The 128,878-nt window shown below is 49.1% G+C and overlaps 3 protein-coding genes and 1 long non-coding RNA gene across 7 annotated transcripts; all 4 read right to left on the reverse strand.

Annotated features, from left to right (window-relative positions):
- Window positions 1-6,918: 6,918 nt before the first annotated feature.
- On the reverse strand, window positions 6,919-91,045 carry LOC118087071 (3',5'-cyclic-AMP phosphodiesterase 4C). 3 transcript variants are annotated; one of them, XM_088671285.1, is made up of 17 exons: window positions 90,913-91,045; window positions 88,342-88,425; window positions 74,884-75,101; window positions 39,190-39,381; window positions 38,229-38,265; window positions 37,927-38,000; window positions 36,837-36,889; window positions 33,078-33,187; window positions 25,998-26,091; window positions 23,936-24,144; window positions 22,343-22,441; window positions 19,264-19,428; window positions 18,427-18,526; window positions 13,638-13,792; window positions 13,167-13,289; window positions 12,196-12,378; window positions 6,919-9,388 (listed from the first exon to the last, which is right to left on the reverse strand). In XM_088671285.1, exons 2-17 carry the CDS (start codon window positions 88,384-88,386, stop codon window positions 8,882-8,884), a joined length of 2,364 nt encoding a protein of 787 aa, XP_088527411.1. In that variant the 5' UTR covers window positions 88,387-88,425; window positions 90,913-91,045; the 3' UTR covers window positions 6,919-8,881. The 3 variants fall into 3 exon arrangements, with proteins under 3 accessions (XP_088527411.1, XP_034975265.2, XP_034975264.2); XM_035119374.3 differs by having other exon boundaries at window positions 33,078-33,190; XM_035119373.3 differs by lacking the exons at window positions 74,884-75,101; window positions 88,342-88,425; window positions 90,913-91,045 and adding an exon at window positions 46,209-46,929 and having other exon boundaries at window positions 33,078-33,190.
- Window positions 91,046-95,665: 4,620 nt separating this feature from the next.
- Window positions 95,666-101,888, reverse strand: CIST1 (colon, intestine and stomach enriched 1). 2 transcript variants are annotated; one of them, XM_060275274.2, is made up of 4 exons: window positions 101,736-101,888; window positions 98,353-98,694; window positions 96,014-96,171; window positions 95,666-95,828 (listed from the first exon to the last, which is right to left on the reverse strand). In XM_060275274.2, exons 1-4 carry the CDS (start codon window positions 101,776-101,778, stop codon window positions 95,781-95,783), a joined length of 591 nt encoding a protein of 196 aa, XP_060131257.1. In that variant the 5' UTR covers window positions 101,779-101,888; the 3' UTR covers window positions 95,666-95,780. The 2 variants fall into 2 exon arrangements, with proteins under 2 accessions (XP_060131257.1, XP_060131256.1); XM_060275273.2 differs by having other exon boundaries at window positions 95,666-95,831.
- A 12,632-nt stretch (window positions 101,889-114,520) lies between these two features.
- Window positions 114,521-117,681, reverse strand: LOC118087859 (transcription factor JunD). The gene has a single exon (XM_035120905.3). The coding sequence runs from the start codon at window positions 116,701-116,703 to the stop codon at window positions 115,150-115,152; it is 1,554 nt and encodes a 517-aa protein (XP_034976796.2). The 5' UTR covers window positions 116,704-117,681; the 3' UTR covers window positions 114,521-115,149.
- Window positions 117,682-123,270: 5,589 nt separating this feature from the next.
- LOC148685538 (uncharacterized) lies at window positions 123,271-124,935 on the reverse strand. Its single transcript, XR_015950363.1, has 2 exons — window positions 124,809-124,935; window positions 123,271-124,707 (listed from the first exon to the last, which is right to left on the reverse strand). It is a non-coding gene; the product is annotated as an uncharacterized LOC148685538 (long non-coding RNA).
- Window positions 124,936-128,878: the final 3,943 nt, after the last annotated feature.

The raw sequence follows: 128,878 nt of genomic DNA on the forward strand, positions 1-128,878 counted from the left end.
TCTCTTTGGCTTGGCGCTTGCTGGTCATTTTCTGACAGGAATTTTTCCTCCTTTTAATCAAACAACTCCACTACTTTATTCTGTGTGGGTTTAAACTTGTCTGCCACCAATTAATATGCGATGGCATGACGACCCTCTTCCCACTGGTGCCGTTGGGCCCGTCCTCTCACTTCCAAATAGAGCGCCCACCTCACAGAACACCACTTCCACAAATTCCCTCAAACTACCTCAGACTATCTTGTAGGGGACTTGCGTGAGGTAAAACTTAATAATTAGGAGTCTCAGGCAGGACTTGTTCAAATAAACAGGAACGGTTTTATTTAGCAAGGAAGTACCGGTATATGACACAGGTGGACAAAACTTTGGAGACTTCAGTTTACAATGTTATTTCACTTCAAGGTTTTCTCAGTTGTTTCACACAATACTTTAGCTCTTAACAAGGTGGTACTTTCTGTCAGTTACACACCCCTTAGACAACCCTACCCCTGAGGTACTTCCAAGTAATAGACCCAAGGAATCACCGGTTTGGGAGCCTTCTCTTTCTAGAAGAATCTCTCCCCTCCTGACTGGAATGAGACGAAACAAAAAACACTCAGAGAATGGAAAATATTTAAAGAGTATATGAAACTTTATTGTACAAATAACTCCATATTAGCAGAAATTGAATGATAAAAATTGAAGAAAAAGAACAGAATCAACTTTTTCCGTCACAAATGTCCTCTATACTGGAAAGGTCCACTGTTATTATTATTTTGGTGCTGGAAGGGAGAACAAACAGGATTTGTATCAGTTCATAAACCTGTTGCAATGTGGCAGAAGAGTCTACAGACTTGCCCTGTGGCCACAAGGTGGCAACCTAACTCCACTTTTCCACTGTTTAGGGAAGCTTCTAAGATTTGATGAATTATTGTATTTTAATATTTTGCTGGAAGCCACCCAGAGTGGCTGGGGAAGCCCAGCCAGATGGGCAGGGTATAAATAATATATTTTTATATTATTACTTCCTTAGCACGTCCCTATTTTCATGGGATAAATGTTGGAAGGGGAAGAAGTTATGCAGCCCCCCGAACCAAGGAGATAAGTGGCTATCTAACTTTTAGAAGACATCGGTTCTGTTTCTATATACGTTTTGTTCTGTTACTATATACGGTGGAAGCCGCCCGGAGTGTCTGGGGCAATCCGGTCAGATGGGTGGGGTGCAAATAATAAAATATTATTATCATTATGGAATAGGACATGCCGATTTCCCTCTCTGTTGGAAGGTATGCCTTTCATCTGTGCTTCCCTTGCCATTTGACTTCCCCTGTCTCCATTGCCTTCTTCACACCTCCAGTTTCTTGCACGTTTTGCAAAAGATTTGCTTATGCACAGTTTGGATTGTATCATCTTCCAGATTTGCCTGTGCACCACGTCCTAAGGACAGAAAAAGCCCGATTCTTTTTAAAAAGCAATCTGCACTAGGGCATCAAGAACCTTTTGATCCACCTTGAATGTGCAAACCTAAAGTTTTGGTATGGGTGCGAATCCTTCCTGCAAAAGAGTTTCTGGAGACACCCCAGCTCTCACTTCCAGCTGCTTGTCATTCAATATCTTACCTTCTTATCAAGCACATTGGTAACAAAGTTGCACCTTGAAACCTCCAGCGCCCCTGATATAACGCCACCACTTTTCTGAATACAGTGGGACCTTGGTTCCCAAACGCCTGGGTTCCCAAACACCAGAAACCCAGAAGTCTTCCGGTTTCCGGACATTTTTTGGAAGCCGAATGTCCGATGTGGCTGTCGGCTACTGTTTCTGGGCTGCCTGCACCAATCAGAGAATCATAGAGTTGGAAGAGACCACAAGGGCCATCCAGTCCAACCCCCTGCCAAGCAGGAAACACCATCAAAGCATTCTTGACATATGCCTGTCAAGCCTCTGCTTAAAGACCTCCAAAGAAGGAGACTCGTCCACACTCCTTGGTAGCAAATTCCACTGCCGAACAGCTCTTACTGTCAGGAAGTTCTTTCTAATGTTTAGGTGGAATCTTCTTTCTTGTACAGTGGAACCTCGGTTTATGAACACCTCGGTTTATGAATTTTCGGTTTATGAACACCACAGACCCATCTGGAACGGATTAATTCATTTTCCATTACTTTCAATGGGAAAGTTCGCTTCAGTTTATGAACGCTTCAGTTTATGAACAGACTTCCGGAACCAATTACACCCATGCTTCAGTTTATGAACGCTTCAGTTTAAGTACTCCGCGGACCCATCTGGAACAGATTAATCCATTTCCCATTACTTTCAATGGGAAAGTTCGCTTCAGTTTATGAACGCTTCAGTTTATGAACAGACTTCTGGAACCAATTGTGTTCATAAACCGAGGTACCACTGTAGTTTGAATCCATTGCTCTGTGTCCGCTTCTCTGGAGCAGCAGAAAACAACCTTTCTCCCTCCTCTATATGGCATCCTTTTATATATTTGAACATGGCTATCATATCACCCCTTAACCTTCTCTTCTCCAGGCTAAACATACCCATCTCCCTAGGCCATTCCTCATAAGGCATCGTTTCCAGGCCTTTGACCATTTTGGTTGCCCTCTTCTGGACACGTTCCAGCTTGTCAGTATCCTTCTTGAACTGCAGTGCCCAGAACTGGACACAGTACTCCAGGTGAGGTCTGACCAGAGCAGAATACAGTGGTACTATTACTTCCCTTGATCTAGATGCTATACTCCTATTGATGCAGCCCAGAATCAGAAGCCACGCCTTGGTTTCCGAACATTTCGGAAATCAAAGGGACTTCCAGAACAGATTAAGTTTGGCGCTTTTGTTTTTGCTTTTTATTTTGCGTTTTTGTTTTGGAGGCTTTTCTGGTTAATTTGTTTCTGTGACTGTGTGGAACCCAGTTCAGCTACTGATTGATGGATTGTGTGGCTGCGGAAATTGAGAATAGCCCCCCATCTAAACAATGACTGCCATCAGTGCGGGGAAGAAAAAAAAATTTTTAATTGCTATCATCTGCAATACTGTCTTCTTTATTTTATAGTACAGTACATTGATTATTGATTATTTTATGGACCAATGGTCTTGTTAGATAGCAAAATTCACATTAAATTGCTATTTTAGGGGTTGTTTTTAAAAGTCTGCAACGGATTAATCTGTTTTGCATTATTTCCTATGGGAAAGCGCTCCTTCGTATTGGAATGCTTTGGTTTTGGAATGGACTTCCAGAACGGATTAAGTTTGAGAACCAAGGGAAATGGGAGGTCTTGCAGGCTGGCCCAACTGGCCCCCCAATTGCAATCCACAAATCCTCGTGGAGACATGTTGAACCGGGTGTTGACATGCATGCAATGAATCAAGGGTGCCGAGGGGAAGCAACAAGCCGGCAGGAAAGATAAGCCATCCCACCTTGGGCTTAAATATTTATGTTATTCGAAAGCTGGGCCTGTCAGTGACGGATTTGCAGAGCGGGAAGGAGGGTTGGGGGCGAGCGGTGAAAAGGGGCATTTGTCATTTCCTTGAGCTGCAGGCGGCCTTGTAAGAAGAGTCATCCTCCTGCAAACGCCAAATGCCCCGGCAGAGCCTCTCTTCTTCCATGAAAGACGTAAGACATGGCTTGCCCTCTTTATAAAGACTTGAGCACGGGTCAGCAACCGTTTTCAGCCGTGGGCCGGTCCACCGCCCCTCAGACCATGTGGTGGGCCGGACTATCTTTTTTTTGGGGGGGGGGAATGAACAAATTCCTATACCCCACAAATAACCCAGAGATGGATTTTAAATAAAAGGACACATTCTACTCATGGAAAAACACACTGATTCCCAGACCGTCCGTGGGCCGGATTGAGAAGGCGATTGGGCCGCATCCGGCCCACGGGCCTTAGGTTGCCTACCCCTGGACTTGAGGAATGAGATTATCACCCCTCTTTTATTGTCCATTCCAGGTCACCCAGCCACTGCCACAATGTCCTTTCTCTTGGCAGATCAAGATGAGAGAGAGAGAAGAAAGAAGAAAGAAAGAAAGAAAGAAAGAAAGAAAGAAAGAAAGAAAGAAAGAAAGAAAGAAAGAAAGAAAGAAAGAAAGAAAGAAAGATGGAGGAGAGAGAGAGAGAGTGTGTCCTTTCTCTTGGCAGATCAAGATGAGCAGGTGACAGCAAAGGTGGCAAGGTTTTTAGCCGGGGCAATCATAATAAGATCCACCATTTGACTATGGAGTCGAAACCCCAAAATGTATTTGATATACTGTAATTGACTTTTTATTTCTATTCATTGTATAGTGCATGGTTGTTTTATTGCTATGGCCAATGGCTGATGCATATAAAGATTCATTCATTCATCATAAGACAACGGATCTGGAAATCAGAGGGCACCGTTAGGAAACTGTTGTTCTTTCCACCAAAACAGCGCAAGGGTCTAGTCCTCATGGTTCTGAATAAAGGAGCCGTCTGAAGAGCAGCATAGGAAGCATAGGCTTTGGGCAGAGTTTCTCCCAGCCCTACCTAAAGATGCCCTGGAGGACTTGAACCTTCTGCATGCCAGTGAATAAAGTAACATTCTAGTCCTCATAGTTCTGCGGGGGGAAATGACGAATTTAAACAGTGTTAGGGAAATGACATGCGGGGCACATCTTTAAAGTTGTTGCAATGTTACAGATATTATGCCTGAACGTATCCTTTCGACTTAACAGCCCAGGAGAGATGCCTAGCTTTATAAATTCGTAGAAAATCCATACTTTAACAGACTCTCCTCATTCCAATGCTCTTTTATCCTTTTGAGAAAGGTGAATTTGGGCTCCACCTCCCTCCATGAACCAAGAAGCAGGATCAGGGCAACCGCCATAATTACCCAACGGGAGAGCACACCCACGGTGCCCCACCCAGGGGGGCAACAATAGACATCCGCAGAGGCAGACAAGTCCTGAGGGCAAGGAGATGTCAGGTTTTATCGCTTTTTCGTGGATGGGTACTTAAGAGGCATTGGGAAAGGGATCTGAGAAAGTGACCTAATGTCAAACTTGTGTAACCCTTGTATACCCCTCCCTTAGGACATAGGTGGCGCTTTGGTCTAAGCCAGGCACGTCCAACAGGTAGATAGTGATGTACCGGTAGATCACTGGACGTCTGTGGTAGATCACTGGCTCCCCCCAAAGAAGCTCAACAAGTTTGGCTCCCTCCCCAAAGTTCAAGATTTAAATTGCCCTGCACCCAAAAAACCGGGACTTTTGTCCTCCCTAAAAAAGCTCAACAACCTTCCCCAAAACAGGGCTTTCCTTCCTAAAAAAGCTCAACAACTTTGACCTGAACCCCACAAAAGGGGGTAGATCACTGCCAGTTTTTAACTCTGTGAGTAGATCACAGTCTTCTGGGGAGTTGGCCACCCCTGGTCTAAACCACTGAGCCTCTTGGGCTTGCTGATCAGGAGGTCAGTGGTTTGAATCCACACAATGGGGTGAGCTCCCATTGCTCTGTCCCAGCTCCTGCCAACCTAGCAGTTCAAAAGCATGCCAGTGCAAGTAGATGAATAGGTATCGCTGCAGCGGGAATGTAAACGCCATTTTCATGCACTCTGGTTTCCGTCACGGTGTCCTGCTGCGCCAGAAGCAGTTTAGTCCTGCTGGCCACGTGACCCAGAAAGCTGTCTACGGACAGACGCTGGCTCCCTCGACCTGAAAGCGAGATGAGTGCTGCAACCCCAAAGTCGCCTTGGACTGGACTTAACCCTCCAGGGGTCCTTTATTTTTTACCTTTTACCCCTCCCCATTTGTGACATGCTAGTGATGTAGCGATGATGCCTTAATGATGCCTCTCAAAGTGTATTCTGGGGGAAAGAGGGAAGGTTTAAAAGAGGAGGTCACCCCACGCTCGGGGTTCTTACTCCTGGGGGGGGGGGACCTGTTGCGCAACCATCAAGATTGTGGTCTCCTGACTGCTGTTTTGCTCCAAATTCCTTGGCTGGAACTTCCTTCTTTTACTGACCGCATGGACCCACCCAGGGGGGACTTGCGCCCTGACAAGCTGGGCTGTTGAGTTGTCTCTCACCCTGGAATCTCCCCTTAATGGTAGGAATGCAGGAAACCGCCTTATACCCCGCCAAGACCTACCCAGTGACGCACCTGGCACCTTCTGCATGCCAAGCAGGTGTTCTACCACAGAACCACTGAGTTCCCTTGGTTATTTTATAGGGCTGGGGGGGCCCTTCCCTTGCACCTCTGCATCTCAGACCCCCTGCAGATGTCCTTTTTATTGCATGCTCAGGGCGGGGCTACCAGGGGTGGGGGGTCCTCAGCAAGGCGCTTTGGCACCCGCAAAAGTTTCGGGGCGGCCACTCTCCTCCGTTTTCACTCAGCGCGCATCTGGTTTATTTCCATACCATATTTTTCCTGTGCTGCAGCAGCAGCGTGGTTTTATGGAGGAAGATGGCAGAATGTGATAAAGTGAGAGAAATCTACCTCTGTTATCGTGTAAATAATACCCCTTAAATAAAAGACACCAGTCCAGAGGGCCCTTTCATATCCTCTGTTGCCCTTAATAATCGTAATAATAATTTTATTATTTGTTCCCCGCCCATCTGACTGGGATGCCTCAGCTTCCAACTGCTTCTGAGGTTGTTGTTTTTTTTACAATGAAGTGATGTAAATAATAATAATAATAATAATAATAATAATAATAATAATAATAGTGTGTTCTCAGCCATCATATTATCGGCTCTCTCTTCTTTTAAATTTCTTCCGAAATTTACATATATCTCCTTCTCCCTCACCCTCACCAGTGCCACTGCAAACCACCCTGAGACCTCCAGGTATAGATAGGGCGGTATATAAATTCAATAAATAATAATAATCACAACCAACTCACCCCCCCCTTCCATCTTCCCACCCGCCAACATTTTTTTTGCCCGTTATTTCTGTTATCGCAAGATCTTTGGTGCAGAGACTTAGGTTTCAAGTGCCGTAGCTTTATAGCATGATTTTAAATATATATATATATATAATAAAATAAATCAGCATTTGTTTTGGTTTTACATGGAAATTATATTTGGGGAGACAATGTGTTGTAGAAAAACAAGGTGCCATTCCTAGCCAAGGCCTCAGTGGCCGGCCAGGAAACTCAAAGTGCCATGTGGGGGGGGGAATATTATATTATATACACACACATAATGCAGCGTTTCTGAACACAAGTCACAGTAATTTCAGTATTGGACAACGAAATAGGGGTGAGCAGACTGGTTGTGAGGATTAGCACATTTCAAATCCAACACCTCCAGGTTATTATTGTTAAAACATAAGGCTACAAAAGCTCCGTAAAATAAAGACACACTCGTCTCCTTATAAATTAAAGGGGGTAGCCTCATTTGTTGTGGCCCCCATCCCAATTTCCTTGCTTGTATATGAGTTTTAAGGGGACTGCTCTGAAGATGAAGTAACCCCCGGGGTCTCTCTCCCTCACATACCGTACTTTCCCATGTATGAGACTAGGTTTCTTTACTCTAAAATAATGTTAAAAAACGGGGGTCGTCTTATACATGGGGGTCTTCTCCCCCCATTTTCAAAAATTTGAGTCTCCAGAAATAGAGACATACACAAGGAAAAATACGGTACACCCCCCCCCCGGATGTCTAATTCACCTCCTATTTTGTTCTCGAGAACATCCCCAACCCCAATCTCCTTTTAAAAATACCCAGCTTCATCTCTTTCCCAAATCCTGAAAGTATTTATATCCGTCCTGCCTTTCGGGGTGGGGGTGGGGGGCAGACACCGCAAAAGGAAAAAATAAACACTCCTGATCAAATAACATAAGCATTTTCCCCTTAATGGAAAATGGAAAGGGTGGGGGGAGGAAATGTAAGGGGTGTTTTCATTCCAAAGTAGTGCCTTTAAGGGAAAAAACATGGCAGGTTTCTTTTTCGTTTTTTTAAAATAGCTGTCTATAAATATTTCCATAGAGGAGAAAAGACAGCGCGGGACGTTAGCCTACAGAAGTTTGTTTCCAGCGCAGCTATCGGGGGCGAGAAAACGTGGAGCAAGGCCTGGATTTCTGCAGGTTCCAGGAGCAGACCTCGAAAGGGAGAAGATAAAGGAGGTGAAGATCCCATTGCAGGGCAAGGGCTTCTTGCTACCGTGGGGAGCCTGTTGGGTGAAGAGCAATTTTTCGGGTCACTGGAGGGATACTGGTTTGCTTGTGCTGGGGAGAGCGGCACAGCCCTCCGCTTGCAGAAGCAACGCCCAAAGGGGCCTTCTCCAGTCCAGTGCATCTCACCTCTCCATCCCTACGTTGCACACAAAGTCTCAAGCCGGAGTGGGATTTGAACCTGGACCACGCACAGCCCAAGCTCCGCCACCTCACCAGAGAGACCAACATTTGGAGAGAATCCAAGTCGGGCGGTTCATATGTGTTTAGACTGACCCCCAACGAATGCTCAAACTCAGTCTCACAGACGGGGCGGGGCGGGGGGGGAGGCCTTTTCTCAACCTGGCAAGGTTACCCCAAATCATTTTTTTTTAAAAAACGGAGTTGTCAGGGACGGAACTCGCAACCCTGTGCCCACAAAGCTTGCGGTCACCCATGGATCCTCTTCTCCCATGGGCTCTGTCCCCATTGAAACCACGCAGCTCCCAGGAGGAACGGGGAAGATTTATCCCCACGGCTGGGCTTGTGGCACAACCCAGGCTCCATGGGCGGAAAATGCAGGGAGGAAGACAGGAGGGGCGAGGCGTGGCCTTCTGCCCCTGGGCCCACGCCCGCCGTTGGCGTTCTTCCACAGTTTTCTCGGGAAGAGGGCAAGGAAACCACCATGGCGGACCTTTTCCGGTGGTGGAGAGGCCTTTCAAGACACACCCACCCCATGACGCCGCCAAGATGGCGCAACAACAGTGCCTTTCCCCAACCCCACTTCCCCCTTACGTCCCAAGGGGCAGGAAGGTGATATTCCCTTCTTGATCAAGACCGGCCTCGGTTGTCCTCCTTTCGGTCTCGGTGGCGGCCCCCGTGGCTGAGCCCCCATCACTCTGCGAGAGTGTCCTCTGGTTATCAAAGTTCTGCATTGCCAGCATGTTCCTTGGGGGGCTGCCCTGCTTGGCAATGGGGGACAGCAGAGGCTCGGGGGCTGACTCTGAGTCGTCGGTGGTCTCTGGGGTTTTCACATCGCTGTGATCCTCTTCCAGGGGGCTCTCTGCACCCGACTCCTCTCCGTCCTCCTCTTTCAACGTGAGCTGGAACTGGAACTTGTCGGGAGCTCCTTTCTCGGATGCCAACTCGTCGAGGGGTGGCGGGGGGCTGTGTGGGATCATACTCTGGTACCATTCACGGTTGTCTTCGAGGGTGTCCAAGATCTCCTGGGCATCCGGGTGGACGAGGTCAGCCCAGGTTTCCCAGAGCGGGTGAGCGATATAGTCTATAAATCCCACCTGCCAGAAGAGAGACAAAGACGGGGGCTGAGAGGACGCAGAAGCAAGGAACGCCCTTCCCTTCCCAGGACACCAGTCTCAATTCAAAGCCAAAGCCCAAAAAATAAAATACAAGGTGTGACCGGAAAGTTCGGTGGTCTGCTTCTTCCAGGTGTGCCTGGAGTTGTTCAGCAACCACTCGCTCAATCACCTTGCCCAAGAATGGAAGATTTGAGACTGGGCGATAGTTGGCCATATTGGCTGCATCTAAAGATGTTTTTTTAAGAAGAGGTTTGTTGTTTAGTCGTTTAGTCGTGTCCGACTCTTCGTGACCCCATGGACCAGAGCACGCCTATTTCAGCAGGTGTGGGAAGGCTCCCTCACAGAGAGAAGCATTCACCACCCCGCAAAGCCCATCGCCCAGCCCTTCCCAGCTAGCTTTTATAAGCCAGGATGGGCAAGGATCAAGGAGACAGGTGGTTGGTTTCATAGAATAATAGAATCATAGAGTTGGAAGAGACCACAAGGGCCATCCAGTCCAACCCCCTGCCAAGCAGGAAACACCATCAAAGCATTCTTGACATATGCCTGTCAAGCCTCTGCTTAAAGACCTCCAAAGAAGGAGACTCCACCACACTCCTTGGTAGCAAATTCCACTGCCGAACAGCTCTTACTGTCAGGAAGTTCTTCCTAATGTTTAGTTGAAATCTTCTTTCTTGTAGTTTGAATCCATTGCTCCTTGTCCGCTTCTCTGGAGCAGCAGAAAACAATCTTTCTCCCTCCTCCATATGACATCCTTTTATATATTTGAACATGGCTATCATATCACCCCTTAACCTTCTCTTCTCCAGGCTAAACATACCCAGCTCCCTAAGCCGTTCCTCATAAGGCATTGTTTCCAGGCCTTTGACCATTTTGATTGCCCTCTTCTGGACATGTTCCAGCTTGTCAGTATCCTTCTTGAACTGTGGTGCCCAGAACTGGACACAGTACTCCAGGTGAGGTCTGGCCAGAGCAGAATACAGGGGTACTATTACTTCCCTTGATCTAGATGCTATACTCCTATTGATGCAGCCCAGAATTGCATCTCTCGTCCAAGCAGCCTGTCCACATCTTCGGAGGTAACAGATTGAAATTGATCCTACGCAATTTGACTAGACAGGACTCTAGCATTCCCTTGTCCCGGCCCTGCTCCCACGGTGGAGTCTACCTCTTCCCAAATCTGAGCAACTTTATCTGCAAAAAACTTTGCAAAATCATTGCAGGAGATAATGTGGCCTGTGCTGGGCCCCGATGGAACAGGTGGTTCCGCTAAATTGCGAACCACCTGAAAGAGTCTCCTGCTGTTGTTTTCTGCAGATGCAATAGAGGCGGTGAAGAAAGTCTTCTTTGCCGCCGCTATCACCACTTGTTAGGCTCGACACTGAGCTCTAACCCTTGTCCGGTCAGCTTCAGAATGAGTTATCTGCCACCGGCGCTCTAGCCGTCTCAGCGATTGTTTCATTGCCCTCAGATCCGTGGAAAACCACGGGGCTGTCCGGGCTCCATGCAATCCACGGGGCTGTCCGGGCTCCACCAGGGAATCGGCTGAAAGGCCATCAACATTGGAAAAAACATCCCCTACCACTCTCTGGAAACCATTTGGATCCATTAAGTGGCGGGGGCGGACCATCCGAATCGGTCCCACCTCCCTGCAGAGGGGAAGGGTTGCAGAGAAGTCCAGTTGCACCAGGTAGTGATCTGACCATGGCACTTCTTTAGTTTTGCTTTTACTTAGTGTCAGATCACCAACATCCATAGAGGTAAAGCCCAGGTCCAAGGCATGTCCGTGGCTATGAGTTGGGCCAGACTTATTCAGGGACAGCCCCATGGAGGCCAAGCTTTCCACGAAGTCCTGAGCGGCCCCTTGTAAGGCTGTGTCGGCATGGATGTTAAAATCCCCTAGGACAACCAAGCTAGGCGTCTCCAGGAGAACATCCGCCACAACCTGAAGCATCTCAGGCAGGGAATCCTTGGTGCAGCAAGGAGGTCGGTACACCAGAAGGAATCCTGTACTGCCCCTATTGCCCAACTTCCAGAACATGCACTCAGAGAACTGGGTCTTTCCAATAGGACGCCTGGTGCAAACTAATGACTTCCTAAAAATCACTGCAACCCCCCCCCCCTGCCCACAATGCCTGGGTTGCTGTGCGTAAGAGAAACCTGGTGGACAAGCAGTGGCAAGAACGGGCCCATCGGCTTCATCCAACCAGGTCTCCGTTACACATGCCAGGTCAAGTCCTCCATCCACGATCAAGTCATGGATGGCAGTGGTCTTATGAATCATTGACCTGGCATTGCACAGCAGCACCTTCAGGTCATGTGGGTATCCCTTGCTGATTCCAGTATCCGTCTGGTCGGACCAGACCCGGAGGCAGGGATAGTCCTCAGACAATGACTGCGCCTGCCTCCTTGGTAATGACATGGTCTGGTCTTAGCATAACTCCTCCTCCTACCCGTGATCACTGAGATCGGTTGTCCCAGTGCCACACCCCCCCCCCCCGGTGGAACCTGCCCCAGCCATTTTGTTGGCTGGGACCCACTCCCAGGCAGCCCTGACCCCTCCCCTTAAGAACAAAATAAAACCTATATAAGCACACACACAAAAACACAGTAAAACAATAAAAACCAAAAACAATAACAATTACAAATGTGCCAAAATTAAACAAATTCCCAAACTAAACATCCCTCCCAACCACCCCACCACAAAGTATTTAAAAAGGTAAAAAAGAAATTTAAAAAAACAACCCTCAACCCATCGAAAAGCCCCCCCCCCCCGGCACACCCACCTGGGACTTCTCTATGGAGGCGTTGTGCTTGTCGCACATGGGGCTTATCTCCATGCCCTTCTCCCGCTCCCGGTCTCCCTGGTGGAAGAATTCCACCATGATCCGGTCCGTCCACTGGCGGTACAGCTCCAAGGGTTTGGTTGGGTTGCTGAGGTCTGCGCAGTGAACGATGTTCTGCAGCACCTGGAAGGGCAGATATGTGTCGCTGTCAAGCATGAACCCTCGGGTGAAATTTGGAGGAACATATGGAACATTTTGGACTCCCAGCTGTCCATGGAGGCGCAGGTCAGTTCTGTGTCCAGGGCGGCTATCTACCAGCTCCATCTGGGACGCAGGATGAGACCCTCCCTGCCCGCAGGCTGTCTGGCCAGAGTGGTCCATGCTCTAGTTATCTCCTGCTTAGAGTATTGCCATGCACTCTACGTGGGGCTCCCTTGGAAGGTGACCCAGAAACTGCAACTAATCCAGAATGTGGGAGCTAGACTGGAGACTGGGAGCTGCCACCAAGACCACATAACACCGAAAGACCTACATTGGCTCCCAGTACATTTCCGAGCACAATTCAAAGGGTTGGTGCTGACCTCAGAAGCCTTAAACGGCCTTGGCACAGTAGACCTGAAGGAGCGTCTCCACCCCAGACACTGGGGTCCATCTCCTGAGGGCTTTCTGGCGGTTCCCTCCCTGCGAGAAGTGAGGTTACAGAGAACCAGGCAGAGGGCCTTCTCGGTGGTGGCACCTGCCTTGTGGAATGCCCTCCCACAAGATCCCTAGGAAATAAAAAAACTATCTGACATTTAGAGTAGATTAGAAGCCATCTGAAGGCAGTCCTCCTTAGGGAAGTTTTTAATGACTGATGTTTTAATGTATTTTAAATCTTTTGTTGGAAGCCGCCCAGAGTGGCTGGGGAAACCCAGCCAGATGGGTGGGGTATAAGTAATAAGTTATTATTCTTATTCTAAAAGAAGTTTCACCTGAATGCGGTCGGAGTAGTTATCCAAAAGCAAGACCCCCAAACTGGTGACTTTCTTGGTCTCTACCATCGTCTTCAGATCAGCCAGAAGATTCATGTGTTTGGACATATCTGTCGCCAGGACCTGAGACCAGAAACCGCAGGGGGGAAATGGATTTGATTTCTGATTATTCTATGCCACATTCCATTCAAATGAATCCCAAAGCAGCTTGCAAACAACAAATAATAACACCGTGATAAAACGTATTAGAACATCACAAATACAGCAAGCAAATCAGCCGTGAAACCTTTGCAATCTATAAAATACTGTGAACAAGGCGACAACTAAAAAATAAGCCAAACATCGCAACTAAAGGAAAAGCCGTATTATATGATTAACAAATAAACATGGCATTTATAATCTATCAAACAAAAGAAGCAATATTAAACCAAACAGCAGCCCCCCCAAGAAGCGAAGCCCTGAGCTCCTCACCATGTCAATGGCCATCTTGCGGAGAGACTGGCGTTGCTTTTTGGAGATGTTCTGGAAGATGTCACAGTTTTCCTCTTGCAAGAGCTTGAAGCCCACAGCCAGGTGGTGGTTCTCAAGTACCGACGCATCGTTGTACATCAGGGCCAGCTCCGAATCTAGGGATGGGAAAAGGGCGCTCAGTTTGGCAGGTGATCTCTCCGGATCAGAGGAGGCCATACATGTGGGTGAGAAGGAGAGGAAGGGAGCAGATTCACATAGGGGCTTGAAGCAGCCGACCAACATTTTGTGGGAATGTTCAGGGTGGCAGAAGAGGATATATTGTTTATTAATATCCTTCCTAACTTTCGCTAGCAAGTTCCTTTATGTAGCCGAGTTACATTTCCCTTTATCCAAGGATTTAAAACTTTATCCAGGATTTAAAACTTCAAAGCCAAATTGAGAGTATCTGGGTCAAAATTAAGGGAGGGAAAAATAACAGTGATCTCATTGTGGGACAGGTACGGTAGGTAGCCGTGTTGGTCTGAGTCGAAGCAAAATAGAAAAAAATTCCTTCAGTAGCACCTTAAAGACCAACTAAGTTTTTGTTTTGGTATGAGTGTCAGACCCTTATATATATATACAGAGGGTGGTGGGGGTGGGTGGGAATGGGTGATGGGCTGATATTGCCTACAGACAGCCACCCAATCTTAAACAACTCCTCACTCATAATAATACAACCACCAGACTTAACATGGACACTGGTACCAGAGCCTGCAATAAACCCAGATGCCAACTTTGCTGCCACATACACCCGGACAACATCATTACTGGCCCCAACAACATCCAACATACCACCTCAGGACTATTTAATTGCTCATCTTCTAACATTGTGTATGCCATCAAATTCCAACAGTGCCCTTCAGCTCTCTATATTGAACAGGCCAAACCCTACGCCAAAGGATAAATGGACATAAATCTGACATCAGGAACCATAAGACAGAGAAGCCAGTAGGAGAACACTTCAATCTCCCAGGACATTCTATACAAGATCTCAAAGCAGCTGTTTTATTACAGAGAAATTTCAGAAACAGACAAGAAAGAGAAGTTTCTGAATTGGAACTAATTACCAAGCTTAAAACCATGGAGCCACCTGGGATGAATAGAGACATCAGATTCTTATCTCACTATGCATGATCAAGCTTTCTTTAGTGCCTCAGCCCTTGCTTTCCCCCCCCCCCGGACTAATTGCAGTAATCAGCAGTCATTAACAGCCATCCCAGGTTTACCACTCCCATTCCCACCCACCCCCACCACCCTCTGTATATATATATATAAGGGTCTGACACTTCTGTTTCTAGTGTATCTGAAGAGGTGTGCATGCACACGAAAGCTCATACCAAAATAAAAACTTAGTTGGTCTTTAAGGTGCTACTGAAGGAATTTTTTTCTATTTTGCTCATTGTGGGAGTTTACTATAGACCCCCAAGCCAAACAGATGATGCCTTCCTGAAACAGATGACCAAGCATTCAAAAGGAAGTGAGATAGTAGTAATGGGGGATTTCAACTATCCTGATATTTGTTGAATGTCAAACTCAACCAAGAGCATAAGGTTGAACATATTCCTCAGTGGTCTTGCAGATAATTTCATTGTCCAGAAAGTGGGAGAAGCAACAAGAGGATCAGCCATTTTAGATCTGGTCCTATCCAATAGTGATGACCTGATTAGTGGGGTAGAAGTGGCAGGATCATTAGGTGGGAGTGATCATGCTCTTCTGGAGTTTATTATACAGCGGAAAGGAGCAACCAAGCATACTAAGACTCAAATTCTAGACCTTAAGAAAGCCAACTTCAGAAAACTTAGGTAAACGCTGGGTGAAATCACATGGACTAATACTAAAAGAGAAGGGAGTTCATGATGGTTGGGAGTTTGTTAAAAGGGAGATATTAAAAGCACAACTTCAGGCAATACCAATGAGACGGAAACATGGAAGGTGCCTAAAGAAGCCAGGGTGGCTATCTAAAGAACTTTTAACTGAGTTAAGATTTAAAAGGGATATGTACCAAAAATGGAAAAAGGGGGAAACCACCAGAGAGGAATTCAAACAAATAGCCAGCACGTTGTAGAGACAAAGTCAGAAAAGCTAAAGCACAGAATGAACTCAGGCTCGCTAGAGAGGTTAAAAGCAACAAAAAGGGCTTTTATGGGTATGTCCGTAGCAAAAGGAAGAACAAGGAGACAGTGGGGTCACTTAGAAGAGAAGATGGTGAAATGCGAACAGGGGACAGAGGAAGGGCAGAACTCCTCAATGCCTTCTTTGCCTCAGTCTTCTCCAAAAAAGAAAACAATGCCCGACCAGAAAAATATGGAGCAGATGATTCAGCAGGGGAAACACAGCCCAGAATAAGTAAGGAGGTAGTACAAGAATAAAAGTCAGCATGGGTTTCTGAAAAATAAGTCATGTCAGACTAATCTGATCTCATTTTTTGACAGAATTACAAGCCTGGTAGATGAAGGGAACGCTATGGATGTAGCCTATCTTGATTTCAGCAAGGCCTTTGACAAGGTGCCCCGTGATATTCTTGTAAAGAAGCTGGTAATATGCGGGCTAGACAATTCTACCATTCAGTGGATTTGTAACTGGCTGACTGACCGAACCCAAAGGGTGCTCATCAATGGCTCCTCCTCATCCTGGAGAGTAGTGACTAGTGGGGTGCCACAGGGTTCTGTCTTGGGCCCAGTCTTGTTCAACATCTTTATCAATGACTTGGATGATGGGCTTGAGGGCATCCTGAGCAAGTTTGCAGACAACACCAAATTGGGAGGGGTGGCTAATACCCCAGAGGACAGGATCACACTTCAAAATGACCTTAACAGATTAGACAACTGGGCAAAAGCAAACAAGATGAATTTTAACAGGGAGAAATGTAAAGTACTACACTTGGCCAAAAAATTGAAAGGCACAAATACAGGATGGGAGACACCTGGCTTGAGAGCAGTACATGTGAAAAGGATCTAGGAGTCTTGGTAGACCACAGACTTGACATGAGTCAGCAGTGCGATGCAGCAGCTAAAAAAGCCAATGCAATTCTGGGCTGCATCAATAGGAGTATAGCATCTAGATCAAGGGAAGTAATAGTACCACTGTATTCTGCTCTGGTCAGACCTCACCTGGAGTACTGTGTCCAGTTCTGGGCACCACAGTTAAAGAAGGATACTGACAAGCTGGAACGTGTCCAGAAGAGGGCAACCAAAATGGTCAAAGGCCTGGAAACAATGCCTTATGAGGAACGGCTTAGGGAGCTGGGTATGTTTAGCCTGGAGAAGAGAAGGTTAAGGGGTGATATGATAGCCATGTTCAAATATATAAAATGATGTCATATAGAGGAGGGAGAAAGGTTGTTTTCTGCTGCTCCAGAGAAGCGGACACGGAGCAATGGATTCAAACTACAAGAAAGAAGATTCCACCTAAACATTAGGAAGAACTTCCTGACAGTAAGAGCTGTTCGGCAGTGGAATTTGCTACCAAGGAGTGTGGTGGAGTCTCCTTCTTTGGAGGTCTTTAAGCAGAGGCTTGACAGGCATATGTCAAGAATGCTTTGATGGTGTTTCCTTCCTGCTTGGCAGGGGGTTGGACTGGATGGCCCTTGTGGTCTCTTCCAACTCTAGGATTCTATGATTCTATATGCACTGCAGATAGCTGGTTGCAGGCTCGTGTGAGCCTCTCACTATTGTATAATTCAGTCTGTCTTCAGATTGAATTGTACGTTCCTGTTAAGTTCCCTTGAATCCCTCTTAAAAGAATAAAGACGCCACAATCTTATTCAAAGTTAATGAAAGAAGTTGACTGATATCCTTTCAGAGTTGGATTCCTGAAGACAGACTTAGTTACAAATATGTACATGTGGATCTGCCCCATATGGGGGAATAATCCCAGTGCTTCTAAGAGCTAGCAGAGCAGTCCTAGCTAAAAGCTGGTCAAACAAAGAAGGAAGTCAAAAGGAGAGAGGGGTGCTGCGTGACTTTCCCTCGCATGTCTTCTCTAGCATTACAAGGAATGTTGTACTGGACTGCCTCTCATGGATCACTTCCTGTCTCACCTGTCTGGAGCATCTTCCCTCTGTGTGTGACCAGGTAGATGGGCGTGACCCTGGCAGACCCCATCAAAGGGCCGGTCATGCAGCCATCATCCCTTCTTCTTCGATTTATTCCATCTCGATGTCCTTTGCTGTCTGCTGGCTCTCCGCCAGCAGCACACGGGCTCAGTCCCCACATGGGATAAACCCCCTCTCTCTTCTGTAACTACAAGCTAGAGCCTGCCTTCAGGATCATACTGCGAACTAAATGTAAGTAAACTTCTTGTTCCTTTCAAGAGAAGACTGTTGGGTCTTGACTGCCTCTCATGGATCACATCCTACAGTTTGCATAACTATCAGGCTACAAGAGGCCCCTTTCCTAGTCCAGCATCCTGTACTCACAGAGGCCACCCAAATATTGTCATGAGCGCTTGTGAAAAGGATCTACTAGCCCTAGGAACATGAGTCGACAGGGTGATGCAGCCGCAAAACAAGCTCATTCTAGGCTCCCTCAGCAGAAGTCCAGTGTTCCTCTCAAGGGAAGTCATAGCCCTGCTCTGTTCTGCCTTGGCCAGACCGTCTCTTGTTATTGCTTTTTGCACTTCACTTGGGGATGTCCTATGGAAAGTGGGGCAAACCTGCCCCAGGTCAAGGAAGGAAGGACTGGAGGCGTCCTTCTTGGGAACAGCTGGAAAGACGGGAATTGCCCCCAATCAGCCGACATGGCTCACTCACTGGTGTTGATCAGGAACTGGTTAGAGACCCCGGGATGGTCGACGTCGTGGATGGCGGCGGCAAAGATGGCAGCCAAAATCTCCAAGTCGGTGAAGACAGCCTGGAGCGAGCAGTTGGAGGGGAGACACAAACGGGAGGAAAGTGAGCAGAACTCTAACTGGGGACCATTGGCACGGTCAGGAGGCAAGTGATCACTGTGGTCCTCTAGGCTGGATTACCACAAGGCTGGGGCAGAATGTGGCCACCAGTTTTCTGGTGGGGGAATCAACGACTGAGCCAGGCTCAAGGTCTTCCTATCAATTCACAAGCCCATGAACAACATTTATTTTATTGCATTTATCTATTAAATTTCTATGGCCTCCTTCATCCAAGGACCGCAGGGTAGCTTGCAATATAAACTGTTCCCCAAGTTGACAAGCAACGAAAAACCAAGGCTTTAGTGCAGGCACTCCCAAACTCGGCCCTCCAGATGTTTTGGGACTACAATTCCCATCATCCCTGACCACTGGTCCTGTTAGCTAGGGATGATGGGAGTTGTAGTCCCCAAACATCTGGAGGGCCGAGTTTGGGGGTGCCTGCTTTAGTGTCATCAGCCCAGTCCTGCAGAAAGAACTCTCTGCCACTAGAGATTCAGCAGGTCGTATGGCCGTCTGCCATGGATGCTTCAGCTGAGACGCCTGCATTGTAGAGGGTTGGACTGGATGACCCTCAGGGTCCCTTCCGATGCTACAGTTCTATGACACCGCCAGCCACAAGGTAAAAAGAAGGCCAGTGGAGTTATGTCGCGTGGCCCCCAAACCCTTCCCCTCCCCGCCTCCCCCAGAATTCCCTCTTCACCTCCAGAGCCGGCATGGAGAGCAGGACGTGGGTGGACTGGGCCACGTCCGCCGCGTGGATGTTGTTGTGGTAGGCCACATCGGCGTGGTAGTGGTCCTCTAAGGTCATCAGGAAGGTAATGAAGGTGTCCGCGGGGATTTGGAAAGATTTCAGCAAGTCTCTTTCCTGCGGGGCGAGGGGTGCAGAAGAAGGCATCACTGACTTGTCAGTCATTTAAAAAGCACTTTTTAAAAAGCAGGGCGGCGGTCTCAAAACGGAGTCTCTAGGCAGGGAGCCTGTGGCCTCTCATTCCGTGCGCCACTGTGGCCTGAGGCTTTTGAGCAAGTGAGGGGCCATAGGACAGGTGTCAATTAAATGGTGCACATTCGTGGGCTGAATGTCGGGAGATTTGGGGCAGATTAAAGGAAGGACTTCTTCTCCCCCCACCCTTTAAAATTTATTTATTGGCCCAGTATACCTGAAGGAGCGTCTCCACCCCCATCATTCTGCCCGGACACTGAGGTCCAGCGGCGAGGGCAGCGGCGTAGCCTGGCTGCCCAGGGCAGAAAACTCAAAGGCAGGGGGCGGGGTGTCCGTGGCGCGCATGCGTCCCGCGTCATGGCGCATGCATCCTGACGCACGGCGCATGCACAGGAGGCATGCGACGTGGCAAACCGCGGAGCAAGCCGCGGAGTGAGGCAGTCTCACTTGCATCAGGGCTTCTGCTCAATGGTGGCGGCGGCGTTACGCAGCGGTGGCGGCCCTGCCCCCCCATTACTACGCCTTCTGGCGGTTCCCTCATTGCGAGAAGTGAGGTTACAGGGAACCAGGCAAAGGGCCTTCTCGGTGGTGGCACCCGCCCTGTGGAATGCCCTCCCAGCAGATGTCAAAGAGATAAATAACTCCCTGACATTTAGAAGACATCTGAAGGTAGCCCTGTTCAGGGAAGTTTTTAATGTGTGATATTTTAATGTATTTTGAATTTTTGTTGGAAGCCGCCCAGAGTGGGTGGGGTACAAATAATATATTATCATCATCATCAAATTAAAATTTTACAGAGCTATATCAAACATGAATAATCAAAACAAGATTCCAAGGAATCTCCTGGACTTCCACCCTCCCCTTTGTGGGTCCTATTATGAATCCTTCTCTCCCACATCTTTTATGACGATCCAAATCGATTACATCGATTACAGTAGTAGCACCCGCCCTGTGGAACGCCCTCCCATCAGATGTCAAAGAAATAAACAACTATCTGACTTTTAGAAGATATCTGAAGGCAGCCCCTTTGATGAATTATTGTATTTTAATATTTTGTTGGAAGCCACCCAGAGTGGCTGGGGAAACCCAGCCAGATGGGTAGGGTATAAATAAATAAATTAATAATTTATTATTATTATTATTATTATTATTATTATTATTATTATTACTACTACTACTACTACCACTATTACTATTACATCTCCACTGTGTCCAGAATTCACCCTTAAACTACAAGTGATATAAACTACAGGTGATATTTTAACTGTTTACAATGCTCTTTAAGAGAAGTTATCAATTTCCCCCGTCCCTTTTTAAAATGTTGGCCTTCCTGATTTCTGATCCTCCCGGTCATTTTACCCAAGTCCATCAACTTTGCCTGCCATTCTTCTCTGGTAGGAGAGGAAGGACTTGTTTTGATGCGGCGCAAACTGCGGAACTCATTGCCACGGGAGACAGCCATGGTGTCCAAGATAACATAGCCCCATATCTATGCACCGCAACCGAGTGTCTTGGCAGCTATTCTGCACTCTATGGAGCAGCTGCAGTAACTGGGGCCCTCTCCACCAGTTGATGGACCTCTCCCCGATGGGCTACGCTAACACAGCTGGGCACTGTGCCTGCGTGGCAACCACCTCTGCTCCTCCCTTTTCAATCCTCTCTTGGGGGCATTGTTATACAGTGGTTCCCCTCCTTCCTCCTGGGCCGTGTCCGGAAAGTGGTGTTGGAAGATGAGTGTTCAGACCCCTAGGTTCTCACTTGTGGGGTGCCTCAGGGCACCATCCTCTCCCCCATGCTTTTAAATATCTATATGAAGCCGCAGGGAGAGATCACCAGGGGGTTTGGGCTGGGTGTCCATCAGCATGCGGATGATACCCAGCTCTACCTCTCTTTTAAATCAGAACCAGTGACGGCGGTGAAGTTCCTGTGTGAGTGTCTGGAGGCGGTTGGAGGATGGATGGCGGCTAACAGATTGAGATTGAATCCTGACAAGACAGAAGGACTGTTTTTGGGGGACAGGAGGCGGGCAGGTGTGGAGGACTCCCTGGTCCTGAATGGGGTAACTGTGCCCCTGAAGGACCAGGTGCGCAGCCTGGGAGGCATTTTGGACTCACAGCTGTCCATGGAGGCGCAGGTCAATTCTGTGTCCAGGGCAGCTGTCTATCAGCTCCATCTGGTATGCAGGATGAGACCCTCCCTGCCCGCAAACTGTCTTGCTAGAGTGGTGCATGCTCTAATTATTTCCCGCTTGAACGCCTGCCATGCGCTCTATGTGAGGCTACCTTTGAAGGTGACCCGGAAACTACAATTAGTCCAGAATGTGGCAGCTAGACTGGTGACTGGGAGCGACCGCTGAGACCATATAACCCCAGTCCTAAGAGACCAGCACAATTCAAAGGGTTGGTGCCGACCTTGAAAGAACCAAGCAGCCTCAGCCCAGTAGACCTGAATGAGGGTCTCCACCCCGGACACCGGGGTCCCTCTCTTGAGGGCCTTCTGGTGGTTCCCTCCCTGCGAGAAGCCAAGTTATAGGGATCCGGGCAGAGGGCCTTCTCGGTAGTGGCGCCCGCCCTGTGGAACGCCCTCGCATCAGATGCCAAGGAAATGAACAACTATTTGACTTTTAGAAGACATCTGAAGGCAGCCCTGTTGAGGGAAGCTTTTAATGACTGGTTTTTAATCTTTTGTTGGAAGCCGCCCAGAGTGCCTGGGGAAACCCAGCCAGATGGGTGGGGTATAAGTAATAAATTATGATGGGAGATGGTGGTGCAGAAGAGGCTGGCTGGTACAGGTCCCCACTGCCCCCCTCCCCATCAAAGCCCCCAGGGCCCCCTCTCACCTGGAAGATGCTGTACATGACGACTGTCAGAGGGCGGTGGCCGGAGTACTCGGAAATCTTGAAGACATCCAGGCCCCACTTGTTGACGTCTTCCAGTTCCTAAGGAGGAGAGGGCAAGAGAGCACAGAACTTTAAAGAAATCTTTGGCAGAGAGATCGTAGCCAGAAGCACCCCAGAGCCATAAATATAAAGAGAAAATTAACAGCACCTCACTGGGTGGAACTGAAATATTCCACTCCAAAGAGGCAATTGACCAAAGAGGTGTTCTTCAGGGTAGGGAAAACCCTGCAGCCAGAAGAAATGCAATTTATTAGCCACCCCTTCAGCTTCTTGTCTCTTTCTTTTGTCAGTTTTTCCTCTGGGTTGCTGCCTTTTGTTTCTTCCTTTTTTTCCTCCCAACCCGGACCTCTCTCTCCCCCCCCCAACCGCTTACCCTCAGTAAACCTGAAAATCTCACGAGAACAAAAGACAAACCATTTAAAATTAAGGCAATCTGAAAATATTCAGCAGAATAACAGAATAGCTGTGCAACTGCTGTTCTAGGACCTCCAGTGATCTAACTACAGCTTAACATTATAGCAAGAAGCTCAATCTGAAAAGAAACAAGGCAACTCGTCCCGTCCCCCCCCCCCCGCCACCTCAAGGGCTGTTTGCTGGGGAATTGTCGAATCCCCACACTTCACTTTCCAGATCGCAACTCCCACCGCTTCACTATATATATATATATATCAGCCATAATTGTGGCCCATCTAGACATGCTTTTCCTTTGTGATAATTTGCTCTCATGGTGCTATCGGGGAGATCCTGTTATGAGATTTCTAAGGTCTTACATATTTATATAATAAATGTTCATAAATGTACAAGGCAAACACATACATAAGTATATCAGCCACCTGTCGGAAATAGTGCAGGAGAACAATCCTGAAGCCATTTTGACTCTCCCAAATTGACCTCAACTATTTCTCTGCAAAGGAGGAAGGAAATGGGAAAAGCTTTCCAATGGTCTTTGGATTGTAGGGGCTTAAACCTCCCTGTAAACACAGCCTGGCAAGTATCTGTTAAGGTGATATCAATATGCGTAAGAGATTCAGGAACTAAGTATTGACCATTTCCAAGGAATGGCCAGGCTACCCAGAAAAGGCAATTGATAAGGCATCATCAGGTATCCTGGCAGACAGGAGAGAAGCAACACACTCCAATTTCTGCTGGGGACCCCCTCTTTCTGTGGTGTATGTATGATGTATTTGGGGGGTAGTCTTGGGCTAATGGGTGGGCAATTTCAAAAGTCTATAAAAGAGCTTGGACACCATTGTTGTGGGTTCCTCCTCGCTCCTGCCTCTGGGGAGTGAGGATCCTGTTGCAACTGTTCAATAAAGATCAGGCTTACTAGCCGCTTTGCTTCTTCTCAATATTCTCTGCTTGGCCTCTCTTATTTTCTCCTACTGATAGGGAACCTACATAAGGACACTAGACAGGCTGTTGGATGCCCCACAAGGGGCAAAGGAGCAGCTTTTTCTCCTAACCCATGGCCATAGCAGCTTCCTGGAACCAGGAACCATCTCCCCCCAAGCCCACATCTGCCCTCTTCCTCACCCTGGCCAGCAGGCCCTCCTTCTCCGTCTTGACCCCGAAGCGAGGGATGGTGGTCACGCAGCGGAAGCTGGATCCGTGCGTCAGTTTCTTCACGCCGCTGATCTGTGACATCGGCCGATTCTCCTTCTCCTTCTCCTTCTCCTTCTTCTTCTTCTCTTTGTCCTTCTCTTTAGGGCCCAGGGTTGGGATCTCCACCTCATGCTGCTTGTCTGAAACGGGGCGGGGAGGGGGGTGGATTAAAAATTCACTGCATGCCGTTCATTGGAGGGAAAATGTCAGATTTATTTATTTATTTTTGCATTTTTAATATTTTGATGGAAGCTGCCTCGAGTGGCTGGGGTGTAAATAAATTGTTGTTGTTGTTGTTGTTGTTGTTGTTGTTGTTGTTGTTATTAGAACACAGGTGCAAATGGACTCCGGGGAGTGCCACTTCCGGTGGGGTCGAGGGACAACCCTCTCGGCTGCCCACCATGAAACAAAGCACACTAGAACTTTCTTGGGGGTGTGGAGAACAGTTTCCCAAGGGCAGGATGAAATAAAACCTCATCGGAAGCGACAAACAGCCCCCCACCAAATAAAATATCCACAAGGCGAAGATTTGCATTGAGCTTTCCGAAGCCCAAAGAAAACAGGTCCCCTCTGCAAGGAGCTTACAGTCTGGGATTTGGCACAGGGGCCAACAGGAGGAAGGAGATAGGACCAGCTTTCCTCGTGCTCCTCATCAATTCTTGCCCTGCTTGCCACAGCCCCTTCTTTTTTTAAAGCCCCCCCCTTTAAAAAAGGCCCTGGCTGGTCTTTTTCTGGAGCATTGCTGGGAGGTGGGACACAGCAAAGAAGGCCCATGTTGAATATCTCTTCCCCCCGGCCCCTCGCACGAGTCTCCTGCTGTTCCGAGGGAGACCCCCGCCCCAATATTCCCGAGGCATGCAAGGATTGACGTCAGCGGAGGCTAATAATATGACCAACGCCATGGCAACGGGAGATGCTGCGTGCTGGAATGCCGGTCCTCTCCCGAAAGTGATGTTTCCAGAGAGCAGACGGGGTCTCTCTCCCCACCTCACCCCGGAGAGGAGTCTTCTCGCTCTTGCCTCCGTCACAAATGCCGCACAGAGATTCGTGCGGCACAGAGGAAGGGAACCTCTTGCTTAACACCTGATATATATTTCATACACACTTGTTTTCCCGCACTGTGTTTTAAATACGGCGCCGAGGTTTAATTTTAAAAAGCGAATATCAAAATGTAAGAAGGTTGCCGGCCAGATGGCAAGCGCGCAAACAGGACCTCGGTTACTGAAGATGCTAGTCCTCATGGTTCTAAATGAGCTACCTTTTACAGAGTTGGACTATTGGTCCCTGTCAGGGCCGGATTTCAGTTTGATGCGGCCCTCAGCTCCTGAAGGTAATGGGGCCCTTTCTATGTCCAGCTGTCCTTTGTCAAATTGTCACTGTTTTTTGTGTTGAATATATGCGGGTGGCGCTGTCAGTTAAACCACAGAGCCTAGGGCTTGCCGATCAAAAGGTCGGCGGCTCGAATCCCTGTGACGGGGTGAGCTCCCGTTGCTCGGTCCCAGCTCCTGCCCACCTAGCAGTTTGAAAGTGTGTCAAAGTGCAAGTAGATAAATAGGTACTGCTCCAGCGGGAAGGTAAACAGCGTTTCCGTGCGCTGCTCTGGTTCGCCAGAAGTGGCTTAGTCATGCTGGCCACATGACCTGTATGCCAGCTCCCTCGGCCAGTAAAGCGAGATGAGCGCTGCAACCGCAGAGTCATCCACGACTGGACCTAATGGCCAGGGGACCCTTTACCTTTACCTATATGCTATATGGTCAATTATGGACCTGATAGGTATCTCAAGCCATTTGCACATAACAAAATATGCAGAATGTAGGCACCCTATATATAGAAAGGAGCAAACCAGGGATATGTGAATGGGCTGCTGAAGAGCGCAGCTCGAACCCACAACCTTGGCATGATCAGCACCAAGGCCAGTGCGCTCCCCTTTTTGCAAGCGAGGGATCCTTTCCACCCCCAAACCTTCTCTTCTCCATCTCCCTGGGGGACTCACCCAAGAAAGTGCTGCTGATGTATTCGGATACTTGGTTCCCAGAGCGGCTGGTTTCGGAGAGGTGGGTCAGTTCTCGATTCAGCATCCTTTTGAACTGCGGGGAGAGAGCAGGAAACAGTTCAATAACTCAAAGGAGCAACTCATGGGCAGCCTGCACTGCAGGAGAATTTGCGTCGCGCCGAAAGTTAAGAGCCGTGTTTTCAAGGGGGTGAGAGTTTTGGCAAGCAGGGAGAATTGCTTCTAGTCCTCATGACCCAAGAGGAAAGGGCTCTGGGAGGCAGCAAGATGCCTCCGGGCAGATGGGACACAGCAATCCATTCCAGGTGTGGCTTGACTCTGCCATCCTTTTTAAAAATATATATACAGCAGTACCTTGGTTTTCAAACGCAATTCGCTCTGGAAGACTGCTTGACTTCCAAAACGTTCAAAAACCAAGGCACAAAAGGGCTGTCTGTGATTTCAAAGGAGAAAATAAAAACTCATCAGAAGCTGTTCGACTTCGGAAACACGTTCGAAATTGGAAGCATTTTCGGAAACTGAGATACCACTGTATCTTCTTCTCTTTATTCCCTGTTTAGGGAAGTTTTTAATGACTGATGTTTTAATGTAGTTTTAATCTTTTATTGGAAGCCGCCAGAGTGGCTGGGGAAACCCAGCCAGATGGGCAGGGTATAAATAAATTATTATTATTATTATTATTATTATTATTATTATTATTAAGATTACAAGTGCACAGAGTAAGATAAGACACAAAAGAAGATAAGAAAATAGCACCCACGTAGAAAACAAAACAGAACGACAACAAAAATGTACACATTACCACCCCACCCCCAACCAGACCTGAACCTAATACGGTATTTATAAGAAAACAATTCCAAATATCATTGAATTTGTCCATGGCAAGTCTATGTTTGTACGCAACTCCGACTACTGGTCCATGCTGCCTGGGGATGGTGAGAGCTGGAGTGCAGCAACATCTGAAGGGGTCCAGGTCCCCCACAGCTGATCTTGAGGAAAAGATCTTCCAGGATAGCTGCGATTCCTCTCCCCGTAGAACTAACCTGACCTTTGGCAAGTGCATAGAGCTGAAATAGGAAGTGGGGAAAGAGGGACACCCTTCCAATTCCCTCCTTCAGCCCTGTGTCCTATTGGGGTTGCAGAGCCGTCAGTCCGGGCTATGCCCCGAGCCCCGTCCAATTTTGGGGGTCCTGGACCCAGTGGGGGTTAGGAGCTAACCAGTCGCCGAACTGGTCGGATAAGCTTCTTGTTAAGACATTTGAGCAAGGCCGGATTTACATATAAGCTCAACAAGCTCTAGCATAGCTGTCAAGTTTTCCCTTTTCTCGCGAGGAAGCCTATTCAGCATAAGGGAATTTCCCTTTTAAAAAGGGAGAACTTGGCAGCTATGCTCTAGCTTAGGGCCCAACTCTCTTGCCCCCCCCCCCAAAAAAAATTAAAGGAAAAACAACAACTGGATGTCCATTGAGAGCGGCCGCCGAGACCACATAACACTGGTCTTGAAAGGTGTTGAAAGATCTACATTGGCTCCCAGTACGTTTCTGAGCACAATTCAAAGTGTTGGTGCTGACCTTTAAAGCCCTAAATGGCCTCGGTCCAGTATACCTGAAGGAGCGTCTCCACCTCCATCATTCTGCCCGGACACTGAGGTCCAGCTCCGAGGGCCTTCTGGCGGTTCCCTCGTTGCGACAAGCCAAGTTGCAGGGAACTAGGCAGAGGGCCTTCTCGGTGGTGGCGCCTACCCTGTGGAACGCCCTCCCAACAGATGTCAAAAAGGAAAACAACTACCAGACTTTTAGAAGACATCTGAAGGCAGCCCTGTTCAGGGAGGCTTTTAATGTTAAATAGATTACTGTGTTTTATTTTTCTGTTGGAAGCCGCCCAGAGTGGCTGGGGAAACCTAGCCAGATGGGCGGGTATAAATAATAAATTATTATTATTATTATTATTATTATTATTATTATTATTAAGGTAAATGTAAAGGGGCCCCTGACCATCAGGTCCAGTCGTGTCCGACTCTGGGGTTGCGGCGCTCATCTCGCTCTATAAGCCAAGGGAGCCGGCGTTTGTCCGCAGACAGCTTCCGGGTCATGTGGCCAGCATGACAAAGCTGCTTCTGGCGAACCAGAGCAGTGCACCGTTTACCTTCCCGCCAGAGCGGTTCCTATTTATCTACTTGCACTTTTGATGTGCTTTCGAACTGCTAGGTGGGCAGGAGCTGGGACCGAGCAACGGGAGCTCACCCTGTCACAGGGATTCGAACCGCCGACCTTCTGATCAGCAAGCCCTAGACTCTGTGGTTTAACCCACAGCGCCACCTGGGTCCCTATTATTATTATTATTATTATTATTATTATTATTATTATTATTTCCAAAATCTAAGATAAAAAACAAATAAAATAAAGCCTACATGTAGCAACCGTGTTTTGTAGGCTCCCTCAAAAATCCCTGCTTTGCTCCTTTCTATATTTATAGGGTGCTGACATTCTGTATGGACTGCATGGGCAAATGGATTTTGATACCTATGAGGTCCATCAATGACCATCTAGCAGATACTCAACACAAAAGCCAGTGGCCATTTGTTGTTGACAAAGGACAGCTGCACATAGAAAGGGCCTTATTGCCTTCAGGAGCTGAGGGCCGCATCAAACCTCAATCCGGCCCTGCGTTTGAGTGTCCTCATCAGCACCCCAAAAGAGCGAGTCAGGTGGCAGGAGCTGCAACTAAATGTGGGGGCCCCTCCAGGCTAAGGGGTGGGGCTCTTTCCTCTGCCCCCCCTCACCTAGCTGCTAGGTAGGGGAACATGAGCCAGAGTTTTGGGGTGTGAGCTGAGCTGGAAGCTGGAGGGACAGAGACCCGCTTGCTCTGTGAGCCTCTGTCCTCTGCTCAGGTTGTAGAGAGGAGCAAATAAAACCAAATATCCCAAAGCCAGCACAGTCTCTGGCGGTTTTCGTTCCAGAGAAGCCAAATGCCTGGGGCCGCCCAGAGTCTCTTGTCGCCCAGAGATTTGGGGTGACGTGTAAAGGGAAAGAACAGCAACGTCCCTCATAAAAAGCGAGCAGGGAAGACGAGGTGGGGAGGGTCTCTCAGAAGTCCCAAGAACTGCAGGAGACCCATAAAAGTCGCAATTATGGGATGCCAGCTGCAGCACACGCAGAAATGAGTCAAAGCAAAGCAATTTTATGAAACATGGTGGAGGCTGGGGTGGGGGGCGGGGGGTGGGAAGGGATTCCATACTCCAGGCGGCTTGCAAAATGATGGATTTAGATTCCAATCTTAGTGGTTTTTAAATCATTGGCAACAATGGGTGCTGTTGGATTCACTAGGGATATCGATAAATATTGAAATCCTTAAAAAGCATTCGCAAGACTTTGAGATTTAGGGTGTCATCGTCCCATCCCCCCCAAAATGCAAGGTTTTGAAAGGGTTTTTTTGTCACATTTGAAACACTTTCCCACCCCTACCTGGAGGTGACATTGGGGATCAAACCTGCAAGGCAGTTTGCTCTACCACTTAAAAACAAAGCAAGCTTCCAGTCCTCATGACCCTGAGCAAGAAGCTGATTTAAGCCTTATCAAAGAATTGCGGAGTCGGAAAGGGAACCCCAGGGGTCATCTACTCCAACCCCCTGCAATGCCAGACAGTGACTGGCAGTGACTGCCCTGTGTGTCTCTCTCAGCCCTGCCTGAATATGTTGTTCTGGATTGGACCTCTGGCAGCCTGCCAGGCAGAGACGCTCTAACCACTGATTTAACATCACACACCCACTGGCAAAATTAACGGAAAAACTTCGTGATGAAGGCGATAGAGATTTTAAGAAGGACTGGGAACCATTTATGTCATATTTACAGAATCATTGTAAAGAAATGGACTAACTTGCAGTGTTTGACTAAACACCTGCAGTTAACAAAACAAATGTAGAAAGAGAAACAGGATGTTAAAATGATAGGAGAAGAATAATTATTTTTGCAAAAAAATTTTTTTAAAGAATAAGAAATAACCAATGAGCAGGGAGAGATAATATGCCAACAAACCAAAAAGAGAAGTTGAAGGAAGTCACTGGGGGTGGGGGTGAGGATTTATAAGGTATTTTGTTTTTGAAATAATGATTGTGACGATGATAAAAATGGTAAATTCAATAAAAATATTTTTTTAAAAAATTAAAATTAAAAAAACCACACCCACACACCCTGAGAAGTGAGTCTCACAGATCAAGCGTGCACCCCCCTCCCTAGCTGGGGGGGGGCACACCCACTTTAGAAACAAAAACTGTCCCAAACCTTTGCAGCAGAACAGAAGTCCCCGCTGCTGCTCCCCCCTCGCTTGCCCACATTTGGAAGGGGCACCTGTGCTCCACTTGCTTACCTGGGCGATGGGGTCTTGGAAAACGAGCAACCCCGGGGGGCTGGTGTCGGGCATCGCACCGCCGCCCCCCCTCGCCTGCCCAGCGCGCTGCTGCTTGCAACCCGACCCTCCTCTCCTCCTCCGAGGCTCGCCTCCACCTGCCTGAGCCCCCAATCCCAAAAAAGGAGGAGGAGGAGGAAAGAACTCTGCTCCGCAAAAAAGGAAAGAAAAGGGGGTTTCTCTGCAAAGCTCAGAGCCGAGGAGCAAGCGCTGGCAACGGGGGTCCCCCCTGCATCACCAAGCCGGAGAGATGCGCCAGGGATGCTCCAGGTGAGCTGTCCTCTCGGCGGCCGCCCAATCAGAAGCCGCGGGCAGAGGGGCAGGAGCCCGTTCCGCCTCCCGATTGGCTGGCGGGAGCCTGGGGATGCTGCTGCTACTGCTGTCGCTCGGAGGTGGTACCCAGACGCTGCTGCCAGGCGCGCACGGGGACAAGGAGTGGGCAAGACTTCGGAGCTGCCTTTGGGTGGGCAAGGTGGGCATTGGGAGGGGGCTCAATTGCCACAGGGGACAAGCTCTCTCTCCCCCCCCCTCTCTAATGTGTGTCCAGAGAAAAGCAGCTGGCAGAGAGACCGCTTCTCAATGCTTTCTTTATTCTCCATCCACGGCTTTGCAAAAGAACGTAAACAGAGGCTGGTTGCTGGATCTGACCAGTGTCGGATTTACGTACAGTATAAGCTAAACAAGGTCTAGCTTAGGGCCCCACTCTCTTGCCCACCCCCCAAAAAATGTACAGTAAAGGGGGGGAAACCTGGATGTACAATTCCAAAATATAAGATAAAAAACAAATAAAACAAAACCTACATACAGCCAGGAGCGGCTTAGTCCTGCTGGCCACATGACCCGGAAGCTGTACGCCGGCTCCCTCGGCCAGTAAAGCGAGATGAGCGCCACAACCCCAGAGTCGTCCGAGACTGGACTTAATGGTCAGGGGTCCCTTTACCTTTACATACAGCAACCGTGTTTTGTGTCGTGTAGGCTCCTATTTGTGATGTTCAAATGGCTTGAGATACCTATGAGGTCCATCAATGACCATATAGCATCTAGTTACAGGTAGGTAGCCGTGTTGGTCTGAGTCGAAGCAAAATAAAAAAATTCCTTCAGTAGCACCTTAAAGACCAACCAAGTTTTTATTTTGGTATGAGCTTTCGTGTGTATCTGATGAAGTGTGCATGCACACGAAAGCTCATACCAAAATAAAAACTTAGTTGGTCTTTAAGGTGCTACTGAAGGAATTTTTTCATATAGCATCTATTCAACACAAAAAAAACAGGAACAGCTGGACATAGCAAGAGCCCCATTTGATGAGGCAGAGAGCCAGCTTCCCAACACTTTATTTATTCTCCATCCCTGGCTTTGCAAAAGAACATAAACAGAGGCTGGTTGCTGGATCTGACCCATCTGCTCCAGCCAGATGCCCCCCAAACGAAGCCTGCAAGCAGGAACCACCCTCTCCCCTCACTGCCTCCAATCCCTTTGGCCCAGAATGCACCCAACCGCACCAAAGCAGTTTCCACGGACCCTTTCTAGATGCTGGAAGTTCCTTGCTTAATTTCTTGATTTATTATGTTACATTCATAGCCCTCCTCCCCCCCCATGTGCTGTGCCAATCTTCCCGCAGGCCAGGGAGCTTTACGTAGCTGGTGGGGGCTTGAACACGGGTCCCCTCCTGGCCTGAGAGGGGTACCCAGAATCCTTTGAGAGAAAGGATGCGCTTGAGAGATGCATAGCTCAAAGAATGAATGAATGGATGGATGGATCTTTATTTGCGTCAGCCGTCGACCATAGCAATAAAACAACAAGACGGTATACAAAGAATAAAAATAAAAAGCCAATGATATGAAATAGATTTTAGGGTTTTGACTCAATGGTCAAATAGTGGATCTTATTCTGATTGCCCCAGCTAAAAAGCTTGCAGCCTTTGCTGTTGCCTGCTCATCTTGATCTGCTAAGAAAAAGGACACCATGGGGAGCCAAACTAAGGCCCGGGGCCCAGATCCGGCCCAATTGCCTTCTCAATCCGGCCAGCAGATGGTCTGGGAATCAGCATGTTTTTACATGAGTAGAATGTGTCCTTTTATTTAAAATGCATCTCTGAGTTATTTGTGAGGCATAGGAATTTGTTTATTCCCCCCCCCAAAAAAGAATATAGTCCGGCCCCCCACAAGGTCTGAGGAACAATGGACTGTCCCCCTGCTGAAAAAGTTTGCTGACCCCTGAAGGACTGACTCTCTCTCTCTCTCTCTTATCTTGATCTGCCCAGAGAAAGGACACTAGCAGTGGCTAGGCGACCCAGAACGGACAATAAAAGAGGGGCAATAATCTCATTCCTCAAGTCTTTATCAAGAGGGCAAGCCAGAAGGGCATGCGCCACCGATTCGGGACTGCCATCTCTACAGGGACGTTTTTCATGTGGAATCTGTTAGAATCGTCCCTCAAGTCCAGCCGAGGGCAAGACATTCAATCTTGCGAGAGTCAAAGCGCATCTATATTTTAGAATTGCTCAGTGATGCAGATAGGGTGCCAGAGAGTCGATATGAGTATGTGGGAAAAAGCCACACCAGGGCAAAGTTTCCTCCAACCTCAAAAGGAGAGTCTGCCAAGCAAGCTGAGCCTTGTCCCTCTGGGGCTGGGGGTCCCACCCTGACCCGGGCACCTTACCTTGTTTGAGGCCATCTCGCTGACCGAATGCCTTGTCTGCAAGGTCTCCAGCTGGTCCAAGCACCAGTCCAGCTCCTCCAAGGTCTCCACGGCCAGCTTCTGGGAAGCATCTTCTGCAGAGAGGCAAGAGGAACAATCCTGTCTGCACTGACTGGCAGCAACTCTCGAGGGGACATGCCCAGCATGGAGACGTTGCCGCCAGGGGCTGAGCCTGCATTGCAAGGGGTTGGGTGACCTTTGGGTGCCCCTTGGTGAGACCTTCTTGATTCAAAGCAGCTGCTCCACCACCACGGTCATTTCACCAGTCAAAATAAAGGGCTGGTTTAAACAGGAGGATAATTGGTCCACTTAGCCCAGTGTTGTCAACACGGGCAGGCAGTATCTCTCCAAGGCTTCAGGCAGAGATTCCCATCTCCTCCCCAGAGGTGCTCAGAATTGGTACCCAGAGGCATTCATTTCCTGCCCCCAGCAGTGAGCCTAGCCATGGCGCCCTCTTTTAAATCTCTCTGCCTCATTTCCAGAAGCTCTTCCTTTGGCCTGGGTCTTGTGTATCTGTGTGTGTTGTGCGTTTGTGGCTTCCACAACTTCTGGCTCACGAGAGAGAGAGAAAGAGGCAGGCCTGGAGGCAGAGACCAGCAACAGGGGAAGAAGCGGAAAGCAGAGAGTTTTTGAATAATGAAAGAACTGAGTCAATATAGCGGCAGAGGTGGCATTAGAAAAGAGAAAGAGAGAGAGGAAGAAAGAATGGAGAGGGAGGGAGGGAGGGAGGAACTTCCTGGATCGTAAGCAGACTGCTGGTGTTTTGTGCAGAGCAGGGAGGAGATAGGAAGGCCCTGGGAACTGGGAAATGACCTGGGAACCGGGAAATGCCACAGACCCAGTGATTCTCCAAGATGCTTTGATTGACAGCCACAGACCTCACCACCTCCCTCAGGCTCTGCATGTTTTAAAACACTCACGGCCCCAGTTTCACAGGACCACAGCCTGGTGCTTCAAGAGCCTGCTTTGGATGCAGAATGTCCCGGGTTCAGTTCCTGCTGGCGTCTCCTGATGTGGCTGGGAATATCCTTTCACACCTGACGCTGAGTAAATGAGCTAAAATGTATAAATTGTGGGGTGTGATGCAGCTAAGTACAACATTCCTTGTAATGCTAGAGAAGACATGCAAGGGAATGTTTGGTCCAGCCAGTCGAAACTTCCCGTTCCTCCTGGCTGGAGCAGCCTACATTTTGCATGTGATCGAGATGGGCGTGACCTCACCTGCCCAGGTAATAAAAGGACAAGTCACGCAGCACCCCTCTCTCCTTTTGACTTCCTTCTTCGTTTGACCAGCTTTTAGCTCGGACTGCTCTGCTAGCTCTTAGAAGCACTGGGATTATTCCCCCATATGGGGCAGATCCACATGTGCATACAGTGGCACCTCGACTTACGAAGGCGATCCGTTCCATGGCGCTCTTCGTAAGTCGAAGTCTTCGGTTGTCGAAGCGCCCGTTTTGCGCATGCGCGAAGCGTGATTTTGCGTTTCTGCGTATGCGCCCACCACGCACGCCACTTCTGCGCAGGTGCTGAACACGCACACGGCGAAAAGAAAAAAGTCGGGTTTGCCGACTTTGGAAGTCGAAACCTTCGGAAGTCAAGTCATTCGAAAGTTGAGGTACCACTGTATTTGTCTCTAAGTCTGCCTTCAGGAATCCAACTCTGAAAGGGTATCAGTCAACTTCTTTCATTGACTTTGAATAAGATTGTGGCATCTTTATTCTTTTAAGAGGGATTCAAGGGAACTTACCAGGAACGTACAATTCAATCTGAAGACAGACTGAATTATACAATAGGGAGAGGCTCACACGAGCCTGCAACCAGCTATCTGCAGTGCATGTAAAAGGGGAATGTAAACTCTGCTAGGTGAAGGAACTTGCTAGTGCAAGTTAGGAAGGATATTAATAAACAATATATCCTCTCCTGCCACCCGGAAAATTCCCACATAAATCAGAATCAGGTACGTGTTGGAAATGCAAAGAAGCAGAAGGTCCGGCCTGCAGAGTAGCTAAGGGCTATTGGGAGATGATACATAACGAGATTATATATATATATATAGAGAGAGAGAGAGAGAGAGAGAGAGAGAGAGAGAGAGAGAGAGATGGTGACTTTCTCCTTTTCCCCCCTCAAAAATTATTTCCTGTAGCACAAATGGATGAACCTTTGCCTATTAATGACTAAAATGAGGTATATTCCATTGAAATATTTAAAAAGGTTACGCACAAACCGTTTTTAATTTTTTTGTATGCTGTTTTACCATTTCATAGAATTGTATTAACAATTCTATATGTATTTCGTATCAAATTTGGACACAACACCACATTCCACAACGGGGAGTGTTCTTAGCAACATAGGGTATACAAATGTCACACCTGCGCAAGGTAAAAGCCCCTTTTTGGGACCTCAAAACTCAGCCATCAGACCCTGCCAGGCATGCTGGGAAAAGAACCTACAGGAGAGGTAGCAAAACATCGCCCTCTAGTGGCGTCTATACTGTTACTGCAGCTAAAAAAAGCTTCCTTGTGTGTTTGATGACCCTATATAATGTTGTATATATGTGACTCTAAAGCTTGGGTTCAATTTTATATCTGCTTACAGTGACTTCAAAAATGGTCAAAGAACTGATAAATAATTTTTTTAAAATCATTTTGTGCGTGACGGTTTTTTTAAATCAAATCTCTTTGAAAGTAAGATTTTATCTAATCTTTAATGAAAGCTCATCAAATTATGATACAGGGAAATGAGGTTGTAAAAAAGTCATCATATATATATATATATATATATATATATATATATATATATATATGAGAGAGAGAGATCCTTTCCCAAAAGGAGGGAAGGAGGGATAACTAGATCAGATGTACCAAAGAGCCAAAGGAATGTGTTTCTGTATGTGACAATTTCAGTAAAAGTATGATATGCCCCCAAATGGCGTTCTATGGTCCATCGTGTCACGAAGAGTCGGACACGACTAAACGACTAAACAACAACAACAACAACAGGGAGGAATGGGAGATGGGAGGAGGCAGCCCTCACGAAAGAGGAGCAGCAGCTGAAATTAATGGACTATGCAGAATTAGCAAATCTAGTAAAACTAGTAAATCAAGGAACAAAAGGAGACAGCCTTCAAGGGGGATTTGAAAATGTTTGTAGATTATTTTTAAAAAATTGTTGGAAACATGTTAGCACCCTAGCAGGTTTGGAGTAAGTTCAGCAGTACAAATTATTTTGAGAATAAAGTTGAGAAAAGTAGGCGTAGATCAATTAGAATATGCAGCGGCAAAAGATAATTGTGAGAAAACCATGAAAGGGTGGGAGGGATGTTGAATTCTTAAGTGACTGTATACCGGGAAAGGTTCAAATTATTGTATTTTTTTGTGGGAAAAATTATGAAAAGGGGGAATGTCCTTCTTTGCACAGTGTGTGGTTAAACTGTGGAACTGGTTCCCCCAGGAGGGAATGGCAGCTGTCAGTCTAGGGGGCTTCAAAAGAGGATGAGACAAATTCATGGCCTTCAGGTCCCACACTTAGGGGTCTGGATATTCCTGGTTCCAAGAGTCGGTGTGTTTAGGCGTCTGCTCACCCCACAGCTTGCTTCCCTGCCCCTTTCCTAATTGCAAAAAAAATTCCTTGTAGGGATTCTTAAAGTTGTGCAGACCCACATTTCCCCGGTAGGCACCTTCCCCCCCCAAAAAAAATTGACAGGGCCCAGATGGAACTCACCTGGCAGGTTGACTTTAGACGTGGGCGGCAGGTTGGGAATGCCAGACGATCTCCTGTAAGAGACAGAGCATCTCTAAGCCTCCAGCATCATATTTGGTGGCAGAGGGCATCGTGGTCAGGTCCCTGTCAGGGCCAGATTGAGGTTTGATGCGGCCCTTTCGATGTCCAGCTGTCCATTGTCAACAACACATTGCCGCTGTTTTTTTTTTGTGTTGAATATATTCTATATGGCCATTGATGGACCTCATAGCTATCTAAAGCCATTGGAACATAACAAATAGGAGCCCACACAACACAAAACAGGGTTGCTGGGTGTAGGTTTTATTTTATTTGTTTTTTATCTTAGATTTTGGAAATATACATCCAGGGTTTTTTTCCTTTAATTTTTTGGGGGGCCCCAAGAGAGTGGGGCCCTAGGCTATAGCTTGTTAAGCTTAGACGTAAATCCGGCATTGCCTGTGCTCCCCACCGACCCCAAAAGTGTGGGATGTAACATAAGCAGTCAAATGCAACATTTCCTGTTTGCCTAGAGTGGACACAGATAGGGGGATGTTCCTCCAGCCAGGAGGACTTCCTGTCTCACCTGGTCTGGACCATCTTCCCTCTGCGTGGGACCAGGTAGATGGCCATGGCCCTTTGTGACCCCAGTCACGCAGCCATCTTCTTCCCTTCTTCTTCGATTTATTCCATCTCGATGTCCTTTGCTGTCTGCTGGCTCTCTGCCAGCAGCACACGGGCTCAATCCCCACATGGGATAAACCCCCTCTCTCTTCTGTAACTACAAGCTAGAGCCTGCCTTCAGGATCATACTGCGAACTGAATGTAAGTAAACTTCTTGTTCCTTTTAAGAGAAGACTGCTGTGTCCTTTATTCATTTTAAAAGGGATTAAAGGGGAATTTACCAGGATCAATCCAATTTGGACAAGCCAGACTGACTTGCTTAACTCAAGAGATTCAAACAAATCTATCAACTAGCTTCCTGCAATGTACTCTGCTACCAGCTCACTAGTGTGAGTGAGGAAGGATAGTATTTAATCAATATATCCTCTCCTACTATTCACGACATTCCCACAAAAAGCAGCTCACTCACTTGCTGCCGAGGCGTTCCTGCAGGTGGGTCAAGGTGGCGAAGTTACTGCGCACTGTCCGCAGGCTGGCCAGGACCTGGAGGGGGTGGAAGAAGTCCATTCAGAATCGGCTGCATGCAACGGCCGGTGCAGTCGGCCAGGGCTAATCCCTTTAACAATTGCAAACCAAAAACCTGCAGGACTCGTGTGCCTTTAGTAGTTGCAAAAAACCACACGCAGGGTTCCTGAATCTTCCGTAATTCCTAGTCTTTTCTCCCGCTCTCATTCCCGCAAGCCCAGGCCCCAACCCTGAAGAGATTCCTACCTGTGCGAAAGGAGTGACAATCAGGTCTTCTCCATGCCTGCAAAAGAAGAGGTGAAAATCTGTTAATCCCAAGGAGGACGGACAAGGGCGCTGGTTCGGATTAATGGCACTTTCTCTGGATTGTGGAAGAGTTTGCTTCCAAGGTAGGCTAGCAAATCTTCCTGGCATTTTCAGATAAATGAGTTGCAGGACCCCACCAGCCAAAGCCTGAGGCCTCCTGCCCTCCCATTGGACATCGCAGAAGGCGCAGGGCCCTTTCCTTGCAAGCGGAAAGCGGTCGGGGGTCCTCAGGCTTCGTTCTGATGCCTGCGAAGAGCACTCACAATTCGAATTCTGTAAAATTCTACGGGATTCCAATTGCAACGCGAAAGGACAAAGGAGAAATAAATGAAGCAGCGCAGATACAATTAAAAACCACCATGTATCTAGAGCGATGCATGACAGTTGCTATAACAGACTTGCAAATTTCTTAAATGGGCCACCAGCGGAATATTAAGATTATTATTTAGGGAAGTTTTTAATGATTGATGTTTCAATCTATTTTTAACCTTCTGTTGGAAGCTGCCCAGAGTGGCTGGGGAAAGGCAGCCAGAGGGGCGAGGCAGAAATAATAAATTATTATTATTAATAAATTATTATTGTTATTTTCAAGGGAACTGGAGATTCACTGCTTTGAGCGTTTTGCCCTCCACCAATTTTAAAAGACTGGGGTGAGTCTTACGGCTCAATACTGGTTTTTTTGTGTGTGTTTGGGGGGGGGGGCGACCCAGCAGAATTCAATTTCCATATGCATCCCCCCGCCAAACCCTATCAAAAAACGCCAGCCCCCCCCCCCCCCCGGTGCCTGCAGGCGTTTTCCACCCCAGCCAGACTGACAACTACACATTCCCTTGCGGAAAGCACACTGCCAACATCCCCAAGGCGTTGCATCCGAATTGCCCGGCACTCTGCGCATGCTCACATGTCGCTGGCAACGGAGGAGTTGCGGGACATGGCCTTGGGTGAGAGGTCGTAGTCGCTGTCTGAGCGGTAGAGGAAGGACTCGCGGCGCTGGCCATGGGGGGTGGCCCCTTGCAGCACGAGTCCCAGGCCGGGGTGGGTCTGGGCGTCCAGAGGGGTCCGTCCCGGGGAGAAGCCATTCTCCAGGTCGAAACTGGAGGGAGAAAGAGAGGAGAGAGGGGCGTCAGGAGCAAGAAACAACAGCCACACCCTGCCATTTCTCACCACCGGGCATCCGGAGGTAGACTGCCTCTGACGGTGGAGGCTCCATTTATTCGTTCTCCCACGATTTAGCAGGCACAACTCTTTTATTTCTCTGTCATTCCATCTACATCCCAGGAGCTCCAGGCAGCACAGACGCATCTGCCCATTTTCATTTTATATATACCGTATTTTTCCATGTATAAGACTATCTTTTTTCCTAATTTTTTGAAGTTTAAAATCAGGGGTCGTCTTATACACGGATAGTGCATAGCGCATTTTCTTAATTTTGGGTTAAGAAAAATAAGGGTCATCTTATACATGGGGATGTGTTATACACAGAAAAATAAGGTGTATATAATTTCCTGTTTTACAATTTAGAATCCTCATTTAAACATCCTTAAAATGACTTCCCTTCTTCTCTTTCCATGGTTCGTTTTGCATGCCATAAATCCCCGCCTATTTTACATAAACTAAACCATTCGGTATTCCATTATTGCATCCATCAAAACTTATTTACACTGTTGAATTTATCATAATGCTGCCAGCGTTTTCAAATATACACAATACCCCCCATATATTCAATTAACCTTTTCCGATCTCCTCCAAACGTACGTTCTTCTTGTTCTCTTATTCTATATGTTAAGTCTGCAAGATGCGCATATTCTGTCGACTTAAGTTGCCCTTCTTCTTTGCTTGTTTTCCATTTTTGGGCTAACATCGGAATTATCCACAACAAAAAAGACTCTGGTTCTCCCCAAATTGTCACAACCACCCTGCGAGGTAGGCTAAGGCGGGGAGATGAGGGTTGGGGAGTTGAAAACGGGCCTTGCAATTTATTTTATTTTATTTTGATTTGATTTTGCATTGTGTTTTTCCCACTGTTATTTTTGAAAATGAATAAAATGTTAACAAAAGAAGAGAATGAGTCTTACAGGATGCTGCTGCAGTGTGCTAGCCTATGGCTTCATTTAATTCTTCCTTTTAAAGAGAAAAGGCATAACTTTTCCCGCATATGCCACTTCCCAACTGCTGACAGCGAGAGCTGGAAAACAGGCAGTTGGATTCCACATATTTTCTGTCGCTGCTGCGTACGTGAAAAAGCTCGTTCTCCCCCCAAAAAAGATGAAGTACGTAAGCCAAGATGGGGGGCAAAGCCTGTGGTTTTCCAGATGTTTCTCCCTCTGTTCCCGACTCCTGACCCAGGCAAAACAATTCACTTCCTAGGCTTTCATCTTGGATACTGTATATACATGTTTCTAGCGAGGGGAAGCTCTCGGGAGGCAGCCCAGATTCCACGAATTCAGGAACCGGCTCCTGTTCTCATGCCGAGGGCCTCTCTCTTTCCCTCCGCCCAAGCTGGGGACTCTCATCTTGTGACAGGGAGTTCCACAGGTGGACATGTCCACTGCATTCTCCCTGGTTGACCAGGATGACTCAGGGTCCTAGTTTAGGGAGCCTCAGTGGCGGAAGACCTGCTTTGAGTGGAGAAGGTTGAATCCCTGGCCTCCCCAGCTAATGCCACCGAATTATAGAGTTGGGAAGGGAGCCCGGGGGTGATCTAGTCCAACCCCATTTTGACGCAGGAAGCTTTCGCCCAGTGTGGGACTTGAACCCACGACCCCGAGATTCAGAGTCTTCTGCTCTGCCCTACACTGTGCAGAACTTCAGGAACTCTCTATATTACTATATTCCTGATTTATTTCAATTATTGCATGGGCATCCCATTCTCCCCCTCCTCATTCAATCCCCACAACGACCCTGCGAGGAAGGTGAGGCTGAGAGTGAGTTTCTTTATTTTATTTTTCTTTTCTTTTGATAACAATTTCTTACTTTTCCAAAAATAACAAAAAAGAAAATGTCAACAATACAAGTAATTTTAAAACCCTGCCCAGGGTTGTGGCCAAATGGGGATTCAAACCCTGGTCTCTCCCAGGTCCGAGCCTGATGTTTCGAACAAAACACACTGTTGCTGTATGTAGGTTTTATTTTACTTGTTTTTTATCTTCTAATTTGGATGATAATAATAATAATAATAATAATAATAATAATAATAATAATAATAATATATTATTTATACCCCGCCCATCTGGCTGGAGACCACTCTGGGTGGCTTCCAACAGAAAAATAAAATAAAATAATCGATTAAACATTAAAAGCCTCCCTAAACAGGGCTGCCTTCAGATGTCTTCTAAAAAATCTGGTAGCTGTTTTTCTCTTTGACATCTGATGGGAGGGCATTCCACAGGGCAGGTGCCACAACCGAGAAGGCCCTCTGCCTGGTTCCCTGTAACTTGGCTTCTCGCAACGAGGGAACCGCCAGAAGGCATGGGCGTAGGCAGGGGGGAGGGGGCAATTGCCCCCCTAGAAGCAGGGCCGCTGGCCAGCCTGCCCCGCTGCCCGCCCGGTGCCGTCTCCCTTCTCCCTGGCTGGCTGTGGGGCGGGCGGAGGGAAAGCCAGACAACCGCTTTGCGCGGCTCTGGGGCTTTCCCTCCACCCGCGCCGGCGATCGCAGAGGGGGAGGAGGGGATCGGATCAGCCCGATTTCGGGCTGATCCTGGCGCCCACTCGCCCCTGCCGTTCGAGGAGGGGGAGGAGGGGGTCGGAGCAGCCCGAAATTGGGCTGCTCCGATCCCCTCCTCCCCCTCCGCGATCGCCGGAGCGGGTGGAGGGAAAGCTGGCAAGGGAGAAGGGAGCTTTTCTTGCCCTGTTGTGCCCCTCCCCCTCCCCTTGCCCCCGCCCCTTGCCCCCCCCCCCGATTTTCATCCTGGCTACGCCCCTGCCAGAAGGCCTTTGGCACTGGACCTCAGTGTCCGGGCAGAACGATGGGGGAGGAGATGCTCCTTCAGGTATACTGGGCCTTTGAGGCCATTTAGGTTTTTTCCTTTATTTGGGGGGGGGCATCCAAGAAAGTAGGGCGCTAAGCTATAGCTTGTTTAGCTTACAGTATACGTAAATCCGGCACTGGTATAAATAGATAAATAGATGGATGGAAGATAGATAGATAGATAGATAGATAGATAGATAGATAGATAGATAATATTTTGGAAATGTACACCCACTTTCTTTCCTTTATTTTTCTGGGGGCCCCCCAAGAGTGTGGGGTCCTAAGCTAGAGCTTGTTGAGCTTATACATAAATTCGGCACTGGACAGAGCGGTGACCCCCCTCGTTGGGGCAAAAGAGGGTCATGGCAGCCCCCTTTTCGGGGACGCCAAACCCCAACGGCCCCCTCCTTCCCGTCTGCCCTCCCCAAAAACCCCCGGTCTCTGCCTGCCTCTGATGTCTCCCTCCTCTTGCCTGCTGGCCCTGAGCCCATTTCCATGACGCTGTGAGAGAAAAAGCGTGCGCCCCCCCCCCAGGGACTTGGAAGAAGCAGTGAGCCAAGATCCACAGGTGCTATAGACATCAGGGGAATCATAGAGTCGGAAGGGACACCCCAGCGATCATTCAGCCTGACCCCCTGCAATCCAGGAATCTCAGCTAAAGCATCCAGGACAGATGGCCATCCAACCGCTATTTAAAAACCTCCAAGGAAGGAGAGGCCACCACCTTCCATCCCAAACAGCTGACTGTCAGAAAGTTCTTCCTGACGTTGCGTCGGAAACTCCTTCCTTGTCGCCCGAAGCCACGGGTTCGAGTCCTACCCTCTGGAGCGGGAGAAAACTCAGGCGCTTAGAAAGCAAATTTCAACCTCTTTTATCATTTTGACTTTTGTATGTTCAAAAGTCCCTCGAAATTTTTCCCTTCGTTTTCAAAGATAGACTGGAAAAACCATTGGAAAAAAAGTTTCATTTCCCATAAGCAGAAAACAGCAGAAACATGCCAGAGAGGAGGAAATTAGGTAAACCTCAAAATGCAGTTTTTTGTCACTGGGGTTGTAAACGTCGAAACTGGGTGACTCGGGGAAAGAAGTCACTAATTTTGTCGAGCTGGAATTGAACTGTTGAGCGGCTTTCGATATGGGAAAAGAAAATGTTACGATTTTAAAACAGAAGCAGAACAGCCTGAACTTGGCCTGGCAGCGAATGGGCAGCTGGTGGCGTCCTCTTGTCAGCAATTGATCCCTGGAAAAAAATCCGGAAAACAGAAAGGAGAGCTGGCACCCACCTTGTCCTGGCCAGGCTGTACCCGATGCAAGAGGGCCTCCGTGGGAACAGCATCCTTGGTTTACCCGCGGAGGAGCCACGGAGGGCATCCACAGGACCCCCACCCGCAGCCTCTGCCGCTGCCACCCTCCCCGTGACACCCATTTGACAGGGAACAAAGGGCCCCCTTTCAGCCGCTTTCCCCGGTTCACGTCAGGCCCAGATGGAGCAGAGAATCACCCGATTGTCTCCCCAACGCCCGTCTCGAAGTGGGTCGTGGGGTGGGGGGCGCAGGGCCAGGGGGGTGGGCTCCTTCAACGGGGACCGCCGGGGTGTCCCCTCAACACCTGTGGGGTTTTATTTAATGCCAAAAGCAGCCTGGGGAAATGACCAAGCAACTTGCTCTGTCTCTCCCCACCCCCCAAAAACCACGCCACTCCTTGTTTTCCTTCTGGTTCGCTTCTCCTCCTGGCACCCAAACGGGACACAAAAGCTTCATTGTGGGCCTGGGTCATCTGGGAAGGGATAACCAGTGGGGGGGGCTTCCCTGTCCTCTGCCCGCCGTGACCTTTGGTGACCCAGAGGGCCGTATGGCCGCTCGCAAGGAAGCTTTCGGGGGCCGTGTGGTGACGGGCGGACCCCTCCCAGGGCCAAAAGGCACCCGTTCAAACCAGACCTCTGCTCACTCCATCTGCACATCCCTCCAGCTAGGCAAGGAAGCCGAAAGACACATTTCTGGTCAGGAGAACTGCGGAACTCACTGCTGCAGGATGGAGCGATGGCTAAGCTAACCTACACCAGGGGGTTGCGGCTGGGTGTTCATCAGTATGCGGATGATACCCAGCTCTACATCTCTTTCAAATCAGGACCAGTGAAGGTGGTGAAGGTCCTGTCTGAGTGCCTGGAGGCGGTTGGAGGATGGATGGCGGCTAACAGATTGAGGTTGAATCCTGACAAGACAGGAGGACTGTTATTGGGGGACAGGAGGCGGGCAGGTGTGGAGGACTCCCTGGTCCTGAATGGGGCAACTGTATAAGACTCGGGGTTTTTTACACTGAGATAATGTTAAAAAACAGGGGTCGTCTTATACACGGGGGTCGTCTTATACACGGGGGTCGTCTTCCCCCATTTTCATAAATTTGAGTCCCCCAAAATAGGGGGAAAATACAGTAAATGTGCAGTCTTCCCCCATAGCTAAATGGAACCTCTCCATTCAGGGGAAGTCTATCCTGGAGTACCAGCGGCCAGAAAAAAGTCTGCCCCTGACTGAGCCATCCTGGGTGTAACTTAATCAATGGATTAATAGCAATTTACCATATATCTGACCTTTTAACACTTTTTTTGCATACCGGTTGGCTAAACAGACACATCTCCGCAAGCCGATCCCCCTTACTTTTTTTTTTTTAATGTTTCATTCTCTTATATACATTAATTTTTTGACCCAACACCCCACAAAGGCACTATTGAAAAGGCTCTCTTTTTTTCCATTAAACGATCGCAGCGCAAAATTCGGTGCAGGACCCGAAAGACTGAAATGAGCACTGTGTTGGCGGCAGCGCAAACAAGGAAGGGCGAATGGGGCTGGCTTCCCCGCCCCCCCTCCCCATCCCTAGAGGCAGGCTGGGGCTGAGAGATGGAGGTTGGCCCCAAGGTGCTCCGCGGCCGAGCGAGGATTCGAACCCGGGCCACCCCAGTGCCCTTCAACACCACACAATGCTGGAGGGCTTGGTGGAATATTTGCGGGCGCCTTGCGAGTGCTGTCAAGAGCCTCTAGCCAAATGCGGACCCCCAAACATCTCCACTTGGCTCTCGGGGACATTGGGGGGGGGGCGCAAGTACCTCTGCCAGGTTGAGCTCTTGCTATGCCTCTTGGATGGTGTAGAAACCAGCTTCTTGCACATGAGGGTAAAATTCGCATTCGGCGCTCTGCCCTGGCTTGCAGCCCCCGGGAAGCAAAGCGGCCCCCGGGCTGAGAAAGGTCCCCCCCCCTCTCGAATGTTGGAAATGTAAAGAAAAGGAAGGAATTTTTTTATCAGATGTGGTAGACTCGTAATAAAGTAAAAGCTTCTTGTGATATGATATATAATGAGTGAAAGAAAATGTACAAAAGCACATTTGTTTAAAAAAACAACCCTGAAGCATTCTTATTGGGGATAATAGGTGAGGAAATCCCAAAGAAATATCAAACCAAAGAAAGATCAACCTTCAATATACCATCGATATAAGCGTGGCAGATGAAGACGATTGAATATGCAGAATAGGCAAAGTTGATCGGGAAAATCCGAAACCAGTGCGATCAAACGTTCCAAAAAGACGAGTAAATTTATACAATATCTGAAGGAAAATGGCAAGCAATTAACAACACTACCAGGACTGACTTAAGAAGATCTGTTGATATATACCTTTGTACATATTTGTTTAAAAAATTGACAATAGAAATGGATATAATGTAAACGGGGGGGGGGAAGTATAGATACTATAATATAGAAAAGAATGAAGGTAACCGTAAGGGCGGGGGGGGGGGGAGGTCGACGGCTCATTTGAGCAAATGCCGCCGTGGGAACAGATGAGTGTCCTTTAACAATATAAAATGGAAACTCAATCAATATGATATTAAAAAATAAATGGAAAAAGAGAAAGGTCCCCCCCCCCACCCACTCAAAGTGCGGGGCCTTACTGCGGCGTCCCCTTACCAGAGCGGGTGCGCCACGGTGAAGCGCCGCTGCAGCCGCATGCCGCCAGGGTTGGAGATCGCCTTCCGGAAGAGGACGGGCGAGTTGTGGGGTGAGGGGGCCGGGGAGCCCCCAGGGGAGCCTTGCGCCTTGGCGGATTGCAGCATCGTTCCCACCGACCGGCAAATTCAGACGACTTGGGCAATGGGGAGTGTTGCCTGCCGACTCAGATGCCCTCGGCGCCACGCGAGACTCGAACCCAGCCCTCACCGAGGAAGAGTCCCCTCCACTCGGAGGCCCCCGGGGGACCGGTCTCCTTCCCGCAGAGTTTCCGCAGGGGGTGCTCCGCGAAGCCCAGATCCCAGATGCCGGAGGGCCGGGGAGGAAGAAGGGGGTCCGCCATCCTGGCCCGAAGGGAGGACCCCAAGTGCGAAGCACGCCTCTGCTCCGTCCCGTCCCAGGAATCCTTTTGCAGAGAGGCCAACCCCCAGCTGGGAAGCTAAACAAACGCCTTGGCCGAGCTCCAAGTGCCGAGTGCAAGTGCCAAGTTTCCCTCATCGCTGTCTCTGTCGGGACTGGAAAGGGGGGTGCGACCAGCCCGGCCCCTGAGCCCAACCTCTGAACGGGGCAGGCTTGCAGCCGGTGTTCCAGGAAAATCCATTTTATTAAGAATATAGAAGCCCCTATGTCCGGGTGACACAATCCGGCCTTGGCACTGGTCACAGTAAGCACAACAAGAAGCGACGAGCCCTGCGAGGCGGGCCTGGCTCCCAAAATTTGGCCAAGCCTGCCCTGTCATCGTGGTGCCCTTGGCGGGTCCGATTACGCTGGCAGTCAGGATCCCTCCCAAAAAAGGAGGGAGGGAAAACACACCCCGGCAAATGCAAACAGTTGCCGTGACCTTTTGCCGCTCGGCTTCTCCTCTTCCCAAATCTCTGCTGCTCGTCATTGTCGTCCGTTGAGAGACTGACAGTGGGGAAACACAAGCCCAACTTCCGGGTGGCTTTGCCATTTAAATAAGAAATGTGTTGGAAAGCGAAAAGAAACAGCTCCTGGCATTGCTTGATGTAGAACAGAGAAGACAACTGGGTTGTGGGGCTTTTAAAAATAGGTGTTAAAACCAGGAATGGAGAGGGGGCAGTTAAACGACCCCAAAAAACCCCAAGTCCCACCACAGCCCTGTTTAGGGAAGTTTTTAATGACTGATGTTTTAATGTATTTTTAATCTTTTGTTGGAAGCCGCCCAGAGTGGCTGGGGAAACCCAGCCAGATGGGTGGGGTATAAATTTATTATTATTTATTATTATTATTATTAGGAGTATAACTAAGGCCAGGACAATGACTGTTGACTCAGACACAACAGCAAAGAAGCTCAGAAAAGCAGTCCATAAAATCGTAGCACTAAGCTGATACCACGACTCGTACTGTTTCCTCCGACTATCCAATATAGAATCAAATAATCACCAAAATTCAACGGTTTGACCCATTTCCTTGGTTCCAAAGGCTCATGGCACTCTGGAAGAGGGGAATCCAGAGCTCCTCCTGCCTCCATAATTCCTGAGGCATAGAGTCCCATACACACAGGGCAGGATTTATGAGGCCCTCAGCTCCTGAAGGTCATGGGGCCCTTTCTATGTCCAGATGTCCACAACAAATTGCCGCTGTTTTTTGGGTTGAATATATGCCATATGAAAAAAATTCCTTCCAGTAGCACCTTAGAGACCAACTAAATGTTCTTAGTTGGTCTCTAAGGTGCTCTAAGTGTCTCTAAGGTGCTCCTGGAAGGAAATTTTTTATTTAGTTTCGACTACAGCAGACCAACACGGCTACCTACCTGTAACTATATGCTAGAATGGTCATTGATGGACCTGATAGGTATCTCAAGCCATTTGCACCTGTTGCCCTGCAACCAGTCCATGCACCCTATATATAGAAAGGAGCAAAGCAGGGATATTTGAGGGAGCAGGATAGCAGGCGGGGCCCATGACTTACATCCTAGGAGCCGACACAACATAAAACACGGTTGCTGGGTGTAGGGTTTATTTTATTTGTTTTTTATCTTAGAATAATAGAGTTGGAAGAGACCACAAGGGCCATCCACTCCAACCCCCTGCCAAGCAGGAAACACCATCAAAGCATTCTTGACATATGGCTGTCAAGCCTCTGCTTAAAGACCTCCAAAGAAGGAGACTCCACCACACTCCTTGGCAGCAAATTCCACTGCCGAACAGCTCTTACTGTCAGGAAGTTCTTCCTAATGTTATATTTTGGAAATGGACATCCAGGTTTTCCCCCGTCCTTTCATTCCCCACCCCCCGAGAGTGGGGGCCTAAGCTAGAGCTTGTTTAGTTTCTACATAAATCCGGCACTGCGTACACAGCAGCCCTCCCTTGAGGGAAACAACGAACCTCCGCTGATGGTTTTGCTTAGGCCAGGGGTTCCAAAAGCCCATCCTCTGGAAGACTGGAGGGTGTTATAAGGAAAAAAACTTCTCCTTTTCCCTTATGGGGTATCCAAGAGCCCCTATGGAGTTCTGAAGTTCCCCTTCGGTAGGAGGAAAAAGCAGAGCCCAAGCAGACGACACAAAAGGAAAGAGGGATGAGGAGGGAAGAGGGGAACCAAGCGAGCTCAGGCTCCGACTCTTCCACTTGTTGTTTCTGCAACCTCCAGATGGAATATCTGGTTAGACAATGCGAGAAACATGAGGCTGGACCAGGCAGATCTTTCCTACGAGTTCTTTAGGAAATAGAGATCCTCCAAGAGATCCTCTTTTCATGCTCTTGTGATAAGAAAAAAACTGCTCCCTTTCCCTTATGGTGTGATGGCCTGCGATTCGGACTCAGGTGCTGAACCTGAGGTGTCCCAGCCTGCACAGCATCCCCCGCCTCCAGAACCAGCTGAGCCGGGGCTAGGGCCTGAGCCTGAAGGGTCCTCACCTGCGCAGGATCCTCCGGGGCAGTCATCAGCTGAGTCTGCTCTGGGCCCTGATGGGATGGAAGACCCCTTTGCCTATAGCTGCCCCACTCCCAGCCCCGTCAGGGGAAGCCGAGGCTGCCTCCGGGTCCAGTAACCCACCAGCCTCTCCTGAGCTGCAGAGGCGAAGGGCAGAGAGGCGAAGAAGGGAGCTAAGTTCTTGCAGGAGGAGTGTTTGCCTCCAGGCCAGAAGGAGAGGTGAGTCACCGGAGGATCGGGGCCGCTCCATGCCTCAGGGCAGAGAAAAGCCAGCCAGACCCAGCTCCAAGTTGCGTGAGCAACATACTGTAGTGGCTGACGTGAGCCTGCCTGTGAGCGTGTGCCTGCTCCCTGCCGGACTGACCCCTTGCTGGACTCCTCGACCTCGGACCTTTGACCCTGCTTTATGGGCAAACCCTTGGCATGTTCCTGACCTCGGACTACCTGGCTAGACCCACAGACCGTTTCCTGACTCTGCTTTCGCTCAGCCCCTGGACTTGGTTGCCTCACTTGGACCTACCGCTGTTGGCCTGGACTGTTGACCATGCCTCTGCTCGGCCCCAGGTGAATCATAGAATCCTAGAGTTGGAAGAGACCACAAGGGTCATCCAGTCCAACCCCCTGCTGAGCAGGAAACACCATCAAAGCATTCTTGACATATACCTGTCAAGCCTCTGCTTAAAGACCTCCAAAGAAGGAGACTCCACCACACTCCTTGGCAGCAAATTCCACTGCCGAACAGCTCTTACTGTCAGGAAGTTCTTCCTAATGTTGAGGTGGAATCTTCTTTCTTGTAGTTTGAATCCATTGCTCCGTGTCCGCTTCTCTGGAGCAGCAGAAAACAATCTTTCTCCCTCCTCCATATGACATCCTTTCATATATTTGAACATGGCTATCCCAGCTCCCTAAGCCGTTCCTCATAAGGCATCGTTTCCAGGCCTTTGACCATTTTGGTTGCCCTCTTCTGGACACGTTCCAACTTGTCAGTATCCTTCTTGAACTGTGGTGCCCAGAACTGGACACAGTACTCCAGGTGAGGTCTGACCAGAGCAGAGTACAGTGGTACTATTACTTCCCTTGATCTAGATCCTGCTCGGCAGGGGGTTGGACTGGATGGCCCTTGTGGTCTCTTCCAACTCTACGATTCTATGATTCTATGATTCTAGATGCTATACTCCTATTGATGCAGCCCAGAATTGCATTGGCTTTTTTAGCTGCTGCATCACACTCCTCGATCTCGGACCTTTGACCCTGCTTTATGGGCAAACCCTTGGCATGTTCCTGACCTCTGACTACCTGGCTAGACCCACAGACCGTTTCCTGACTCTGCTTTCACCCAGTCCCTGGACTTGGTTGCCACGCTTGGACCTACCGCTGTTGACCATGCCTCTGCTCGGCCCCAGTTGAGTTTCTGGTCATCCCACTCAGTGTCCACTGGGCTGGGGACCCTGGGGCCAGCACACATGGGGTATTCCACAGCTAATTTTGGCTAATTCAACATATTCACACACTTTCTTTTGCCACTCTACCTTAGTTGGGATCTGGTCTCGTTTCCAGTACTCTGCAATTAAGACTCTAGCCGCAGTTGTTGCATAAGGAAATACAGCACACTTTTGTCCTTTTTAGGGGTTATTATTGTCATAATGCCAAGGAGAAATATTTCTCTGACTCTCCCGTTCTTTCCTTGCCAGCAGACTAACATGGGGAGGGGGCAGAAGACCCCCTGTCGAGATGGGTGCTGTTCTGCTGCTGCCCCACAGAGAACCACCAGGGGGCAGCAGCGCAGCGTCCCCAAAATTGGTAAAGAAGAAGATTGGCAAAATAAATTACTGAACTGTGCAGGAGAAATTATTGCAGGGGGGCGGCAATTGCTCAACACATATTTTTAAAGCTTTGTGTACAGAGTTTTACATCAGTATAACTTTTTAAAGTCACTTGTAATAAGATGAAGATTTCAAAATTGGATTGTTAAGTATGTAAGGTTTTATGACGTGCATAAACAAGTATATTATAATGGAACCAAAAGAGGGAGTGGAGGGAAGACGACCCCCCCCCCCCAAGAAATTATGGTTTAATCCGTTTATACCAATCACAAACTTAGTTGGTCTCTAAGGTGCTACTGGAAGGAATAATTTTTTTTATTTTTTGTTTCCAAAATAAAAAGAGTGATAAACACAGAGATGCATGTGGGAGTTGACTCTTTGGGACCAAGGTCCATTTGGGCCCCCCAATAAAATATTTGAGGTCGCAAGCCCCCCAAGTCGATGAGCATTGCCATTCAAATGGTGTGTGCACAGCCCCTCCCCGGCTGCAGAATATTGAGCCTGGTTGAATGGGGGGGTTCAGCCCCCTCACACACACCCCATAGATGGCAGCCCTGCTTTTGTGATCGATTATGCATTGGAGAATGAAAAGAAACGGCTCCTGGCATTGCTCGATTTATAACACAGAATACAACTGATTGGTTCCCCCCCCCTAGAAATACAATCATGGGACATGCAGAAAGTATAAAGCAATGCAGTGCTTCTTTCATTTAAAAAAATGTTTAGGGGTACTCTCCTTTTCCTACTCATATTGAAATACTGCCCCCTCAATGAGGCCAAACTTAGATTCACAAAATGTTTAGGGGTATGTGTACCCCTGCGTACCCCCAGAAAAAAAGAGCACTGGCAATAATAATAATTATTATTATTATTTATACCCCACCCACCTGGCTTGGCTTCCCAACAGAATATTAAAAACACGGTAAAACATCAAACATTAAAAACTTCTGTTATAAGAAAAAAGCCCTGCTCCCTTTCCCTTATGGGGTTTCCAAGAGCCCGTCTAGAGTCCTTAAGTGGGTTCCCTACTGGTAGGAGAAAATAACAGATCAGGCTTACTAGCCGCTTTGCTTCTCAATATTCTCTGCTTGGCCTGTTATTTTCTCCTGCCGATAGGGAACCTACTGGTCCATAAGGACTCTAGACGGGCTCTTGGGAACCCCATAAGGGATAAAGGAGCAGTTTTTTCTTATAACATTTTGCTCAGGAGTAAAGGCTTCTGCCCGGTCGCCAAGGGCACCCTTATGTATGAGCTCTCCCAGAAAAGCCGAGCGACACATCTGCTCTATGGTGGAAATTGAATTAGCCGGACGAGGAGAGCTGCATGGCAGCCATCACCACCCCTTCTGGCCGTAATTGGGTTAGCCACTTGCCTATTAATGCTTGCCGAACGAAGGGACGATCGCTCACCCCCCCCCCGATGGCCTGCAAAGTCCCAGAGAGGAATGGCAGGAACCTGGCTGAACCCCCAAATAAGAGGGAGGCAGTAAGCTGTGAAGATTGGCACCCCGGCTCTCAGTACTCCTAGATCCCTTGAAGGCAATGAAGGTCCTGTGCCAGGAGGCACTTGGAGGGTGGAGGGTGGTTAACAGATTGAGGTTGAATCCTCACAAGACAGAAGGACTGTTTTGGGGGGATGGGGGTGGGTAGGTGTGCGGGACTCCCTGGTCCTGAGTGGGGTTACTGTCCCCCCGAAGGACCAGCTGTGCAGCCTGAGGGTTATTTTGGACTCAAAGCTGTCCATGGAAGCACAGGTCAATTGTGTGTCCAGAGCAGCTGTCTACCAGCTCCATCTGGTCCGCAGGATGAGACCCTCCCTGCCTGCAGATTGTCTGGCCAGAGTGGTCCATGGTCTGGTTATCCCCTGCTTGGACTACTGCCATGCTCTCTCCGTGGGGCTCCCATGGATGGTGACCCAGAAACTACAACTAATCCAGAATGCGGCAGCCAGACTGGGGACTGGGAGTGACCGCCGAGACCTCATCACACCAAAAGACCTACATTGGCTCCCAGGACATTTCCAAGCACAATTCAAAGGGTTGGTGCTGACCTTGAAAGCCCTAAACAGCCTCAGTCCTGTATCCCTGAAGGAGCGTCTCCACCCTGGACACTGGGGTCCATCTCCTGAGGGCCTTCTGGTGGTTCCCTCCCTGTGGAAGGCCCTTCTCTCAGATGTCAAAGAAATAAACAACTACTTGACTTTTAGAAGACATCTGAAGGCAGCCCAGTTTAGGGACGTTTTTATTGTTTGACCTTTTTTCGTGTTTTTAATGTTCTGTTGGGAGCTGCCCAGAGTGGCTGGGGAAACCCATCCAGATGGGCGGGGTATAAATAACATACCCCATCACCAACATCATCTCTGGCACCACAACCAGCTTCTATGGCACAGCATGCCTTCCACAAGCTTCGACTTATCATCAAATTATGGAATTGTAGAATTGGAAGGGACCCCAAGCGATCTTCTATTCCAGGCACGTCCAACAGGTAGATTGTGATCTACCGGTAGATCACTGGACATCTGTGGTAGATCACTGGGGCCCCCAAAGAAGCTCAACAAGTTTGGCTTCCCCCAAAAAAGCTCAAAATTTTTGCCCTGGACCCCTAAAAAACATGGCTTTCCCCTCCCTCCCTATAAAAAGTTCAACAATTTCAACCTGAACCCCCCCCCCCAAGAATCGGCCTTCCTCCTTCCTAAAAAAAAAGCTCATCAACTTTGACCTGAACCCCAAAAAGGGGGTAGATCACTGCCAATTTTTAACTATGTGAGTAGATCGCTATCTCTTGGAAGTTGGCCACCCCTGTTCTATTCCAACCCCCTGCAATGCAGGAATCTCGGCTAAAGCATCCATGACAGATGACCAGATAACCTCTGCTTAAAAACCTCCGAGGAAGGAGAGCCCCCCCCCTGAACAGCTCTTACAGTCAGAATGTTCTCCCTGGGGTGCCAGCGGAGGCCTTTTTAGAAAACGGTGGTCCTGTTTTTCTGGGATACTCCTCCCAGATTCCATCATATGTACTTCCCCATACCCAGCCTGCAAGCTCCTCGAGTCTCGAAAGCATTTTCCTCTCCGCAAAGGACCTGCAAATAAAGAATCATAGAATCATAGAATCATAGAGTTGGAAGAGACCACAAGGGCCATCCAGTCCAACCCCCTGCCAAGCAGGAAACACCATCAAAGCATTCCTGACAGATGGCTGTCAAGCCTCTGCTTAAAGACCTCCAAAGAAGGAGACTCCACCACACTCCTTGGCAGCAAATTCCACTGCCGAACAGCTCTTACTGTCAGGAAGTTCTTCCTAATGTTTAGGTGGAATTTTCTTTCTTGTAGTTTGAATCCGTTGCTCCGTGTCCGCTTCTCTGGAGCAGCAGAAAACAACCTTTCTCCCTCCTTTATATGACATCCTTTTATATATTTGAACATGGTTATCATATCACCCCTTAACCTTCTCTTCTCCAGGCTAAACATACCCAGCTCCCTAAGCCGTTCCTCATAAGGCATCGTTTCCAGGCCTTTGACCATTTTGGTTGCCCTCTTCTGGACACGTTCCAGCTTATCAGTATCCTTCAAAAAAGGTGTTTAGGCCTTTTTTGTCTAGAGAAAAGAACTCGCAGACGTCCAATGAAGCTGAATGTCGGGAAGCTTCAGGCAAGAATCCAAGGCAAGCAAGAATCCAAGCAAGCAAGAATCCAAGTTCAAGGAGGACTCATCCCAGCCAGGCAAGCACAATCGAGGTCGGGGCAAAGCAGGTGGCTGGAAGCAGTGAAAAATGCAAGCAGGAAGTGAGGACCCCCTGGGCTGTTGTGTCCCCCTCACCATAAGCTGCCTAACAGAACAGCAGCCCTGGTCCTTTTGCTGCAACAGACATTTTGAAGATCACTAGGGTGGGAGGAGGGACTGAAGAACAGCAGAGGTAGCATGGCTGCAAGCCAGGAAGTTTGAGCACCCAGGATTGCCTTACATCCCTCCCTATAAGCTGTCTCCTGGTCCCTTTAGTGGTTGTAATTTTTTTACTGATAATTTTATGAAATAAATGAATAAACGGACCTGCAAATCCAGGGGGCAGCTGGCGGTGAACCCCAAACCGCCTCGCTAGCTGCAAAACCTCCTGGGCTTTTTTGCAGAACATGGAAAGCTCGTTTCACTGGCCGGCTGGCTGAGCCCATAATAATTTCGCCTGTGCAAAAAAAAAAGTGCAAGTCGATGAGCAGATCACAGCCAGAGGAAATTCAGCTATATTAAATTCTCCCTCCAGTTGGAGACAGGAGGAAGCCTCTGGCCCCAGCCTGGCACCCAGGGGAGACCCTACTCTGTACATCCGCCCAGGGCTCTGGACGTCTTGTGCGATAACGGCTGCGGAAAAATAACTCTCTACCACACAGTGATAGATTTTGTAGCATGTGGGGAGGCTAGTGTGTGTGAAAGACACACACACACACACACACACACACACACACACACACACACACTTTATGGAGGTAGAATTCTGTGTATGTACGAATTCATAGTACAGTGGTACCTTGGTTCTCAAACTTAATCCGTTCCAAAACCAAAGTGTTCCAAAACCAAGGCGCGCTTCTTTCCCATAGAAAGTCATGCAAAGCGGATTAATCCATTCCAGACTTTCAAAAACAACCCCTAAGACAGCAATTGAACATGAATTTTACTATCCAACGAGACCATCGATCCACAAAATAAAAGCGATAAACAATGTACTGCAGTCACACAATCAATCCATCAGTAGCTGAACTGGGTTCCACACCGTCACAAAAACAAACGAAAAGAGCCGCAAAAACACAAACACAAAACAAATGGCCAAAACAGACAGACCTCAGCATAACACTCAAAATGGAGCACATTCAGCTCCCGAAAAAAGTTTGCAAACTGGAACGCTTACTTCCAGGTTTGAGTTCTAAGTTGTTTGAGTACCAAGGCGTTTGAGAACCAAGGTACCACTGAATTGTAGAGTTGCAAGGGATCCCCAAGGGTCATCCAGCCCAACCCCCTGCAATGCAGGTTGTCCCTTATGGGGGGGTCGAACCTGCAACCTAGGTGTTGTCAGCGCCATGCTCCAACCAACTGTGCCATCCAGGCTGTGTTCCACCATCAAAACTGGCAGCCTGCATTTTTGCAGGCTTCTTGTTCTGGTCCTTGCAGAGAGAGAAAGAGGCAAGACACTATGGAGGAAACTCTCCCCTCTCCACCTGTGCATGCTCAGGAGGCTGGAAGAGCAGGCGACCTTTGAATTCCTGGCCAAAACACCCCCTGGGACAGATAATGCAGAAGTGATTGGAACCCCCAGGAGACTCTAAATCAAAGACTCCTCGAGCTGGAAGAAGAGGCAGGGGGCAGGCTCCTTCTCCAGAAAAGGCCATTTCCTAAGCCTGATTTTCCCCTCTGCTAAAATTCGATCGGAAGGCAAGCAGCCAGATCCGCATCTCCTGGGCCATCATTATTACCGGGCGATAAACAGGTCTGGGTTAATAAAGCACAACAGCAGCCTTCGACCAGACAGCGGCTCACTCCATTTCCACGCTCACCAGGACCTGGGCTTTTAAAGGTAATTTTGCTCCTTTCCAGCTCGCAAACTGGGAGGCTTCCAACCCCCCCCCCCGCTCTCTCTGCAGTTTCCAAATGAAGAACCAAAAAACAAAACAAGCTTATGGGCAAGGAGGAAGGAAATGGGAAAAGCTTTCCAATGGTCTTTGGACTGTAGGGGCTTACGCCTCCCTGTAAACACAGCCTGGCAAGTATCTGTTAAGGTGATATCAATGTTGTTGTTGTTTAGTCGTTTAGTCGTGTCCGACTCTTCGTGACCCCATGGACCATAGCACGCCAGGCACTCCTGTCTTCCACTGCCTCCCGTAGTTTCGTCAAACTCATGTTCGTAGCTTCGAGAACACTGTCCAACCATCTTGTCCTCTGTCGTCCCCTTCTCCTAGTGCCCTCAATCTTTCCCAACATCAGGGTCTTTTCCAAGGATTCTTCTCTTCTCATGAGGTGGCCAAAGTATTGGAGCCTCAGCTTCACGATCTGTCCTTCCAGGGAGCACTCAGGGCTGATTTCCTTAAGAATGGATAGGTTTGATCTTCTAGCAGTCCATGGGACTCTCAAGAGTCTCCTCCAGCACCATAATTCAAAAGCATCCTTCATGGATCAATGCCTTGTCGTGGCGAAGGGGCTTGAATAACTCAGAGAAGCTATGAGCTATGCCATGCAGGGCCACCCAAGATGGACAGGTCATAGTGGAGAGTTTTGACTAAACGTGATCCACCTGGAGAAGGAACTGGCAAGCCACTCCAGTATCCCTGCCAAGAAAACTCCATGGACAAAGACAACAAGGTGATATCAATATGCGTAAGAGATTCAGGAACTAAGTATTGACCATCTCCAAGGAATGGCCAGGCTACCCAGAAAAGGCAATTGATAAGGCATGATCAGGTATCCTGGCAGACAGGAGAGAAGCAACACACTCCAATTTCTGCTGGTGAAATATACTCGGAGTCGAGAGTGAATTTCATGCTCTTTACTCAGCTCGTAGTCATCAAGGAGATGAAGAGAAGAAGAATGGCCCTCTCCCCAAAACCATCTGCTTATATACATTATTTACACAATGGGCCTTGCGTGATTGGCTACTTCAGGGCTACACCTGTGGGCCAATCAGTTTGTGGATTGACTTCTGCCAGCAGCCTGATTGGCTACTCCTGCAGGCCAATCAGGTTGCGGATTCACTTCCACCTGGAGTTGGATTGGGTGGCTCCCGCGGACCAATCCGACTGCTGATTCTGGATCCTATTGTTCTATGATTCAGGTCAGTACATAACAGCTGGGGAACACCTCCTTCTGTGGTGTATGTATGAAGTATTTGGGGGGTAGTCTTGGGCTACAGGGTGGGCAATTTCAAGTCTATATAAGAGCTTGCACACCATTGTTGTGGGTTCCTCCTCCCTCCTGTGTGGGGTGAGCGGGGGACCCTGTTGCACAACTTTAAGATCAGGCTTACTAGCCGCTTTGCTTCTCAGTATTCTCTGGTTGGCCTCTGTTATTTTCTCCTACCGATAAGAGAACCTACAAAAGGACTCTATATGGGGTCTTGGGTACCCCATAAGGGATAAAGGAGCAGTTTTTTTTTCTTATAACACAGGGATGTGAGTTCTGAAGGGGCCCAGGATGGATTTGCAGCTGCCGAGGACTTCAAGAACCCTGGAACGGTGCCTCTGCCTGCATGGCAATCGCTAAGACTCCAAAGCACATTGCTCAGGATTCAGCAGAGTAGAGGCAAACAGGTCGGAAAGGGTGACTCACGCACAAATGTCTTGCGCCCCTAAAAGCAGTCCTGCACCATTATCCTTTCCAGCCTCCATCACGTCCATTCCTGAGATCATCCTCCCCCCTTTGCCTGTCAGCAGCCATCCCTAATGGCGACCCAATTATACAGGGCCCGCTGATTCTTCTTTAAAAATAAAAATAAAGTATTGCCACCGGTTTGTTCCCAAGCAGGGAGAATGAAAAGCCAAGTGGTCCTTCTTCCTCACCAATCCACACAGACCCGTAACACCAGCTCTCGCTTCCGGCTTCTCCTCAGGACCAAAGTTCCTGGCGCTTAGAAAGGTAGACTGCCCTGGGAGGTGGAAGCTTCGTGTCAATCCATCAAGAAAAAAATTGACACACTTCTGCACACTTGCACGGCCTTGATGCGAATGTGTGGCCGGGTTGCATTACCCGGAAGGTTCTTTATACCAAATGAGACCATCGGGGCCACCTAGCTTAGCAATTTCTGCACCGACTGGCAGCGGTTCTCTTGCGTTACAGATTCAATGTCATGGACTGGTTGGAGGCAGAGGGATGGTGGGGGAAACAGGTAGGGGAATCCCCAAGGGTTCACAGCTTGGGGAATGGGGGGTGGGAGAACGATGAGGGAGGAGGAGGAGGGGACAGGGCTATGTGAGCGGGGAGAGGTGGTGGCAGAGAGCAGTCCAGAATCAGAGGCAGGAGCGGAAGCAGGAGAGGAAGGAGGCCAAGAGGTAGAGACGGAGGGTCTCTTCGTGGGAATGTTGTGTATAGTAGGAGAGGATATATTGATTAAATATTATCCTTCCTCACTCATGCCTGTGAGTCAGTAGCAGAGTACACCCCCCTCTTTATTGCAGGAAGCTAGCTGGTAGATTCGTTTGGATCTCTTGAGTTAAGCAATCCAGTCTGGCTTCTCCACATTGGATTGATCCTGGTAAATTCCCCTTTAATTCCCTCTTAAAAAGAATGAAGACACGACAGTCTTCTCTTAAAAGGAACAAGAAGTTTACTTACATTCAGTTCACAGTATGATCCTGAAGGCAGGCTCTAGCTTGTAGTTACAGAAGAGAGAGGGGGTTTATCCCATGTGGGGACTGAGCCCATGTGCTGCTGGTGGAGAGCAAGCAGACAGCAAAGGACATCGAGATGGAATAAATCGAAGAAGAAGGGATGATGGCTGCATGACCGGCCCTTTGATGGGGTCTGCCAGGGTCACACCCATCTACCTGGTCACACGCAGAGGGAAGATGCTCCAGACAGGTGAGACAGGAAGTGATCCATGAGAGGCAGTCCAGTACAACATTCCTTGTAATGCTAGAGAAGACATGCGAGGGAATGTTTGGTCCAGCCAGTCGAAACTTCCCGTTCCTCCTGGCTAGAGCATCCTTCCTTTTGCATGTGATCGAGATGGGCGTGACCTCACCTGCCCAGGTAATAAAAGGACAAGTCACGCAGCACCCCTCTCTCCTTTTGACGTCCTTCTTTGTTTGACCAGCTTTTAGCTAGGACTGCTCTGCTAGCTCTTAGAAGCACTGGGATTATTCCCCCATATGGGGCAGATCCACATGGACATATTTCATAGCTGCCAAGTTATCCCTTTTTTAAAGGGATTTTCCCTTATGCTGAATAGGCTTCCTCGCGAGAAAAGGGAAAACTTGGCAGCTATGACATTTGTAACTAAGTCTGCCTTCAGGAATCCAACTGTGAACTGATGTGAGTCAACTTCTTTCATTGACTTTGAATAAGATTCTTTTAAGAGGGATTCAAGGGAACTTACCAGGAACGTACAATTCAATCTGAAGACAGACTGAATTATACAATAGTGAGAGGCTCACACGAGCCTACAACCAGCTATCTGCTGTGCATGAAAAGGGGAATGTAAACTCTGCTGCATAAAGGAACTTGCTAGCGCAAGTTAGGAAGGATATCAATATACAGTATACAGTATCCTCTCCTGCCAGCCTGAACATTCCCACAGGTGAATCAGGGGCTTCACCTGCAGGCGAAGACAGGTTGCAGCGGAGGGACAGATGATACCAAGAGTGGGTCCAACGGTCAAGATGTCTGTTTCTGCCCGTGCCAGAGAGAGAAGTGAGGGCCAGGTGGGGCTCGTCCACCTGGGAAGGGAGCCCATGCGGGAGAAGGAGAACTCTGACTCTCAACCTCCTTGTGGGAATCTTCAGGGGAAGAATGTACTGCTTGAGAGCAGTACATGTGAAAAGGATCTAGGAGTCTTGGTAGACCACAAACTTGACATGAGTCAGCAGTGTGATGCAGCAGCTCAAAAAGCCAATGCAATTCTGGGCTGCATCAATAGGAGTATAGCATCTAGATCAAGGGAAGTAATAGTACCACTGTATTCTGCTCTGGTCAGACCTCACCTGGAGTATTGTGTCCAGTTCTGGGCACCACAGTTCAAGAAGGAGACTGACAAGCTGGAACGTGTCCAGAAGAGGGCAACCAAAATGGTCAAAGGCCTGGAAACGATGCCTTATGAGGAACAGCTTAGGGAGCTGGGTATGTTTAGCCTGGAGAAGAGAAGATTAAGGGGTGATGTGATAGCCATGTTCAAATATATGAAAGGATGTCATATAGAGGAGGGAGAAAGGTTGTTTTCTGCTGCTCTGGATTCAAGCTACAAGAAAGAAGATTCCACCTAAACATTAGGAAGAACTTCCTGACAGTAAGAGCTGTTCGGCAGTGGAATTTGCTGCCAAGGAGTGTGGTGGAGTCTCCTTCTTTGGAGGTCTTTAAGCAGAGGCTTGACAGCCATCTGTCAGGAATGCTTTGATGGTGTTTCCTGCTTGGCAGGGGGTTGGACTGGATGGCCCTTGTGGTCTCTTCCAACTCTATGATTCTATGATTCTAAGAAAAGGCTCGGCAGTGAACCCACCGCCAATCTGGAGCGGAGTCTCTTGTCCGCTTCCTTCCCACAACTGCCTAGCATCTTGCTCTGCTTTCCTTTGGACCCCGTCAGTGAGACTAAGAGGGTTCTTTTTTACAAAATTGACAGCCCAGGACTTCCCTGCACACAGCCCAGGCTGGTCACATCAGCCCTGCCTATTGCAGCAATTTGACTTCACCGGCGGAAGCACGCTCCATTGTCTCTCGAAACAGAGACAACTGCAACAAAGCTCCGGGTTGTTGCGCATTCGATGCTGGAGGCTGGGGAAAGGGTAAAAATAAGGTTTTAGTGCTAGGACACACTGCGTGGATCGCTTGATGGTGGCCGGGGGGGTTGGCAGAGAAGCGTCTCGTGCTGGGGAAGCAGCTGCCTCAGGGATGCCATTTAGGGATGACTCGGCTGGGCTGGCAGGCACATGAGTTTGTCATGAATCACCCGGAGAAACGCCTGGCATGACTCAAGCGGTGCTCTCCTCACCCATGCCGGCATTTAGTGAGCAGGCACTGATTCAGAGGGAGCGAGCAGAAAACTAGGAGGAACAGAGAGACCCCCATAGCCCACACTCTGTGGGCCAAAACCTCCCAGGGGCAAGTCCCGGTTTGGAAATGTGCCGCTCCCTTTCTTTTCTTTTTGATTTTAAATGCTTTCTTGAAATTAAAATGAAGAAACACACAGAAGTATTACCTATAAAGGAAATAAAAAAATTAAAACTCATTACATTCCAATACGTCCTCCTCGGATTCCTAACGGCTTCCCGTCCCTCCACACTGCATCTACCACTATCTAGTGCGCTGTTGGTTTCTGTTGTCTTTTGTTAATTTTCATCAATATTATAATTCTCCTACTTATCCATCATACCGCAGAAGTCCTTCAAAGGCTGCCACAGACGTCATGTTGTTACAATAATCCATTAGATGTTTTTTATACATTTCCTAATAAATGTCTGATCAGAGTGACCCCTCCATTTTTCTGTTAATTTGGCCAACTCGGCGTACTCCGGCCGTTTCTTTTGCCACCCCAGCTTTGTCAGTGTTTTCTCTCCTTTCCAATTTGTAGTGATTAGAATTCTTGCCACTACCACAGCATACAATCGTATTTCTCTTGCACTTTTAGGAATATCTGGGCCTAATATCCCCCAAAAGAAAAGCCTCTGGTTTTGTTACAAAGGATACCTTAATCATTCTTTTGAGTTCATTATATATTACATCCCAAAATTCCGTTATTTTCTTGTAGGTCCACCACATGTAACACGGAATGTGCTGCTCCCTTTCAACGGGAAATAGGGCTGCATTTCTTTCCGTGCAACTTTCTGGGGTTCACGTGTTGGTGGTGAATGGGGCCAGAGGCAAAAATTGGGCAGAGCAAGGAATGCCAATTCTACCTTTGTGCAAGAGGCTGGTTTCCACCCACCCCTAGGGGTCTCCAGGGAGGCAAGCAAGAAGCCGACGACACATTTCCAAGCCTGGCAAAAAGTGCTCAGGGAGGGTTGCTAATATTAAGGTATCCTCTCCTACTATCTACACAACATTCCCAAATTGGGGGGATCTGACCAACCGCCATGAGGACAGGATTCTGGGCTAGGTCAGCCAGGGTGGGATAGTTGTGGGAATCTGTAAAAAAAAATAATCAAACCTCTTGACCAGGGGTCAGCAAACTTTTTCAGCAGGGGGCCATTCCACTGTCCCTCAGACCTTGAGGGGTCCAGACTATATTTTGAGGGGGGAAATGAACAAATTCCTACGCCCCACAAATAACCCAGAGATGCATTTTAAATAAAAGCACACATTCTACTCATGTAAAAACGCGCTGATTCCCAGGATTTGGAAGGCGATTGGGCCAGATCCAGCCCCCCAGGCCTTAGTTTGCTTACCCATGGTCTTGGCCCAGCAAGAGTTCCCCCGCTAAGCTATATCTAGAGCTGAATCATCGTAAAGATTGGTCTGCATACCGGTATATCTTTTTTTAAAAAAACCACGCACCCACTTCGAAAGAAACTAAAAACCCACAGCAGAATTAGTAGCGAATGAGTAATGGGTTGACAATATAGGGGAGAGTCACTTTGTAGGCAGAGGAAGGGAAAAAGAGAAAGGAATATGTATATATTTATCGATTTTGCTCCAAGGCCAGTTCTCAAAGAGCGTTCTCATTCCCCTCCAACGCCTTCCAGGCTTCTCGGTGATGAAGGGCTTGAAAATTAAATTCTGCACCTGAGCCCCATGGATACGAGGCTTCGACTTCCACGGGAAAGAGTGCGTGGGTGGGTGGGGGGAACAGCCTTAAATGATACAGAAGCTCTCGGTCTCTCCCTGACAGCGTTACAGCCTCGATTTGCCGCTGCCCCTCCTGCCAGGCCCCAAACCCTTTTCGAGACAGAAAGAGGCAGAAACTCTCCCGCAACCAGGGAAGATCGTGGGAGACAGGCGGCTGAACCCGCCACCCGCTTCCCAAGCCATCTGCCGGGACCCCAAAGCAGCCTCAGTGAGGGCAGGTCTCCTGCCAAGCCCTTCAAGGACGGCGCACGTCTGTGAAAAGAACTAGTGTCCCAACTAAAAAAGATTGGCAAGTTAAATTAATGGAATATGCTGAAATGGCAAAATTGACAACCAGGAGGAAGATACGACAACGAATTTAAAGGAGAATCTAAGACGTTTATTGCATATATACAGAAGCAGTGTGCATAGGTTAATAACACATTAGCAGGGTCTTAAAAATCACCTTCAATTTTGTGATGAATGGATAATAAGTAATTTAAATAGGTTCCAAACTGAACAATGGACATGCGGTATATTGATAAATAATGGAACCAAGGAAGGGACTAGAGGGAAGTCAGTTTGTTTTGTTTTTAAATTGTTTTTATTTTATTTTTTTGTTATCTTTGAAAAATCAACAAATTCTTATAAAAAATATTTTAAAAGGATGGCGCACGCCTGAAGCCCTCGTTGGAGAACAGCTTCCAATAATGCTGGCTGAGGCTCAGAGGCGCATCTTGGTGATTATGATTCTTCCGTCGTCGTCCCTGCGTTGCATCAGGTCAGTCTAGATGACTCCTGGGGGACCCCTTTCCTGCTCTGCACCTCTACGATTCCCGAATCCTGCAGCAGTGCTGGAGAGAGGTTCAGAAGAGCAGAGGTTCATGGCCACCTGGCAGCCCAGCCATTCCCTCTGATTTGTGGTCTGCGGATTCTAGAAGCAGAGGAGACGGAGGAAATGTTTTTTTCCTGTCTGGTGGAGAGTTTGCAGGCAGGTCAGCAACAAGCATCTCGCAAGGTTTCAGAAAGCCTGGACTTAATCACTAGACGCTGATGGAAGAATTCGTTGGCACCTGAGGCTCTGGATTTCCGATAGCTAGGATTGTCTCTGCTGGACGAGGGTCCCTAGATGTCTGGGGCTGGGCAGATGCCTCTGGGTCTGACCCCTCTTCCACAAACACGGTCTTAACAATGAGTCCGTAAGTGACTGTGGAGGCCAATTCTGGATCCCCACATCCTTCCACAGTGGGGACATTGGTTCCTGGGTGGGAGTTGATCCTGGTGAGGGTTTGCCAAGCGTGCCGTCCTCTTAGCACGTTTCTCCCTTGTGTCCTGAATTCGAGTGTCTTCAAAACCCACGGCATCTTTGGTAAAGGCTGTTCTCCAACTGGAGCGCTCGCAGGCCAGTGTTTCCCAGTTATCGCTTCAACCCTGGTGATCTTTGCTTCTTCCAGTACACGGGCATTCGTTCACCTGTCTTCCCAAGTGATGTGTACAATTTTTCATCCCCCCTAGCCTGTCACCAGAGTTATTCACCCACTCTCTCTTCCCTGACACCCAAAGGTGCTCAAATGCCTTCTCTCTCTCTCTCTCTCTCTCTGAGGCAGGGCAAACTGACCGCAGAGGAACTAGGTGCCATCAAAACAAGGACGACTCACAAATCCTTGCCGGAAGCCACCAATTCAGCAAAGTCATGTTGTCGTTTTTAAAATTCATTCTTTATTAACAGCCTCAAAACTCGGAATCGAAAGCAATCACAGACAGACTTTCGGAGTGTTATTGGTCTTGTTGACAACGTGCCTTTCTTTTTTTTATTCCCCCAGATGAGAACAGCAGACATGACATAAAAAATGATGATGGATAAAGAAGATAGAGAGAAGTTTTCTCTTCCTCTCTCAGAACACTGGAACAGAGGGACTTCCGATGAAGCGGAGTGTTGATTCAAGACAGATGAAAGAAAAGACTTCTTTATGTGGCACAGAGATTTATGGTGCTGAGATACCCACGTAACAGACCTTACCTACACAGTGGCACCTGAAGGTTCAAAATTCCTGCAGAAGATAAGGCTTCAGTAATACAGGTCAAGGCATTGCTATATATACATACAGCTCACAAGCTTTGCAGATATAGATACATATATATATATATATGCAAGTAGAAAGGATTTTTGTTGCTCCAGCAATTCAAGACTCCAACTCATGGACAGCACTCATGGACTGACCCACAGGGGCATGTTCCTCCAACCAGGAGGACTTCCTGTCTGACCTGGTCTGGACAATCTTCCCTCTGTGTGGGACCAGGTAGATGGGTGTGACCCTGGCAGACCCCATCAAAGGGCCGGTCATGCAGCCATCATCCCTTCTTCTTCGATTTATTCCATCTCGATGTCCTTTGCTGTCTGCTGGCTCTCCGCCAGCAGCACATGGGCTCAGTCCCCACATGGGATAAACCCCCTCTCTCTTCTGTAACTACAAGCTAGAGCCTCCCTTCAGGATCATACTGTGAACTGAATGTAAGTAAACTTCTTGTTCCTTTTAAGAGAAGACTGCTGTGTCCTTATTCATTTTAAAAGGGATTAAAGGGGAATTTACCAGGATCAATCCAATTTGGACAAGCCAGACTGACTTGCTTAACTCAAGAGATTCAAACGAATCTACCAGCTAGCTTCCTGCAATATACAGGGGAATGTACTCTGCTACTGACTCACTAGCGTGAGTGAGGAAGGATAATATTTAATCAAAATATCCTCTCCTACTATCCACAACATTCCCACAACCCCCAGTCTCTGTCCACACCTCTCGGCAAGGGGGAAGAAATTCTCTTGCATTGCCAATGGCCCTCAATGACCTTGTATTGTTTCTTAAACGTCCCTGGTTTGGTCAGGTGGTTTTGCCTAGGCAAAATTCTTCTGCAGCTGGTATTTCTCCCTTCACATCCCTAATTATCCAAATCCTACGCAATTTATTAATTTCTAGGGTTTAGGGCCCCTCCCCCAAAAAACTATAACAGCACAAAGCTCTTCGTTGAAGTCTGTTTGGCATAGTTTGCCGTCGCCATTCTCGCCCCTCAAGAACCTGCCCCATTCAACTCTTTTCAAAGCAAGCCTTCATTTCCCCTCTGCAAATATATTCAACACTAAGCTAGTTGCAAGGTTTGTCGTCGTCGGAGTTTCAGATGGCAGGTGGCATCCTGTTCCGAGACAAAAATCGTTCTGCTGCGATGGTGTACGAGTGTACATGTGGCACACACAAACACAAACACACAAACCTCTCGCTTTCTCCTCCCTGTCAATCATCTCAGACTTTGGTATTAAAAATAAACAGGCTTCAGTTTGGGAAGGGCTCAGAGGCTGCCATAGAGACCATCTGCCCTGTACTCTGCAGTTTGGCAAAGGATGGATCCGTCAAACAGCCTTTTGGGGACATTGCACTTTAGGGCAAAGAGAGTCCCAGGGGTTTCAGGGCATCGCAGAATCTTGTTGAGCAGGCTGCCCCTCTGTCTTCCCCCCAGGAATGCCTGGTTCCTGTTCCACGGGTACCACCTGCTCTGATGGTGCCAACATCAAACAGACAGCTTCTTCTTCTTCTTCTTCTTCTTCTTCTTCTTCTTCTTCTTCGTCTTCGTCTTCGTCTTCGTCTTCTTCCTTGGTGATCCTGTGTAGCCAAGTAAGATTGTCTTCCATAAACACGGTCTTAGCAGTGAGTCCGTAAGTGACTGTGGAGGCCAATTCTGGATCCACACATCCTTCCGCAGTGGGGACATAGGTTTCCGGGCGGGAGTTGATCCCGGTGAGGGTTTGCCAAGCATGCCTTCCTCTTAGCACGTTTCTCCCTTGCGTCCTGAGTTCGAGTGTCTTCAAAGTCCAGGACACCTTTGGTAGAGGCTGTTCTCCAACTGGAGCGCTTGCAGGCCATTGTTTCCCAGTTGTCGGTGTTTATACAACAGTTTTAAAGATTTGCCTCGAGAGAGTCTTTGAACCTCTTTTGTTGACCACCAGCATTATGCTTTCCATTTATAAGTCCGGAATAGAGGAGTTGCTTTGGAAGACGATCATCAGTCATCTGCACAACATGACCAGTCCGACGAAGCTGATGTTGAAGAACCATTGCTTCGACACTGGTGATCTTTGCTTCTTCCAGTACACTGATATTAGTTCACCTGTCTCCCCAAGCAAAGTGTAAAAAATTCCGGAGACCCCGTTGATGGAATCTTTCGAGGAGTTGGAGATGGCGTTTATAAACGGTCCATGTTTCACAAGCATCCAGTAAGGTTGGTAGTACTATAGCTTTGTAAACAAGCATTTTGGTCTAGCTCCACAACCACTCTCAGCAGAAAGAGGTCACTGGATCGCACAGAGGCACAACGCACACCCTCTTTGGCAAGAGAGCACTGTTGGTGGGGGTGTCCAGTGGTTAAAGCAGGGGGACCCGGGGAGCCAAGGTTTCAACTCCCTGCTTGGCCATGAAGCTCACGACAGGCAAACTTGCCCTGCTTGCTCTCTCTCAGCCTGACCTACCTCACAGGGTTGTTGTGAGGCTGGAAGGGGGAGGTGGGAAAGTCATGTTCTTTGTCTTTGAGCTCCTCAGAGGAAAGGTGTTCAGAGGTAGCCTGCCTCTCTCCATGGAAGCTCTATTTTGTCGTCTACACAAAGAGGTCTCTCAGAGACCTGTCGGAGGACACAAACAGAGGCGTGCTGGATCAGGGCAATCTGATTCCCTTTCTGTGTGTCCCCCTGAAAGAAAAAGAATTCAGCCAGCATGCTAGTCCCCGCTCTGTCCTGAGCGCCACAGGGCAAACTCTTTCCAAAATGGCATTTGGAAAAGAAACGCCCACAGGCTGGGGCCTCTCCATCCAGGGCTGAAGGTTTTATTCCCAGAAATAAAACACGGAATGCGCTGCCATCTGTGGCGTTGCTGGCGCCAAAAGGAGACTCTGGGTGGGGGGAGGGGACTTGGCCGCCTTCTGGGTGGGCAGCAAGGAAGCACCCGGCTAAGAGCAGCTGCAAGTCAGGGTTCAACAGAAGCGCTTTCAGGACAGGGGTCTTGGCAGGCCAATGACACCGGCGGCACAGGTGGCAGCGAACGGGAGGGGGAACATGGCGATACGGGAGGGAAAAAATAGTGGCAGGGCAGATTGATCGGCAAACAGACCATTTCCTGACGGAACCTCATAGGGTCTCCATGGCTCTGCAGGGGGGCTTTCGCCCTGACAAAGCAGCTCACGAAACCCAGAAGTCGGCACCCATCACCCCCCCCAAAGGGAAACGCTTTCTGCCTCACTTTAAGAGGACAACAGCGACATGCTGCCTTAGCAGACCAGGCGGCTGCAATGTTCCCTGCCTCGGGAGGCTTCATTTTCCTAATGCTCCTGAATGAAGGTTTTGGTTGAAACGGAGGTATGAGAAGCTGCCTTATTCTTAGTCATATAAATGCAGGCATTTCTGAACCATCTCCTGTTTCTCCTATTCCCCCCCCCCCCGTCCCTGCACAGACAATTCCATCTGGCAAAAGAAAATGAGAGAGAGAGAGAGAGGCTGGCTTTGTTCTCTTCAGTACAAAAACCGCTGCAGAAACCAACCTCATTATTCTCTCTCCCGCTCGGACTGGAACATCCAGGCTGGCAAATTGCACCTGGAGGACCTCGAGGAAATGAGCGGAAAGAGAATAAAAGGAGGGCAGCTCATCTCGGACTCCCCGGGCTCTCCCTTTGGGGCACGGAGGCGGCAAAGTCACAGTGCAGAAGCATGCTCAGCATAGCTGCCAAGTTTTCCCTTTTCTCATGAGAAAGCCTATTCAGCATAAGGGAATTTCCCTTAAAAAAGGGAGAACTTGGCAGCTATGATGCTCAGTGGTTAGAGCACTTCATCTGCATGCAAAAGGTCCCCGGGTTCAATCCTTGGTGTCTCCAGGCAGGGCCAGGAAAAGACTCCCTGCCTGAAAGGAGCTGCTTAAGATAATAGAATATATTCTTGTGTTTCTATCCCACCTTTTCCTCCAAGGAGCCCAGGGCAGCTTGCACGGTTCTCCTCCCATGCCTCAGTTTTAAAAAACAAAACAAAACACTTTTTATTGGTTTTAACACAAATACAAGAACCATTAAACCAGCAATACATCTAACGGTGTTGGTTTTATCCTCTGACTCTAGACATCTCCCACGCCTCATTTAATCCCCACAACCCCCGCAAGGTAGGTTAGTTAGGCTGAGAGGCAGTGGCTGTCGCATGGAGGGGGCAACTATTCTGCACCATGAGGACTAGAATCTTGCTATATCATTAGAGGAGCGCCATAGCTCAGCAATGAAACGCCTGTTTTGCACCATCCAAAAGATTTCCAGGCTGAATCTCCAGATAGGGATGAGAGCTACCGGGACCAATGGTCTGACTGGGTATGAAGCGCCTTCCTGCTGAAACCAGAATCACGAGGACTAGAAGACTGCATTATTTGGAGGGCAAGGACAACAGCTCAGTGGCGCTTAAAATGCTCTGCCACGGACGGAGATCTGTCCCCCGCCCGGTTCCTCTAAACTGCTTGCGGGGGGGGGAGGGGGAATGAAAGGAGGACCAGCGAACTTCCTTTCCGGCCGAAAATGCCCGTTTGGGTCAGGTATCCATGGAGAGGGGTTTGCCCGGCGACAGAGACCACCCCGCATCCTGGCCAGGCGCCCCCCTGGTCCACGCCCTTACCGCACCCACCGCAAAGACCCTTCTCAGACACCCGCTAAAAGCTCTGCTGACCACGCCCCGCACCTCCCGGTCTCTCCAAAAACAGGATGGGCTCGGGCTCGGAGCACGCAGAGACTCTCTCCAAATGCGGGATGCGCGCAGCTCCGAAGCTTCTCCAATAATGCAAGATCTCCCTCCCCCCCCCAAATCAAATGTAGCCCCCCCCCATTCCCTACTCAGCGCAAAGGGCAGCTTCAGAGAGGAGAGGCGATGCGTCCGTGGAGCGCCAGCGCGCCCACAGGTTCTTAGTGGGGCCCCACGCCTTGCCTTGGGTGAAGGAGATGGGGGGGCATCCAAAATAAGTAGCCACGTTTCTCTCCCCCGCCCCTCTCAGGTCGCCCAGCCACCCCGAAGAGCTGTCATCCAGAGAGTGTCAGAGCGCAGGAAGCTCATTAACCGAAACCTCTCCAAATTCAGGATGCGCTCTGCTGGCCTGCTGCTGCGCCCTGCCTCTCCACAAGGTACTTCCCTCAAATTAGAAGTCCTCTCTCGCCTCTCCAGACCCCCCCTCCCCAACGCCCCCTCTCCGCGAAGGCTTCTTGATCCACCCCGACGGCGCATCTTTGGAACCTCAGAGGATACGGAGGTCTCCGTCTCCGGAGAGGGGAAAGAAAACGGATCATTACGCACGCGGCTTCTGCGCCTTCCTCCAACATAAGACCGCCCAGGGGCCTCGTGGCCAAATTAACACCCATCTCCCACCACCCCACCCCAAAGACGCTAACATCTCCTTCCCCCAGGTGCGTCGCTCAGCAGTCCTGCTGGAAGGCGCGCCTCCACTGCAAGGAGAAATGTAAAGTACTACACTTGGGCAGACAAAATGAAAGGCACAAATACAGGATGGGAGACACCTGGCTTGAGAGCAGTACATGTGAAAAGGATCTAGGAGTTTTGGTTGACCACAAACTTGACATGAGTCAGCAGTGTGATGCAGCAGCTAAAAAAGCCAATGCAATTCTGGGCTGCATCAATAGGAGTATAGCATCTAGATCAAGGGAAGTAATAGTACCACTGTATTCTGCTCTGGTCAGACCTCACCTGGAGTATTGTGTCCAGTTCTGGGCACCACAGTTCAAGAAGGATACTGATAAGCTGGAACGTGTCCAGAAGAGGGCAACCAAAATGGTCAAAGGCCTGGAAACGATGCCTTATGAGGAACGGCTTAGGGAGCTGGGTATGTTTAGCCTGGAGAAGAGAAGGTTAAGGGGTGATATGATAACCATGTTCAAATATATAAAAGGATGTCATATAGAGGAGGGAGAACGGTTGTTTTCTGCTGCTCCAGAGAAGCGGACACGGAGCAACGGATTCAAACTACAAGAAAGAAAATTCCACCTAAACATTAGGAAGAACTTCCTGACAGTAAGAGCTGTTCGGCAGTGGAATTTGCTGCCAAGGAGTGTGGTGGAGTCTCCTTCTTTGGAGGTCTTTAAGCAGAGGCTTGACAGCCATCTGTCAGGAATGCTTTGATGGTGTTTCCTGCTTGGCAGGGGGTTGGACTGGATGGCCCTTGTGGTCTCTTCCAACTCTATGATTCTATGATTCTATGATTCTATGCAGGGGGCTGGACTAGATGCCTCTCTGGATCTCTTCCAACTCTACAATTCGGTCTCCTCGGAAGAGACGGATCTCTCCGAAGTAAGACGCGCGGTGCTCGTGTGCGCTGCTCGCAGGCGCAGCCGAGCTAAGGAAGGGCTTCCTTAAGCATCGCCCCTTGAAGGGGCGGCTGGGAGGGGATGCTCCGTCGGAGGACGCGCGCTCTTACCGGCGGTGGAGCGACGAAGGCCAGGACATCCTGGGGTTCTGGAGGGCCGGCCGGAGGGAAGCGCGGGCCTGGCGGTCTCGCTCGGTGTCGGAGTGGAAGCGCTGCTTGATGCGGATGTGCGTGCGCGGCTGGCGCCACAGGTGCTTGGGCGGCTTGGCGAGCCCGGCGCCTTGGCGGCTCAGCTCGAAGGCGCGCCGGGAAGAGCTGTCCGCCATCGCGCGGTGCTGAAGCCGAGGGCCGGAGCCGACCGGGCACAGGCGCAGAGGCAGGCGAGGGAAAGAGCTCGAGGCGGCAAACTTTCTCGGGGCAGCCCGGCTTCTCCCCGTGCGCTCCAGACACCGCCTCCGCCTCGCCGGCCCGCGCTCTCCCTTATATAGAGCCGGCGCTGACAGTCACAGCGCGCTCCGGGCGAGATTTATTTGGAGCTCATTAGCCGGGCGAGGGTGGGAGGGAGGGAGGGAGGGAGGGTGGGAGCCAAGCTGCCGACAGCCCTCCCCTCCCCTCCCCTCTCCTCCCCGCCCCACCTCCCGCCACCCAAAAAAGCAGCTCACACAGTGGTCAGACTAGAAGGGGCGGCGAGGGGCGCCCTCTCTGTCTGGGAAAGGAGACAGAGTGCTCAGGCCAGAGGCGACGAGAATGGGCGCGCTCTGTACATGTTTGTTTCCCAGCAGCAGGCTCTTCTTTTATTCGGGAGCATAGAAGAATAGAATTGTAGAGCTGGAAGGGACCCTGAGGGACATCTAGACCAACCCCCGCATAATGCAGGAATTACATGCTGCAGCCCTGAGGAATCCGAAGTCAAACCCGGCCCCTCAGCTCCTCAGAAGCAACCTTAGGGCAGCCCCGTGCTCTGAGCCCCCTGAGTGGGTTACCAAGAGGACCCCTATGCCCGGCGTTAAACAGAACCCAGGAGTCCTGCGTGTTTTTAGCGTGTGGGGTTGGGCGGGTGCAAGGAACGGTGCCAGCTACTTCTGGGGTGCCTCTCCTCCCACTGCAGGGTGCAGGATGTGATGGTTGATGTTAGCGGGGTGCCCTAGAGTGGCTAGCGAGACTGTGTTGTGTAGTGGTTAGAGTGTTGGATTCAGACCTGGGAGACTCAGGGATTTGGACTACTTCCAACTCTACAATTCTGCCTGTCCTGGGCAAGGGGTGGCAAGAGTGCTAGCCTTGCTGCTCACCTGTTTCCCTTTTTTGGGGAGCCCCTGCTGCTGTCAGCTGAGTCACCCTTAACTGCACCACCAGCCCATTCTCATTTAAACCGGCACCAACAAATGCCAGGCAAATGCAGACACAACTGGTTTATTTATTCCTTTGGCTTTGGGAGCTGTCCCTGTCCAAACTGGGGGAGAAATAAATGTTAAGATGCACACAAACACCCCTAAACTATTTTTGCAGCCAGCAGAAATTACAAAGCAGCGATTGAAAACCCTCAAGCGGCTCCTTCTCTTTGACGGATGGCGCATAAAGGGGAGGTGGGGGGAGATGATGTAAAAACACCAACAGAAACTACCTTGATGCTGAGCCAGGCCTTTGGCCTATCAAGCTCAGTGAGGTCTGCACAGACTGGCAGCAGCTCTCCAGGGTGTGTGAGAGAGGAGTCCTTTCCCCCGGCCCCACATAGAGATGTCATCTAGGATTGAACCATGTAGGATTGAACCTTGGCTACGTTCCTTCCCCTAAGGGCAAGATTCTAGTCCTCAGTGTTCTGATTTTAATAGGGAGCTGTTTCATACAGAATCAGACTTAGCTCAACACTGGCTACACTGACCAGAAGCAGCAGCTCTCCAGAGTTTCAGGGGGTGGGGGGAGGTGTCTGCCCAAGCCCCCCCCCCCCCGGGATGCTGCCAGAAATTGAACTTGCAACCAGGCAGGAAACTTTCTATGCAAACACGTCTTTAAACCAGAATTGAAATTTAATCTGCCCGAAACGATTGCCCGCCCGCCCCTCCTTCCCACAGAAGCTGGTTTTGTGCCTTGCAGTGGAAAAGCAAAGGAAATTCAATCAATCAGCCAGTCAATTTCTGCAACAGCTTAATTATTACCAAGACGAGCAATAAAGTGGTTTGACTGCTCCAATTCCTTCCTCCTGCCTCTGGTGCATCATGCGGGGAAGGGGGACTCGCAGGCAGAAATGCTGCCATCCAAATCACTTTTATCGCCAAGGCAAAGAGAGTGGCTGAGGGATCTCGATTTCTGCCTGCTACAGAGCTGTGAAAAATGCACAGGAGCCTTACCAGGGAAAATAAATTGGCAATCTTCCTAATCTTTTCTTTCCTCTCCTCTCTAAGAGGTAAACAGAACTGCAGGGTTTGTGAGCCACAGGCCGGGGGAGAGGCCAGATGTGCCCCCCCCGGCTTGCTCTCTGGCCCTCGAGGGACTCTCCCCGCCACACACCCCCTCTCCACCCCAGAGGATGCTGGCTGCACGAGTTCGATCTTGGCACGGAATGGAGACTCTACCCAAAAAGAGAGATGTGAGAGGCAGTTCTTAGCTCCTAAATTCTAAGAAGAAGAAGAAGAAGAAGAAGAAGAAGAAGAAGAAGAAGAAGAAGAAGAAGAAGAAGAAGAAGAAGAGAGAGGAGGAGGAGGAGGAGGAGGAGGAGGAGGAGGAGGAGGAGGAGGAGGAGGAGGAGTTTGGATTTGATATCCCGCTATATCACTACCCGAAGGAGTCTCAAAGCGGCTAACATTCTCCTTTCCCTTCCTCCTCCACAACAAACACTCTGTGAGGTGAGTGGGGCTGAGAGACTTCAGAGAAGTGTGACTAGCCCAAGGTCACCCAGCAGCTGCATGTGGAGGAGCGGAGACACGAACCTGGTTCCCCAGATTATGAGTCTATCGCTCTTAACCACTACACCACACTGGCTCTCCTTCTCTGTGCAGGCTCAGATGCCACCCAAAACCATGCAGATTTGAAAGCCCACGACATGCCCCGCTCTCTTCCTGGGACTTTCCTTCTCGACATTATCGGGGGAAACTCTACCTCTTACCTCAGAACGCTGGTGCCTTTGGTGCTGGCCGGGGCGGCCTCCTCGATGGTGAAAACAACTCTGCTGTGTTCTGGCTCTAGGGCACGGCTGAGGTCTCCGCCTGCCACATGCCGGGAGGCGAGGGGCGGAAGCAACAGCGTCCCCGAGAAACGGCGCTTGACGGCGTTCCCTGGGAGAGCTCCGACGCTGGGCCCCAAGTCCAGCTGCTCTCGGGATCTCTGGGGGGGGGAGAAAAAAGAGGGGGGAGTCAGCAGGGGGCTCAGGCCATTGGGGAGGTGCCCTTTCCTTGCCCGGCTGCCAGGTTGCCCGTCTTTCTAAAATAAAGAGAACCCCCAGCTTCAGAGGCAGTCTACCTGTGAACACCAGCTGCAAAGGGACGAACCACAATGGAACGCTGTTGCTTGTGTGCCCTGCTATCAGAAACAGGAAGCCGAGTTGGAATGACACACTACAGCTCTGAATAAAAGGCCCAAGGGACTAAATAAAATGAAGATTCTAGTCCTCAACAAAGTGCTGGATTAAATAGGATCGTTGGAAGCTGTGGTGGTGCTGCAGAAACCTGCTAAGGGGTAGGAAACTACAAGGAGGAAGCGGCTGGAGGGAATGACTTCTGGGTCAGTGCATGTGGCTGCCTAGAAGAACATTTGCTTTTTTTTGCTGCTGCAACACTCAGTTGACTTATATTCAGCTTGTGGTCCACCAAGACCCCTAGATCCCTTTCACATGTCCTGCTAGTAAGCCATGTGTCCCCCATTCTATATTTGCACATCTGTTTCTTCCTGCCCCAAATTATACTTGACCTCACCCAGGAACAGCTGTGGGGCAGGATTCCTGCATTGCAGGGGGTTGGACTAGATGGCCTTCAAGGTCCCTTCCAACTCTACAGTTCTGTGATTCTGTGGTTTCAGTTGTCTCTATACTAATGCAGAGAGTATGGGGAACAAGCGAGAAGAATTTGAGCTCTTGATACATGTTGCGGCTACTCCCGAGTAAACACGCCCAAGTCCATTCTGTCTTTAACGGTTTTATTGTGCATAGTATTTACAGTGCGGAGATAGTGGAAAACATGACCTCCTAGTCACTCGCAGAATCCGGCAATGGCGCCCTTCTGTTCTGGGGCCAGCATAATAGCTTGGGCACCCCCAAAACGCCTCCCTCTAACCTTGCGTTTGGTCACGTGCCTCAATTCGGGCGCCGGAAGCGGCTGGGCTCCTTCTCCTCCTTGTTGGCTGGAGTGGTGCAGGGGCTCTGATACATCGCTGAGCCGTGCCTCCTCCACTCTGCTCCCATCCTCATTTCCTCCCCCTGACCCGCTGCTGCTGCTTGTGCTGGTCATAGAATCATAGAATCATAGAGTTGGAAGAGACCACAAGGGCCATCCAGTCCAACCCCCTGCCGAGCAGGAAGCACCATCAAAGCATTCTTGACATATGCTGTCAAGCCTTTGCTTAAAGACCTCCAAAGGAGACTCCACCACACTCCTTGGCAGCAAATTCCACTGCCGAACAGCTCTTACTGTCAGGATGTTCTTCCTAATGTTATATTTTGGAAATGGACATCCAAGTTTTTCCCCCTCCTTTCATTCCCCACCCGCCTAATGTTTAGGTGGAATCTTCTTTCTTGTAGTTTGAAACCATTGGTCAGGATGATGGGGGGGGGGAGGCTCCCTGTAGGGAAGTCCCCTGACAATACAGGATGACAAATACGACTTAACAGAGGTAACGGAAATCTAGTGGGATGAGACTGAAATGTAGAAATGGAGGAGAATAAACTATTCAAAAGGAATAGATCAAACAAGAAAGAAGTCGCATTATATGTAAAGGATGTCTACACTTGTGGATACGTCCACAACCTGGAGCCTGGAAGGCAGACTGAGAGTATATGGGTAAACATCCACACTGCGCATGGCTAAACTATTGAACCCCATCCCTCAGGAGGCAGGGGCAGCCGCTGAACAACCTGCCTTCAAAAGAGGATTGGACAAATTGAAGGAGGGGGGTTGAGTTATCGAGAGTTTTTCCCCTGATTCAGCAGGGGAAACACAGCCCAGAATAAGTAAGGAGGTAGTACAAGAATACTTGGCTAGTTTAGATGTATTCAAGTCTCCAGGGCCAGATGAACTACATCCAAGAGTATTAAAAGAACTGGCAGAGGTGATTTCAGAACCACTGGCAATAATCTTTGAAAATTCCTGGAGAACAGGCGAAGTTCCAGCAGACTGGAGGAGGGCAAATGTTGTCCCTATTTTCAAAAAGGGGGAAAGAGAGGATCCAAACAATTACCGCCCAGTCAGCCTGACATCAATACCAGGAAAGATTCTAGAGCAGATCATTATGCAAACAGTCTGTGAGCACCTAGAAAGAAACTCTGTGATCACTAAAAGTCAGCATGGGTTCCTGAAAAATAAGTCATGTCAGACTAATCTGATCTCATTTTTTGACAGAATTACAAGCCTGGTAGATGAAGGGAACGCTGTGGATGTAGCCTATCTTGATTTCAGCAAGGCCTTTGACAAGGTGCCCCATGATATTCTTGTAAAGAAGCTGGTAAAATGTGGGCTAGACAATGCTACCATTCAGTGGATTTGTAGCTGGCTTACTGACCGAACCCAAAGGGTGCTCATCAATGGCTCCTCCTCATCCTGGAGAGTAGTGACTAGTGGGGTGCCACAGGGTTCTGTCTTGGGCCCAGTCTTGTTCAACATCTTTATCAATGACTTGGATGATGGGCTTGAGGGAATCCTGAGCAAGTTTGCAGATGACACCAAATTGGGAGGGGTGGCTAACACCCCAGAGGACAGGATCACACTTCAGAATGACCTTAACAGATTAGACAACTGGGCCAAAGCAAACAAGATGAATTTTAACAAGGAGAAATGTAAAGTACTACACTTGGGCAAAAAAAATGAAAGGCACAAATACAGGATGGGAGACACCTGGCTTGAGAGCAGTACATGTGAAAAGGATCTAGGAGTTTTGGTTGACCACAAACTTGACATGAGTCAGCAGTGTGATGCAGCAGCTAAAAAAGCCAATGCAATTCTGGGCTGCATCAATAGGAGTATAGCATCTAGATCAAGGGAAGTAATAGTACCACTGTATTCTGCTCTGGTCAGACCTCACCTGGAGTATTGTGTCCAGTTCTGGGCACCACAGTTCAAGAAGGATACTGACAAGCTGGAACGTGTCCAGAAGAGGGCAACCAAAATGGTCAAAGGCCTGGAAACGATGCCTTATGAGGAACGGCTTAGGGAGCTGGGTATGTTTAGCCTGGAGAAGAGAAGGTTAAGGGGTGATATGATAACCATGTTCAAATATATAAAAGGATGTCATATAAAGGAGGGAGAAAGGTTGTTTTCTGCTGCTCCAGAGAAGCGGACACGGAGCAACGGATTCAAACTACAAGAAAGAAAATTCCACCTCAACATTAGGAAGAACTTCCTGACAGTAAGAGCTGTTCGGCAGTGGAATTTGCTGCCAAGGAGTGTGGTGGAGTCTCCTTCTTTGGAGGTCTTTAAGCAGAGGCTTGACAGCCATCTGTCAGGAATGCTTTGATGGTGTTTCCTGCTTGGCAGGGGGTTGGACTGGATGGCCCTTGTGGTCTCTTCCAACTCTATGATTCTATGATTCTATGATTCTATGAGAGCTCCTGGCCATGATGGTCGAAGGCACCAAGGCTCCTGAAAGGCAGTTGATGGAAGCCACAGGAGGGGAGAGCACTGCTCTTGTGCCCAGATCCTGCTTGCGGGTTTCCCCAGAGGGGCATCTGGTTGGCCACTGTGAGAACAGGATGCTGGGCTAGACTGACCATTGGCCTGGTCCACCTGAGGCCGGGACATTCGCAGGGAAACCAAACTGCTTGCCTACAAAGCTATTGTCCTGCCAACCTTACTATATGCTTGTGAAACATCGACCACTTGTAAACACCATCTCCAACTCCTCAAAAGATTCCATCAATGGTGTCTCCAAAAAATCACGTATCACTTGGAAAGACAGGCAGTGTACTGGAAGAAGCAAAGATCACCAGTGTCGAAGCAACAACAACTTCGTTGGATGGACCAGTCATGTTGTGCGGATGCCTGATGATCGTCTTCCAAAGCAACTACTCTATTCTGAACTTAGAAATGGGAAGCGTAATGCTGGTGGTCAACAAAAGAGGTTCAAAGACTCTCTCAAGGCAAATCTTTAAAACTGTAGTATAAACACCGACAAGTGGGAAACACTGGCCTGCGAGCGCTCCAGTTGGAGAGCAGCCTTTCCCAAAGGTGTCCTGGACTTTGAAGACACTCGAACTCAGGAAAAGAGGGAGAAACGCGCCGAGAGGAAGGCATGCTTGGCAAACCCTCACCAGGATCAGCTCCCACCCAGAAACCTATGTCCCCACTGTGGAAGGATGTGTGGATCCAGAATTGGCCTCCACAGTCATGTACGGACTCACTGCTAAGACTGTGTTCATGGGAGACAATATTACTCCGCTACAAGGGGTAGCCGAAGAAGAAGAAGAAGAAGGTGGTCCACCTGGATTCTTCGGATGTCCTTATGATTACCAGATCCCCATCACCCTGCCTCTTAGAGAGGGAGGGAGGGTAACGGTGGGTGGGTTGATTGAAGAGGCGCTGAGTTCGATCCATCTCCTAGCTCCATCTATGGACAGCATCCATTAACTGCAAGCGTTAGCCTCCAGCAAAGGCTTTAAAAATTCATCCCTTCGCCTCCATTATTATTGCTTCCATAGTGACATCGCTCCGAAGAAGAAGCGACGCGAGCCATTTTAGCAAAAGGAAAGGAAGGGGGAATGAAAGCAGATGCTTTGGCAGTGAGATCTGGTTCTTCCTCTGAAGACAAAGCAAGGTGTCAGTCCTCATGATGCCAAATAGAACAGGAAGGGAGGAAGGTGCTCAACAGTCTGTCTGGACAGCTCAGTTGGTTAGAGCAGGGGGAGGCAACCTAAGGCCTATGGGCCAGATGCGGCCCAATCGCCTTCTCAATCCGGCCTACAGACAGTCCAGGAATCGGCGTGTTTTTACATGAGTAGAATGTGTGCTTTTATTTAAAATGCATCTCTGGGTTATTTGTGGGGTATAGAAATTCGTTCATTTCCCCCAAAAAAATATAGTCCGGCCCACCATCGTCTGAGGGATGGTGGCCTGCCCCACAGCTGAAAAAGGTTGCTGACCCTGGGTTAGAGCATGCTGATAACTTGGGGCAGCTGCATATTCCTGTGTTGCAGAGGGTTGGACTAGATGACCCACAGGGTCCCTTTTCAACTTTACAGTTCTAAGATTCCATGATTCTATGATTCGGCTCCTCTGGCTTAGTGTGACAGCAGCAATCCAGGGTTTGGGGACTGGAGATACTGGAGATTGAACCCTGGGAGCTTCATCTACATGCAAAGCTCTGGACTTCCCCTTAAAAAAAAAACAAGCTCCTAGTCCTTGTGGTTCTGAGTGCTCATTTAAACAGGAAGCTGCCCTCTTCTTGGGGGAGTTTATCAGCCAAACCTAACAAATGCATATTCTTGCTAGTTAGCATGAGAATGGGGCTAAGACCACAGAAATGTATTGCTGATTGGCAGAGACTCAAACCGTAGAAATACAATTGGTAGAGAGGTCTCTGTGTGATGTCATTTCCCCTCCTCTCCTGGAATTGAAGGAGCATAGAGTACTTCCTGTTCTTTTCTCTCTTCCTTTGACCTGCATTGGGTGCAGACAGGCCTCTGCTGGCTTCTGCTCCAGGTACATACCTGAAACAGGTTATACTGTAAATATAAATATTTTGCCAGTGTGGTTTTTACTGCTGCCTTTGCTGTGAACTAATGCATCTTTATAAAGTAAGGAAATCTTATTCTTAAGCTTACTTTCCAGCCTGTTGCCTGATTCTTTGTTAAGCGTGGTAAGAAAATGTGCGAGGTAAGATTTTTCAGCTTTTAATTCTTCTGTCAACGATGGGATTTTGAAATTAGGCGCTGGGAGGGATAAATTGCAATTGATATATCCTCTCCTATCTATTAAAACCCAGCACACACCTCTCAGGGGGGAATGCCTCTCCTAAACACAGGCACTGTATTCCTCCAGTAATATCTGGAAGAATGCTGGTTTTCCCATTCCTCATCCAGGAGTACTTCTGTCACAACAACATGCTGGTGAGTTCAAAGTTGGAGCTAAATCATTATTCGCAAAAGCACAACCTTCACAGACTCGGCAGAGGTCTAATGAGCACAGCGGCTCATTCCTGGTGGTCTGAGGCCATGAAAACCAGCTGCCGAGAATGAAAGTCCCCTTCTCTCCAGCATTTCCCCCCAAGCAATCCGAGACTGAGCCTGGGGGCAGCCAACCTCTCCTCCGCTCTTTTCATGCCTCTCCTGGTTCTGGGAAACCAGTGGGGAGCAGAGCTTCTCGCAGCAGGAGGGGGAGACCCCTGTGACTTCATCTCTGCCTCTTGGCTTCCCTCTTGCCCTGCTTCCGCTTCTGCCTCTGATTCTGGACTGCTCTCTGCCACAGAATCTCCCCGCTCACCAAACCCTGTTCCCTCTTCAGCTTCCCACAACTCCTCTGCCCACTCTACTCCCTCTGACCGCTCATCGTCACCCCGTTCCCCAGGCTCTGAGCCTTCTTCCCTTGGGGGTTCCCCAGCTGGTGCCCCCACCACCACTCCTCTGCCTCCAACCACATAATAATAACAACTTTATATGCTGCTCATCTGACTAGTACCCCGGCCACTCTGGGTGGCTTCCAACAAATTAAAACAACAATTGGCTGGCTGAAAGGAACAACTCAAGGGCCTGACTGTCTGGCCCCCAGGCAATTCCAGGTCGTGCCCACAGCCTGCTCAGGTGGAAGTGGCCCAGGCAGCTGGGAGGTGCCAAGTTGGGGGGGGGGAGGCGGCAGGCCCTGGGGCGCCCCCACCCTCCACCCTGGGTTTGCCCTTGACACTTTGCTGGCAGGAACGGGAAAATCTCCCTCTGCAACTGGGAAAAGGCTCAGCTAAGGAACAATCACACAGATGGAGCACCTGCATTTCTGATTCCTTGCCAACAAGCTGCTCTCTCTCTCTCTCTCTCTCTCTCTCTCTCTCTCTCTCTCTCTCTCTCTCTCTCTGACGGTTGCCCTGGGGTGCCAATTAGTGCCGCAGGAGGGTTAATGGCCACTTACGGGCACGCACTGCCACTCTCTCTCTCACGGCTCGGCCGCCAATCATTTCCACCTGAGAGCACCTGCCAGACCTGGCCTCCAAGAAGGGAGCTGGAGGAAGCGGGATGTGGGTTCGAATCCCCCTCCCCAAAATCCAGGCACACGCTAAGAGATTTGGGCCAAGCATCAGCCCAGGGAACAGGAGACATTTTGTTTAACTGCTGCATCTTTATTTTAGCTGCTTGTTCCCCTCTTTTCAAGCTTGCTTTCCCAAGCAGCTTGGCTGTTTTGCAGAACCGTAGGACTGGAAGGGACCCCCAGGGGCCATCTAGTCCAACCCCCCCCCACACACACACAATGCAGGAGAGTCCCTGAGAGGTGGCCATCTGACCTCTGCTTGAAAACTTCCAGTGAAGGAGAGCGTCCACACCCTTGAGGGAGTGTGTCCCACTGTCAGACTGTTATTATAATTATTACAATATATTGATTAAGGCCTGCACAGTCTCTAGGCCAGTGAAGCACAATGGGGGAGGGGGAGACCAGTTATACTGTATAAAGTAAAATTAAAGGCAAATCCCAAACAGGAGAACATTTAAAAGCAGCAGAGAGAACAGAAATCAATCAGGATGTCTTTATAAAAAAAGAGCTTTGCAAAGCCTGCCTAATAATAATACAGTAATAATAATTTATTTTTATACCCCGCCCATCTGGCTGGGTTTCCCCAGCCACTCTGGGTGGCTTCCAACAGAATATTTAAAAGCAGAAGAAAACCTCAAACATTAAAAACTTCCCCAAACAGGGCTGCCTTCAGATGTCTTCTAAAAGTCAGGTAGTTGTTTATTTCTTTGACATCTGATGGGGGGGGGTGTTCCACAGGGCGGGAGCCACCACCGAGGAGGCCCTCTGCCTGGTTCCCTGTAACCTTGCTTCTCCCAGGGAGGGAACCGCCAGAAGGCCCTCAGGAGATGGACCCCGGTGTCCGGGGTGGAGACGCTCCTTCAGGTCTCCTGGGCTGAGGCCGCTCAGGGCTTTCAAGGTCAGCACCAAGCCTTTGAATTATGTATTCCAAAAAAGCACATTTGGACCCAGAGGTGGGCCTCATCGCAGAATCTGTGAGCCAAGGACCTGCCAGCCCTGGTGGGCACCGCAGCTGGCATGCTAAGAGGCCAAGAAAAGCCCCGAAGGAGGGGAAATTGCTGCTCGTCTTCTTAACCGATCCTCCGCCGCTAACTGACAAGGAGCCCAGGAAGCGTGACCCGTTGCCAAGGAACCCGGAGAGAAGGGGCACCCATTGCCTAGCACCCAGAGGGCAAGCCAGGGCCTGCCTGCCGTCACCAAAGGAAGACTCCACTCAGGATTTGCAGAGCCTTTTCTTCTCCCCAAGATTTAGGTTTAGGGTCAGAGTTTCCCTTTTCCTGGGGGGACGAGCCCCACCTGCCCCTCACTTCCCTCACGGCACATGCAGAAATCACCTTCTTGACCACTGGACACAGACACACACACCCCGGCCATCTCCTGCTTGGACGACTGCAGTGGTGTCCAAACTTTTTTCAAGGAGGGCCAGATTTGATGAAGTGAAGGGCCGTGGGTGGTTGACCTTCTTTTTAGGATTTTACTCCAGGAAATAAGCTGCCACAGGGCTGGATTAGGCCCCCGAAATGGACTCTGGACATGCCTGGACTACTGCCATGTGCTCTCTGTAGGGCTCTTGGAAGGTGACCCGGAAACTGCAACTAATCCAGAATGCGGCAGCCAGACTGGGGACTGGGAACAGCCACCGAGACCACATCACACCGGTCCTGAAAGACCTACATTGGCTTCCAGGACGTTTCCGAGCCCTAAAAGGCCCAGTAGACCTGAAGAAGCGTTTCCACCCCGGACACTGGGGTCCATCTCCAGGTTCTCTCCCAGGGGCGTAGCCAGGATCGAAACTAGGGGGGGGGGAGGCAGAGTCGTTCAGGGGTGGGGCCACAAAGTGGGAACGTGGGCCAGCTGGCCTGACGACATCGTGGCGGCGGCCACCTTGTGCTTCTGGGGCTGGCAGCGTCGGCGGCTACCCTGCTTGGCTGGAGAGGACGGGAGGGTCGGGCAGGCGAGAGGGGGTGGCAGGGCGGGCGAGGGCGAGGCAAGGCACGGCCGCAGTCACGATGGCTCCGAGGCATTGCTGCATATCAGCATAATATTTCAACCATGTCATGGGTTCAAGCCCCACCTTGGGAAAAAATTCCTGCATTGCAGGGGTTGGACTAGATGACCCTTGTGGTCCCTTCCGACTACAATTCCATGATTCTATTGATATATTACCATAGCATATGCATCATTCTGCTTTCTTGAATTGTCCTAGGCATAGCAGCCAACTCCTAGAGGCCCAGGTGCCCCCCCCCAATTAATGGTAAATACCGTATTTGAAAGAGTCATCCCCCCAAGTTGATGGGCTTTCTATGTGGGGCTTATCTGCGCCCCCCCCCCCCGTATTTTATTAAGGATGGAAGAGGGAGGGAAGGAAGGAAGAAATAGAGAGAGGCATAACTCATATTTGTGGGTGCCTCTGGGTGACGCTGTGATGCTGAAACTCTGCAGCAAGAGGAAGATACCGGTACGCCTGTACAAGAGCCTTGTAAGCAGCTTTCTCTCTGTTTGATTTACAGCAGGCACGTCCAACAGGTAGATTGTGATCTACCAGTAGATCACTGGATTTCTGTGGTAGATCACTGCTAGATCACTGGCACCCCTAAAAAAAGCTCACCCAAAATTTTCCTCCTCCCTAAAAAAAGCTGAACTATGACCTGAAGCCCTAAACAAAAATGGGCCTCCCTCCCTCCTAAAAGAAGCTCAACAAGTTTAACCTAAACCCCCCAAAACAGGTCTTCCCTTCCTTTAAAAAACTCAACAGCTTTGACCTGAACCCCCCAAAAGGGGGTAGATCACTCCCAGTTTTTAACTCTATGAGTAGATCAGAGTCTCTTGGGAGGTGGCCACCCCTGATTTACAGTAGTATACAGACTGCAAGAAGATCAAACCTATCCATTCTGAAGGAAATCAGCCCTGAGTGCTCACTGGAAGGACAGATCCCAAAGCGGAGGCTCCAATACTTTGGTCACCTCATGAGAAGAGAAGACTCCCTGGAAAAGACCCTGATGTGAGGAAAGATTGAGGGCACTAGGAGAAGGGGACGACAGAGGACGAGATGGTTGAAGAGTGTTCTCGAACCCACCAACATGAGTCTGACCAAACTGCGGGAGGCAGTGGAAGACAGGAGTGCCTGGCGTGCTCTGGTCCAGGGGGGTCACGAAGAGTCGGACACGACTAAATGACTAAACAACAACAACAGATGCAGGAGGAGGGGCAGACTGGAACACCACTGCTTTTTATAAACATCACTGTGTCTATCAAAGCTACAGCCCCCTTTTCTTATTCACTTCCTTTTAGCCTTGCAGAGCCACCTTAGTCAAATTGAATCCTCTGCACCCTCATTAAATCGTCAATAGAACTCTTAATGCAATCCCTGAATGCTCATTAACAACTCCCACTGAAGAACAATAGGGTGAAGTGGTGAGCTATCAACTCTTGCCTGAAGGGGTATTCTGCTCCATTGTCTTAACTGCTTAAGTACCGGTAGCCACTTTGCTTTATTTATTTGATGTGTTTTTGTTACAGCTGTGCCCCCCCCCCCAGCAAGCGGAGACCGAGCTGCTCTCGCTAAAGCAAAGCCCTTTCCACTTCAGTTTTTGGAGGGGAAAAGTGCTGGTTATGGTCTGTAAAATACATTAATGTTTTGCTTCTAGGGGGGGCAGCTGCCCCCCTGCCTACGCCCATGTTCCCTCCTGAGAAGTTAGGTTATAGGGAACCAGGCAGAGGGCCTTGTCTTCTGTCTTCACATGAAGGTAAACCCCTAACTCCCCAAGGGTCTGAGGCCCCTCAGCTCCCCTCTCCTGGTTCAGCCGGCCAATCAAAGCTGTTCCTGGGATTGGGGCCACTCTCGCCTGGTGGAAAGATGTGTGCGAGGGTTTTTGAAGCCTGGAGACCCTTCCCCTCTGGCTGCCGCAGCTGCTAAATTCAATCCAGCCGCTTCTCCTACCGGGAATCCTTCCAACAGGACTGGAAGCAGAGCCATAATTCCTGCCCTTTGTTATAAGAATTTAAGGTCTCTGATATCAAAATTTGGTGTTCATAAATTTACAAGGCAAACACATATGTAAATATCTAAACCCCATGTCTGAAACAGGACAGGAAGACTCAGGAAGACAGTCCTGAAACCATTTTGACTCTTCTTCCAATCTGACCAAATGTTTCTCAGCAGTGTGATGCAGCAGCTCAAAAAGCCAATGCAATTCTGGGCTGCATCAATAGGAGTATAGCATCTAGATCAAGGGAAGTCATAGTACCACTGTATTCTGCTCTGGTCAGACCTCACCTGGAGTCCTGTGTCCAGTTCTGGGCACCACAGTTCAAGAAGGATACTGACAAGCTGGAAGGTGTCCAGAGGAGGGCAACCCAAATGGTCAAAGGCCTGGAAACGATGCCTTATGAGGAACAGCTTAGGGAGCTGGGTATGTTTAGCCTGGAGAAGAGAAGGTTAAGGGGGGATATGATAGCCATGTTCAAATATATGAAAGGATGACATATAGAGGAGGGAGAAAGGTTGTTTTCTGCTGCTCCAGAGAAGCGGACACGGAGCAATGGATTCAAGCTACAAGAAAGAAGATTCCACCTCAACATTAGGAAGAACTTCCTGACAGTAAGAGCTGTTCGGCAGTGGAATTTGCTGCCAAGGAGTGTGGTGGAGTCTCCTTCTTTGGAGGTCTTTAAGCAGAGGCTTGACAGGCATATGTCAAGAATGCTTTGATGGTGTTTCCTGCTTGGCAGGGGGTTGGACTGGATGGCCCTTGTGGTCTCTTCCAACTCTAGGATTCTATGATTCTCTGCAAGGAGGGAGGGCATGAAAAAAGCTCCCCATTGTCTCTTTGCTCACAAATCCTGCCTTCAGGGCACATTTAAGATATGAATAGGGTGAACCTGTGACCTGGACTCAGGAATTAAGTATTTATCATCACAAATGAATGGCCAGGCTCTCCAGGTAAACCCATTAATAGCCAGGTAAACCCATCAACAGGGGATGGGGTGGCGCTGTGGGTTAAACCTGGCACAGAGCCTTTGCAATCAGAAGGGGTGAGCTCCTGTTGCTCGGTCCCAGCTCCTGCCAACCTAGCAGTTTGAACGCATGTCAAAGTGCAAGTAGTTAAATAGGAACCGCTACAGCGGGAAGGTAAACGGCGTTTCCATGCGCTGCTCTGGTTCGCCAGAAGCGGCTTAGTCCTGCTGGCCACATGGCCTGGAAGCTGTAAACAGGCTCCCTCGGCCAATAATGCGAGATGAGCGCCACGACCCCAGAGTCGGTCACGACTGGACCTAATGGTCAGGGGTCCTTTACCTTTAAATCCATCAACAGCTTTCCTGGCAGACAGGATTCTGTTGTAGATGCCCCTTCTGTGATGTACATTTGATGTATTGGGTGGTGGTCTTGGGCTGCAGGGTGGCAATTTTAAAAGTCCATATACAGAGTATGCGACCGTGCGCACCAATGTTCTGGGTTCCTCCTCCCTCCTGTGTGGGGTGAGCGGGGACCCTGTTGCAACAGTTTAATAAAGATCAGGCTTACTAGCTGCTTGGCTTCTCAATATTCTCTGTTATTTTCTCCTACCGATAGGGAAGCCATTTAAGGACTCTAGACGGGCTCTCGGGGAAAGGGCAGATTTTGTTTACAACACCGTCTTGCAGAGAGAAGGGCAGAGCATTGAAGGTGCTTTGGGATTTGAGCAAGATTGGAAGGGTGGGTGAAGGGTCCAGAACAGGGGTCCCCAAACTTATCTCGCCGAGGGCCGGTGCCTCCAGTGCTGATCGTGCTGCGGGCCGGAGCGCGCAGGAGTGCGCGCCCATACGCATGCACACACGTGATTTCCAGCGCACTTCCGGGTCACCAGAACACTGTGTACATGCACTTCCTCCTGCCTGGAAGCACGCCAGAAATGACGCTTGCGCATGCGCACAAGCTATTTCTGACGCTCCGGGGACCTGGAAGTGGGCAGCTGCAGCGTGCCATTAAGAGCGGGCGGCAGCAGCGGGCAGGGGGGTTGCCGGGGGCCGCATAAAAGAGCCTCGCGGGCCGCAACCGGCCCCCGGGCCTTAGTTTGGGGAAGCCTAGTCCAGAACTTCGGGTGGACTTATTAACTACAACCTCACCCCAAATATTGGCCGCCGGCCTCCTGGCTGGGCTCTCTCCAACCTGCACCCACAGACACCTTGATCCCCAGCGCATTATTTTTCCTTACCTCCATACTCAGAAAAGACACCGTTGTCCGGCTTCGACGCATCATTGCAAAACCTTGGAGTGGACTGGCAGCTGTTCCCTCTTCCTGCAAAGAGGGAGAAAGAAAAGGAGAAAAGCTATCTCTAGGCTTGTTCCATTCCACTCCAGAAAGCTTGCAACTTAAGTTTTCAATTGGAGCTGGGTTACAAGCACTGACCGCTGAATTTGTTTTCAATAATAATAATGATAATAATAGGGCAAGCAAGTTTACTATGTGCTTTTGAAAGCCTTTCCTATGTACACATCATCAGCACAGCTGTCACTAACAAACATTAACATACAGTGGTACCTCGGTTTAAGTACACAATTGGTTCCGGACGTCTGTACTTAACCTGAAGCGAACTTTCCCATTGAAAGTAATGGAAAGTGGATTAATCCGTTCCAGACGGGTCCACAGAGTACTTAAACTGAAAGTACTCAAACCGAAGCGTACTTAAACCGAGGTATGACTGTACTCGGTTTATTTTATTATTCATTTCATTTCGATACCACTTTATATTTTTAAGAAAAACCTCAAAGCGGTTGGCGGAATATTAAAACATCAATAAAACAATCTGGAGAAAGTCAAATATAGAGTATGCGGTCAAAGCAGCATAATTAACAGAAAACAAAAATATTATCTTAAAGATTTCAAAAGAAAATATTACAAATTAGGACAGCTACAGAATACGTATTTAACACAGACAAAGTTAACAAAAAATAAGAATCTTAAACATTTCAAAAACAAACACCATTGCTAAGTGAAGTCAAATTAAAAATGCACCTTTAAAACAGCACAATTAACAATAAAATAAAATATTATAATTATAATAAGCACACAAATATGGGGCAAAAGAACCCGATAGTTAGGGTTGAGGGTTTGCCAAATGCACATGGTTGCCCTTGTGCTTCTGCTTATTGCGGTTGCCAGCTTACTAAAGCCACGCTAAAAGATTCAATATGCATTTTAATCATGACAAAAGGTCCTTTAATAAAAAAAACAACCTAATAATAATAATAATAATAATAATAATAATAATAATAATAAATTACCCTTCACCCTAAGTTCCTAGGCAACTTTTAAACAATTTAATTGCAACAATTAAAACGCAATAGTTCAAAGCAACTTAACATTCACAGAAATAAGTCCAGTAGCATCCCGCTCTCTATTGGGAAAGAGCTGGTCTCTGTAGTTTGCCAAAGCCCCAGCAAATCAGAAATTTGTGTCTAAGCTTTGGACACTCGGGGCTGCAAGTGCACACCAGATATTTAAGCACATTGGAAGCACACCACACCCCAAAGAATCTTGGGGACTGTGGTTTTTGCTAAGGCTCCTGGGAACTGTAGTGCTGGTAAGCTACAGTTCCCAGAATTCTTTGCAGGGCATGTGTGAATGAATGAATGAATATTTATTTGCGTCAGCCATCGACCATAGCAATAAAACAACAAAGGATACAAAGAATAGAAATACAAAGTTAAATATGTAAAATACATTTTAGGGTTTTGAATCAATGGTCAAATAGTGGATCTTCCTCTGATTGCCCCAGAATGGGCAATAAAAGAGGGGGCAATAATCTCATTCCTCAAGCCTTTATAAAGAGTGCAGGCCAGATTCTTTCTTTCTTTCTTTCTTTCTTTCTTTCTTTCTTTCTTTCTTTCTTTCTTTCTTTCTTTCTAGTGCAAGCCAGAAGGGCATTTGCTCACCGGTTTGGTCTGGCCATCTCCAGAGGGACAGAAGCGTTTTTCCTGTGGATTCTGTTGGAATCGTCCCTCAAGTCCAGCCGAGGGCAAGACATTTAATCTTCCGAGAGTAGAAGTGTGTCTATATTTTAGAATTGCTCAGTTATGCAGATAGGGTGCCGGAGAGTCGAAATGGGAAGGTGGAAAATAGTCATGCCACGGGCAAAATTTCCTGATTGTGGCCAAGTTGTTCTGACGCTCGATATCATTTATGCGCTGACAAATTAGACTGTTTGCTTTACTGAAACCCAAAGTGAGTAGATGCCAGGCTGATAAACCACAAGAGTGAAGTTTTTGATAGACAATTTTAGACCAGGCGCTCTTGTGAACTTGCAGCACGAGGGATATTAGACCCGGGGGGAGGGGTGGGGGGGTTGAGTTTAGGCAAAGCCAAGAGTTAAGTGTCCTACGCCAGATCCATAATTCTACCGAGGGAAGATTAGCCTCTAGGCGCAATGATGCGCTTGGGACCCAGGATGGGAAAGAGAGAATTTGCCTTAAGAACATATAATAATAATAATAATAATAATAATAATAATAATAATAATAATAATAATAATAAATATATTATTTATACCCCGCCCATCTGGGTATAAATTTGATTGGACAGCTTCCGTAAATCCAAGGGGAACCCCTGTCCAAATCTGAGCCCCATATACAGTAATAATAAACTGTGCTAGACGTTTAGCTTGGAACACTTCCAGGACTGATGGTATGTAATGTTTACCACCTTTTGTGTGCTTTAAATATCTGGTGCCCAGAGCTGAACCCCCCCCCCTCTCTCTTAACCCATTTGGGCATTTCTTGGACTTACAGTTAGGAGGCCTCTCTTGCTCCTTTTGCTTCTCGAACCCGAACCCCTCACCTTGCGGGGAACTCACAGCCAGCCCTTCCCCGCAATGCCTCTCCCTCCTTCGGCAGGTCGAGAGGATTGAAATGGAACAAAAGACCCAAGCAGAGCCTCAGTCCCTTTTTCTGAAATGGGGAGGAGCACCCATGGCATGCAGGCGCCTTGGAGCACCCACCCCCTGCCCCCCACTCCTCCCCAGGGAGTCCTGGCAAACGTCCCAGCCTGGCAGGAGAAGCAGCGAAAGGACCGGACTGGTTCAACTGGAAGAACCGAAAAGTGGAGGACTCTGGGGTTTGTGCGACTGCCATCCTCATCATCAACATCATTGTAGGATAGGATTGCAGAGTTGGGCGGGTCCCCCAAGGGGCATCTAGTCCAACCCCCCACCCCGGCAAGGCAGGAATCTTTTTGCCCCATGTGAGGCTGTGACCCACAACCCAGAGGTCAAAAGCCTCATGCTCTACCCACTGAGCCATCCAGCCACTGCTCTTGGCCCCCCTAAGCCTTTTCCAGAAAAAGGGAGCCCAAAGTCTCTGGCCTCCTCACCCCCCCCCCTGCCAAGTGCGTTCCAAGACGCATTTTTTAAAAATGAAGGAAATAAATGATTAATTTGACACATTGGGAAATTAACCCAGAGTCTTGTGACTCTGGTTACAAATTTGCCAAGTCTTGGCGGGCAGAGGGGGCAGGCTTGGCTTCCCTGGGTTTAACACCCCACGAGGGATCCAACATGTGACAGTATTTCTTATTCCTTTTGGATTTTTAGAGACCAGGTTTTCCGCCACGGCACTCTGCGCATGCTGCAAGGCGATGGAGGGGCTCCACCGGTTGTTTTAATTCTGTAAACCACTCTGTGGTCCTCAAGCGAAGGGCGATGCATCGATTTAATAAGCAATAATAATGCTAATAATCGCAGCTAGCAGCCATCAATAGCCCTCCCTGAATTTGCCCAAAGCCATCCCTGCCTCCTGCAGCAGGGAGTTCCACAGTTTAACTATGTTATTTTTGTTTTGATTTTCTGTATTTGGTATTTTATGTGAACTGCCCGGAGACCTTCTGGTATCGGGCGGTATAGAAAAGAAAGAAAGAAAGAAAGAAAGAAAGAAAGAAAGAAAGAAAGAAAGAAAGAAAGAAAAAGAAAGAAAGAAAGAAAGGAAGGAAGGAAGGAAGGAAGGAAGGAAGGAAGGAAGGAAGGAAGGAAGGAAGGAAGAAAGAAAGAAAGATGGCCTTCCTTTTCTCTGCTAACCCGCTGGGCAGATTCTCTGATGATGGGCAACCCTCTCCGGTTTCGAAAGCAGCCTTCGAAAGCGGGTCGGCAGCTGGGCAAAACCAGCCTCCTCTTCACAGGAACACCCAAAACACGTCCTTTGGCCTGGTGCCATTTATCTTGTCCATGTTTATTTATTTTTTGTTCCCGGGGTTTAGAAGGCACCAAAAACTTGTATTTCTGCCTCTGCAAGGCTGGTGGAAAGACACTGTCAGCCACAGGCTGGGGAAACCCAGAGAGATGGGTGGGATAAAATTGTTGTTGTTGTTGTTGTTGTTTTCTTTTAAAAATGTTTAGGAGTACTCTCATTTTGACTCAAGTAAACCACCATTTTATAGTTCAAATCGGGGGGGGGGGGAATACAGTAAATGTACAAAAGTACAAAGGTACCCCCAGAAAAAAGCACTTATTATTATTATTATTATGATTATTATTCTGCCAGTTGGAGACCTGCGGGCTGAGCAATTAGGGTGACTAATTAACTCCCAGGCCCCGTTACTCATTAGCCCAACTCTGCGTTTCCAGTGGAGAAAGAAAGTCCCCCCCCCCCGGATGGTTTTCTCGATGTTGACAGGACAGGAAAGAAACTTGGATAACCTTGTAACACCCTCTTAATAATAATATTAATCTTGAGAAGGCATTTCGGACAGGCATTCTGTATATGCTACCATTTGGTATTCACAACACCCCTGCATTTCCCCACCTCAATATTACCCACTGTTTTCTTCCATGATCCCAATTGCTGATCTTTATAAATGAAATGGATGATGGAACTGAGGTGATGCCCATCCAATTTGCAGATGACACCAAACTGAGAGGGGTAGCCTATGCCGCAGAAGACAGAATCAGAATTCAAATCTCCAGGGCCTGAGGTGCTGCACCCAAGGGTGCTAAAGGAGTTTGCGAATGTAATCTCAGAGCCTTTGTCTATGATCCTGGAGAATTCTTTGAGGACAGGTGAGGTCCCTACAGACTGAAGGTGGGCAAATGTGGTTCCCATCTTCAGAAAGGGGAAAAAAGACCCAGATAACTACCGACCGGTGAGCTTGACATCGCTACCAGGAAAGGTCCCAGAACAGATCATTCAACCGTCTGTCTGTGAGCACCTAGAAAAGGATGCCATGATTACTAAGACCCAACATGGGTTTCTCAAAAATAAGTCATGTCAGACAAACCTTATTTCTTTTTTTGATGGAATTACAAGCCTAGTGGATCAGGGGAATGCTGTGAATATAGTGTCTTTTGATATCAGTAAAGTTTTTGACGGAGTCCCCCCTGATATTCTTGTGAGAAGGCTGGTGAAATGTGGGTTGAATGATGTAACTCTTAGGTGGATTTGTAGCTGGTTGACCGACTGAACCCAAGGAGTACACATTCATGGTTCCTCATCATCCTGGATAAAAGTAACAAGTGGGTGCTGTAGGGTTCTGTCCTGGGCCTGTTGTTCAACATCTTTATAAAGGACTTGGATGAAAGAATTGGGATGCTCAGCCAATCTGCAGATGACACCAAACTGGGAGGGGTAGCCAACGCTGCAGAAGACAGAATCAGAATTCAAAGTGACCTCAACAGATTGGAGAACTGGACCCAAACCAAATGAATTTCCCTAGGGACAAAGGTCAGGTTCTGCACTTCGGCAGGAAGAACCAGATGCACAAATATAGGATGGGAGGCCCCTGGCTCACTAGCAGTACATGTGAAAAGGATCTAGGGGGGTCTTGGTGGGCCACAAGCTTAACACAAGTCAACAGTGTGATGCAGCAGCAAAAAAAGCGAATGCTATTCTAGGCTGCATCCACAGAAGTCTAGTGTCCAGACCAAGGGAAGTCGTAGTCCCACTCTCTTCCGCCCTGGTCAGGCCACACCTGGAATCCTGTGTCCAGTTCTGGGAATCACAATTTAAGAAGGATGTTGACAAGCTGGAAGGTGGGCAGAGGAGGGTGAAAAGGGCTGGATTTATACTCATTAAAAATTTACAGGAACACACGGATCAAGCTCTAGCTTAGGGCCCCACTCTCTGGGAGCCCCCCAAAAAATTTAAAGGGGAAAAAACCTGGATGTACATTTCCAAAATATAAGATTAAAAACCAATAAAATAAAACCAACATGCAGCAACGGTGTTTTGTGTTGTGTAGGCTCCTAGGATGTAAGTCATGGGCCCCATCTGCTCCCTAAAATATCATTGCTTTGCTCCTTTCTATATATATAGGTCCATGGGGTCACGAAGAGTCAGACACGACTAAACGACTAAACAACAACAACAATATATAGGGTGCCGACATTCTGCATGGACTAGTTACAGGGCAACACGTGCAAATGGCTTTAGATGCCTATTAGGTCCATAAAAAGGTAAAGGTAAAGGGACCCCTGACCATTAGGTCCAGTCGTGACCGACTCTGGGGTTGCGCGCTCATCTCGCATTATTGGCCGAGGGAGCCAGCGTACAGCTTCCAGGTCATGTGGCCAGCATGACTGAGCCGCTTCTGGCAAACCAGAGCAGCACATGGAAACGCCGTTTACCTTCCCGCTATAGCGGTTCCTATTTATCTACTTGCACTTTGACGTGCTTTTGAACTGCTAGGTTGGCAGGAGCTGGGAACAAGCAACAGGAGATCACCCCGTCACAGGGATTCGAACCGCCAACCTTCTGATCAGCAAGCCCTAGGCTCAGTGGTTTAGCCCACAGCGCCACCTGGGTCCATAAATGACCATATAGCATATATTCAACCCAAAAAACACCAACAATTTGTTGTTGACAAAGGACAGTTGGACATAGAAAGGGCCCCATTACCTTCAGTAGCTGAGGGCCTCATCAAACCGAAATCTGGCCTTGACTGTGTCCAGTTCTGAGCATCACAATTTAAGAAGGATATCGTGCAGATTTATACTCATTTAAAAAGTTACAGGAAAACACAGATTATAGCTCTACATCGCCATCTGCTGTCACATGTCTATAACACAGTCATAATGATATAATTGACTGCATGTAGCTGAGTCCCAAGATTATCCAGGGTCTGGAAGCCAAGCCTGATGAGGAACAGTTGAAGGAGCTGGGTATGTTTAGCCTGGGAAAGAAGGGAGATAGGAGAGCCACCTTCAAATCCCTCAAGGGCTGTCGCATGGAAGAGGGAACATGCTTGTTTTCTCCTGCTTCCGGAGGTCAGGACTCGAACCCGTGGCTTCAAGCTATATGAGAGGAGATTCCGACTCAACACTAGGAAGAGGTTTCTGGCAGTCAGAGCCGTTTGGTCATGAGATGAAAGGTGGCGGGCTCTCCTTCCTTGGAAGTTTTTAAGCAGAGGTCAGATGGCCATCGGTCAGGGATGCTTGAGCTGAGATTCCTGCATTGCAGGGGGTTGGACTAGATGACCAAAAGGGGTACCTTCTAAAATTCTAAGGCTATATGAGTCTGTGCTCTGAACACAGATTAACCAGCATCCAAGAAAGTCATTGGGACAAATTCGGAAACTTTATTATTATTATTATTGCACACGCTAAGTGACAGCAGGATGCGACCCTTCTTTTCGCAGGCCCTCAGTGGGAGTGGGGCGGAAGGGGAGCCAGGCTACTTTGGAGGGAAATGGGCAAATGGAGAACCTTCTGTGACTTTTCCCTGCTGGGAAGAAAGAGAAAAAACAAAGAGAGAGAGAAATTAAAGCGGTCATGAGATTCTATTGAGATGCCAAAGGTTTTTCAACCTTTCCAGCTCAGAAGCGTAGTTTTAATACCAGCTCCAGAACTTAGGGGGGTTGCCCCTCCCTGCACGGCCAACCCCCAAAATCCCAGGCTTATACCCACCATAGGGACCTCGTCCAGCTTCTGGAAGGCCGGCTCCCTCCCCCTGTAACATTTCACCAGGACCAAGACAGCACCAATGAGCAGGATGGCCAGGAAGATGCAGATGACGGCCACCAGGCCAGGTTTCTGGGAAATGGGCGCGTCCTCGCCAGGTTCAGCTGTTGGGGAGACACACGGCTCTGAAGCTCGCAATCGTTTGCCCTGAAAACAAGCTTTTCACAACCCGAGGGCCACATTCCGGGGGGGGGATGTCATGGGCGGGGCCAGAGGCAAAAGTGGGCAGGGCAACACATATCAACAGAATAGCCCCCGTATAGTACATTAGTTTCTGCATGCACACAAACACACACCTGTCAGGAGCGAGTCAGCAGCAAATCGCACTGTTAACTGTTCATGAGCTCAGTTGCTGGAACATCTTAATCTCAGGGTCGTGGGTTTGAGCCCCACATTGGGCAAAAGGTTCCTGCATTGCAGTGGGTTGGACTAGATGACCCTCGGGGTCCCTCCAATTCTGCAATCATCAGTAAGAAAATCCAACGGAGAAGGGAATTGCGAGGCAACAGTGCCACCTGGTGGTCACCAGTGTTGAGGTTCTTCAACATCAACTTCCCAACTTAAAAATGGAAAGCATAATGCTGGTGGTCAACAAAAGAGGTTTAAAGACTCTCTCAAGGCAAATCCTTTAAAATGTAGTATAAACACCAACAATTGGGAAACACTGGCCTGCGAGCGCTTTAGTTGGAAAACAGCCTTTACCAAAGGTGTCATGGGCTTTGAAGACACTCGAACTCAGGACACAAGCGAAAAATGTGCTAAGAGGAAGGCACGCTTGGCAGAACCCTCACCATGATCAACTCCTGCCCGGTAACCAATGTCCCCACTGTGGAAGGACATGTGGATCCAGAATATGCCTCCACAGTCACTTACGGACTCATTGTTAAAACCGTGTTTATGGAAGACAATCTTCCTCGGCTACGAGGGATCGCCAAGGAAGACCTGCAATCAGTTAATGTCGCCCTCCTTGCTTCCTGCTCCTTTTCCTGTGCTCTTTGCAGCCATACAGAACAGGCAGGAATTCAACCGGTGCAGCGCTGTCATGGCTTCACCTCTGTGCTAGAAGGAAAGTTGTGCCTTGTTGAATTTCTGCACCCATCACATACTCTGCAGTGACCGGTGGCTCAAATTCACTTGGGTCCAGCCTGTGTATTCTATTTTTTGGGGGGGTCATTGGACTAGAGGGGACCCCCTTGGGTCTGATCCAACTGCAGTCAGACTCCTTGCATCTTCTCACCCTATGTCTCCGTTCCAGGTTTTATTTTGTATTCAGAGGAGTTTTGTTTTTTCTCCAAATACACTGTGTCTCTCTAAACACACACCCTTTTTTAGGTGCCTTAAATACTCTGCTTGGAAGGCAGGATAAAAAGTGGCCGCCGAGACCACATAACACTGGTCCTGAAAGACCTACATTGGCTCCCAGGACATTTCTGAGCACAATTCCAAAGGGTTGCTGCCGACCTTGGAAGCCCTAAATGGCCTTGGCCCTGTATACCTGAAGGAGTGTCTCCACCCCGGACACCGGGGTCCCTCTCCCGGGGGCCTTATGACGGTTCCCTCAATGCAAGAAGTGAGGTTACACAGGGAACCAGGCCGAGGGCCTTCTTGGTGGCGGCGCCCGCCCTGTGGAATGCCCTCCCATCAGATGTCAAGGAAGTAAACAACTCTCTGACTTCTGTTTCAGTGTATCTGAAGAAGTGTGCATGCACACGAAAGCTCATACCTATGACAAACTTAGTTGGACTCTAAGGTGCTACTGGAAGGATTTTTTTATTTTGTTTTGACTACGTCAGACCAACATGGCTACCTACCTGTAACTGTCTGACTTTTAGAAGACATCAGGGAAGTTTTAAATGTTTGAAGTTTTATTGTGCTTTTATTGTGCTGATGGCAGCCCTGTATTGGGAAGTTTTAAAGGTTTAATGCTGTACTGTGTTTTAAATATTTGGTTGGGAGCCTCCCAGAGTGGCTGGGGAAACCAGATGGGTGGGGCATAAATACATTATTATTATTATTATTATTATTATTATTATTATTATTATTATTATCGCAAACCACCATGAACGCTCCTCATTCAAAAACCCTTTCTGCGGAAGATACAGGAGCTGTCTACAGGAAGAGCATAACAGAATCGGAGAACTGTGGAAGGGTCCCCGAGGGTCATCTAGTCCAACTCCCTACAACACACGATTATTAGCCCCCAATCCCAGACAGGCAAAATATCGCTGCTTGAGATGGCACAGGATGCTGCCAGGATCCAGAGGGCATCCGCACTTGCCTCTCACCTGTGGTGGAGTTGTGGCTGGCGGACCCAGTGGCCTCTCGGCTGGTGAGCAGCGGCTCCCTGGAGGTGGCAAGGGGGGTTGTGAGTGGGGTGCTGCTTGGCGTGCTGCCCCCCTCCGTGGCGGTGCTTTCGGTGGGCCTGGGAGGAGGCGAGGAGCCCAGGTGAGTCGTGCGGTTGGCAGAGGTGGTCTCCTCTGTGGGTTCTTCCGATGCCGTGGGGCTGATCTCACTGTGGGGTATAGTGGTTTCCTCCGCCCTGGTGCTGGCTGTGCTTGGGCGTTTGGAGACGGCCGGGGGGCTCACTGCTGAAGAGCTGTGGGTGGCCGGTGTGGGGGTGGAGACCACTGCAATGGGAGGGGAGGGGAAGTCAGAAAGGAGCCAACCTCCATGGCTCAAGGAATCATCATCATCATCACTTGTAATTTGTATACCGTCCTTCTATCTCACAATACCCAAGGCGGTTTGCAAGCTGAAGAAACAAAGAATGGACGCCTTATCAGCATCAAATGCAATACGAAAATGTGAGAATAAAAATAAGCAACCTGCATCAAATAAAGAAGCATTCAGCAATCATTAGAATAGTATAAAAATAATAATATCAGCATATAAAAATTAAACAGAAATCCATTCCCACAGCAAGCCACAGTGCATAAAATAATACAATACAAATTGAGAAGGGGAGACTGGAGGGTGAATCGTAGAAGTGTACCATTGATACCCCAAAGGGTTGATATAGGCAAAAATCTGCCCTTATTCCCTTATTGGGTTCTCCATCGGTTGGAGAATATAACAGAGACCAACCAGAGAAGTTTGAGAAGCTTAGCCTTTATTTTTGCTGTTGCAACAGGGTCCTTCCTCTCACGCAGGAGAACAAGGAAGGAACCCCAAACAAAGGTGTCCTGCCCTTAAAAAGAAATTTGAAATTGGTTTCAGCCCACCCCCCCAGAAGCATCATCCATATGTCACAGAAGGGGTGTAGCCCAAGACCCCCCTCCCTAGATTCATCATACCGGTAGGTACATCATGAAAGGGGAGGTCTGGTGGCAGTAATCTGAGCAGTCTGGACCCTGCCCCCTGCCCCCAAAACCTAATCAACAAAAGAGAGATATATTTACATTTCCCTGTTTCACACCCTTTTGTCTGGCACTCAGGTATCAGGATGCCAGGGATTATCACTTTAATTCCTGAGACAATGAGAAGGTTCCCCCCCACCCCCCTTCTTCCTTGCAGAGGAACACCTGGTCAGAGAGAGAGTCAAAATGGTGTCAGTCAGGCCTGTCTTCCTGTGCTGCTTCAGACATGTGCCTGTACTGTACATTCATGTACATGTTTTATGAACAATTATTATAATATATATATATATGACCTCAAAATTCTTATAACAGGGTCATCCAGCAGAGCCCCCTGAAATACTAAAGATGGCCAGATGGGACCTCCATGGCCCAAGCTAGTCTACCTCTCGTTTTCTGAAGGCTCAGCAGTAGAGCATCTCACCTAGAAGGCAAAAGGTCCCATTGTTCAATCCGCAGGGGGATCTCCGGAGAGGCTGGGGGGAGACTTCTGCCTGAGACTCCAGACAGCTGCTGCCAGTCCATGCAGACAGTATGGGGCTAGGTGGACCAATGGCCAGACAGCTTTCCTACACTATTCAAGACAGAGCAGCTAGCCTTGAATGCAGAAGGTCCAAGGTTCATTCCAACAGGCTGAAGCCCCGGAGAGCTGCTTCCAGTCAGTGTAGACCAGGCATCCCCAAACTTCGGCCCTCCAGATGTTTTGGACTACAATTCCCATCTTCCCCAACCACTGGTCCTGTTAGCTAGGGATGATGGGAGTTGTAGGCCAAAACATCTGGAGGGCTGCAGTTTGGGGATGCCTGGTGTAGACACTACTGAGCTAGACAGATGACCTGACTCTGCATAAGGCTGCTTCCTAGGCTCCTATTTCATTCTGTGTTTTGTCAAGAACAAGGAGGACTAGCTCCTCTCTTTATTCCGTTTTGTTCCTTAGGCCCTTTTCATTCATAATCATGAGGACTAGAACCTTGCTTTATATTTTTTACAGAAGAGATGCAGCTGGACACTCCAGCCCAGCCCCCTGCCTCCGATAACAGGGCACAAAAGTTTGAGGTTGGGCGTTCAGAGATAGACTCAGCGCTGGATTTACGTATAAGCTAAAAAAGCTACTGCTTAGGGCCCCACTCTCTTGGGGCCCCCCAAAAAAATTTAAAGGGAAAAAAACACCTGGTTGTACATTTCCAAAATATAAGATAAAAAAACAAAATAAAACCTACATACAGCAACGGTGTTTTGTGTTGTGTAGGCTCCTATTTGTTATGTGCAAATGGCTTGAGATAGCTATGAGGTCCATCAATGACCATATAGCATAGATTCAACACGAAAAACAGCGGCAATTTGTTGTGGACAAAGGACAGCTGGACATAGAAAGGGCCCCATGACCTTCAGGAGCTGAGGGCCTCATCAAACCTCAATCTGGCCCTGGGTAGACTGCCCCTGAAACTGGGGGTTCTCTTCTGTTAGAGAGGCAGGCAGCGTGGCAGTGAGACGCCTTGTGTACAGTGAGGGAAATGAAAGTACACCTTACCTGGCACAATGCCCGTGTGGCTCTGACGTCATGAAGGTGGAACAGGTGCAAATATTGGCTGAGGCTACAACTGGCCTCGCCTTTCCCTGCCAGCCAAGCGGAGGGCTGTTCCTCCACCTGCACAGCTCAAATAATGGACACACCTGGCGGACTCAGATTGTGGTGCTGCTCCACCTTCGTGGGCACAGTCTCTTTGGGTACCTCCCCACATCCTGCTTCTCTGCCAGCGAGGCTGGGAGTTGCGTTTCAGACCCCAACAAAAACGGGCTGGGAACTCAAGAGGGCAGCCTTTCTCCATCGTGAGTCCCCAAATGTTACCAGCCAGTTGGACGCAGGGGAATGGGGTGGGGGTGGGGAACCAGCTGAGGAACCCCCAAGGGCACTGCTGGGTTTACGTAAATAGTCGCTGTTTTTTTGTGCTGAATATATGCTATATGGTCATTGATGGACCTCATAGGTCCCTGCAGAATGTGGGCACCCTATATATAGAAAGGAGCAAAGCAGGGATATTTGAGGGAGCAGGCAGGGCCCATGACTTACAGCCTAGGAGCCGACACAACACAAAACATGGTTGCTGTCTGTAGATTTTATTTCATTTTTTTAAATCATATTTTGGAAATGTACATCCAGGTGTTTTTTTCCTTTAAATTTTTTGGGGGCCCCCAAGAGAGTGGGGCCCTAAGCTAGAGCTTGTTGAGCTGAGGTCAGTCCAGCCCTGCCCATGCTGCTGCTGCTGCTGCCCCAGGTCCCAGTCCTTCTGCAGCCCCCCCCCCCAGCTCCCTACCTTGATCTGAGACCACCAGCAGCAAAAGGACCCACAGGGCCATGGCAGCCGAACCTGCTTCTCCTGGAAGGGGAATGTAAGGGAAGCAGCTGCTTGGGAGAGTCTCGCCCCGCCTGCAAACAGGACCCAGGCACCTGTCTTGCCACCTCTCAGAGGAGGCGGGCACCTGGGCAGAGGCCAAATCCCGGCTTGAGATGCTTGGCACCTGGAAAGGAGGAAGGAGTGTGGCCTGACAGCTCCCCCTTCTGGACAGGTGAGGGAAAGGAAGCTCAGAACTCACCTTTTGTCCCCCTCTGGGCCACACTCAAAATAAAAATGGCCCAGAGGAATTTTTAAATACAGTGGTACCTTGGTTCTCAAACGCCTTGGTTCTCAAACGCCGAAAACCCGGAGCTAAGTGTTCCAGTTTTCTAACGTTTTTCGGGAGCCAAACATCTGACACGACTGTCGGCTATTGTTTCCAGGGAGCCAGAGGCAATCAGAAGCTGTGGCTTAGTTTCCGAAAATTTTGGAAGTCAAACGGATTTCCGGAACGGATTAAGTTGGCGTTTTTGTTTTTGTTATTTATATTTTGCATTTTCATTTTTGAGGCTTTTTCGGTTCATTTGTTTTTGTAACTGTGCTGGTCCCGGGGGTTACCCAAAAGGGGAAGTCCAAGTCCAGTCTGTGGTCTGTAGATAGAGACAGTCCGAAGAAGCCGAGGCTGGGAGCAGGGCAGGGCCTCAGGTGAGGTCAGGAACAGGTACGTAGGTCGGGAACTGTTGTTTAGTCGTTTAGTCGTGTCCGACTCTTCGTGACCCCATGGACCAGAGCACGCCAGGCACTCCTGTCTTCCACTGCCTCCCGCAGTTTGGTCAAACTCATGTTCGTAGCTTCGAGAACACTGTCCAACCATCTTGTCCTCTGTCGTCCCCTTCTCCTAGTGCCCTCAATCTTTCCCAACATCAGGGTCTTTTCCAAGGATTCTTCTCTTCTCATGAGGTGGCCAAAGTATTGGAGCCTCAGCTTCAGGATCTGTCCTTCCAGGGAGCACTCAGGGCTGATTTCCTTGAGAATGGATAGGTTTGATCTTCTTGCAGTCCATGGGACTCTCAAGAGTCTCCTCCAGCACCATAATTCAAAAGCATCAATTGTTCGGCGATCAGCCTTCTTTATGGTCCAGCTCTCATTTCCATACATCACTACTGGGAAAACCATAGCTTTAACTATACGGACCTTTGTCGGCAAGGTGATGTCTCTGCTTTTTAAGATGCTGTCTAGGTTTGTCATTGCTTTTCTCCCAAGAAGCAGGTGTCTTTTAATTTCGTGACTGCTGTCACCATCTGCTATCAAGGAGCCCAAGAAAGTAAAATCTCTCACTGCCTCCATTTCTTCCCCTTCTATTTGCCAGGAGGTGATGGGACCAGTGGCCATGATCTTGGTTTTTTTGATGTTGAGCTTCAGACCATATTTTGCGCTCTCCTCTTTCACCCTCATTAAAAGCTTCTTTAATTCCTCCTCACTTTCTGCCATCAAGGTTGTGTCATCTGCATATCTGAGGTTGTTGATATTTCTTCCGGCAATCTTAATTCCGGCTTGGGATTCATCTAGTCCAGCCTTTCGCATGATGAATTCTGCATATAAGTTAAATAAGCAGGGAGACAATATACAACCTTGTCGTACTCCTTTCCCAATTTTGAACCAATCAGTTGTTCCATATCCAGTTCTAACTGTAGCTTCTTGTCCCACATAGAGATTTCTCAGGAGACAGATGAGGTGATCAGGCACTCCCATTTCTTTAAGAACTTGCCATAGTTTGCTGTGGTCGACACAGTCAAAGGCTTTTGCATAGTCAATGAAGCAGAAGTAGACGTTTTTCTGGAACTCTCTAGCTTTCTCCATAATCCAGCGCATGTTTGCTATTTGGTCTCTGGTTCCTCTGCCCTTTCGAAATCCAGCTTGCACTTCTGGGAGTTCTCGGTCCACATACTGCCTAAGCCTGCCTTGTAGAATTTTAAGCATAACCTTGCTAGCGTGTGAAATGAGCGCAATTGTGCGGTAGTTGGAGCATTCTTTGGCACTGCCCTTCTTTGGAATTGGGATGTAGACTGATCTTCTCCAATCCTCTGGCCATTGCTGAGTTTTCCAAACTTGCTGGCATATTGGGTGTAGCACCTTGACAGCATCATCTTTTAAAATTTTAAATAGTTCAGCTGGAATATCATCACTTCCACTGGCTTTGTTATTAGCAGTGCTTTCTAAGGCCCATTTGACTTCACTCTCCAAGATGTCTGGCTCAAGGTCAGCAACCACACTACCTGGGGTGTACGAGACCTCCATATCTTTCTGGTATAATTCCTCTGTGTATTCTTGCCACCTCTTCTTGAACTAAGGAACTAAGGGAACTAAGGCAGGTCAAAGGCAGGAACACTAGCAGGGCTGAGAAACCAACAATGTTGCTCCTACAACCTGGGGTGGGGTTTGGCCGCCTTTTATATAGAACGGGATAACGGATGGCCTCGATCCCCTGGTGACTCACTCCCTCACCTCGCCTGGAGGCGAGCACTCCTCCTGCGAGTACTCAGGTCTCTCCTTCTATTAGCCCTGAGTCTCTGCAGCTCAGGAGACGTCAGTGGGTTACTGGACCCAGGAGCCACCTCAGCCCCAGCTGGCAGTGGGCCAGATGCTGGTGACAACCCGGCTGATGGCAACGAGGTATCCCCTGCTGCACCTGGAACCAAGGCAGGCTCAGGCCCTAGACTCGGCTCAGCTGAGGCTCCTCAGGATCAGGCCCCAAACTTGGTCAGCCGATGTCCCAGGCAGAGGGTCCGGTGCAGGCTGCGATTCCTCCGGCTCTGAATCCGAACCCGAGTCCCAGGCCATCACAGGAACCCAGTTCAGCTATTGATTGATTGATTGATTGATTGTGTGGCTATGGAAATGGATAAAAGTCCCACATCCAAACAATGACTATCATCAGTGCAGGGAAGAAAAAAAATAATTGTAATTTTAACCATCTACAATACTGTCTTGTTTATTTTATAGTACAGTACATTGATTATTGCTTTCATCTTATGGATCAATGGTCTTGAGATAGTAAATTGCTGTTTTAGGGGTTGTTTTTTAAAGTTTGGAACAGATTAATCCATTTTGCAGTACTTTCTATAGGAAAACACACCTTGGTTTTGGAACGCACTTCCGGAATGGATTAAGTTTGAGAACCAAGGTACCACTGTATACCGTATTAGCCTGAATATAAGCCGCACCTTTAAAATTCCACAGGCACTCACACCAGTAAATGGCAAATGTAGAAGAAAATCCTATGGGTACTAGAGAGGACTTGTAAGTGGGCTTCACACCTGTTCATAGCACCGTAAATGCAAATAAAAAACCAATATTGCACTGTAAAATACGGGGAAAGCGATGAATCACATTGGAATTAATTGCACAGCGGTCTCAAGCTAGCAGATCGGCAAACAAAACATTTTTTGTTCCGTTTTACCATGTGTCTGTTTCAGCAGCGATATTGTAAAAGCCAATTTTTGTAAGGTCGCAAATTTACTCCGCACTTTAACTTTTCACGGTCGGAATTTGGAAAAGAAAAGAAAGGTGAGGCTTATATTCAGGGCAATACAAACATTGGAAAGCAAAAAGGAAGAACTCCTCGCACTGTAGGGTTTCTAATGTAGAACACAACTACTTTATAATACGGTCCTGGGACAATAAAACAATGCAGTGTGGTAGAACATGCATCATTCCAAAAATATGATTATAAATTATCCTCTTATAATTATAAATTATCCTCTTAAATTATCCTCTTATCAGATTAGACAACTGGGCCAAAGCAAACAAGATGAATTTTAACAGGGAGAAATGTAAAGTACTACACTTGTCCAAAAAATTGAAAGGCACAAATACAGGATGGGAGACACCTGGCTTGAGAGCAGTACATGTGAAAAGGATCTAGGAGTCTTGGTAGACCACAGAACTGACATGAGTCAGCAGTGTGATGCAGCAGCTAAAAAGGCCAATGCAATTCTGGGCTGCATCAATAGGAGTATAGCATCTAGATCAAGGGAAGTAATAGTACCACTGTATTCTGCTCTGGTCAGACCTCACCTGGAGTACTGTGTCCAATTCTGGGCACCACAGTTCAAGAAGGATACTGATAAGCTGGAACGTGTCCAGAAGAGGGCAACCAAAATGGTCAAAGACCTGGAAACGATGCCTTATGAGGAACGGCTTAGGCCGGGAGCTGGGTATGTTTAGCCTGGAGAAGAGAAGGTTAAGGGGTGATATGATAGCCATGTTCAAATATATAAAAGGATGTCATATAGAGGAGGGAGAAAGGTTGTTTTCTGCTGCTCCAGAGAAGCGGACACGGAACAATGGATTCAAACTACAAGAAAGAAGATTTCACCTAAACATTAGGAAGAACTTCGTGACAGTAAGAGCTGTTCGGCAGTGGAATTTGCTACCAAGGAGTGTGGTGGAGTCTCCTTCTTTGGAGGTCTTTAAGCAGAGGCTTGACAGGCATATGTCAAGAATGCTTTGATGGTGTTTCCTGCTTGGCAGGGGGTTGGACTCAATGGCCCTTGGGGTCTCTTCCAACTCTATGATTCTATGATTCTTACATATGTACACAAACTCAACAAGAGTCATGAACTCTTTCACTGGCTAATCTGCTTTATTTTCTAATTTATTTTCATCTTGTTTGGGGGTATATTGGATTGGGAAAGCTTCTCCCCACAGATCAAGCCCATCCCTCGGGGGATGTTTTCATCTCCGGTTCACGTGAAACCAAGGCTTATCCACGTATTGCCAACAAACTTTCTTCCTTTGGAGGTTTTTTGTCTGCTACGGGTGTCAAATTAAAGGAGTCTTCTCCCTCCCTCCGTTTGAACGGCGATTGGGGATCACAGCTAAGATTGTCCATATTCTGCAAATAAAAATAAAATGAAATAAAAGCAATACTGTGCTATGTGTGTGTCATTGAATGTTTCTGCCACTCTTGCTCTCCTGCCTTGGAGAAGCGCTGCGAGACGGTATAACCTGGCTTGTGAAGAATCTTCATAGAATTGTAGAATGGGAAGGATCCCTGTGGGTCATCTTCTACAGCAACACAGGAATCTTTCGCCCAAGTGGGGCCCCGACCTCAAACAAGGTCAGAAGCTACAGACCAGCGATGTTATGGTGGAAAGGCACCAGGTGGCGCCATCCTGACAACAGCCATTTCCCTTCCAACGAAAACAACTTTTTAACTTCTGATTTGCTGCTTTTCTTCCCTTTGCTGCCTTTTAAAGGTGTCTGTCCTGCTTTTTGATCGCAGGATCACGAAGGCTGCATTAAAGCATTTTAATCTGCAAGGCAGGTGGGGGCTGCTGCACTCTGGAAATCTTGGAGAGCATCTCTCAGCCGGTGTAGAGACAAAACTGGGCAAAATGAACCAGTGGTCTGACATTGTCATCGTGCCCCTGGAAACAGGACCTTTAACTCAGCTGCTGTTGGCATCCGCCTGCCTTGAGAGACAATGGAGTTCACCTCCAGAGGGGAAGTCGAACCTCGGAAGAATCACCGGCTGTGAATGCAAAGACCAGGAACTCCGTGTGGCTGCCTCCTATCTTGTTTTTGCTGCATTAGCAGCACTGAAGTGACCTCCCCGGGACCCAAGCCTGGGCAGTGTGTCTGGGGGTCCTGGGCTGCCCAGACAGCAAGACCCCCCCCTCTCAGCCTCGCTGATGGGGTCTGTAGGAAATCAGAGCAAGATGTTTGGCGGCAGGAGTTGCCGGAAGGAGGCCTGCAAGGAGCCATTTGCTCCCGAGCCTTTTCTTCTCCCAAATATATCCCACAAGGCAGAGGAGGTTTAGGGCCAGAGCCTTCCAGGCAGAGGGCCTTCTCTGTGGTGGCACCCGCCCTGTGGAACGCCCTCCCATCAGATGTCAAGGAAATAAGCAACTACCTGACCTTTAGAAGACATCTGAAGGCAGCCCTGTTGAGGGAAGCTTTTAATGTTTGAAGTTTTATTCTGTTTTTAGTGTTCTGTTGGGAGCTGCCCAGAGTGGCTGGGGAAACCCAGGAGCAGGACGTGCCCCCCAACAGAGGTACCCCCCCCAACACCCCATACGCTCAGTGGCATAGAGCCTGTGCTTTGCCTGCAGACAGCCCAGCTGTAATTCCCCTGGCATTTCCAGGTACCCCCTGAACCCCCAGAGTGTTGGCACTAAAGTGTTGTGAGAATTATAAGGTCTAAGATATAAATGTTCTTATAACAAAAGCAACAGCGGCTCTAGATGCCCGAAACTGAACCATCTCGCTACAATCCCCCTTGCCCGTGTCCTTCGCTCTTTGTTGATTTAGCTCTTCACTTCTGAAGTCTGCCCTGGAATTTGTATTTATTTATTCCTAGAAAAAAAAGGGGGGGAGATGCTCCTGAGTAGGGAGCAATGCTAAGAGGCTAGGGCAGGGGTGTCAAACTCAAATTCATCGGGGGCCGCATCAGCAGTTTGGTCACCCTCAAAGGGCCGGTTGTATCTGTAGGACTATGTGTCCACTCTTTATTATCATAAATTATTGTCACTGCATTCAATTATTACTGTTTTTTGTAATAATGTAAGTAATAACTAGCTCTGAAAGCAGAAACCTAGTCAGAATAATGGCAAGTAGATATTCAAATGTACAATTATTGTACAATTTATTGAAAAATGATTTTTGGTAACTGCACTAGGTGGTGGAGGCTCGCTAGGGTTTCATGCAGGAGCTTTGCAGAGCTACTAGTACCTGGAGATGCTGGGGTCCTTCTGCATGCAGGACAGATGTTCTGCCAGTGAGCCACCACCCTTCACCAAAGGGACTGGCTGAGGTTGACTCACTGAAGCTGCTCTCCTGGTTCCAGGGTTTAAGTATAAAGCAGAATCCTATGTTTCTGAGGAGAGGGAGAGGGAGAGGGAGAGGGAGAGGAGAGGGGAGGGAGGGAGGGAGGGAGGAAGGAAGGAAGGAAGGAAGGAAGGAAGGAAGGAAGGAAGGAAGGAAGGAAGGAAGGAAGGAAGGAAGGAAGGAAGGAGGGAGTGGGAGGGAGAGAGGAAGGAAGGAAAGAGGGGAGAGAAAGAAGAGTAGGAAATAAGGAAGGGAATAAAGAAGGAAAGAAAAAGAAAGAGGGAGAGAAGACGGAAAGGGAGAAAGAAGGAAGGAAGTAGAGGGAAAGAAAGAATAAGAATGAGGGAGAGGGAGAAAGTTGGGAAGGACGGAAGAAAGGAAGGAAGTAAGGAGAAGAAAGAAAGAAAGAAAGAAAAGAGGGAGCAGGAGGGAGAGAGGAAGGAAAGAGGTGAGAGAAAGAAGAGTAGGAAAGAAGGAATAAAGAAGGAAAGAAAAAGAAAGAGGGAGAGAAGACAGAGATAAAGAAGGAAGGAAGGAGAGGGAAAGAAAGAATAAGAACGAGAGAGAGGAAGAAAGAAAGGGAAGGGGGGGGTCGCCGCCTTGATTCAGCGCCAGAAAAGAGCGCGAAGGGACCCAGGGGCAAAAAGCATTTCCCCGGCCCCAGCTGTTTGTCGGCGCTTTGTTGGCGCGGCGCTTCAGCAGCAAGGTCCCACTGCTGGGTCCCGCTGGCTGTGGCGCTCGGCGGGCCACATGACGAGGTCTGGCGGGCCGGATTTGGCCCCCGGGCCTTGTGTTTGACACCCGTGGGCTAGGGTATTGCTTAAGAAGGGTGGTCAGGTCTTTGGCCCTGAATGAATTTACAGCTGGGGAATTGACAAACTTGCTTGCCTTCTGCCTTTTTCTAATTCCTCTACTGTCTTCAAGTTTTATACATGCCCTTTCCCCATTATTCAGAATGTGTGTGTTTTGTGTGTGTGTGTGCGAAATTATATATACAATGGTACCTCGGTTTTCAAACGTAATCCGGAAGACCGTTCGAGTTCTGAAATGTTCGAGAATCGAAAACTCAAAACGGAAGCTGCGTGCCTTGTTCGACTTCCCACACGAGTTCAAAAACCGAGATGTTTGTCAACGGAGATGTTCAAAAACCAAGGTGCCACTGTGTGTGTGTGTGTGTGTGTGTGTGTGTGTGATCCTCTGTATACTTATTTGAGAGTGACCTCCTTAAATCCAATGGGGTTGATAAGGTCAAGGGTTCTCATTTGAGGCAACCATGAGGCAAACGGAAACCAGGGCTATTTTTATTCTGTGTTATACTTCCTTACTGCCTCTTCAGAAATGCCCAACATCCGCTCTGGCTCCTCCTGCTGCCGGAATGTGGCCCCTGACGTATTATCCCAAAGTGGCCTTGGACCAAAAAACAAAAATTTGCCTTGATCTGCACCCATGAGGACTAGAAATCCCATCCCCTCTTCTTTTTAGGATAATAAAAATAGATTTTGCACCCTAGAATCAGAGCATCCGAGAGTTGGAGGGGACCCCAAGAGACGTATAGCCCAACCCCACTTGTCTTCTGGTGATGCTCTCGGGGTTTCAGCCTAATGGGCCTGGCTGCCTTTGGTGGGTCTGCTCTGAGAATAACTTATTTGGCTCCAGCTCTCTCGGCTGTGGGTCTTCCCCGCTAGCTGCCCTCGCTGCTCACAGCCCCCTTACCGAGAGAGAGAAAGGGGTCTTGCTTTGGGGGTTTTTTTGCCCACCCTTCAACTCCCCCAGCCTCAAACTTTGGCAAACACACATGAAATATTTCTCTCCTTGCTCCCCAGCAATCGGACGACAGTCCACATCTGGTTCTGCTATAAAGCTGTGTGGAGTGAAGGTACGCCTGCCTGCATTACTCAACTCGGGGCAGTAAACAGATGTAAACACAGGCCGGGTCCAGGACGCCTCTCTTGGCTGAGTCCCAAGGCAAAGCAAACCCGTGAGGCAGAACAGGGGGAGCCTCTTGCGACTGCATCCAGCTGCTAGGCCCTCCAGCTAACTGCTGTCCACCCTAAGTGGCAAAAATCTAGGATGCAGACTCAAGGGAGTCGTAGAATCATAGAGTTGGAAGGGAACACGAGGGTCATTGAAGTCCAACTCCCTGCAATGCAGAATTTTTTTGCCCAGTGTGAGACTCGAACCCACAACTCTGACATTAGGAGTCTCGTGCTCCTTCCCAGCCCTACTTGGGAGACCCCAGGGCTTGGACTAGAGACCTTCTGCCGCTGAGCCTCGGCCTCTTTGCTGCGAGGTATGGCACACTCCGTAATAATAAATTTAAGTTTCCAGTCCACTGTGTTTGGAATAAAGGACTGATTTCAAGAGGGGTCTCTTCTGCAGGCTCTGCCCCTGAGCTCCACCAGTTCCCAGATGCAGTGCTGTTGTGTATATTATTATTATTATTATTATTATTATTATTATTATTATTATTATTATTAACAGTATTTCCCCCAAAGATTCTAGTAATCAGACATGAGGGGAGGATTTAAATAAGTTGTCGCCTTATGCCAAGAGGACTGAGCTCAGCACGGTCTCCTGGGCTTCTGGCAGGAAGCGTTTAATTCCCAGCCGTACCTGGAAACGGCAGCGGAGTTGCAACCCCAGGACATTCTACATGCAAAGCAAGTGTCCTCTCCTTGTCCAAAGGTGCTCTCGCCAGAATCGAGCTTGCAATTCTCATGGCTCTAAGTGGAGGGGTGGTTTAAGTAGCAGCAAGGAAGCTGCTCGTCCTCAAGGTTCTGAATACTTTTCAGGTATCCATCTTGTCTCAAGGGACAATGGAGTGGACTTCCAGGGGTGAAGGCTGTCTGACTGCAAGGGTGTCACTGTTTCGTTTTTGCCTGGCGAAGAACAACGCCAGGGCTGTTGTTTATTGCTATGTAAATAAAGCTTTTAGTTTAGAAGACAGAAGCTATTCTTTGTGATTTTTAGTGTGCTGCTTCTTGTTAGTTCACACACAGACTTCCAGCTGCGCAAGAAGAGAGACAGAAGATGATTTACTTTGCTATCTTTGCCAAGGTCCGCAGCTACTCAGGAAGCGGGATGGACTGTTGTGATGTTTGGCAAAGCCCCTAATGAGCCAACTAAATTGCTCATTAGGAGGAAATCTTAACAAAGCCAGCCCACCGCACTAGCAGCACCCGAGGGATCTCATTGGGGTGCAAGTCTGTTCAGTGTGCATGGAGGATCTGGGTTGGCCAGACAACCCCCCTTAACCTCACCGCTGGGGTCCAAAGGACAGAGACCCCCTTTACCCCAGCCTTTAATGTTCCACTGGTCCACAAGAGCCCCCTTCTCACACACAAAGCCCCCTTCTTCAATTCCCTGCCCAAATGCTGCACCCAGGAGGAGGCAGGTGGCTGAAGTCAACCCTTAAGTCAAGCAGCAAGTCTAGTATATCACTTTACACATCACTTGGGAAGACAGGTGAACTAATGCCATTGTACTGAAAGAAGCAAAGATCACCATTATTGAAGCGATGATTCTTCAACATCAACTTTGTTGGACTGGTCACGTTGTGCGGAGGCCTGATTCTCGTCTTTCAAAGCAACCACTCTATTCCAAACTTTAAAACGGAGAGCGTAATGTTGGCCGTCAACAAAAGAGGTTCAAAGACTGTCTCAAGGCAAATCTTTAAAAATGTAGTATAAACACAAACAATTGGGAAACACTGGCCTGCGAGCGATCCAGTTGGCGAACAGCCTTTCCCAAAGGTGTCATGAGCTTTGAAAACACTCGAACTCAGGACGCAAGGGAGAAATGTGCTAAGAGGAAGGTACACTTGGCAAACCCTCACCATGATCAACTACTGCCCGGAAACCAATGTCCCCACTGTGGAAGGATGTGTGGATCCAGAATTGGCCTCCACAGTCACTTACGGACTCACTGTTAAGACTGTGTTTATGGAAGACAATTTTACCCGGCTATGAGGAATTGCCAAAGAAGTCTAAATCACTCACAAAATCAAAACCTTTCACTATCAGGTTTTTTCCAAATGCACTTATTTTAAGGCTATCTGTCTTTTATTTATTGGTACACAACTATCTCGTCTTTCCCCAAAAGAGCTCAAGGTGGCATATTGTTGCCTTCTTCCCATCTACCCCTAACAACAACCCTGTGAGGTAGGCTTAGGGAGGGAGAGACAATGACTCAAGGTCACCCCACCCACCCACCCATTCCAGATTTGAACCCTGGTCTCCCAGGTTGTAGTTCAACACTCTAACTCAGGCATCCCCAAACTTCGGCCCTCCAGATGTTTTGGACTACAATTCCCATCTTCCCCGACCACTGGTCCTGTTAGTTAGGGATCATGGGAGTTGTAGGCCAAAACATCTGGAGGGCCGCAGTTTGGGGATGCCTGCTCTAACTACTACACTATGCTACCTTATTTGTAACATTTGTTCTCAGAAATTGAATTAATGGGTTTCAGAAGGGAAGGGACACAAATTTGGAAATAATCAAATTTGGAGCCCATACTCCAAAACCCAGACCTTTTAACGTGCCCTAAATGTTCTGAAATGTTTCCAAGTTGTTTAAACGCTCTTACTTGGTTTCAGAATTGTTTGCAATAATGTTGCTTTAAATTGTTTTGCTTTAAACTTTCTGATGTTTGCCAAGGAGGGCAGGCCAGAAAAACAAATAGCCACCCCCAGAACCTTAAAATTACCCCAAAGCTGAATTTGAAGCTGAAACCTACCCCCAACCCTGAACCCCCCCTCCACCCTCGCTCAAAAACAAAATATTGCTTGAAACTCAGAAACACAGTTGAAGACAAAACTATTACCCAGACATAATTCTGGAGTTCAAAACTGGGTTCAAGCAAATAGTCATAATAATGGAAATTATTATCTTGGGCTTCTCCCCATCCCTCACACTGAATAGTTGAATGGCCATGGATGAGTCAGCTGAAATTCCTGCTTTGCAAGGGTTGGACTAGATGAGCCCTGGGGGTACCCCTCCCAACTCTACACTTATAGACATCCTACAAATGTCTGCAGGATCATGACAGATTTTAAAAAGGCAAGATTTTGCATGCTTTAAGACCTACTAAACTTATGGAAGTCACCACTTCAAAAAGCATTCTCAGAATTCAAAAGGAAAAGGTTTATTTATGGCTAACTGGACCCCGTTTCCCCACCCCAAATAAAAATTTGTGGAGAGTTAGGTGGCCGGGAACAGGACAGACTGAAGGAGCATCTCCACCCCCATCGTTCTGCCCACACACTGAGGTCCAGCTCAGAGGGCCTTCTGGCGGTTCCCTCTCCGCAAGAAGTGAGGTCACAGGGAACCAGACCGAGGGCCTTCTCGGTAGTGGCACCTGCCCTGTGGAACGCCCTCCCATCAGATGTCAAATAAACAACTACCTGACTTTTAGAAGACATCTGAAGGCAGTCCTGTTCAGCAAGTTTTTAATGTTTGATGTTTCCAATGCATTTTTAATTTCGTTGGAAGCCGGGGTATTTTAATTTCTTGTTGGAAACCTAGCCAGATGAACGGGGTATAAGTAACAATTTATTATTATTCTACTGATCCAGAGCAACTAGACTGCTGGGCTCTTAAGAGGTTCTGAAAATCTATCCTGCATAACCAACGGCACCCCAAAAACACACACACTTCCCCCCCAAGGCAGTGCCAAGGGGTTCAGTGCCCAGCCTGGACACCATAGGGCAATGGCACTCTACACTTTCAGGAGCCTCCCCTCAAAATTGACTCTGCAAGGCCAGCCTTTGCCAACTGGGCACCCTCCAGATGTTTGCCTCGCCAACCAAGGGCCAGAAACATCTGGGAGGGTGCCTAATGTGCAGGGAGGCTGCTTTTGAAGGGAATAGAAAAGCTCCAAACTACCCTCTCCCCCCCCCACCAGACTCTCCCATGCAATAATAAGCCAAACAGTCTTTTTTTCCAAACTCCTGCACAGGGTTTTTTACTGCACAATGGAATGTGATGATAGATAGATAAGATATATTGGCAAACCTCCCCAAAAAAAACTGCAAGAAAAGAAAAGAAAAGAAAATAGGGGCATATTAAACATAAATATGGTGGAAGGAAAGACACGGTCTCTGGGGAGGAGGGGAAAGTAATGGGAGGGCCGAGAGTGGAAGGCAGAGTCACATCTGGGCTCGCTGCGTTTGGAGGGGGTGGGGAAAGAGAGGCAAAGATTACAACCGGTGGGGAGGGGGTGTGTGACTGGGTAATGGCAGCTGCGCTGGGTGGGAGCTTCCAAAAGCAGCCCCCTCCCCAAAATCCTGCGCCCTTTTCCTCCAGCAAGTTTTAAAAAACGTCTCAAGTCCTCTGTGCGCGCGCGGCCCCAAAGGAAGTCTTGGGGGTGTTGGCCCTCCGTTCGGCGTCCACAGCCATCCACTTTTGCATTGTCCGACGTGGGGGGGGGGGTCGCGCGGAAGAGGAGCCGGGGTCCAGAGAGAATGAGAGACCGCCCGCCTCCCCCCCAAAAAAAGCCCTCCAACCCGCGCGTCCTTCCGGCTCCTCCGCCTGTCCCGGCTTGCGGTGCGCCCCGTCGGGGAGCTCAGTAGGCCGGCACCTGGTGCGGCTGCTGGGCCGCCGTTTGGGGCAGGAGCTGGCAGCCGCTGTTGACGTGGCTGAGCACCTTCTGCTTGAGCTGCGCCACCTGCTCGCGGAGCAGGTTGGCCGTCGAGGCGAGCTCCGTGTTCTGGCTCTTGAGACTCTTCACCTTCTCCTCCAGGCGCGAGATGCGCTCCAGCTTCCGCCGGCGGCACTTGGAGGCGGCGATGCGGTTGCGCAGCCGCTTGCGCTCCGCCTTGATCCGCTCCTGCGTGTCCATGTCGATGGGCGACAGAGGGGGGCTGTCGCCGAAGCTGGCCACCTCGGGCACCGTCTGCGGCTCGTCCTTCAGCGGCGCGGGGGGCGGAGGGGGCAGGCGAGAGTGCGCCTGGAAGGGGCTCCCGTCTGTCGGGTACCCCCCGGCCGCGCCGGCGAAGGGGCTGAGGTTGGCGTAGATGGGGGGCTCCTGCGGGCCGCCGTGCTGCTGCGAGGCCGGGGCCAGGCTGGCGGCCGAGGGCAGCTCTCCCCCGACGGGGCCCCCGCCGCCGCCGCCGCCCAGCTGGTTCTGGTTGTGCAGGTCCTCCAGCGCCTTCACGAAGCCGGCGGCGAACTCCTGCTCGTCCGGGGCGCCGCCTCCGCCGCCGCCTTTGGGGAAGTGGAACTGCGCGCCGCCGCTGGTCGGCGTGGTCGTCACCAAGCCGTTGGACTGGATGATCAGGCGCTCCAGCTCGGGAGACGCCAGCTTGAGCAGGCCCAAATCCGGCGAGCTGAGCAGGGCCGCGCCGTCGGGGGCGCCGCTGGGGGGCGGCTGCTCCTGCTGCGGGTGGGGGCCGCCGCCTCCTCCGTGGCTCTTCCCGGCCGCGCCCGGGTCGGCGCCTGCCAGCGCCAGGGAGAGCCCGTCTTTCTTCATCATGCTGGAGCCGTCGGGGAAGGCGGCGCCGGGGCGCGCCGACGAGGGAGAAAGGGCCGCCGACGAGGCCGCCAAGGCGATCAACACGTCGTCATGGTAGAAAGGTATTTCCATCCTCCTCCTCCTCCGCTCCCCCGCCGGCTGCGGAGGGAGGGAGGGAGGCAGGGGCCGGATCGCGCCCGCCTCCCCTTCGACGACGGGGTTGCGCGCACCTGGGGCCCTCCGAGGCGGCTCCTCCGGCGGCTTTCGCTGGTCGAGGCGCCGCTTGGCCCCGAGACGAGCGCAAGGACCCTCCCTCCGCCCCCTCGCCGCCGCTGCCGAGCGCAACTCACGCCTCCTCCCCCCGCGCACCTCTCTCTCTAATGCGCCGGCGAGCGCGAGCGCCCCCTCTTTATAGCCTCCGCCGGCCGCTATGAGCTCACCGCCGACGCCTCCCATTGGCTGCAGATGACGTCTGAAGGGGAGGCTGCTTTGCATGGGGACACGCCCCCAGTCTCCTCCCCCCCTCCCTCCCCCCCCCGTCGCCAGGCGACCCGCGCCGTCAACTGCGCACAACAGCGCGCGGCCTCTTGGGCTGATGTCATCGCAGGGCTGGCCGCGTGTTGCGCGCCAAGAGGAAGGCGGCGCAGAGGGCGCGCAGGCTCGCATTCAATCCAGTTTGTAATCTAGATTGCAGTTAATCGCGTTTTCAAGGGGGCTCCCTGCGCCGATTCTGTCTGTTCCCAAACTTCTGCGCCACACTTTTGGAAGGAAAATCTGCCCGTGCCACGCCCATTCTCAAAATTATTATTATGGATAAGAAATAAATTGGAAAACAAAAAGCAGCTTCTACCTCTGCTGGATTTATCATGTAGAGCACAACTGCGTTATAGAATGGCCATTCGGAAAGTATCAAACAATGCAGTTCATTAGGACAATTTTCCAAAATAAAATTATAAATGAGCCTCTTACATTTGTGCTTTAAGTAGGTCTACAAGCTGGTCTACAAGTATAGAGGAAACACTGAAGACCATTGTAATTTCCAGGAGTTAGGTGACATGTCTCTTTCCCTCTGAAGGTTTCCTGATTTATGATAGTGTAATAAATTATTATAAATTCATATTTGGGACTTGCAACACACAGCTACGAATGGACAGAGAGGGGTAACCACATTTTGACAGCTACGGCTACCCAGAATCCTTCGCATCACCATTTCGCCGCCATGGCTCGGCTCTCCTTCCCTCCAGAGACCCGCACCCCCTCAGCAAGGATTAACATATGCAAACCCCTCCTAAAATCCGGCATAAACCCTTCATTTCCCCCCTCGCCTAAGGATCAGCATATGCGCACATTTCCACATGACTAGCAACTTGGGAGCCATAATTCCCTGTCAGTAGTATCTCATTCACAATGGAAGACTCCTCTGAACAAAAGACAGTGATCAACTCTTATGAAAATGTTAATTTCTCCTTTTTTGTGAGGTATTGATTACATAGCTGTGATGTAGGAATGATGTATTGGGGGCGTTTCTTGGTGATGGGAAAACTGATAAAAGTGGAGGTTCTCTTTTGTTCTGGTTTCCTTCCTTGTTCTCCTGCGTGAGGGGAAGGACCCTGTTGCAACAGCAAATAAAGGCTTTGCTTCTCAAACTTCTCTGGTTGGCCTCTGTTATATATTCTCCGACCAATGGAGGACCCAATAAGGCTCTTGTGTACCCCATAAGGGAATAAGAGCAGATTTTTGCTTAGAACAATAGTATAATTTGTTTTTTTACATACCTGTGTCAGGAGTTTCCTGGGTCTCCTGTGTTCCAAGTGCTGATTGGCTAGTGGGGAGGATACCCAGTTGCAGTGAGTTGGGTTGGAGACACTCAGCTGCTCTGCATTAGTCGCACCCGGGATCCTGGGCAGCTCCCAACAGAATATTAAAAAGACGATAAAACATCAAACATTTAAAACTTCCCTAAACAGGGCTGCCGTCAGATGTCTTCTAAAAGTCAGGTAGTTGTTGATTTCCATATTCTGCAAATAAAATAGAATTATTTAGATACTATGCTCTACTACACTGAAATGTTTAAATGTTTCCCTACTGCCCCACAGCCAGCCTGGACCTGGGGAAAACCTCACCTCAGACTCCCCACCCACGCAGGAAAGTCTGACCCCACCTCAGCCTGCATCTGGGAAGGAAAATACGGTTTTGACAGTGGGATAGGAGTCCCTAAGGCTGTTGGATGGTGCCTTGCTCTGTTTTCCTTTGGACCCCATCAGTGGGGCAGAGAAGAGGGTCTTGCCAGCTGAGCAGCCCAGGACCCCCAGAAACACCACCCAGGCTTGTGCCCCAGGGAGAGCACTTTAGTGCCTCCAGTTCAGCAATTCGACTTCACCCCCGGAGGCACACTCCATTGTCTCTTGACCTTTTATCTCACCTTTTCCTCCAAGGTTCTGTATTTTTCCGTGTATAAGACTGTATTTTCCCCATATATTTTTTTAGTTTAAAAGTGGGGGTCGTCTTATGCACGGAATGTTGCAATTATTTATTTCTTAATTTTGGGCTCAAAAAAATAGGGGTCGTCTTATACATGGGAGTGTCTTATACACAGAAAAATTTGGTCTTTATTTATCTGAAATTGCTTTTATACATGCAATGGATGGGCCTGTGAATGTCCATGCCACTCCTCTGAATAGGCTCTACCGGAGCCACAGCCTTTCGCTATTTACGTGTTTCGATGCACTTTGCAGGGAGCGAAGGTAAAAAAGAACGAGGTGGCCTCCTTAAAATGACGCAAAAACGAAATAAACGGTAGTGCAGCAGAGAAACAATGGCAGCGAAGGGTCAGGGAAGAGTTGGAGATGGAGAAACCCAGTGTCCTTAGAGAAAGCTCAACAGGGGGGTTACTCAGAGCATCAGGATAAGCCTCTCCCCCCCCCTCTCCCCTCCTGGAAGCCTATCAGGGCCTGCAGCAGAGAGGGAGGGGCTCCCCGGGGAGGGCTTGTGTGATGGGAGGGGGCGGGGAGGGGGCTAACCCAAAGCAGATGTGCACCGCTTGGCCCCTTTTAGGGGAGGGAGACCCTGCGCCAGAGCAGCCTCTCCCACCCTCTGGATTCATCAGGGAAGAAAAGCCGGCCAGCTTTTGCACAGGCTGCTGTCGGAATTCAGAGCCGCCCCTGTTGGGTTTCAGCCTGCTGCTTGCTCCACAAACCCCTGTAGAATAGCCGCCCTTCCTCAGTCTGGAGCCGTGCGTGGTTCCCATCAGACCCCGGGCACATGGCCATCTTTTACGCTACAGCTCCCATCACAGAATGGAATCACAGAACGGAAGGACCCTCCAGAGTCATCTAGTCCAACCCCTGCGATGCAAAAAATAAACAAAATCCATGCGCAGTGCTTTTTTTCTGGGGGTGATGCAGGGGTACGCATACCCCTAAACATTTTGTGAATCTTTGTACATTTGTCCATTTACTGTACTGTATTTATTTCCCCCAATTTGAACTACAAAATGGGGATTTTCTAGAGTCAAAATTAGAGTACCCCTAAACATTTTTTTCTCCTACCAACCTAGCAGTTCTAAAGCACGTCAAAGTGCAAGTAGATAAATAGGTACCACTCTGGCGGGAAGGTAAACGGCGTTTCCGTGCGCTGCTCTGGTTCGCCAGAAGCGGCTTTGTCATGCTGGCCACATGACCTGGAAGCTGTACGCCGGCTCCCTCGGCCAGTAAAGCGAGATGAGTGCCGCAACCCCAGAGTCGGTCACGACTGGACCTAATAGTCAGGGGTCCCTTTACCTTTTAAACATTTTTTTAAAAGAAAGAAAGCACTGCCCATGCAGTTTGAATCTTCAGTCAGCCAGAGGGTGCACCTTGGGCCGGTTGCTTCGTGCCAGCCTATCTTGCAGGGCTGTTGCAATGATAAAATATGGGGGGAACAGAGTGGGATGGGGAAGAGAATTGCACTGGACGGCTCCTTGGAGGCGAGGAAGGCTTCCCCACCCCGTGGGTTTTGCAGTCTCGACATGGATCTCCTCGGATTTCAGCCCACGAGGCATTTGGTCCATGAGGTTTGGACCAGACCAAGGTGCCCCCCTCCCTCCCTCCCACCCCCACCTCTGGTTTAGCTTATACGGCTGCCACCCTTCTTCATAGAGGGAGAGATTTTTCTACCCTGGAGAGATCAGGGAGTCACAGGGCAAAGCTCATGTCCAGGTCAGGAAGCCTGGAAAGGATGTTTTCATTCTTGCTGCCATTGCAGCAGAGCAGAAAGGAAGGTGGGAAAGAGAGAAAAGGGGAAATGGGCACATTTTGTGACTGATCTCTCCCCCTTCCTGCCTCTCCTGGCAAAAGGCTTCCTGTTGCCACCCACCCTCTGTTGAAATGGGCCCAGCGGGCACCCCTAATTCGTGTCCCCCCAAATCTGAACCCGAGAAAGTTGCTTACTGCTGGTCCAGAGATGGAAAGAAAATAAAGTCCTGGCCAATGATGAATGGCTGATAAAATGATGGACTACGCCGGAAGGGCAAAAATGACCGGGAAAATCAGAAACCAGGAAGGAATAAATTTCATATTTTATTTAAGAGGACACTGTAAACAATTAAAAACTTTGGCAGGATTTGAGTAACGCTTGTAATATCTTTTTTTAAATAGAGAAATTATGTGAAGCAGTAGGAAAACGTGGATTATGGAAACCATGGAGGAGTGGTGGGAAGTCCGAGGATTCAGGGAATCGTAAATGTTGATGATTATGATTGATGTTTGAATCCAAATGTAGAGTGTAAAACTGAATAAAAAATATTTTACCCCCAAAAAGGGCACTGGATGTCCATCAGCCCAAGGCTTGACTAAAGCACTCATACTGCGTCTCTGTCAAGCCCTGTTTTTGGTACCCCTAGGGCTTGCTGATCAGAAGGTCGGTGGTTTGAATCCCCGCAATGGGGTGAGCTCCCGTTGCTCGGTCCCAACTCCTGCCGACCTAGCAGTTTGTAAGCACGTGTTAGGGAATTTTATAGGGGGGGGGCACCCAAACGAGGCTTCATTTGGGAATCAAGATTGGCACTAATGCCCTCAAGGGGACCCCATTTGATCCTACAACACCACTCTAGTATCGCACCAACACGAACCCCTCAAGATCAAGCCCTGAGTAATAAAGGCTCCCTTTCCTACCCTTTCTCTGTTGCCTGAGACTCTATGTAACCATATTTCTTTATGAATGAATACAGTGTATCTTTATTTCTAAATGAAACCTCCTTTTTGCGACTCTGGCCAAGGGCTCTCAGGGATGCAGGGAACAGCCATAATCCCTTAAGCAAGAGGTCAGGTAGCCAGGGTGGTGCTCCTCTGCATATCCATTCAGGTACCATCTCCTGCCATTCCCAACCCTCCGAAGCCAGAGGCAATACTCACACTTGGACCCATTGTTTTTCCCCACCAGGTACTCAAGGATCCCCTCCCAGATACTTCCTGGTACTTGCTTAACAATGTCCTGGGACATCGTGCATTGTTACCTTATGCTAATCCTGCTTACCTCCTGTTTACCTGTATGCTAATGCCCCTTGCACCTTCCCCTTTTCTGACGTTTTACCCTGTCACAAGTGATGTATGTATGATGCTTTCGATGTGCATTATGGGATGGTGGTGGGAAGTTTTAAAAGTTCTCAGTAATAAACCTTGCTGTTTGCTCCGGATCATGGCTGGACTCCTTCCTTTATACTCCGCAACGACCACAGGCCCTTGCCTGATGAGCTGGGTGGCTGAGCATTCTCGCACCCAGAATTTTGCCCTAACAGCACGTCAAAGTGCAAGTACTGTAGATAAATAGGTACCGCTACAGCGGGCAGGTCAACGGCGTTTCCATGTGCTGCTCTGGTTCGCCAGAAGCGGCTTTGTCATGCTGGCCACATGACCCAGAAGCTGTACGCCGGCTCCCTCGGCCAATAACACGAGATGAGCACCACCGCAACCCCAGAGTCGGTCACGACTGGAACTAACGGGTTGGGGTCCCTTGACCTTTTAAGAACCTCAGAAGGAACCTGTGCGCCTGGATCAGGTCAAAGGGGAGCCCCATCGAATCCAGGATCCTGTCCACACAGCGGCCAAAGAGAGAAGGCCACCAGCAGCAACTTTATCCATTCTCGATTCCCAGCAACTGGTATGCAGAGGTAGACTGCCTCTGGGGCTGGAGGAACAACACAGCCATTGCAACCCATAGAGAGATTTCCATCTTTCCTTTTTGGCCACATCTTCCCTCCGCCCCCCCCCCCCCGCGACTTGGCAGGGGAGGGGAGAGGAGCTGGCAGGCGGCTCCGGCTGCTGCCTAAGAAAAACAATTGACACCAGGGGGGGAGAGATTTAAATCGAAAGCAGCGCCAGCGGCCTCAGTGGTGTAGCAGGTTTTTGAAGCAGCTCGGCTTGGCCTGGTGCGGAGCTGAATCACCAGCTTGGCGCAGCGAGATCTTTGCATGCTGGCTGGGAGGGAAGGCAGGCCGGCCTGCAGGAGCAGCTGGGAGGGGTGTGGGCTGCTAGCTATGAGCCTGCCCCCCCCTCCCCATTGAGGTCACCATGGCCTCTGAGCCAAAAGGCTCTTGTGTGCGGCTCGGGCTTAACCCTTTGCGAGCCAGGGAACAAAAACAAACACACACATAACCCTAACCCCCTCCACCTCTTTCCCCCCCTTTCTTCCTAATGCAACCCTAATGTCTAAACAAATGAAACTGATCTGTAGAAAACATAACTTGAAAAAAGAGACATTGCACATACAGTACCTATAAGCTAAACAAGCTATAGCCTATGGCCCCACTCTCTTGGGGCCCCAAAAAAATTAAAGGCAAAAAACCCCCTGGATGTACATTTCCAAAATATAAGATAAAAACAAATAAAATAAAACCTACATATAGCAACAGTGTTTTGTGTTGCGTTGGCTCCTATTTGTTATGTGCAAATGGCTTTGGATAGCTATGAGGTCCATAAATGACCATATAGCATCTATTCAATACAAAAAAAACAGCAACCATTTGTTGTTGACAAAGGACAGCTGGACATAGAAAGGGCCCCATGACCTTTAGGAGCTTAGGGCTGCATCAAACCTCAATGCGCCCCTGCACCTACTTTTGTAAACCAAGAAATCTTTAATAATAAAAAGGGCGGATCCACAATGAGGGGCTTTTTTTTTTAAGGAGGGACTCGGTGGTACCGATTTCCCTTTTCTTCTTTAAAAAATTAAATAATAAAAATTGATTTAGGAGACCGGTTAAGCAGACGAAAACACTGGCAGGATTTTAATCTAGTTTGCAGTGTAATACTATGGACAAGAGGGGTAGACATAAGATACAGATGTTTTATTACCCTCACAACAACCCTGTGAGGTAGGCTCGGCTGAGAGGCAGTGACTGGCCCGGGTCTCTCTCCTGGGTCCTCGTCCGGCACACTAACCACTGCTCCACACAGGATTTTGCAAGGATTTTGGGCATGTTACCAGATGCTGTTCCCCCCCAGTCTGCAAAAGACAGTCTTGCAAAGCTCAAAGGTGCCCTCGGTGTAAGGGCAGAGGCACTCTTGTCAGGGCCATTGCCGCAGGCCGGCCATTTTTCCTTTTTAAAAGTCAGCAATGCCTGAGGAGCAGGATGAGGAAAGAGAAAGAGGCATGCCTGACATTCATCCCCCTAACAGTCCCCCTATGCCTTTGAAAGCCAGGTGACAGGCAGATATTCAAAGGACGCAGCTCTTCCCTATCCACCCTGCCGGGGGGGGGGGGGAAGCTCTTCACCTGGTGGATTTATTCCTTGTGGTTATGCCTAAACTGCACCGCAGCCGGAAGTCGTCAAAGAGGTCTACACAATATAAAAATAAGGTGAAATGTGTCAACATGATTACTGTACTTTTCCATGTATAAGACTATACTTTCCCCTAATTTTCAGTTTAAAATTAGGGGTCATCTTATACATGGAATGTTGCAATTATTTATTTCTTAGTTTTGGGCTCAAAAAATAGGGTTAGGGTTGTTGTTGTTGTTTAGTCGTTTAGTCGTGTCCGACTCTTCGTGACTCCATGGACCAGAGCACGCCAGGCACTCCTGTCTTGCACTGCCTCCCGCAGTTTGGTCAAACTCATGTTCGTAGCTTCGAGAACACTGTCCAACCATCTCGTCCTCTGTCGTCCCCTTCTCCTAGTGCCCTCCATCTTTCCCAACATCAGGGTCTTTCCCAGGGAGTCTTCTCTTCTCATGAGGTGGCCAAAGTATTGGAGTCTCAGCTTCAGGATCTGTCCTTCCAGTGAGCACTCAGGGCTGATTTCCTTCAGAATGGATAGGTTTGATCTTCTAGCAGTCCATGGGACTCTCAAGAGTCTCCTCCAGCACCATAATTCAAAAGCATCAATTCTTCGGCGATCAGCCTTCTTGATGGTCCAGCTCTCACTTCCATACATCACTACTGGGAAAACCATAGCTTTAACTATACGGACCTTTGTCGGCAAGGTGATGTCTCTGCTTTTTAAGATGCTGTCTAGGTTTGTCATTGCTTTTCTCCCAAGAAGCAGGCGTCTTTTAATTTCGTGACTGCTGTCACCATCTGCAGTGATCAAGGAGCCCAAGAAAGTCAAATCTCTCACTGCCTCCATTTCTTCCCCTTCTATTTGCCAGGAGGTGATGGGACCAGTGGCCATGATCTTGTCTTATACATGGTGGCGTCTTATACATGGAAAAATACGGTGGTATTATTATTATTATTATTATTATTATTATTATTATTATTATTATTAAAGTACTGTAGAAATATCATTTCTACTTACTTTTACATCTTGGCACAGCCAGGCTTCCAAAGACAGAGGTGTATAAAGAGGGTGGCAAGAACCAAGGAGATGGAATCCAACAGGTGAAGCATTCAGGAGAGGCTTCACCTGTTGAACTTCTGCAAACTTAAAAAAGAAGAAGAAAGCAGAGGAGATTACAAATTGGAAGGGGGCCCGAGGAGGGAAGGACCCGGCAACTCAACTGGGGAGTGGTGGGAGATGTTCTGCTTTTTATTTATTATTCCTCATCTTCCCAGTTTCCACAAAAAAGAAAAAAGAAAAATCACAAACAAAAACGAGGCAACCGGGCAGGAAGGGGTTAAGGCGGTTGAGCGCGCGTCACGGGCGAGGGGGTGGGGAGCGCGTCAGCAGTGACGTCAGTGCCCGGGACTGGTGCGGGGGAGGCGCGCGAGGCGCCCTGCAAACGGGTTGGGCTGCGTGCAAGTGAAAGTGTGGGGGAGGGAGGGAGAGCGAGGCTAAGCTGCTGCCCCTCCCACGCACGCCCTGTTCGCATCGCCCCTTCCTCATTTTAAAGCCCCATTTATTTCGCTTTCAATGCCTCTTTTTGTGCGTCCGCCTTTAGCATTTCGAGCTAGGAACCATCCGAGGCGGGTTCTACTCTCGAGGTGACCCACCAGCCCCAATGGACGCGACTCACTTAGGCCCCCTTAAATTTGCAGTGGGCCTCCTCTGGGGCAGGATTCGATTGGAGGCATTGATTAGCAAATTATTATAGAGCAGTGCTTTTTTTCTTCAAAAAATGTCAAGGGGGTCCTCTCATTTTGACTTAAGAAAATCTCCATTTTATAGTTCAGATGGGGAGAAATAAATACAGTGCTGTAAATGGACAAAATATTCACAAAATGTTTAGGGGTACGCATACCCCCAGAAAAAAAGCATTTTCAATCTTTGCAAATTATTATAGATGATTATTATTACTGATTGCATTTATATCCCCCTTTCTCCCCCCCCCCGCGAGTTTTCCCCATCCTCATTTAATCCCCACAACCACCTTGTGAGGTAGGCAAGGCCTAGCCCTAGAGTCTCTTCCAGGTCCTAGCCCAACACTACTCACCCTGCAGTCCTCAAAAGCATTTTTGTGTGTGCATAGGCTAATATTAAAATAATAACAATACTGTAATAGCTTTCCCACGGTGCGTGTGATGGGAGTGGGCGGGGCCAGAGGCAAAGTGGGCGGGGCACCAATTCAAACATAGCCTTTTGTACACTTAAGGCTTGTTTCTGGGCACATTTGCGCAGTCGGGGAAGCAAAGGGGGCTGGACTGGATGTCCCTTGGGGGTCGCTTCCAACTCTACAATTCCACGGGGCATGAGCAGAGCGCAAGGGCAGCCCGTTTGCAGCCAAGGAGCAGCAAGGGAGATGCAAAGGAGGGCTGGCGAGGCGTGTGGCCTGCGAGAGAGAAATCCGGGGGGGGGGGTCCCTCCCTTCCCAAAAGTGGGGGCCCTGCAGTTGTGCCTCCAAAGTCCTGCCCTTTCACAGCCCCACTGCCTCTCTGGCTGCCACCTGCCACCCCAGGGGGCTCCTCACCCATGCAGGAGCAAAGAGACCTGCCCTGCCCTCTGCCAGCTTCACCCCCTGCCAGCAGGGGAGGGTGCAAGAGATTGTATCACAGTGGGGCTGGCTGGCTGGCTGGCCGGCCTGCAGCAGCAGCAGCAGAAACTGGCTTGCGTCCCAAGCAGCACACACCCAGGTTGGAAGGATGGAAAATCCAGGCGGCAGATGGAAAACAGGCCTGTGCCCACCGCAAGGAGGCATTGGCCAAGAGCGTCTTTGCGGTTTCACGTGTCACTTGTGAATGCAACGGGAAGCCGGCTTGGAAAGGGGAGGGGGTTCCTGGGCACAAGGAAACTTAAGGGTGCGGAGCGTCCCACAGGCATCCCAGTGGCAGGTGCAAATGGAGACACAGAGGCAGATGTTAGAACTGTAAGGCAGAGCTGTTCCCCATCCCAACATGAATTTTATTCTTAAATGATAGGCGGGGAACCCTGCCTCCCGCCAGTTCCTGGACTCCAGTTCCTGTTAGTTCCAGGAACCAGCGGCCCAGGTGGTCCCTGTCTCTGACAGGAGAAGTGCAGGATGAAACAAGCTGGGTCCCTCTTTCATGTTGAAGGACCAGGTGCACAGCCTGGGGGTCATTTTGGACTCATGGAGGCGCAGGTCAATTCTGTATCCAGGGCAGCTGTCTCCCAGCTCCATCTGGGACGCAGGATGAGACTCTCCCTGCCCGCAGACTGTCTGGCCAGAGTGGTGCATGCTCTGGTTATCTCCCGCTTGGACTACTGCAATGCACTCTACGTGGGGCTCCCTTTGAAGGTGACCCAGAAACTGCAACTAATCCAGAATGCAGCAACTGAAAGACCTACATGGATTCCCAGGAAGTTTCCAAGCACAATTCAAAGGGTTGGTGCTGACCTTGAAAGCCCTCAATGGCCTCGGCCCAGTATCCCTGAAGGAGCGTCTCCACCCCAGACGCCAGGGTCCCTCTCCCGAGGGTCTTCTGGCGCTTCCCTCCCTGCAAGAAGCAAGGTTCCAGGGAACAAGGCAGAGGGCCTTTTCGGTGGTGGCACCCGGCCTGTGGAACGCCCTCCCATCAGATGTCAAGGAAATAAACCACTATCTGACTTTTAGAAGACACCTGAAGTCAGCCCTGTTTAGGGGAGTTTTTAATGTTTGATGTTTAATTCTGTTTTTAGGGTTCTGTTGGGAGCTGCCCAGATGATGATTATTATTCCCCTTGAGATATTTGAAGACGGCTCTCCTATCTCCTCTCAGTCCACTCTTTCTGAGGCTAAACATTGCCAGTTCCTTCAACCGTTCCTCATCAGGTTTCCAGACCCCTTGATCATCTCGCTTTCCCTCCTCTGCCCACCTTCCAGCTTCTCAACATCCTCCTTAAATTGTGGTACCCAGAACTGGACACAGGACTGACCAAGGAAGCAGCTGGTGCCTCTCCTTAGATGAGGGAAGGAGAAGGCTGCGTCCCTCGGCTGTTGCTGAACTCCCTGCATGGCCGGCGGCCAGGGATGATGGGAGATGTGTGGAAGCGACACTCAGGTGGTCGGTCACAGGTGTCCCCACACATCAGCCCTCCTGTCTTGGGTTCATACACTGGAGAGAATTTGCCTGTTGTGGATCACATTTTGTGCCTGGGTTTTGTGAGCCGGGCAGCTTTGCTGGGCTCCGAGGAGTTCTCCATTTGCAGAGAGAGCAGGGAAGGGAGGGAACCCCAAGGTTTGCTCAAGGCTGTGAGTCTGGGCGGGGCGCCTCGGGTGTTCTCCTCTGGGTCCTCCTTTGCTCCTGAAAACCTTTCTCCCTCCACACAAACCTTTCCCTTGCAAACCAGACCGGAGGCCTCCCAGTGAGGGTCTCTTGCATGGCGTGCCCTCCTGTGGGGTCGAGGCAGAAGGAGGGCGGCACGCCCAGCACAGCCCGAGAGGCCCAGCCAGAGCCAAGGAGTCCCGGCTTCTAATTTGAGCTCTTTCCAAAGCCCTGCCCACGTTCCATGGAAGACTCCGCCAACCCCGTAATTAGTGGGATGGGACAGGTTTTGCGGCCGGACTGACTGGTTCAGACTTTCCGTGTTGAAGAGTCGCTCCTTCTTCGGTTTTTTGAACCATCCTATCTATGGAGCTTGTGAATGGAAAGGTGCTGTTCCTCCGCCACACACCCCCAACCTAGAAACGGTCCTCTCTGTCAGACCCTCCAGGTGTCCCTATTTTCCAGCGACAGTCCTGGATTTACAGAAGTTTTCCCGGTTTCTGATTTGATCCTGTTTTTCCTTAGGACGTCCCTGTTTTCACTGGAGAGAGGTTGGAGGTATAGGTTTGTTGTCAGCAAAGGTGCTGGATGTGACCCCCTTGCCCAAGGCACAGCAAAGTTGAGAAGATCCATAAGTGGGAAGATCCATTTGGGGCACCCAATTTTGGCCTCGCACAGGGCACACTATTATGAAAGGGGACTAAAGTCCTCCCCCCACCCCAGTTAGCAATGGGAAAGCTCTCTGTGCATGCTCAGAGGCATGCACCTTCGTTGTTGCACACAGCATGCA

The sequence above is a fragment of the Zootoca vivipara genome, chromosome 6, assembly GCF_965207765.1.
Source record: "Zootoca vivipara chromosome 6, rZooViv2.hap1.1, whole genome shotgun sequence".
NCBI lineage: Eukaryota > Metazoa > Chordata > Lepidosauria > Squamata > Lacertidae > Zootoca > Zootoca vivipara.

What these genes read in the sequence shown, in the direction of transcription:
- LOC118087859 (XM_035120905.3), bottom strand. Translation starts at nt 116,703, where the DNA reads ATGCGAGCCTGCGCGCCCTCTGCGCCGCCTTCCTCTTGGCGCGCAACA.
- CIST1 (XM_060275273.2), bottom strand. Translation starts at nt 101,778, where the DNA reads ATGGCCCTGTGGGTCCTTTTGCTGCTGGTGGTCTCAGATCAAG. An exon ending in GCTGGTGGTCTCAGATCAAG is followed by an intron (nt 98,695 to 101,735) that starts GTAGGGAGCTGG and finishes CTCCCATTGCAG; the next exon opens with TGGTCTCCACCCCCACACCG. An exon ending in AGCTGGACGAGGTCCCTATG is followed by an intron (nt 95,832 to 96,013) that starts GTGGGTATAAGC and finishes CTTTCTTCCCAG; the next exon opens with CAGGGAAAAGTCACAGAAGG.
- LOC118087071 (XM_035119374.3), bottom strand. Translation starts at nt 88,386, where the DNA reads ATGATGCGTCGAAGCCGGACAACGGTGTCTTTTCTGAGTATGGAG. An exon ending in CCAGTTCCTGATCAACACCA is followed by an intron (nt 13,793 to 18,426) that starts GTGAGTGAGCCA and finishes TCCCATCCCTAG; the next exon opens with ATTCGGAGCTGGCCCTGATG. An exon ending in GCAAGATGGCCATTGACATG is followed by an intron (nt 13,290 to 13,637) that starts GTGAGGAGCTCA and finishes TTCTGGTCTCAG; the next exon opens with GTCCTGGCGACAGATATGTC.